The following is a 144,179-nucleotide window of genomic DNA, read 5'->3' as shown; positions in this document are numbered from 1 at the left end:
ATACCACATGAAGCAAAAACTTTCTAATATCTAGCAAAAACTAATTTAAGCTACATAGAAGCTGATTTGTACGTGTTTAGTAGGGATACCAAGTTCGGGATCCCGTCCCCAAGGTTCTGAAAATCCTGGGATTGTGGGAAGTATGTTTTTAATCGTTTTCAAAGCATAGGAATTGGAGGAAGAATAATACCCTTTTATAGCAAAAAAAAAACAGCATTGACCTAAACCTCCCATTTGGTTAAGCGCATGTACCACAGACTTCCGTATTGTTGTAATGTGGTCTTTCTCGTCAACGTACAGTTTTCACTTTCTCATTCCATGTCCAGGGACGTATGCGAATAAAGTTATCTAATTAACAAACCTAACTTTGCGATCATGTAAAAAAGATAGGCCATACAATATCGGCTAATTGCGAAACTGGTAGTTATAGATTGCCGTGTTTTTGCTTTTATAAAAAAGTTTCGTCTTGAGAATTTAAATTTCCAAGAAATTTACTTTTCCGAAGAATGCAGCTAAAGTAAACGCTGTCATATCCAATGCCATTTCGTACTTCTATCGTTCAACTTCCTACGGTGCAGTAATACTTCACCGACAGCATGCTTGAGATCATATTCAAATCTTAGCCTAAGAATGGACAATCTGATCTTCAACCAAATCAGACAATAACCAAAACATGTCCCATATTGTGATGAACAAGGCTCCAATCCTTATGGAGCTCTCAAATTTAATACATTATTGCGAATAATTATCGACTTTTTTTAACTCATAGATTTTTTAGCATCTATTACAAATAAGTACTACGACTGTGAGTTATAGTTTCGCTGATGAGATGTTATTACACACTTCAAGCGAAGTAAAGAATTTGTACTGATGTCTCGCTCTAATAGTTGTAAACTCAAGCAGTAGCTGAACTTACGAATTGGTTAATTGTGGTTTATGCTGCTACTCATTTAAAACTTATTAACAGTTTCGTTCGGACTGTTTTGTTAGCATTCGACTGTGAAATTGAAAGAAAAATTGAATTAAATCGAAATACCAAGGCACATTTATTAAAGGTGGTGGCACTAGATCAACAACAATATTTTGAACGTTTGATTGTCACGGCAAAGTATTTGAAAAGTAGAAAACAAAAAATTATTTTACCTTGTTTTATTCCATGCTGACAGCCACATGGACCCAGCGAAAGAAGAAAAATCACATCAGCTGATTTACCAACACCACCTTTAATAGATTCGCCTTGCGAAATACATTTTAGGCAGAAGAAAAAGTGCAAAGAGAAATCGCTTGTGGAATTGATAGATCATAGAGTGTTTTTAGAAACTCGTAGAGGCTTGGGCGTGAAAACTATTCCAAGAATAAGCGCAGAAGGCGTTCTTTTAAAGCTTTTGCATTTAAAAAACGTGCCCCAAAGCCTCTTCATCCGAAGTAATAAGCCTGAACTTAAATTGCATTCGTAGTACATAGTACATATTGTGCAACACTATCGGGAAACCGTAAATGTGAAAAATGCATTTCTTTGTATTCTGTAGAATAAAAACACATTGGGGCAAGACTTCAATTCACGTAAGAATTTGTACAAAGAGGAACCGTTTGGATGCACGTTATTTTCGGCGATAAAGAAAAGTTCAATTCGGAAGGCCTGGGTGAATATCGTTCCTACTGGTACGATCTACGATGGGAAAAGCATATAATGTCAAAACTAACACAGGTAAAAGGATCTGGGTGCCATTGAAAAAATGAGTCCAGACCGAAAATTGTTATTTTGTTTTGCAGAATGGATGTTCTGGCTTATCAAAACACACTCTTTGAACACATGGAAAGACTCACGCCTCAACAAAGTTTACAAATCGTACAATTGTATTACAAAAATCGAGCCACTGTGAAAAGTGTTCATCGCCCGCTCAGGCCAACTTATGGTGTTTTAGAATGAGGCCAATTTTCGGCTTAATGGCTTCGTCAATAAGCAAAATTGTCGTTTTTGGGTTAAAGAGAAACCCGAGGCTATTCAAAAACCGCTACTACATCCCTTGTAACACCCGTTTGGTGCGGCCTATGGGCTGGTGGAATCATCGGCCCATATTTCTTCAAAGTCGTGGCTGGCGCCAATGTAACAGTGAATAGTGAACACTATCGCGGCATGATAAATGACCTTATGATCCGTGACCGTTATAACATTTGGTTCCATCAAGACGGAGCTACATGCCATACAACCTTTGAAACAATGGATTTATTGCGTCATCGTTTCGGTGAGCAATTTATCTCTCGTCTCAGAGCAATGGATTGGCCACCAATATCGCATGATATCACACCTTTGGACTTTTATTTCTCGGCTTATAGAAAGTCAAAGTGCTTTATAAATAAACCAGCTTCGATTGATGCATTGGAAGACAACATTGCTCAAGTTATTCACGAGATACAGACCGAAGTCCTTCAGTGAGTTATTCAAAATTGGTGTTTACAGATGGCCGCATTACGGCGCAGTTCTGTCCAACATTATCTTTAAAAAATAAATTTCATGAATGGTTCTCCACAAAAATAATAAAGATTGCCCAATCAATTTGAATTATCGTTGTATTATTTCCATTTAAAATCCGATATTTCTAAATTGATCATCCTTTATGTATGTATATAATTTTATGTTGTAATCAAAATAAAATAAACATTTCTTTGAGTTTATAATTATTTTCAGAATACAGTCGAGGAAGAAATCAGGCATACCCGATTTATTTCGAACGCAAAATCAACGAGTCTTAGACCCTAATTGCCACCTGGCTGGCAAAGATATTTAAATGCCTTATAGCAACATCAGAAGTAAACAACCAATCCACTGCTTCTTTAATTGCTCTTACTTCGGCTTGGAAAACACAACATTGGTCCGGCAGCCCAAATTTGGCATTGCTGCAGAGCTCTTCGCAGAATATTCCCCCACTAATCCTTCTACCGTAAACATGTTTTCCCTGTATTCAAATGTAGCACCCACCCACTCCTTCTTTGAGACAATATGAATAAATTAAAGTACCTTTTCGGCCCAGCGAGGGTATACATTGGTCAAGCACCGTGTAGATTAACGCGATGGGAATTTTTAGTCACGACTCTCAACAAAGAACGATGCACAAAATCGGTCAAAATTGGCCCGACTGGGGATTGTAAAAGATCATCATTTTCTGACAGCTTTGACCTCGCTGAATCGAAAAATGACACTTAGAATGTTGTAAACCCTGGGGAAAGTGTTGAAAAACCACCCTCATCCCTTAATCTCAAAATATGAATATAAACTGTAAAACATTTTAATACAAAAATAGCACGAGTTTTATTCTCATATATTATTTAATTTTATAAGCAATTATAAGTAAAAAGATGTAAAATCAGATACACCCTTATCAGTTTTAAAAAACCACCCCTTTGCACCCTTACATTGAGTGAAGTAATTATCTATTGTTTTAATCATTTTTTTCATCCCAAGATTATTGTCATTAATAATATTTTTTCTCTCAAGCGAGCTGATAATTACCCCATAGAATTTTAATACCCCCTGGTATTTTTGAAACCACCCCTATTATATCCTTCTTACAAAATACAATCAAAAGTGTCCAAAAAGCCGAAAGTTGTTTCTTTTTCTAATCCATATAATCTTTGTCCTATATGAATGTTAAAAAGACTCTAGTAAACTTCAAAATCCCCACACTAAAAAAACTCACCCCCTTTACACCCCTTCTATAAAAATAAATCATTAAAATTCCCAAAAAAGCGTAAGAAATCTATTCTTTTTTGCTTTCGTTACTTGCTTCTTGGCAAGATGATCACGTCTAATTCATCCTCCGAAGCTGTAAATTAGATGTAACGTATTCATTCTTCTTCTTCTTGTGATTCATCTGACGTATCTGATTCATTAGACTGTTTTACTGTTTACTGTTTTATCAGTATATAAGTTTTGACTATTACTTATTTTTTAAGGGATGTAAAAAAGGTTGTTTTTTAAGCCATCAGGTGCTCCTTAAATTGATTAGAATGTTTTTGAAATAAGGTCAAGAAGCAAGTAACGAAAGCAAAAAAGAATAGATTTCTTAGGCGTTTTTGGGAATTTTAATGATTTATTTTTATATAAGGGGTGTAAAGGGGGTGAGTTTTTTTAGTGTGGGGATTTTGAAGTTTACTAGAGTCTTTTTAACATTCATATAGGACAAAGATTATATGGATTAGAAAAAGAAACAACTTTCGGCTTTTTGGACACTTTTGATTGTATTTTGTAAGAAGGATATAATAGGGGTGGTTTCAAAAATACCAGGGGGTATTAAAATTCTATGGGGTAATTATCAGCTCGCTTGAGAGAAAAAATATTATTAATGACAATAATCTTGGGATGAAAAAAATGATTAAAACAATAGATAATTACTTCACTCAATGTAAGGGTGCAAAGGGGTGGTTTTTTAAAACTGATAAGGGTGTATCTGATTTTACATCTTTTTACTTATAATTGCTTATAAAATTAAATAATATATGAGAATAAAACTCGTGCTATTTTTGTATTAAAATGTTTTACAGTTTATATTCATATTTTGAGATTAAGGGATGAGGGTGGTTTTTCAACACTTTCCCCAGGGTTTACAACATTCTAAGTGCCATTTTTCGATTCAGCGAGGTCAAAGCTATCAGAAAATGATGATCTTTTACAATCCCCAGTCGGGCCAATTTTGACCGATTTTGTGCATCGTTCTTTCATCAATATATGCGTTACCCTTCATTTAGAATCTACTTGGTTCAAACGAGATAAAAAAGTAAAACAATTAGAAGAATATTAGAAAAAAATGTTCATGAATCGAGAAATTAGTTCTGTAAATTTATTTCAATTTAAAACCAAAACCTTGCCTTTAAATGTTTGCCCGAAATCTAAATTTCTTATATTTTTGCTCTCCATCCAGTACCCATTTCCCATTTCACGCACAACGTTTATCTATTCAGACACACCATAAACACTTGCCGAACACAATTCACAGCCTCACATATACATACATACTTCCATATACGAAAAAATGCACACAAATAGGCGTGAAATCTAAGCAATCACACCCATGCATTGCACACTCACAGGCGCAAAGGCTATATTCTCCACAACATTGTTTTGTGTTGGTGCAGTTAATTGCCCCTTGAAGAGTACCTCAGCCAGCTGAAAGAGTCAAAACATTTTAAACGTAGCTTCCGGTGACTTTTTCTATCGAGTAGAAACTAAATGGAAGTGCGTTGTCGAGGCGCGACAGGGCATTTTGTAACAAAACATGGGAAAAATACAAAAAAATGTAGATGAAAAAATCCGGAAAACCGAAAATTGCCCAAAATACGGCTGGTTTGGGTACGAAAACAATGTTAGATGCGTGCGACTATCAATGATAGTGTGTATGGGCGCGTGTTCATTTCCGCGCAAGGTTGCTGGCCAAACAACATATTTGTTTTTGCTGCGCTGTGCTAACAAATGTCTAACGCACCGCAACAAGGCCACGCATTAGGTGCAGTGCAATGAGAGGGCGAACTTCAATAGCACCTACGTGAAAACGAATATGTAAAGGTACAGCACGCGACAAACGATAGCACATCAATATTTTCACTATTTTTCTTGTTCTTTGATTAGATGTTTTGTTTTCAAAAATCATCTAAATCTAAGTTTCAAACTTTAAACAGCAATTAGAAATATTCTAAAAAAATTTCATCGCATGGTTTTTAATTAATCTCAAATTAGCCTCCATGGTTGGCGCTACTTCCGTTAGGTTGTGTAAAAGGTTCGGAATAGTATATACGAGGTTTGTTCAAAAAATATCGCGAATTTTGAATTTTCGCAGGTTCCGTATATTTGAATTTCGATTTTTTTGGGGCGACATATCTCTCACTCATGCCGACGAGTTCGGCCATTTTGAATGTTCAGTTAACTGTTGACAGCTGCTTTGCTTGCACGTGTTTCGGCTCGTCTTCGATTTTTAACTATTCAAAATTTAAGTGTATTCCGTATTCCCCAGATTTGGCCCCCTGTGACTTTTTCTTGTTCCCGGAACTGAAGAGGCTCATAAAAGGACGACGCTACGCTATGATTGACGAGTTAAAGACGGCAGCGAAGGAGGAGCTGAACAAGATAAAAAAAACTGATTTTTTCAAGTGCTTTGAAGATTGGAAAAAACGTTTGCACAAGTGCATAATATCTCATGGGGATTACTTTGAAGGGGACAAAATAGATCTTAATGAATAAATAAAAAACTAAAAAAAAAAACGCATAATTCGCTATACTTTTTGAACACACCTCGTATTAACAGTATCTAATTATAAGATCTTATTTTTACTTAGTGAGGAACAACGAATTGAAAGCATTAAGTTCAACCATCTCGCTTTATTTGATTTGCTGACTTATGAGTTATTCCATTTCAAGTGATCCAAGTACCTATTTTGGACAATCTCGTCAATTTTTTCGAAAATCGGTTAATTTGTATGCTTGAAGAAGATAAAAAGTAGTAAACAAAATTAATAATTGTCAGATTTATTTATGTTGAAAATTTGGGACCTAGTTTAGAAAGACATAAAAATAACGTTTTTAACATATTTGAAATTTTTTTAAACTTTCGAGAATGAAAAATACTTCTTAAAAATTTGTGTTTTGTAAAATACTTTATTTTTTTTTGTTAAAAAAAATTGTATTTCATATTTTTTAAACCATGGAGAACTTTTTCTTATTTTTTCATTAATAGTAAAGACTATGCTCAGTATTTCCTGGAAAAATTATGGGAATGCCACTATTATATTCGCCAAATGATACAATTTTTTTCAAAATTTTTTTACTTTACTTCTTATTACACTCAAACTCAAGAATTAACCAATTTTCAGAAAAATTAACGACACTAACCAAAGTACTTGTATCACTTGACGTGGAGTTGCTCTTATGACGTTCTTCCAGCAACCGACCGATACCTCTGAAAAGCACTCGCACCCCAGCTCCACTTTCTAAGGTCGGCCGTGTGTTAGCAACAACCAGCCAAAATGCACAAAACAGCCGCAGCAGATTGAATCCCAATCAAGGTTTGACTTTTCGGCTACAATGCGTAAACATGCGATGTGGCCTGCTCTCACTTTTCACAAACACAATTCTAGATACGTACGTACATACGCGTGCCTCGCACGAACTAAGCGAAGTTAGCGCACCTACACCTTCGACATAACTACCGCCTCTATTCCTTCCGCCAAAAATGTTGAAAGATATTTGGCATTCTTTTTTACGCCTCTGACGTTTGTTGTTTTTGCAGTTGTTCTTGTTAGCAACACTGCCACCCGATACTCTTGTCCTAGCATTTCCAAGCTTTCATTTCTGGTGCCATCCAAAGCGATTTGGTGCGCTTGATTGCGTATTTTGAAAACAGCCTGGAGTCTAATGATACGTCGAACTAGCTTACCTCCCTGACCCATCTTTCTATTATTTTCTATTGCGCTTATTGCTCAGCTTGTGTGGATATTTTAGTATGTGTAAGTGTTGGAGAGCCTATCGAAGGTACACACACATCACACATCGTCCTCCGTCTATTTAGCTAACCTCGTCAATTGTGTGCCTCAGTAACGATCTAAATAGCCTGCTGTGCCGCTCAGGCGCGTCAGTAGCTGGTTGGCTCTTCACTGCTTGCAATTGTCTATTTTATTATAGCCGCCTAAACCCCTTCGTAATGCCCTCTATAGCTAGCATGACTGGTCGTAATGTTTCTTTTACGTTGACATCTGTCACACTCTTGTGTGCAATTATATTCGCTTTGATGGCCTTTAAACTTTAACTCCGGTGTGTGCAATTTTTGGTGAAAGCTGAGGATTGCATGCTGTTGTGGGCTTTGCGGTTGATGGCGCCCGGTGTTGTGTCAAAGTCGATATTGCATAGAAAATTTGTGCAATGTGTTGCAATTTGCTGGAGCTCTTTGGGGTTGGTAGAAAGGTTAAGAGTAAGCAAGGTGAATAATTTAAATTTAATGAGAAAATCGATGGAAAAAGCATAGAGTTTGAGTTGGAAAATTAAAAACAAGAGATCAGTTGATGAAGTAGTGATGCTGGTTGTGGTACTACGAATTCATATATTTAAAGCAGATTTGGCTGTGTGCGCCGCCTCTTATAAATGGGCGCGTTAAGGGGGCAGATACCTGTAAACGGCTATATTTTCCCTGATTTCATTAAAATTATTTAAAATGAAAAAGTCAATATACTTTTTTCAAAATTGGCATACAGTTTAATTATACCTTAAAATAATATAATTTTTTTTTATTTTAATCATTTAAAATGACGGATGTACACTCAATTATTCCAGGAAGGTCGCAACGGGGCTTCTCAATCGGCGGGCATTGTAGCATCGGCGTCAGTGACCTGAATATAAAAAACCAAAAATTTGTTTGTTTATTAATGTCATAATTTCTATATGAATTTAAAAAAAAATGGGAGAAAAAATTCGCGGAATAAAATGCTTAAAAAAAATTTTACTATTTTTGCTTCGAAGAAATTATTTTTTCGAAACCTTGTAAATTTACATAGGAAACAATATCATAAAAAAAGATGTGTGCAAAATTTCAGGGAGAAAAAAACGCGTCTAAACTTTGAATACAACGTAACTATACTTCCCTCAGTGCTCGAACGCAAAGAATTGAGTCGTCACGGTTGACGAAATACTTAAATTTACGTTCTCAAAATTTTAATATTTTATAGAAAGTGGATAAAGAGGCAAAGCGAATGGGTCTGGTGGTGAACGAGGACAAAACGAAGTACCTCCTGTCATCCAACAAACAGTCAGCGCACTCGTGTATTGGCATCCACGTACCAGTTGCCAGTTATAATTTCGATGTTGTAAAATACTTCGTTTATTTAGGAACCAGCATTAACACCGATAACAATGTCAGCCTTGAAATCCAATGTAGAATACACTCCTGAGCAGTAAAGTCCTCTCTCGACGATCAAAACTAACACTCTACAAGGCTTTCATCATGCCCGTCCTAAAGTATGGCGCAGAAGCTTGGACGATGACAACATCCGATGCACCGACGCTTGGAGTGTTTGAGAGAGAGTGTTTGCACGTTGGCAACGGCGAATATCGCTGGCGATGGAATGATGAGCTGTATGAGCTTTACGACGACATAGACATAGCGCAGCGAATAAAGATCCAGCGGCTACGTTGGCTGGGTCATGTCGTCCGAATGGATACAAACGCTCCGGCTCTGAAAGTATTCGATGCGGTTCCAGCTGGTGGTAGTAGAGGAAGGGCTCCTCTGCGTTGGAAAGATCAGGTGGAGAAGGGCTTGGCTTCACTTGGCGCGCTTTGTTAAACTCGGCCAAAATCGCGTAAGCGGTTATCGCCCCAATTAAGAAGAAGAAGTATACGATTTCTAACTTATATATACAATAGAATTTTAAAATCTTTTACTAGGAAAAGTGACTATGTGTTTTTTTTTAGATGCAAATCCAAATTAAACTAAAAAAAAAACACTTTAATTTTACAATATTTCAAAAATTTATTAAAATGTTTTTTTTCTAAGCAGTAATTTCTTTTAAAGGGAACTTGTCGTATTTACAATTATATTTGCAAGATGCATAGTAACCCATTTACATTTATGTTATTCGTTATTCTATGTATACAATATTTTTTCAGTTTAAATCAAGGCGCATTCATTAAAGGTGGTGGCATTAGACCAACAACGTTGTTACGTTGTACGTTTGATTTGCAAAGCAAAGTATTGAGAAACTAGAAAACAAATAAAAAATTCGCGTTGTTTCATTCTTAGCTGACAGCCACATGGACACGGCGAAAGAAAAAAACAACTCAGCTGATTTATCAACATTATCTTCAATAGATTCGCCTTGGTTTAAATAAAGCTTTCTTAGCGTTTACACGTGCGTTTGTGACATATAAAGGTAACATAACCTTAAAATTTTGCTAGACCCTTTTATTTTCAACACGTAGTGTCTTTTCTCTATTTTCTATCGTCATAGCCATAACTTCCTTCCTATTTGGAATTATTAAATTTCAAATAGAATTAATTAGAGATATCCCCTTATAAAATTTGGAGACTCTAATGGCCTTTTTCACAGGGAAATATTTTCTACAATTGGAGGGACCTACAATTATATGCCACCTGCGAACGGAAGATGGTTTTTCATGAGGAGGTTTTTCATTATAGATATATGTACACCTGAAGGATTGCCTTTTTCTTTTGGTATTTCATTTTAAAATGATTGAGCAGTTTATATTTTAGTTTTCAGAACTTGACGTTGGTCAACGAACCAACCTTGATTTTCTTCAATTCCGATTTACCAAGTCCAATTGACCAAGCTAAAAGTGTTATTAACACTGTTATAGAACAAAGTAAGCAGAACATCAATTCTTGGGTCTTTTTATTAGTCAAAAACGGAGTCACTGAGAATTGCCCACCACTATTCTTTAACGTATTGTCATACCCTGCGAATCGTGCGAAATTTTTTTTATTAAACGTCTTGTTTGCCCAACACGGTACTCATTACAGAAAACTAGGACTGGCGGTAACAAACGTTTGCAATTTTTGCGAGCTGGGCAATGAAACATCAGAGCACCAGAGTCAGTACGCAATTCCCTCACTCTCACTCACATTGGTGGTGCGACTCTGAATTCATTGATAATATGGAACAAAATACCAAAGAATTATAGGCTCGCGGTTAAGCAGAATACACCACATCATAGGCCCCAATGCACTATGGTCCAATAACACCAATATACAAAGTATTAGCTATTAAATATATTATATAATTACGAGACTTACACTGTGAAGAATTTTACTTTGATTTCACATAATTTTTATTATGTCCTTGCCTCTCATATTTTACAATATATTAATCTTTAATGCCGCTTTCTTATACACAGAAGCAGATATGGAACAATCGAAAAATATTTTGATAAGTTTTGTCATAAGACTCCAAATCACTGCAAATAATACTCAGTTCCATGATTTAAGAAAAAAAGTGTCTACATTAGAAAAGAACAGGTTAATTTTATTCATTAAAATTGTAAAGCGAGCCGCTTAAGAAATTTTACAAATCTAAAGAGCACTTATCAAAAAATCTGAACTTTAATTTGTCGCTTTAACTCGTGCTTCTGAACTTCCTCATCTACAATACTTGTAAAGAGTGAATAGCAAACGGAGGGACCTACAGTTTTAAGCCGACTCCGAACGGCAGATATTTTTATGAGGAGCTTTATTTCATGGCAGAAATACACTCGGAGATTTGCCAATGCCTGCCGAGGGACGACCGGTATTGGAAAAAACTTTTTACTTAATTTCGTGTTTCACGGAGATGCGAACCGACGTACTCTTTGAACTCCGAATGATGGTCACTCACTAACCCATTCAACTATGCGGCCGCCCGCACATCATTACAGTCAAAAAAGTCGTTACACGTACGAGGGGTGCCTTTTATATTTCGGGATTAGAGAACAAAAACAAATTTTAATCATCGACAATCACTTTATTGTTTTTCAAAATATTCTCCATGAAGATCTATACACTTTTGCATGCGTTTGAACCAATTGTCGAAGCACTTTTGCCACTCTGAATGAGGTACCTCCAAAACATGCATTCTGAATGCCGCAACCGCTTCTTCAGGTGTCGAAAAACCTTGACCTCTCAGTTTGTTTTTTACGTACGGGAATAAAAAGAAGTCATTCGGTGCCAAGTCAGGACTATACGGCGGATGAACCATTAATTCGATTGGTTTTCCTAATTTCTTGGAAGACAACTAGCAAACAAATGGTTGTGTACCATTCAGAATTTACTGTTCTGCGTTGTTCTAGTGGTACGGTTGCGACATATCCAGTTTTTCCGAAAAAACAGGCAACCATTTGCTTGGAAGTGCTTCGTGCGCGAACAACTTTTGTTGGATTTGGCTCATTTTGAAACACCCTTACAGTCGACTGCTGTTTACTTTCGGGCTCATACGTGTAAATCCATGATTCATCACCTGTCACGATGTCATAGACGTGTTTCGAAGCCCCGCGATCGTATTTTTTGAGCATTTCCTTCGACCAATTGGCACGAGCTTTTTTTTGAGCGATTGACAAATTGTGTGGGATCCAACGCGAACAAATTTTTTTGACAGTCAAATGTTTATGCAATATTGAATGTATGCTGGTCCCACTAATGGGTAAGATTTTCTCAATCTCGATCTTGCAATATCAGTTCGCGCACAGCAACAATGGTTTTCAGAACAACAACTGATTTTGGACGACCTTCACGAAATTCGTCTTGGAGTGTACTACGACCACGATTGAATTCACCATACCATCGATAAACACTGGTCCTTGATGGAGCTTCATCGCCAAAAAATGAATTATGTTCATCCATGCAATGTTGCTGAGTTAACCACGCCGAAAGTTGTAAAAAATAATCGCACGAAAATGTTCACGATTTAATTCCATTTTTGGACCGAGATGAATCTTTTAAGTTACTGTAAACAACACAAATAGCGCTGGTATTTCAAAACGTTCTGAGTACGTAAAAGCCAAAAAATGTCAAACTTTGCGATACAGCTGTCAGTTGCCAGATTGCAACACCAGGGTTGCCAAATCCCGAAATATAAAAGGCACCCCTCGTATTTACCACTCGAAGAATTTAATTTATTTCATTCTAATTAAATTTTTTTTTCCACAAGCATCTCACTCAGCGAAATTCGATTTAACGAACTTTGCTTTTCAGTAAAAACTTTTCAATAAAATCTCTAAAACACATAATGGTTTCACTTCTGTACCAATCTATATATAATATTAATACGGAGAGCAACATTTTGTTGTACCTTTTTTTAGTATTTATAGTCATAGAAAAAAGTTGAAACATATACCATTGGATAGCATATGTGGAGACGGTTTGCACAATGTATTAAAATATATACATATGTGAATAGGTGCAGGTAAAATTAATCACACTATTTTACCTGTATTATAATATATCATGCAATAATATGTATCATGATATTATATATTTGTATCATGATATAAAAGTTGATGAAACAAGTGGAAACTTATATATTGTGAATCCATACTATTATAAATTTGATTAAAAAATTGTGATGTTCATGGATTAATTAATGATTGTTTTTTATTATGCTTTTTCAAACGAAATTAAGTTTTTTTTCGTAATACATGAAATTAAATGTTTCCAATTCATGAATAAAAAAAAAATATGATATTTGAAATACATAAATATAGGATCGTTTAATGTAGGTAAAATGGCATATTTTTCATATTTAATTTTACTATTTTAGCCGAAGGCCTTAGCAGCCAGTGCTTCTTCCTTTTTTTTCTTACCTTTAAGTGGAAAATTTATTTATAATTATTACTTTTTTCAATAAATACAATAAATAAATACAAAATTTTACTACATATATTCACATATATCATGTAAAAAGTTTTAGCATAAGCCATCCATTTATATATGTTTCAACTTTTTTCTATGACTATAAATTCTAAAAAAAGATATGACTAAATTTTGCTCTCTGTATTTATATAACGTCGAATAACGTCGAAATTTCGACGTATGGGCGATTCTAATAGGTCTATTTATAAGTTCGTGCGGTTTTACAACAGATGGCGTAACTTGATTATTATTCCATCGATCCACATTTCCAAACATTCATTGGAGAGCTACTGTCGTAAGGCACAAACGTCAGTATAAGTTTTTTATTTGAAGCGTAAACAACAATATTTTTACCACACTTGAAAATGTCGAATTTCGTGCCAAATAATGTGTTTTTGCGGGGAATTCTTCTTCATTATTTTAATATGAAGAAAAAAGCAGCCGAAAGTCATCGTATCTTGGTGGAAGTTTATGGTGAGCATGCTCTATCTGAGCGAACGTGCCAGAAGTGGTTTGCACGCTTTAAAAGTGGTGATTTTGGCTTGGAAGACGAAGAACGCGAGGGTGCGCCGCCAAAGTTCATGGATACCGAATTGGAGGAATTGCTCGATCAAGATCCGGCTCAAACGCAAGAAGAGGTTGCAAAAACTTTGGGAGTTGATCAATCAACCATTTCCAAACGTTTAAAAGCCATGGGAATGATCCGAAAGGTAGGCCATTGGGTGCCGTATGAATTGAAGCCAAGAGACGTTGAACGCCGTTTTATGGCATGCGAACAACTGCTTCAACGGCACAAAAGAAAGGGTTTTTTGCATCGAATTGTGACTGGCGATGAAAAGTGGGTCCATTACGACAATCCAAAACGTCGGGCAACGTATGGATACCCTGGCCATGCTTCAACATCGACGTCGGCGCAGAATATTCATGGCCTGAAGGTTATGCTGTGTATCTGGTGGGACCAGCTGGGTGTTGTGTATTATGAGCTACTGAAACCGAATGAAACGATTACGGGGGATGTCTACCGACGACAATTGATGCGTTTGAGCCGAGCACTGCGAGAAAAACGGCCGCAATACGCCGATAGACACGACAAAGTTATTTTGCAACATGACAATGCTCGGCCACATGTTGCACAAGTGGTCAAAACATACTTAGAAACGCTCAAATGGGATGTCCTACCCCACCCGCCGTATAGTCCAGACCTTGCGCCATCCGATTACTATCTCTTCCGATCGATGCAACATGGCCTGGCTGACCAGCACTTCCGTAATTACGATGAAGTCAAAAAATGGATCGATTCGTGGATTGCGGCAAAACCGACCGAATTTTTCACAAAGGGAATCCGTGAATTGCCAGAAAGATGGGAAAAAGTAGTAGTAAGCGATGGACAATATTTTGAATATTAAATTTGTAACCATTTTACATCAATAAAGTTTCAAATTTCGAAAAAAAACCGCTCGAACTTATTCATAGTCCTATTAGTATTTATTAGAAGTCACAGAAATAAACAGTTCTTCATTTGAACTCAATACAAACTTGCAGTACCTTTACAAAAAAAAAAAAAACAATCGAACTTATATGCCAAATCCCATTAAAGACACCGCTTCCAAACCCAAAAGGTTGTTCGAAAAATGCATGACAAATGTGCGTGATAAAACAATAATAGTGAATCCAACCTAGCAACTACATTTGAACCATTAGCGACGTTGCGTAAACCTTCTACGATCTGAAACTTAGGTTTGGTAGTGTTATCTTGCTGGAATATGGATGGCATTAGGTCCTCCATAAAGTTAATCAAGACATTTCCAAACAAATGTTTGAAGCCATTGGAGAAATTTTGTTTAACTTAAACTAGTCCAAACTATAAAAAAATCACCTCCAAAATTATGCTTGTTAGAAAAACTCGCGGAGCCTACAAATCTTGGCAGTAGTAATTAAAGCAATCAGTAATATAGAGATTGAGTATTTTTCGTCCGAAAATATCACATTTTCCGCTCATTGCTCAGCGAAATGTGCTGTGTGTGTCCGGCATGCTTGTGTGACTCCTGCAAAGCTGGTTTCGAATTAATTTTTTTTCTAACTAGTCGATTATCACCGGCTGAAATTCATTGCATGCCATATTTGCACACTGGTAAGTTTAAATCAATTACAATTTTCGATGTCATTGCATTTTTTTCCAGACCAGCGGGAATAATGTAGGATGTTTCGAGAGCAAATTGAGGCGACATCATCATTGAAACAAATATTAAGAGTATAAATGCCAGTGCCTTTAATTGAGTTTCGCGGAGTGTATAGCGGCCAAACATTTTAAATCGTAATCGTTATTTTAGGGTACAAATAGTTACCTTGCGGTGGAGTACGTGTACAAGAAGAAATGCGTGCATGTTGGTTCAGCAACACATTTGAACGAGGGAAAAGTATGTGTAAAGATGTCAAAGTTGTCAAACTCATCCTCCAGGATTTTATCGGTAATTGTAGAAGCACATGTTTTTTGTTTTTGCTGTCTCTTTATACATATCTATTCTAGTACATTGCCAAAAAGTAACTTAAATCAATATTGAACTTGCACTTATGTCACAGTAGAGTGAAAAAATGAAGAAATGAGCAAAGATGACACGGCGCCCGGCGTTATTGTTCAAATTCGAACGCACACGTAAAAGTCAAATATGCAGTTACAATGAAAAAATTTTTAATGTTAAATATAAACAAGCAAAGGAACACGAAAATCATATGTAGCCGTCTACATAAGAATCCAGTATATTTAGGTATAAGTCTTATGTGCGTTTGCAGCATAGCAGCATAGCAGCTAAATAAGTTGACAGTTTAAAGTTTGTTTGACAACTTGTGACAATGCGCTTTTGTGTGCGTGTCGAAGCATTTTCAACATCTCAACCATTTTCACCATGTACCGCCAGCATCTGAACTGTAACTGAGGTGGAGAAAGAGTATTGCCAAAGCACCTTCGCTTGTTTATTGTGCTCCCTTACTGTATGGGGCAACACATTTTGGTCCTTTGAGATAGTTGCTTGTTTGGCCAAAAAGTTAAAGAGCACGTAAAGTTGTGAAACATCTCCACTGCATTTGGTTGATTTTTTTTCGAAAGAAGGTTATACAGCTGTTGGCGTTGTCGTTGTGTACTTTAGCACTTACTTTTTTACATTCACACACTCACACACATACTTTTGCCTCTTTACGAGAGAAGTAAATTTTCTCTTACTTTTTCTTCCACACAATTCTCACGCACGAGATCCTTTCCTACATATTTATATGTATGTACAAAAGTATATGTAGGTATGTTTGTATGTATGTATGAATGTAAGTATGCATATTTGTAAATAAATGTGCAATGGTATGCATGCACTTACATTGAAAAGTTGAGTAAAAGGTCAGACATTGTCTATTTGGCGCACAGTTCGGATGTCCAAATGTTGCATTGGTGTCGCCAAGCAGTTACGAATTCGGGGTTGTTTTGAGATGTCACTTCCTCTGATGGGCAGTTGGAGTGTAATTTTTATTTGCAATGTTTTAGTACGCAATTTTTGTAATATAAAAAAAAAAATTTATTCATTATGTAATGAAAATTTTAATATAGTAGACTAGTCCCTAGTGCTCGCATATTATTACAATTATTTCATGTAACTAAAGTCCGTATAGTCACATTTCATTTAACTTTTAGAATACTGCTTATTTTTGACGCCTACCTGCATTATTTATGATTGTTACTGATTAAAATTGTCTCCACATAGTGGGCTTAGGAGTTAAAAATGAATTTATTTATTTATTTATAATTGCTCTCACTTGTCTAACTATTTAAGGATTACCCTATGATCAAAAAGAAACGGGAGTGCTTCATTTAAACGAATCGCCCTAGTGGGGACCCGTTCATATTTCTTTCTTATGTTGGTAGAACTATTTATCCCTTTTGAAGCGTTTGAGAGATGCTGTGTGTGGCAAACGGCCGGAAATGTGGGCAAACAATTCTTGGATTTTGCATGACGATTACGCGCCATCGCACCGAGCTCAAATTGTGTTGAATTATTTCACCAAACTCCAAGTAAATACCATCGTGCAAGCACCGTATTCACCTGATATGGCCCCGTGCGACTTATTTTTGTTTCCCAAGTTGAAGTTACCACTTCATGGAAGGAAATTTCAGTCGATAGAGGAAACCAAAGAGAATGCGACGAAGAAGCTGAAGGCCACCCTTCGTCGGCCTACCAGGGGTGCATAGAGGACTGGGTTAAACGTTGGCACATGTGTATTGCTTCAGACGGGCCATATTTTGAAGGAGATTGCCTGAAAATTAACTCTGTTTTGTTTTATTTAAACATTCCCGGTACTTTCTGATCATAGGGTATATCACTGAATTTATTAAATTTGAGCAGAAAGGAGGATCGAACTGGAGGAGAAAGTGCGCTACTCTTGAAAAGAAACGCCTTACGGTGGAATATAAATGGCTCGAAGGCACCTGAAAGCATAGGCGCTGGAATGGCGCCAAAACAAAGCGATCTATGCCGATGGGTAATTTTTAGTAGTATCTTCCAAGTGGAAATGTATACCATATGTCTATGTGCAGAGATCAACTTGAGAGCATTAAGAAATTCAATTTCCTAGGAATGCATAATCGCATGGAGCTTATGTAGGTCCCAGAACATAGAGGTACAACGAAGTAGCGGATGTATTGGGTAGAGAGGCTGCGACCTCGTTATTAATAGGAACCGAGCCCTTCCTTGCAATGGGCCAACAGACTGTTAAGGAAAAGTTTAGAAGTGAAGAGTTAAGTTTGAGAGACGTGAGCTGGCATCAAATTATTAGAGGCGGGGGATTTAATCAAAGCAGGTTCAGGCAACTTTTAATGCTCCCACAGTACAAGATTGAGATATGGTCCACTGACTCCAGACGTTTATGCTACCAATACCCGAAGACTCCACCACACCTTCTCCTTGAATGCGATACTATAGCGTGAAGAAGGATAAGATATAACGGCCGAAGAAAGGAACATACGCTTAGCCCAAAGTTGGCCTATTTTAGGTTTATTAAAAGAACTGGGCTTAAATGAGGTACCGTGATGAGTAGCGCTCACAAAAGACAGTGGAGTCGAGGTAAAAACATATCTTCGAAGCGCTTCAAAATATTAGTTTTTTTATCTTGCTCAGCTTCTCCTTCGATGCCGTATTTATATTGTCAATCGTAGCGTAGCGTTGTCCTTTCATGGGCCTCTTCAGTTTTGGGAACAAGAAAAAGTCACAGGGGGCCAGATCTGGGAAATACGGTGGCTGTAGCATTATGAGTGTGTTTTTGGCCAAAAAGTCGCGCACAAGCAACGATGTGTCAGCAGCGGCGTTATCGTGATGCAAGAACCAATTTTCGTTCTTCCACAAATCCGGTCGCTTCTGGTGGATTGCTTCGCGCGAATTGCGCATAACTTGCATAATGCAATAAGAAAACGGTAAGCAAAACGTTTACATTCGACCGAACTTGGCGCGCTTTTTTCGTTCTTGGTTCGTGCGGCAGCTTCCATTGAGATGATTGAGCTTTGGTTTCCACGTCATATCCATAAAACCACGATTCGTCACCAATTATAACCCTCTGGAGCAAAGTTCGGTCGTCGCGGACAGAGTCCAACATCTCATTAGCAATGTTCATGCAATGCTGCTTTTGGTCGAAATTGAGCTGTTTTGGTACGAATTTTGAGGCGACCCGTCTCATGCCCAAATCATTGAAAAAAATCGAATGGCACGAGCCGCTGGGGCGTCCGGCACGCTTTTCGTCGTTCACATCTTCTCAGCCTTCTGAGAATATTTTATACCACCGGTAAACGTTGCTTTGGTCCAAAGTAGCTTCCCCGTATGACACAGTCAACATTCGGAATGCATCCGCGCACTTAATTTCGTTTTTCACATAAAATTTGATACAGGTTCTTCGATCAATCTTTTTGAATAAGTAAAAATCGAAGACGAGCCAAAGCACGTGCAAACAAAGCAGCTGTCAACAATTAACTGAACATTCAAAATGGCCGAACTCGTCGGCATGAGTGCGAGACATGAGTACCAACATATCGCCACAAAAAAATCGAAATTCGAATATACGTAACCTGCGAAAATTCAAAATTCGCGATACTTTTTGAACATACCTCGTATAAGTATAACGTAAGATATAAAAGGCAAAACAATAATCATAGAACCCCCAAGTACCGACATAACACTTGTTATTAATTTATTACTTCTATACCCCAATGCGGCTTCATCAATTGCTTTGAATTTTTTTTGCGATTTTTTTTAGTGAACAAATAAAATAAAGCTCGATTTGCTGGACGTGATACCGACTACCAGTGGGTACCAATCAACACAGTAATTTTGCCCATAACCGACATAGTTCACTAGAACCTTAATACATTTTTCAAGAGACCTCTTCTGCTTTGAGAAGATCAAGTGGAGAAATGATTAGCTTAACTGACAAAAGCTTGAGTAGGAATTAAAGAAAAACTGATTTATTTGGTTGGTTCCGGCGAAAATCACTTAAGAGTTTACGATACTAACCATGAAGAGGAGATTCATTTTTTGACAACATCCTCTACATCTTTCACATCAAAGCCTCTGTTCATACCTTATATTGCTTATCGCTGTCGAGATGGCGGCGTTCATTCATTGTTCATGTCTTTAATTTTTTCCATTCTCCACGCTCGGTTGCTTTGCGATTTTAAGTGAAATGTAATAAGACTTAAGTAGCACCACACTTTCAGTTCTCCTCATGAATCTATACAAAACCAGCAAGGGAAACTTTGTTTTTATTTTCCGTACAAAAGCTTTGGTGTGGACGCGAGGTTTTTACTATAGTGCCACATTTACCTTTTCGAGCGCGCTTCCATTTTGCCATTTTCATTCACTAGTTAAAGCACATAAAAAATAACAACAAAACAAATAACACAAAAAAAAAAAAAAAAAAATTTAACAACGAATTAATAAGTAAAAAAAAAGAAATAACAACAAATATAGCAAAAACAGACAAGTGAAAAAGTGTTAAAAGTAATGAAAATCGCCATTCTTGACATTCTTGCATCTACCATTTTTTAAATTTTTTGTTGTTTTTCGTGCTTGACTTATGATACCGCCACAATCCTTCCTTTAGTTGTTGTTGCGCTTTTCATCCTTTGTAATATATTTAAAAAGTCCAGCGATGCTACTGAGTAACGAGTTGTTCAAATAACTCAAGGTAAGGAAGTGGCGTGGCGCGGCGCTTCCATCTACACACCTCGCCACCCTCTCCACGAAAGTTGACACTTCCTTCGCTCGCGAGACGATGATTGAGCGCGTGTCCGTCAAAAATTTTCTAATTACTATTTCGTGCGATTTTTCATCATTTTTCATTTTATTCCACCTAATGCCAGCGCTTGGCTGCTGATTGCTACAGAAAGGATGAAATGTAAGCCACCTTAAGAAGGTAATTTTATGTTTTTAACCGAAAAGGATGGAATTCACGCCTTTTGTTAGCTGCTTGGAGGGTACGTCACTTTTTTATTTCTTGGTAAGTTTTTAGCTTTTTTTGTGAGAGTTTTGTAATTTGATTTGTTGTTGACAAATTAAAGGCTTTTGTATGAAAATAACGGATAGGCCTTACTAATTTCGCTCACTTAAGCGCTTTTATTTGGGTTTGGGTTGTGCTAAATGGTTTCAGTAGCATATAAATTGTTAACAACACTAAAGAGTATTGATGTTTTATTTTGGAAATCTAAGTAGTGGGTGTATAGGAGGTAGGTGGTCATGAATTCTAGCAAAAAAGTCACTACACTTGCAGCTCTTGCCATTAAATTATGACCAATTACTATTTTTCGTCTTTTTTTGTTTGTATTCAAATGTTTCCTTAAATGCACTTTCAAAATCCTTCTGTATTGCATTGCAAGTAATTTTTTAATTGTTTTAGTAAAAAAAAAATTATGTTTAGAAGTAGGAATAAAAGCCGAATCAGTTTCCAAAAAACAAATCAAAGAATAATCGAATCTGAATTGGTGAAAAAGTTGAATTTCGATTACTAGAGAAGAAGAAGCAGAAAATTAATTAAAGCAAATACAAGTTAATAAAACAAGCTTAGAATGAATTAGAAGGCCCAGCCAAGAGCAGACTGTTTAATAATTAAGAAGGTCTTGCAGAGATGAAACGCACTATGTAAAACAACTTTGAAGAAAATGAGGGCCTCCGTCAACGAAATGTGAATGTGAATTTTATACTCCCAAAGTAAGACAACGACTTCCTTTTTAGGACTTCAGAGAAAATTTCGAAGATAATTAACCGCATGAATAGTAGTAAACCGGTACATAATAGTATTATCTAGGGTTATTCAATAGGTGCGCTCAACTTTTTTCCGATAGGGAGGGCGAACGACGCAATATTTTTTATTTTTCGCTTGTCATTTGTAAACTTCATTAGTATACATTTTATCATGGAACGCTACACACCTGAGCAACGATTGCAAATCGTGCAAATTTTTTATGAAAATAATCGTTCTGTTGCTGCTACTTTAAGAGCATTACGGCCATTTCACGGTCCATTTAACAAGCCGTCCCGTTTTGGGGTTATGTGAAGTCATTGGTCTACAGTAACAAGCCGGCGCCGATTTGTGAGCTCAGAGCCAATATTGAACGCGAAATTGCTGGAATTTCGGCCGATTTATGCAAAAGAGTGGTCGAAAATTGGGTTCAACGATTGGACTTCGTAAAACGTGCACGCGGTGGTCATGCAAAAGAAATCGAATTTCATGCTTAAATGTATATGTTCAAACTCGATAATAAAAAAAAAATTAGTTAAAAAGTCAAACCGTTTGTGTATTATTCAAAAAAGTTCAAAAGTTGAAGCGCTCTTACTGAAAAACCCTATATCTTCTTCTTGATTGGCGCGATAATCGCCTAAGCAATTTTGGCCGAGCTTAACAAAGCGTGGCAGTCGTTTCTCGTGCTAACCGGCGTCAGTTGGACACGCCAAGTCCTTCTCCAATTGTTCCTTTCAATGCAGAGGAGTCCTTTCTCTTGCTCTATTACCACCTGCTGGTACAGCATCGATTACTTTAAGAGCCAGAGCGTTTGCTCGGATGACCTGAGCTAGCCAGCGAATCCGCTGGATTTTTATTCGCTGCACTATATTATGTCTCCGTGAAGCTCATGCGCTCATTGTTTCAATGCTTGCGATACTCGCTGTGGCCAACATGCCAAGATCCAAAAATCTCAAGATCTGCCAAGATCTCAAACACTCCAAAGAACACCTTATAAAGTGTCGATTTTGTTCGTCGAAGAGGCTTTACTATTCAATTGCCTAATTAGTCCAAAGTAGCCGTTGTTGAGATTCTCCATTGGATTTAAAGGCTGACATTATTATCAGAGTTAATTCTAATTCCTAAATAAAGGAATCCTCTTACAATATCAAAACCTTAACTGTCAACAGTGGAATGAGAGCCATGGTTAAATAATAAAAATTGACTATATTTTTTTACTTATGAATGCCGTCATAAGGTTTTTTTTCGCTTAAGTCTCCGGTAATGATCAGTCTCATTTCCTTCAAATAACGAATGCCCGACATTTTTTATAAGGGGGAAAACACAAAACTCCCTCAGCAAAAAAAAAATTTAATAAAATTCAAAATCATCCCGATGTTTCAGCAACTGAAATGTGGACATTTTATACTCAATGCGTCCAAAAAAGTATAGTACAAATTCTAATTATTTTGATAAAAATGTGTTTATTTTTTTTATTTGAACAATGTTTGAAAATTGGATTTATATTTACATATATTTTCATGAAAAAATTATTAAAATTAAAAGAGAAACAAATAAATTGTCAATAAGTCTCTGTGGTATAGTTTTATAACGCAGTGTATTCGTATACCCTATTTTACTGATATCTTTATTAACTTAAGTGCGCATCAATTTGAATGTCGAAATCTGGACGACAATCTGGGTCATTTATTACTTCAACCAATTAATTTGTTTGATTGTTGCAAATTCCTTCCTCAGTCATACGAGCTTCACTATCGTTCACCGGCAGGACCGTTCACGAAAATCACTTCTATAATCGAAAGGAAGCATGCCATAGCTTCCTTATAAATACTAATTTATTAATTTGTAACTTGATAGCATACATACCCACCTGTAATAACATTCAAAGAGTATGAAGAAGCCTTAATAAACTCAACTCAATGCTGTCAAAACTTTTATTATAAATTACAACATCAGTAGAAGTACAGAGGCAAACAAACAAACAAATGAGATAAAAATCAAGTTATTGCCGAAAATCCACCATTGATTTATTGCCTATTCCACACACACACACATGCGCATATGCCATGGCGCAGGAATCATCACATGCGGATGTGTTACAGCATGCAAGACTAACACGCACACATACACATACATGCATACATACATACGTATGTATATTGCTCATGAAATAGAGATGCGTAGAGAGTGCAGTGGCAAAATGACTTGTGACTTATGACTTGCCACGTAACTAAAAGTAAACAAGCCGAAAAAATATAGCGATTTCATATTTACCCGCCGCTGCTGCTGCTGGCTAAACACCCACGTACCAAAAAAAAAAACAGAAAATTAAAATTACGAAAAAAACCTATATGGAGTACAGATTCGTCCATCTAATTAGAAACGATACTGACAAATCTGAGTATATTTGGGAAAATCATAGACCCTTTTAGCAGGCTTTAATTAATTTAATTTTAATTCTGAAAGTTTTTGAAATATCTGTCAGAGATTATGGGGTTGAAAGAAATCTAATGAAAGAGGTATCCTAATAGAAGACGTTATTATTTGCGAAGACCTGGTAGTTTTGAGTGACGGATCAGCCACCCACTTCTCCACACATCAGTCGTTTACCCATGTAGACCTCACCATATGCTCTCCTATACTAGCCCCAAAGTGCACTTGGCAAATTCTGGACAGCCTTCACGGTAGTGACCATTTCCCTATTGTCACTAGCATGCAATCCACGCTCGTCTATGAACTAATTAGACCTAAACTTAAATTTAAAACCGACATGGCAAACTGGCCTTTATACCAAAATCTTTGCTCTCATTTTTCCTCTCAAACTAATCACTCACACAACATAAATAAAGAAGCGGCTAAATTAAACAAAATAATTCGTTCTGCAGGAAATATGTCAATTCCACAATCTAAACCCTTCCGTGCAAAATCACTTATACCCTGGTGGAACTCAAACATTGAGAAGCTCAGACAAGAGAAACAAACCCTTTGGAAAAACTATAGAAGATCTAGAAGCGAGGAAAACCTCATCTTATACAAAAAAGCCAAATACAACTTTAAAAAGGCGGTCAAAGACGCCAAAAACTTGAGCCTAGAAAACCTTACCTCAAAAATTAACCCAAATTCCCCTATTAAAAAGATCTGGAATGACATAAAAATTCTGACAGGTAACAGAACTAATACTTCTATTAAACTAGTAAACACCGGCTCAAAAATCATAACAAGCGCTTCAGAAATTGCAAATTTTTTCGGTACAAATTGGTCTCTTTGTTCCGAAGACAAAAACTTCCATGCAGAGTTTATTAGGCAGAAAAACGCAACACTACACAACAACTACAGACCATCCAGCATCTCAAATCTTGCAAAGAAAATAGAAACTAATATAACTTCTATAGAATTAGAGCAAGCACTAAAAAGATCAAAGGGGCAAACCCCAGGTTTCGACCGCATCAACTACCTCATGATAGCAAACCTTCCTCCGACAGTTAAAAGCCGAATGATTCATTTATTTAATAGCATTTTTGATAGAGGCATTTACCCTCAAGACTAGAGAACGGCAGTGGTTGTTCCAATCCCCAAGCCAAATAAACCTACATCGGAAATTTCCGGATACAGACCTATTTCACTTTTATCGTGCGTTGCCAAAACATTCGAAAAAATTATTGCCAAAAGGATAATGTGGTTTGTTACCAGAAACAACTTAATTAGCCCCAACCAAACTGCTTTCAGAGGTAAACAGAGTACAATCGACGTGCTGCTGCACCTGCAACATTACGTCTCCAATGCACTTTCATGCAGAAATCACGTTACCATATTGGCAACGGATTTCGAAAGAGCTTTCGACCGTATCGGTGTGCATGTAGTCCTTCAACAGCTCGAAGCTTGGGGCACTGGTCCAAAAGTCTTTAATGTAGTTAAAGCTTTTTTGACCTGCCGCAAGTTTCGGGTTACAATTAACTCTCAGTATTCAAATACCTTCCCTCTTCTCAACGGTATGCCCCAGGGATCGCCATTATCGGTGATTCTGTTTATAATTGCTTTTGAACAACTGAGCAAAATAATATCCAAGTACAAAAAAATAGAACATTCAATTTATGCTGACGATGCTATACTGTTCACAAACATAACTGACATGGATATAATAAAATCACTATTCACAAATATTTTAAGTGACATAAAAACATGGGGCAATTCGTCCGGAGCTAATTTATCAATTAATAAATGTAAAATGCTTCACATTTGTAGAAAAATTAACTGTAAGAAATTTAATTTGTACCTTGACAGCATAAATATTGAATTTGTTAATCATATTAAAATTTTAGGAATAATTTTCGAAAAAAATTTTAGTTTTAAACAACAATGTATAAATTTAAGAAATAGCCTAGCAGCCAGACTAAATATTGTAAAATTTCTTTCCTCAAAACATAGTTTAATTCATGTTAGCACCCTAATTAACGTTACGAAAGCATTAATACTGTCAAAAATCGAATACGCTCTGCCCGTATACGGATGGTGTGCTGTCAGTAATTTGAAACTTATTTACAAACCTTACCACACCGCAGTGAGACGAAGCATCCATGCCTTCCCAACTTCGCCCACATTTGCCATCCTTGCTGAAGCAGGACTACCAAGTATTTTGGAGCTAGTAACTAAATCTACAAACAAGCTTATCCCCAAACTTTATAACGCCCACAATGAGCTCCTCTACAAGGATGTTTTGTCAACAATTAAAAGCAAAAAAAATTACAAGGTCGAGTCAACGATTCGGCGATGTGTACGCTTTGCTAAAACATTAAAAATCATCCTTCGACCTCAACTGATCAAACCGGAAAACGAACCACACTGGAACTTAAACCAATCATCATTTATTTTGGAATTAGAGAAATTTCCTAAAGAAAGTACTACCAGTGCCACCTTTAAACAATCCTTCCTTAATATAATTGAACCATACCGGAAGAAAGGGTGGAATTTTTTATACACTGACGGTTCGAAAACCGATTATAGCACTTCGTTTGCAGTTTTGAGAAGTAGTGGCACGCTAATTACCCGAGGAATCATTGACCAACATTGCTCAATATTTACAGCCGAAGCTTTATCCTTAAAATTAGCTACCGATTACGCAAAAAAAAATACGGGGAAATTTGTAATTTGTTCCGATAGCAAATCCGCAATCAATGCAATACGCAACATAGGCAACGCTAACAATATCGTATCCGAAATCAGAACGACATGTATTAAAAACAGCAATAAAATCCGAATCATGTGGGTACCAGGGCACAAAGGTGTAGAAGGAAACGAACTCGCAGACCGCGCTGCAGACGATACACATTTAACACCTTGCTTCACGTTTCACACAACAAGCAACAATGACATTTTAAACGCAATTTACAGAACATTAGCCCTTGATAAACAAACTAAATGGCTTAATTATAATAATAAGTACACATTGATTAATAAGCATGGAGAAAAGGCTATTTTCCCAAGCACATCTACTCGACAGCAAACACAAACATTCATTCGCCTTCGTATTGGCCATACTCACCTCACACATGAACACTTATTACAAAATTCACAACGTACAGCGTGCCCCTTTTGCAACAGCACACTGTCCACGGAGCATATTTTAAACGACTGCAGTCAACTAAATGTCTTTCGACTAAAATTTTTCGGAACTATTTCACCCAGCACACTTCTAACTACTATAAACCTTGAAAACATGTCTAAATTTATAAACTATCTTAAAGCTTGTAATATACTACATAAAATCTAAATAATTTTAAACTTTGTACTTAGATATTAAACATAATACATGTATATGTACATTTTACAGGATTAACAAAAACGCAATTTTAAAAGAGAGTCGAAGGCCTTGGCTGCTAGCACTCCTGTTAGTTATTAAGTATAATAATTGTATTATTGTACCTAATCATAATAAATAAATAAAAATATTTTTACTAATTCAATTAAATTATAACGGCGCTGGGTTAGTATTTGTAAATGCACGTAAAATTCCATACCACTGTGATTGAAAGACAATTGAAAACTTCCACTCCTTTCTCTATTACACAGGCTTACAAAGTTCACAAGTTTACAATATCCCTTGCCAGGAAAGGGATGACCGCCCCATCTATAGGCCCAGAGTCATTTTATAGTCTAGGAATGGATAACTTCTGCAAGAATCATTCCAGGGAGTAGAGGAAAGATAAAGAAGGTCATACTGGCTCAATCTATCGGGTTTTTATATGTAATTGACCCGTACATTCATAATTGGGTATTTGGTTGAGCTCATCCTCCTATTTGTGGCGTGCATGTTGATGTTGTTCCACAAATAGAGGGACCTACAGCTCTAAGCCGACTACGAACGGCAAATGGTTTTTAATGAGGATCTTTTTCATGGCAGAAATACCCTCGGAGGTTTGCCTTTGCCTGTCGAGGGGCGGCCGCTATTAGAAAAAACTTCTTCTATCATTTGATGTTTCAAGCCCTGAGATTCGAACCTGTGCTTTTCCTAATGGCAGTCTCGACCAATCTATGGCGGCCGCCGTCAAGTTTATCGCAACGAAAATCAATGATAGATAGCTTTAACTTAAACCGATTGAACGATTATGTGAAATTAAATAAGAATTAAGTAGCTTGAAGCTTTTCTACTACTTCAGTTTCGACATAGGATGCTCTGGTTAGACTACTACCACTTGATGTTTTCATCCAAGGAGAGACCTTGAAGGTCATCTGCAGGCTGGAACACAATGGGAATTGGCACGGCCACTGTCACGGCATTGGTCAACTGAGTAGGCATGAACTTCCTCACCATGCTCCTTGACTCCATGCCATCCAGAGTCGTACTGGACAAGAGATACAGTGTGATGCTGCCAGAGGCTGAACTGTGGTCAAACTCAGAAAATGAGACCGGCAAACACTTCCTTGGCTCGGAGCCCGTTCTGTCGCTCTGTTTTGCAGTCATCAAAGTCACGGTTAGCCAATGGGTAACTCTAACCTACAAGCGAGCTTGGCAGACTGAGAGAGGCTGCAGATGGACAAAACTGATGTTACCTGTCATGTCCGACCGACTGCCGCAGTTCCTCCTGTCACTAAGCAGAAGAGACTGAAGGCAGCTGGTTGGACTGATGACGGGCCACTTTCTATGGGCAAAGCGCGAGGAGGTAGGCATCCCAGACAGTGCACTCTGCCCAGCATATGGATAGAAGAATGAGATGACGGACCACTTTCTACTCAGATTTCTTCGGAAGTTGAGTAGATTTAAAGAAAATTAAAAAGAGAATCCGAGTGTAATACAAAGAACTTAATTGTGTCTGAGTGCTGTACTTGCTAGTCTGTCCCGATAAAAAAAGAAGTTTGGAAATTTCAACAGGGCATTGTGGATTGAATTTTCATTTTACAATACTAATCTGGGAATATACTGCAGCGGAACTTGCAGGTTTTGTAGGAAAGCAGATGAAATAACGTACTGGTACCGTTCCCAGTACTGAAATATAATGGCATTAACACTTGGGTAAAAATATTTTACCAGATAAGGAAATAAAAATCAATAAAATAGGACAAATACTAAAATTTATTGTGGAAGTTGGGTTCAGAGAAAACCTCTGAATCCACGAATCCGTCTATTGCGTCCCCGATAGATGTCTCAGGCCGCAGTGCTGACTTAGCCCTCATAATATAATGATAATAATAATGACTGGTGCTTAGAGGCATGCAATCGCTAACGCAAATTGCAAGCCGTTATTGAGAATAATGATATTATAAAAGTAATTACCTCTTATAGAAAAAATTCAATAAATATATTTAAAGAGAATTTTATTACTTAATTAAATTTATGTGATCCTTTACGATTGTAACATAATTAAAAAAACTTTTCCCCGGATCGTTTCTAATTTGTTGCACGCATCTGTCGATACGTACGTACACGGTTATGCAACAGGATATTGAAACGTCACATATGCTGTTTTTTGGAGGGGCACATACTCAGGCACAAATATCTGGGAGGGCATTCAAATGTATATAACAAATATCCTGCTTGGTTTTGCACGTCAATATTCCACAGGAACTCATAAAACTTACTGCAATATCTGTAGATTTTTTCGCATTTTTTTTATTTGCAGCAGTTTTTTTTTTTGTGTCTTTCTTATTTTTTGTTGGGAAGCGTATTGCAACTTCATTCGTGAGTATTAAAACTGTCAGTTTCCGACGAGTTTCTAGTCACGCAGTAAAGCAATGCATAGGCGAACAGTAGAGTAACACCTTCACACATGATTTATTTCGCCGGTATCAACCGCAACAGGAAGTCGGTGCACAGATAATGTATAGCGATATGGTTTTTGCTTCCCAGTCGAGAAAATCTGGAGTTTAAACACAAATGCAATATGATTAATGGTATGACTATTCGAACTAGTGTGGTAATTACTTGATTTTCATCATTATAAAATAAAAATTTTCAAAACTTATAAAAAATACTGAAACATAACAGAGGTCAAATTGCTTTGTTTTTTGGTAAAATGGGCTAACACAGAACTATTTTTATTTATAACTTAAAATACTTATCTATTTTTTTATTCATCATTTAAATAAAAAATAATATAAATTAAATTAATTTCAAATTTGAGGAATTTGAAACTTAGGATACACCAAATTCGTTGAAAGGAGATTTTGACAGTTTTTTTTAGCTATTGATTGGGGCTCACTTAAAGAGTTAGAGACGGAAAAAATAAGCAAATTTTGGGAGCAATGAAATAAATGAAGACTCAAAGTTTTTTTGATACATGTGCCCCGACAGTAGAAACGACCAATGTTTGTCAAAGTATTATGAATGGTGGTTGCACAGCTTTTGTTTGGCGAAGCCTTTTGTAGCAGCATTTAATAAAAGCAGCGAAAATGCGACTCAAACGATGGTCATTAGGTTTATAAGCCAGGCACATAAGCCAACCAATCCATACGTAAAATTTTCAACGCAGTCGAGGGACAAAGGCCAACAAGTTGAGAACGATGTCGAATCGACATTTTGGCGTCTTATTCAACACGTCGCACTATGAACTTCGCGAACAGATTTATTTTTTCAAAGTAAATTTTTGGCGTTAAACGATTCATGATGACTTGCCAAACCTTACTGAACAGAATTGTTCAGCCCTATCACAGAATCCGCCGTAGAAAACCTTCGAACACGAATGTCTATTACGAATACGAAAAAATTGTAATCGTGGGTTCCATGTGAAAACGAAAGAGTGCTGCCAGACTCAAATATCAAATTTCGATATTCCGACAACAGCTCACTTCAATGTAAATAAAACAATTTAGCAAATCATCTTTAGGTTTTTTGTCAAGGTAGCTGAATTTTCAAATTATCGTACGTATTCGTTGACATGTGCGGTTATGTTAGTGGAGGAGGAAAGTGAGAGAAGCAAACGGAGTCTCAGAATTGAATGAAAAATATTGAGAGATGCAAGTAACTCTCTCGATATGGACGAACTCTAATGTATGGTAATGTAAGTGCTTGCCTCTTTGTTAAAGAAAAAGTTTACTTAAATACGGTTTATCAAAAATTTCCAGTTAAATGAAGCTGCATTTATATACGTTTTAAGTTTTATTGAAGACAGCACAAGCTCCAGTTCTCCGACTATCCTCTGTTTTACGGTTTCTTGCGGAGGGAGGCTATTGCACGGAGTTGGCAAAGAGGTCGACGTCCCAATGGGGCAGTCGACATTTTGCTATGTGCTAAAAGACGTATTGGAGTCACTACAAACACGATTGCGTTCCCAGTGGGTAAATCTTGACATGAGTGCCAATGAAAAACGGCAAAGCAAGATGGAATTCTATCAAAAATATAGATTTCCTGGCATCATTTTGTGTGTGGGTGGGACGCATAGAAAACTCATTTCCCCACTAAAGAAAAAATTCTCTACTACAACCGGAAAGGCTAATACAGTATCAATGCCATGACCGATTTCTCCTTTATTAGCTCTAACAAAAAATCGCTTTTTATTTATAGTTTAGTTAATATAGGATTTACATTTTACCAATTTTGTATTTATTTCCCTTTAAAACCTCTTCTTATTACTCGTTCTAATTTTTGCAGTCTAACGTTGTCGTAGAAAAATTGTTCAAAATTCTAAGGTTTAACGTTATGAGTGTATTCAGTGAATGCTACTCTACGAATTTCGAATGTACGTTCGGAGCTATTCGAATTGTATGATTACAATTTCTTTGTTTCTACGAAAAATAGTCCACGATAAATTGCCTGGTCATGTCGATATCGATAGTTCTTATGGAGCTAAAAAGAAACACCCGGTAGTTACGTGGCTCTAAATACATGTACAGTTTCAAGTGAAGAAATATAAACTATAGTCTATCTTAAGGAGCTAACGCAAGAAATGGTAGTCATAACACCTAGTTCACACCAACGAATAACAGAATAAAGCAGCATAATTTAACTACCATGGGCAATCTTAACATGTATGGGGAATGTTTATGCTGCTACAACAACGACAACAACCAGCTGTTTTTGCTACAAAAAAATTTGCGGACGAATCAAACAGTTAACTGTCATAAATACTGCAAACAGCTCGAAAAGGATTTATCTAATAACGCGCAATATTGAGAACCTCTCCTCGAGTCGCTAGACTTCAAATGAGGCTTTGGACAGATGATAAGCTGATGTTCAAGAAAATTATTCGAATTACGGAATGATATCACTTCGGTTACATAATCTATAAAAACATTCTACCATAGTCAATGCCATCGGTAGCAGTAGCAGCTGAAGAGCAGCATATTTAAAATATTTATCATTTGAAGAGAAAGTGTTTGCCGCCCTCTGCACCTGAAAACCAAATCTGTTGAACGGACACTGGAATTTACACATCGGAGCATATTTTTCTGGCTAGCTCCACTCAGTGCAAGTGAAAGTGTAGTGAAAACTGACACAATTGTAAAAAAAGATATTGCGAAAATTGTAAAAATACGCCCGCTGCTCAAAAAAGCAAAGAAAAAGAATTCAAAGAAGGAAAAACGGAAGAAATTGTCTAATGTCAGTGAGGAGTGGATCGCTACACTGCTTCTCGCATCCACAACTCACCTCAAACAGGCAAACAAGCAACGTGTCTAAACGACAACGGCAACATGTTGCCTGCTCGCCAATAAGCCTGTTAGCCAACTCTCCCACCCGCATATGCTCGTATAAGTAAACTTTTCTCACTATAGCATCTTTTGCCAGGGGCACTGCTGCAACTTATGCTGCAAAAGCGTTGGACGAACGTGCAACGAAAACTTAAATAAACTAGATTATTGAGTGCTGCAGCATCTACGGCAGCCACACCAATCAAACGGGAAGCAACGTGTGCCCAGCGGAAGACGTATTGGATGTGTGATCTTAACAAGTTTGCTTCGCCATCTGATGCCAATGATTGAAAAGGTGTTGAAAGTATGCATTAAAAATTAACTTTACATTTTAAGTAGTGAAATTGTGAGTGAAGCAAAAATTTGTTGCTAGTGAAAGCGACTACTTACAAAAATTTCACACTTCACTGGAAAAGTGTGCCGTTTCAAGGGTGAGGGAAACCTTCGCCTGTATTTAAACATTTGAACTGTGCTGCGCTCACTTTCTCCGCCTCTTCATGTGACACTCTCTCGCCTTTTTATTATGCCCGACATTCACTCATTCGACTTGAACGTGCCAAACATACCGAATTGTGTAAGGACCAGTGAAATTGAGCAGACATACAACTGTTTACATATGTTTAAATGAAAATGCCATTTTTTGCTGCCACTTTTGCGACTGTCTCGCCTTGCTAAAACCGCCAGGAGATATTGTCGGAAAGCCTGCGGAAGTTACCTTGCAAAAATTTTTGTGGCGGAAAAAATGTTTCTGACTACACAGGAAAATGGGTTTGATTTTTGTAGCAAACATATTATGTGTAGGTATATGTGCTCATCAGTAAAAATTTATTAGTTACATTCTATGTATATAGTAATTATACATATGAACGATACTATGTCAAGTGTTCCAAGTAGTTTGGTCACGGTCTTAATTTTTTTTGAAAACTGGTTTATTTGCAGGCTTGAGTATACTCATAATAGGAAATAACTGAAACAATTTCGAGGATTATTCAATGTTGAAAATTTTTAAATATGGAGATTTTAAAGTGAAATATTTGCGTTTCTCTGAAAGTTTCTTAGTGGGATCCATTAACTTTTCGAGTTTTATTCAAATAAGTAGCTGGAAGCAAATTTTTTAAGTATATTTTACCCTCTATAATTTTTTTCTCTTATTATTAAAAAGAATCGAAGTTATCTCAAAATTAATAAATTTGTTTCAACACTTTTTTATTTATTTCTTATTATACTCAAACCTACAAGTAAACCTATTTTCAGAAAAATGTAAGACTATGCCAAAAATATTTGGATAACTTGACTTGGTATCGCTCATATATAATATTGTTTGTGAAAAAAGAAATCCATTATATTTATTTTTTATATTTTATTTTGCGCAAATGGTTTAAAACTACTTTATGGTCGATCGGTAGCTCCTGGGCGGTGCTATGACTACTCACTTCGATTATTTCTGTGATATTGACCTTTTTGACGACGGGTATGCCTGTGCGAGGTGCATCTTTAACATCCAAAATGCCTGAATGGAATCGATGAAAACAAAATTCAACATAAGCACCATTCACAATTTCAGCGGCCTGGCTTGCATTTTCGCATTTATTATAGAAAAGCTGTAAAATACACCGAAGGTTCTCTTTGTTGACTTCCACTGTTAACACCCAGTACCTCATAATTGAATCGAACAACCAACTAAAAATTTGCAAGCGAAAGCACCAACAAAGTTATCGAGTAAGGTTCGTCTCTAGCGAGTATGGTTGTACCTCGTAAAACTCGTAAACTTACCATTTTCAATGCGGCCAACTTTATTTTCTGATATTAAACTGATATTAAACAAGTTTCATTAGACCGCGTTCAAACAGAACAATTTTTGTCGCTTTGCGAATTTTCTTTTGGTGTTGCCGTCTTGTTCATATACCTTGTAATCGTTAGTTTTGGTCTATAGTCCATAATATTGAGAAGAACGTAAACACAAACAGTTAAAGAGTTTTGACTGAGTAAAAGCATCATACGTAACGAGTTTAAGCATCAAACGTGTGAACGCGGACTTACTAATACTCATTAAGTGCTTCCAACAAATGTAATTTAAGGCAGCTCTATTCCAGTGTTGCCAAGATATATTCATTTATACCAGTTGCCTAATCTATTCGCCAGTTGCTAACGATTGACGAAAAGAACCTAGAGGCCTAGAGAAAATTCCATACACTTTACGAAATTATTGAAATTAATTGGAATGTAGTTGGGGAAGAAAGGAAAAGGATAAGAAAAAATAAGATAAAAGAGATAAGAATTAGATGTGGATGTCGGTGAAGATTTGCCTTAATAGTTCAACTTTTCCTTAAACCTACGATCCAAAATCAACATAAAAAATCTCATTACTGTGAGCCGTTAGTACAATACAATATTTCAACATTTTTATGCCGAATTGTAAAGTTTAAATTCTCCCTTTATCCGAAGTTATTTTTTGGAACAAATATTTAAAAAAACTAATTTTATTTAAAAACTCGGTTTTTGGAGGCAATTTACGTAAATCGGTCCAGCTCACGTAAATATTAATATTTTTTCGGAATATCTTGGTGGAAGGCTTAACATATACAAAATGTTATAATCCGAACCTTTTTGGTGAGGCACCCTAAATTATATATATGAATTACCTGCGTTTGTTATTATTTAACTTTTCTTACTTTTAGGCTTATCTCTATTTGGTTGGCATCGAAAAGAAGACATCCGTAAGAACAGATAAACATTTTTTAGCCCAAAACCAAACTCTAATAAACAGAAATATTCTATATGTGTGAGTTAATTGACCACTTTAATGGACTAGAGCGTTAAGAACTGCCTGTTTGTAGTATCAACGATTGCAAGCCACAAATTAAAAAAATACAATGTGGGAATGACCTATTGGTCAAGCAATTATCGTCACCTGCTACTAACTAAGCCAGAGCTGGGGAAAACAAGAAACGAATGTGAGAAAATTTGTTATGTAGTGAACTTCTATAATAAACTCGTGGAAATAGTGACGCTTTGAAAGGCGAATTGTTTATTGCATCGTAGTGAGTACTGCTTCGTGGGGAGCTAAAGCGGGGGTAAACGTAAATTGAGTAGCTTCATTAGTGACAGCAGGGAAGCAACAAAAAGAAGGGAAGTGTGTGTGTGCAAAAGTTAAAGTGCAAATGTTATTATGCTGACCTTAGCTGCTGGCAATCATGCTTTACTAGTACATGCGGCCACACACGCCTGGTGGTATGCAACGATATATAGACATACATACATTACACACATCGCACACTCAAAACGCTGATATGAAGCAACTGCGTTGAAACTATATTAATGTAATATACTTAGGTATATTTTGGACGAGTAAAGGAGTGTGTGTGTGTGGCTTCATTCGCCTCAGACCGGATTGAGGTGCGTAACACAACAACTACACACTTTACTAGAAATTTGGCATTTTCCACATCTTTTCTAGCGCAGCAAATGAAGTAAACAAGCAGCAACAACAGTTTCTATTACCCGAAAAAAAGACCACAAAGTAAAAGATGTGAGGAAAATTGCTTTTCGTACAACAACAGCTAAAAGGAAGGCAAAGTGGAAAAGTAACAGTGGGTTATGTGTGCTTTGGCCTGTTCACGAGGCGTACGAGAAAATCAGCTTATTGGGTGGAAAATGTGGAGATCTCAAGCGAAACGCATGCTGACACAGATATTGAGTAAGGAGCTGCACATGCTGGAACGCATACCCACGCAATCGACTAACAACACTCTAACGGGCCTTTTAGGTGGTACAAGAAGACGCAAAATCAAAAGGAGGAAGCAGTTAAACGCTTGCTTTAACGCACAGAGCATTTTTTTTTTTGAAGATTACGTATGGGAAGGTGGAGAAGGCGAGTCGAATCCATTAACCTGATGTTTACTTTTGTACATTCTACAGCAGTAAAGTAAGTGTACTCAGACCTTAATATTTGTATGGGTAATTGTGCTAGGTGCATGAATTCGCATGTTTGTGCTTGTGTTTGTGTGATGCACATCTCTTCCAAGCTATTTGCCATTTCGTTTCGTTGTGTTCTTAGCCAGTTTGCTAAGTTATTGAGGGGAAATATGATATTTTTACGTTTATTTTGCGAATAACGGAAATGTGTTTAGTGCTTAGTGCACGCTCGCATGTACACATGAACACATGCACACATTGGAGTTTACGCTGAAAAGAAAACTAGTTTGCTACTGGTTTTGTTTGGCCTAGACTGATAGTGGTATATGGGCATTTCCACAGAAATGTCAACCGAAGCCAAAAAATTCAAAGTCTATAAAATTATGTTGTTTTAACATATTTTTATAGGGAATATATCAAATGTAACTAAAGTAAACAAATTTTACATTTGTACGTACCACATTTTGAAATATTCGAATGCAAAGTCGAACCAGTGCAAAAGTTCCGTTTTAAAGATTTCTGTTGCATGTTTTGTTTTGATTAATGATCTTGATGAGATATATTATGCCGTGACATTTTCTTTTTTAAATCTCGGTTTATATGTAAAGAATGTAAGACAAATGTAAAAGGAACGATGCGATTGCCAATTACGGTAAATTTTTTCTTTGATTTACCGTATAACTCGATGTCGCGTGCGACATTGAAAAAGAACATTTGTTGTCAGTGAGTCGAAGGTATTTGTACAATTTGCATCAAATATTAGTAGCAAATAGATATTTTTATTGCTAATTAAATAAACCAAACTTTGCTGGAAAATAATCAGCGCTTTGCTCTTTTTACTTATTTAAAGTCTGTAGCGTGCGACATCGTAAGTGTAAAATGTACAGATTCAAAATAAATTTTCGTTCGAAAATATCTTTAATAGTATACGTAAATACAAAATATAAAATTTTTGAATGTAGATGAGTAAAAACGGCGGCGAGAAAAATAAGGCGAACTGTAAACGGTGGAGAGAAAGGTTAAAGGATGATGAAACAAAATTACAAAACTATAAATTAAGAAACAAGGAAATAATGCGGAAAGCTAGGCAGACGTGGAGAGCACTGGTTGAAGGCAAAGAAGATATAATTCAAGAAAAACGGAAATATAATCGCATACGACAACGAAAGAGGCGCCAAAAACTCTTAGAAAATGGAATGTCATATGCACGTCAAAGCCAAAACGCATCTTACGAATGTAGACAAACCTTGGCGAAAGCTGTTAAAAAAGTGGAGAAAGCGATGCCAAAAGACATGCACAGAAGGCTAAAAGTTCTTGAAGTCCTGGTAAAAAAATATAAGCAGTTTGAAGAAAAGAAAAACGTTAACCAATCCAGCAGAACCGTGCCAGAAAGCCTAATTAATGCCGTCAATGCTTTTTATCAGAATGATAATATTAGTGTGCAAGCTTCGGGAAAGAAAGACACCATTATAATTGAAGGCAAATTAGTAGCTAAGCGCTTTATGTTAATGACGGTGTCTGAATCATATGAGTTGTTTAAAAAAGATTTTCCCAGTGAAGAGGTAGGCAAATCAACTTTTTTTAAAATGCGACCTCGCCATGTCCAGTTAGTGAATAAAATGCCGCACAATATGTGTGTTTGCATGTATCATGCAAATTGCGTCTTTCTTTTGGAAAGCTGCTCGAAAAGTATTCCATCTTTTCCCAGAGATTTTGAAACATTTCTTAAAGCAGTTTGCTGCGATATTCAGAATGAATATTGCATGGCAAGTAACTGTAAGAAGTGCCGAACAGATTTAAAAGATCAATTTATTCCTCTTGCATATTTGGCTAATATGGAAGATGAAGTCAACTGGCAACAATGGCGTAAAATAGATAACCACATAGCTCTGTCAAATACAACTTCAACTTTATCTGAGTTAGTCATTGAAACGGAAACTAAATTACCATCATTTAAAACCCATTTTTTTGTAAAAAGAGCTCAGCAAAAATATTTTCAGGAAACAAAAATTAACTTAAAGCCTTCCGAGCTCGTTCTTCAAATTGATTTTGCCGAGAATTATAGGTTGACGCACCAAAACGAAATACAAAGTGCTCATTTCAGCTACCGCCAGGTAACAATTTTTACTTGCGTAGCTTGGTTCACTGGTGCTTCTCAGTCGTTTGTAGTTACAAGCGATAAACTTACGCATAATAAACACGACGTATTTGTTTTTGTTTTAAACCTTTTAATCGAAATTAAAAAGAATTATGGGAATTTTTCAAAAATTTTAATATTTTCTGATGGAAGCTGCGCTCAATTTAAAAATAAATACATTTTGACAAGCTTGAATGACATTATTAAACAAATTGGATGTATATATATGGAATGGAATTTTTTTGCTAGTTTTCACGGAAAGGGAGCCGTTGATGGAGTTGGAGCCGTCATTAAAAGACAAGTTTGGCAAATAACAAAATCTAAAAACGTTGTTTTACCAGATGCACTATCGTTTTATCAATGTGCACAAAACAACACAAATGGAATTAAAATGTATTTTATGCCATCTGCTCAAATTGAAAATTTGTCTCTTCATTATAAGTTGGACGAAAAATGGAAGGAAGTGAAAAATATTCCAGGTATAGCCCAGTTGTATTCGTTTTGTTGCGATGGTCAACAGTTAGAAGCAGCTAGGACTGCATATTCCACTAAAAGAACTTTATTTGACATTAGTAATACTATTCTCAGTTAAGTTAGTTTCCGTTCTTTGTTTTTACATAGTATATAAAATTAATATACTTATTTTTGTTTTTCTTTATTGAAGATATTTTGTTAAGTTTATAATTTTGGTTGTGAAAATAAATATATTGAATATATTAAAAATTATTTATAATCATCTTTTTCGTGTCTAATTACATAAAAAGTAAAAAAATAAAAATAAAAAGTATGATGGAACAACATGTCGCATGCGACATGTCGCGTGCGACAGTGATTAAAATTAAATAAAAAATAAACTACTTAATATTTTTGAATAAAATAAAAAGCATTATTAAGATACATCAATGCATAACATTTAAAAATTAGTCGCATTAATATATTTCTTCAGGTTTCGCTGAAAAAAGTGTTTGATTTTTTTGCTTTAAAAGCGACTTCTGTTTTTGTCGCGTGCGAATGGCTTGGTTTTTTGTAATTATCTTGAAAACGAACAATTTCCCAAAATCAACCTTAGCACCAATCATAGTGCTCATCAAGTGCTATAGCTTTCGCCTTTTGTCAAAATAAAATAATGTTTTGGTATATGTTTTTTTTCACTTTGAATGCGTACGAATGTCGCATTCGACATTGGAGAAAAGCCCATATTCAAAAAAAAAAAAAAAAATATAGTATAAATCAAACTTGTTAAACTTATATCAATACATTTTCAAAAAATACCAATAATCATACTGACTTATTTACTTTATTGCCTAAAAATTATACAAATATTAGGATGTAGATTTTTTTTAATTAGAAGATACTTTGACACTGACAGTTTTTTCCTGCTCAACGTCTTGATTGTAAGGCACTACAATTCGTGACCCTGTCATAGTATGTTGTGTTCCAACAAAAATATGTTTGCAGTGACTGAAAAAATGGAACATAAGCTAAATGTATTGGCTCCCTAATAATTTGAACAACTGAAAATTCCATGCATAAATCTAATGGAAATTATCCTATTAGGTTCAACTAGCATAGCAATTGAATGCAAAGGGTCATCCATTTCGCTTCTTAGTTTGACCCTTAAAGCAGCTCATCGACTTTGGGGGAGAATTAGCATTTCTGAAGAGATTTTTATCTCTGCGACTATATTAAGAAAAACATCCACACCTGAGGATCGGAAAATCCACATTTCATTTTTGAAAAATCCAATATTTTTAACAAAAAGGGTAAATTTTTTCACCAACATGTTTTTTATAAAGTATTATATATTTTATCCAAAAAAATTTAAAAAGAAATCTAATATTCAGCACCTTTTACCGAATATATATTATTTATTTCACTTTATTTCAGCTTTGTACCAAAATTTTCGACATTAAATAAATCTCAAAATTATTAAATTATTTTAGATTCGTTTTCAGCTCACTTTTTATTATACTCGTGGATTTTAACGAGCAACGCGCATCTTATGGGGCCCATAATATTTATGTATATTAATAAATTTAAAACCCACTTTTCTCACTGATGCTTTGTCTTTAACATCTGTCTGTGGTATCACAGAATGTCCAGATCTTTTGGAGCACATAAGCTTCAGTATTCTCCAAAGGGTATTGCGCTTTCATTCTCTGTTCCATATTCAAATTTTTAAGTCAAATTATTTAAATAACCTTTTACTAAGTCTCTTAATGAAAATAATAGAATTTTAATAGTCTCGATATTGGTTTTGACCTTTCTAGATCTTAATTTTTATCTAACCTGGAACCAAATTTCTTTTAAGTCATATCCTTAACTTATTTTGTACGTCTAGTCTTTAAGGTTTTGTAACCATAAATTCAGTAAAAGAAGTTAAATGACTTAATTTTTTCTGCTAGGATCGTCATTTCGAAAAACGGTGAGCAATTGGCTGCCTCAACTGTAATTTGGTCACGTTAGACTTTTTTGTTCGGAGTCATTAAACGGTATCATATAACGGATGATAACTATAATAAAGAGTTCCTACTCGGGACATTAATTTTTTTTAACAAAACTCCTTGGGTGATGCCAAATATAAAAGTAAATGATTTTAGATTAAAAAGCCACAAACGGCGTAGGATCACTGAAATGTTAAAACCGCAAAGCATATGCAAGGAAAACTTGTTGAATGCGGTCAATGTTGCCAATGTTAAACTCAAGAAATGATCGCGCAAAGAGCGACAGTGTAGAGCGATTTCCATATATAAGGACAGAAAATTCTGCATAATTCCACCGAACGAATCATAGCATAGCATAGGACTTCGCAATAACGAAATTTAAATGACTTTTTCAAGTGATTTTAGTTTCAAATGCCTTTTACAAGTGAGTTTAGTTTCAAAGACATCCCTAAAACCTGGGAAAACAAAACTAGAAATTTCGTACGAACTTTCAAATCCCGAAAATCCCGCAATTTCGAAAACTAGCATGACATTTTTGTAATATTTAAACAAAGATGCGACCTAATACTACCCGAGTAATGCTTCTCATTCTCCGATCCAAGGAGTTATTTATCACTGAATAAATCTTTAAGTCATCAGCATATAGGAAAAAGTTGATATAGGACAAGGCGAAGATATGATAAAAAAAGTTAGCGGTAGAGGACAAGAATGCTCCCCTGAGGAACAATAAAAGTACATATATGCGATATATAACCACGAACTAAGTTTAAATATCCCTATTTTGTTGTAAATCTATTATTTTCATTAGTTAAACCTTGATAGCATCATAAGCAGGTCACTGGCAAAGTATATCCAGAGCTTCTATAGATCCTTCCTTCATAAAATACGCTCCAAAACATGACATCGAAATTATGATACTTCAAGGCCAATATTAGCTTCAAAATTTCATACGATTACCGTATAAAGTACAATATTAACGAATATCGCTTAAGTGTTGCGTATATGCAGTACTTTTAGGGGTATGCGGCATTTTTAACAATTTGAACCACAAAAATTGAAGTGAAGGAGTTTCCGGTGATCAGCTGAACACTTGTGATGAACCAAGTAGGCATTTTAAATTTGTTGATTGTTGAAGTCGTGAAGGAAAGTTCGTTGATTAAAATCAGTCTGTTATAAATGTATGAAGAATTGTGGCCCACGTTTAGACATACATACGTATGCATAAACCGTTTGAAAAGGAGCTTACTTTGCAAGAAATAAAATTGATTTCGATTGCATATTTTAGTTCCTGTGGATAACACAAAAGCACTGAAAACTTATTAGATATGATGATAGAGGCTTTTAAAAGACATTCACAAACTAAAAACGGTTGCAATGCGAATTAGGTATTGCGTTGAATTTACTCGAAATAACAGAGCCAGTAGATTTCTTCACAGGGTATACGAGTATACAAGTGAAAGCTATTTGCCTAGCTCTAAAATGTGTGTGTACATAAGCAAACTATTTTTACATTACCTATCGCACCATATTTACTTTTTCGGTTGCCGTGAAAATGCTTTTACACACCAAAAGCACACATGCCCTCCCACACATATATAAATATATACTCGTGTTATGGATCTAAACAAATACATGTGAAATCTGTTAGTGCGTTGCAAATACTTTCTTGCACTTTCCCTGCTGCTCATAGATTTTGTTAAGTTGACGTAAATTACTTCCATTACATTAACACGCAAGCTTGTTAAATGATATCGTATCGTAGGCAGCGCTGATAGAATGGGAAATGGTTGTATGTGTGTGTGGGTGTGCGTACGAAGGTGTGCCAGGCGGCACCTATCGGAATTGCCATATCAGTGTTATGAGAACGTCAGCTGTTAATAGGTTTATGGATGTTTATATATTTATAAGATACTTCGACTGGTGAGTGCATTGGAGTGATGTTGGAAAATAAATAAATGAAGCGAAAGTGTTTAAATTTTTCGTAGGAGTTAGGAAATGTTTTAAAGGAATGGCAAGGTTTGAAAATGGAGTGGAATGCTGTGAAATTAATCTTTATTTTGCTGTTCGACAGATATATATTTAAGCCATACATGAAACTGAAATTGAAATTTGAAAAGGCCGATCCAAAGAAAACCAGGAGATTTGGTAGCTCCTAAAACATTCAGGCTAAAAAGCACATTGTATTTAAAGCTCTGGAAAGGGGGTAGATAGTAAAGGAGTGAAGGAGAAAAGTATTAGAGAAAGAGATAGGAAAGAATAGAGACAGAGATAGAGATACTTAGTCCTGTGAGAATTTTCATGATTCTTTGGCAAATCTGTAAATATTCTCCAGTTTAAGAGAATGAATATTACTCATTCTCATCACATCGGAACCCAATACTCGTAGCCTTGCTCTAGCAAAGGCAGTGCACTCACAGAGAAAGTGCTCAGTGCTATCCGCCTTCTCCAAGCATGACAAACACATTTGGTCTTGAATGATTCCAATGGTGGTCAAATGCTGACCCCATTGGTTGTGTCCTGCAATAATACCGACCATCAAGCGAACGTCTTTCCTTCTAAGTTTTAGTAGAAAGCTTGACAGTTTTCTGTTCGGACTTGTCACAAAACACTTTGCAGTTCTGCAGCATTCTAGACCGGTCCATCGCTCTTTATGTAGATTGCCTACATAATCGCTGATCAAATTCATGATTCCTACGGAACTGATTCCGATTATTGGCTCTGGTCCTTGTGGGGCAACCGCTGATCCACGGTTGGCCAATCCATCGGCATTTTTGTTTCCTTGAACAACGGAGTGTCCTGGAACCCATATAAGTACAAGTCGGTTTTGTCTTGCGACAGAATTAAGCTTCTTCTTACATTCTTGAACAATCTTTGAGGTTTGCTTCGCGTTTTTCAGGGCCTTGCCTGACTGTGACTGAAAACTCCAATCTGTTTCCCGCTCCATCTCATCTCAATTATCCTTTCGGCTACTTTCAGGATGGCAAAAACTTCCGTTTGGAAAACAATTGCCATTTCACCCATAGCATAGTGATACTTATTACCATCGTTTAGGTACCAGCTGGCTCCAGACTCTAAATCATTCTTGGACCCATCGGTAAAGAAAATATCCATCAAATCTCCCTTCATGCACGCATTGCTCCATTGCTCATTCAATGGAAATCTGACATCAAATTTCGTTCCAAATGAAACTGTGGGTATCAGGTCGTCTTTAGGTGCCAAAAATAGTGGATACTGCTCAGATAGCAACTTAAAGATTTCTCTGCGTCCCGAAGTTCCGTCTTCGTGCCAGCAACCATATTTATGGAGTCTACACATTGCTTTTATTGCTTCCTGTTGAATCTTTAGATTCAGGAGGAGCAAATCAAGCACAACATTTAGGGCATCATGTACTCATGGCACCCGTAATGCATAAACATACACTTCTTTGCCGCCTGTATAGTTCCTGGATTGTGGACTTAACCATGTGGACAGACCACAGAAGCGTAAGTGATGATTGGTCTGATAAGTGCTGTGTATATCTATAAGACTACAGCAGGTTTCAGACCCCAGGTTTTACCAAAGGCCCCACGGCATTGCTGAAAAATTCTCAATACGCGATTCACCTTCAGTGAAACGTGTGTCTCCCAAGTCAGTTTCTTATCCAAGATTACTCCTAGATTTTTAACTTCATCGGAAAGACCAAGTGTCACACCTGTCAGTGTTGGAAGACTGAGTCCATCCAATTCCTGTTTTCTCGTGAACAAGGCTATGGTTGTTTTGTTCGGATTAACGGAAATACCTTGTCTCATGCACCAGTCGTCAATTTTGTGAAGAATCCTTTGCACTTTCATGCAAAGCCTCCTTAGAGATGTATACGATGTTAGCGCACAGACATCGTCCGCATATGCTTGGCCATGAAAACCGAGTTCCTGCATCTCCGCTAGTAAAGAGTCTACGACGAAGCACCACAGCAGTGGAAACATCCCCTTGGGGACATCCTTGCTTGGCCCTGACTATGATTTATTCGTCGTTGTTCTCACCAGCGGTTAACAGCTCCTCAGAGAGCATGGAATATATCCATTTTACAATGGTTTGATTAACTCCGTGTCGTTCGGTAGAAGAACATATTGGTACCCCCACTCGAATATGTTTCTTTACATACATACTTTTTCTAAAGACGTTGTTGTTTTAAAATAAAATATGTAAAAAGTTAGATTCTTTCAGGTTTCACTATTTTTATTCAATCTACGGATCTTAACAGTTCTATGTGAAAAACGACATTATTTAAATGTCGACCATGAACACCTCTACAGGTAAAATCCGACAAACAGTCCATTCATGAATATCTAGTTATTGAGAACGTCGAGATATCGATGTTGAAAGTTTTTCAGCAACACTTTGCGTTACAGCAGCAATATTCTCAGTTCAGTTTTGGCCAGTTTTCTGCCAGTCCTTCTTCTATCCTGGACAGAACCAGCTTCTTCAAACTTGGCATAACGGGTTCCCAATATTCGACGGACCCATCTGGCAACCCTGTATCTTTTGACAGAGACATCAGATCGCTTAATGACATATCCGCGTTGGAAGCGTCAGTTCAAGCAGATTTTTACCATGGAACAATAAACGCCACGCGAGCGCTCCCAAATTGTTGAAATTTACATTCAACAAAAGAAGTCAATTGTGAAAACTCAATGCGTATAAAAAATTAAATAATGAGAAAAGTGCGCCTTCTAAGAACACCATTAAACGTTTGTACGAAAGGTTTTCGACTGGCGATACACTTTCTAATCCTAAGAGGCCAAATCAAGACCGACCAAGGCGTCGCCAAGGTCATCCCAAAATCGCCGTTCTCAGCAGTTGGGCATTGCTCGGACCACTTTACAACGAATTATCCGCATTGATTTGCATTTATTCCCGTATAACGCAAAGATTGTTGCCAGTGGACAAGCCTCGCCGATTGGAATGGGCCCAAAGAGTCATCGAAATCCGTCGGGTCCGTCGAATATGGGCAACCCTGTACATAATTAGAATGAAGTTGCATACGACCGAGACGCTTGGAGATCCCACATGCAGCAGGCCAAAGCTCACAAAGTGCTGTTGAGCTCAAAGATGATGATTCATTACGCTTAATGATATTCTTCAACTGATGCTTAAAAAATTTAACGAAAAAATCAAACGGCTGCATTTATAAAATCATATGGTTCTTTTAATTTCGCCTACACCTTTTTAATCTCGCTATAAATCAGTCGTTCTTAGTTTTGTTATATAAGTATGATACAATCTCCAATAAAAAAAATTGTAAGCCTCAAAGTGTGTAACAGATTTCGATAAAAATTTGCTTAAAATGTTGTGTTTGCTTAAAATGTGATATACAATGGATTTTTTTAGAAATAATTTTCTTTTTCTAACTTCATCACTCGATTTTTGAAATTCAATGATCGAAAAATTAGTTTTTGCGTGTTGACCAAAAGGCCTGCTCTATGACGCTCACCATTAATGAGGAGCATTATCGGAAGAAATGGGCCAATAATGCCTTCGATATATAATTCATGAACATTTGATCGTCAAGAATATTTTTCTCTTTGGATACCGGACCCATTTGGTGTATAGAAGTGTTAAAGGAATTCAGCCGTGGGGGTTCAAAGTACGCCAATGATATCATGGTGACGAATTTTGGATCTATGCATAGGATCCAGAAACAATACAGCAGTCGATATTATGGATGTTTCAAGGCGAGCTTAATCTAACAAAAGCTGCTCGCAGAAGAAGCACCTCAAAGCGAATGGTCACCTGATTTTTCGGAACTGTACCACTAAAGACTACAATATAATAGAATAACTTTGAGGCTTGCTCTTCGACCTCATGATCTTTTGTGCGCCCTACTTATCGCGGTACTTCATCCAAACCTAGTTCCCTTATCAAACTTAAGATAGTGCTCGGTTGGACTGGGCGTATTTGACTTTCTTCCGGCTGTAATTGGTCGAGATTTCTCAAACTCCTTCATCCTATAGTGCCATATCCAAGCAGAATGTCTATTGGAATGTTTATGGATAGGTCACAAAAACGACAAGAGTTAGTGGACCATATCCACTCAATTCTGTGCGGATGACTGCGCAATCTCCAATGGCCTATGAGAAACCTCTTTTGATTCTACCTCTCAAGTAAGGATTTCGCTTGGTATTGCCCCATAATTTGGTGCTAGTTAGCATATCTTAGCCCACCACTAGAGAAACGTAAAACAGTCAATTCTGAGTGATAAAAAACCATTTGTTTGCCAAAAGTTTTCAGACAATTAAAGAAGATCAACCTCCAGAGACGAAGACCTTTACTAAGGCAAGCGAATTTTTAAGCAATCAAAAAATAGAACTAATGGGCTCTGATTCGGCACCAATGAGATATCAACTTCTGAGTGGAGAAATTGCTTTGGAAATTGGTTCAAACGAAGGAAAGTGTGTTGAAAAACAACAAAGCGATTTTTCACTATTTTTTTACTGTGCTTTCATTATTGGGTGCAAAATATAAAAGGTTTACTCTCGTAAAATTCTTCTTATTTTGTGACTCAAAGATAGCCGAAAGTAAATGTTTGTCTATAAAAATCATCGCAATTACATTTGCCGTTACACCCTGTTTAACTCTTTTTTATTGTTTAAGAAAAACATTTGATAAAGTTATGACTCAACAAAAGGTGCATCCTAAATGTTTTAGTACCCACAAATTCATAAAAACATGAAAACATTAAATTAAACGAAAAAATATGGCGAAAAAATTATGCGATAAAAATACACTACGCAGTTAAAAGAAAATTGTTAAGCCAGACTGAAAAGAACAATGCAAAACAGATATGAAAAAATTAGCGGTGAATTAAAAAAGTTTAATGATTAAAACGTTTTATCTTGTGCATACCTCAGTTACGCCTCCATCACCGACACCGACACCAGCAACAGCATCATCATCCAGCGGTTATTCAGTGTCCTTAACACTCACCACTTACCACTTGTTGTAGATTCTCTGCCGACTGCTGTTGATGAATGATGTAGGAAAAAATTGCTGCAGTTTAAATTTCAAACGCGAAGTGGCATAGCAGGGAAAGCGGGAAAGAACTGAAAAAACAAATGGCTAGTCCAAGCAGCAGTGATAAGTAAACGCTTGTAGGTGATTAACGCGTATTTTTCATTCGCACTTGTAGCAGACAACCACATGGAAGGTTCCCCATAATAATGTTGAGCAAAAACAATGTGAACAACAAGCGAGGAGGAGTGCGGCAATTGCAGCAGCAACAAACAAGGCTGAACTGATTTAATTAAGAAGGTGATTAAAGCTGATTCCCGTTATTTGTAACTGTGCCGGCGGCAAACAAAAAAAAAGCACAATAATAACAACAATGCCGTGAATTTACCTCGTCAGCCCGGAAGCGGGAGCGAAAGTGAGCTTGAACTTTGGTGCTATCCACGCATTCATTCAAGACGTTGTTGGAACTTCTGTAACAAATGACGCCAGGGCAGGATATCTTTACTTAGTGCTTAGTTATACGGGAAACAAGGCGGCGAACACCGGTGGCTTATGACAAGGAGATCAGGCTACCATGTAACGCCATCATAATCGGAAGCTCGGCAAAAGTAAAAACGGAAGTGAAATGCAAATTTTGAAATTTTCATGCTAAAAGACAAAGCGAAAGCCCGTGAACGCGCGTAATGTCCGGCGAAGATGACAAGGTGGCAAGGAAACTGAACTTCGTGCGCATTTCTTACTATTACATAACAGCGAAAGGGCATAAATGAGTCTGGGTTAGAAATTGAATGGCAAGTTTACCGGCACTTCTTCATTGCCCTTTCCCATCATTTGTGTTACTGGAATTCAAAAGTTACAAATTTAGTTTAAAGTTTTGTTTTGCATATTTTGTTAATTTGCAATTTTCAGCAGGTCCAACCGAAAAATACGAAGTGGAGTATTTTTTAGGTTGGTTGGCTGCTGATAGTATCACGGTGATTGTTATTTACTGGTCAGCTTGTTTTTGCTGTGCTTCCGGCAAACGGTGCGAAAGTTGTGAAAGTGAAAAACTGTAATTAAAATTCAATTAGGCAATCGCTTTACCAGCTGCGAGCAGTTGAGGTGAGCACCTTGTGTAAACAAGCAAAAGGTTAAAAGTTCTTCGATTGCGCTTTGACGTTGCGTATGAGTTGGTTATTCTATTGCGGTCTTTTCCGCATAGTTGTTGTTTTAGTTTTAATATTTTGATGCAATTTGTTAAGTAAATTTATTTTCGTGTTCTCTGTAGGTGAACTGGAAGAAAAATAAGAGCTGTATAGGTAGGTATTTCAGAGTGGCATTAGTCGATGGCTACTCATACACTTATTTGACAGAAAATTTTAATAAAGTAAATTTGTATTTTTGAACACTTTCTGCTATAGTGGGTACGATTAAACAAAGATATACATATGTTTTTATTATTATTATTATCACAATTACACCATGAAATAGTGCAACCTGTGATGTTGTCTATAGTGCTTCGCCAACCCAAATTTATAGCAGGTGGTCAATGAATTATGAGTGAAGAAAAAAGTATATAAATCATTCCATATTAATTAAAAATATGCTATAACACTGAATAACAACCCAAAAATATCTTGTTTGATGATTATATTTTCTAAAGCAGTTTTTCATGCTGATTACAAATCTGAAAACCGTTTTTCTCTATCACGTCAGGTTTTTAAGATATTAACATAAACATACATTTTTTAATCCCTTATCGTTACGATTGAATAAGAAAATAGAGTTTAGTTTACTAAGTTAATAACATATTTGCTATTTTTTTTCAGTGAAAACAATGGCGTCTAGAGGCTGCATCAATTCACCAGACTTGTTTTGTTATGTGTGCGGCTATCTCACAGACAAAAGACACCGAAAGACATTTACACCATTTCTGAGAAAAGCTTATGAACTATACTTTGATTCAAAGGTTGACAGCGGCAAGTTATGGGCACCACAGTTCATTTGTTTGACATGTGCATGCAAGTTACGCGGTTGGGGCATTTGGAGTTCCTATGATATGGCGTGAGTCAAGCAACCACATCACTGACTGTTATTTCTGTTTGACAAATGTCACAGGTTTCTCATACAAGACTCGTTCATCTGGGAAGTATCCAGATATTCCATCGGTTTCAAAACCAATTCCGCATGATCCAGTCAGTTGTCCAATACCAACATCACCTACAGAATACAGAGTCGATGATGCAACACAAGAAGAAAGTTCGTCTTCCAGCAACATGGCAGACTCTGACTACAATCCTGATGATGATGAAATTCATTTGATTAATAATGATGATCTTTGCGACCTTGTACGGGACCTGGCACTAACAAAAGGTCAAGCTCAACTGCTAGGTTCACGTCTGGAAGAGTTTAATTTGCTATCACCAGGTACAAGAACTTCACAATTTCGACATAGACACAAAGAACTCGTGCAGTTCTTTGCAATGAGTGACAATATGTGCTACTGCACTGACATCCAGGGTCTTATGTCAAGCCTCGGTGTAGAGCATAAGACTGAATCATGGCGTCTATTTATTGATTTCTCCAAGGCAAGTTTGAAGGTTGTATTATTACACAACGGAAACATGTATGCATCAGTACCGGTTGGTTATTCTACTCATCTAAAAGAGACGTACGAAACCATGTCGCTACTTCTTGAAAAAATTTGCTATCGCGATTACAATTGGAATATGTGTGGTGATTTAAAAGTGATCACTATTCTCATGGGAATGCAGACAAGGTACACCAAGTACTGCTGCTTTATCTGCGAGTGGGACAGCAGAGATAGGAAGCACCACTATATAAATAAGAATTGGCCCATTAGAGATAAAATGGAGCCAGGTAGTAAAAACGTCCTGCGTGTGCCATTGGTTGAGTGTGAAAAAGTTATTATGCCTCCACTTCATATAGAGCTGGGGCTCATGAAAAACTTCGTGAAGGCACTAGACAAAAACTCAGATGCTTTTCGGTACCTATGCAACAAGTTTCCAGAGTTGAGTTATGCGAAAGTGAAAGAAGGTGTATTCGTAGGTCCACAAATAAGGAAGATCATAGCAGACAGTCACTTCGAAGATTCACTCAGCAGAACTGAAAAAAAAGCATGGTTGGCATTTAAGTCTGTTGTAGCCAATTTCCTTGGAAATAATAAATCTCCTGACTATGTAAATATTGTGCAGAAGTGCATTAGTGCGTACAAGTTAATGGGTTGTAACACGTCCCAAGATTCATCTCCTCGACTCACATCTCGACTTCTTTCCAGAAAACCTAGGTTCTGTTAGTGATGAACATGGTGAACGTTTCCATCAGGACATCTCGGTGATGGAGTCACGCTATCAAAGTCGACGGAGTGCAGCAATGTTAGCGGACTATTGCTGGATGCTTCAGCGCAACATGCCAAATTGTCAGCACAAACGCAAGTCTACAGCCAAGAAATTCAAATAATTTAAGGAACTTTACGTTATACCTATGTATTTTACAAGTGTATTGTATCTTAAACTATGTGTATTTGGTGGAACTCACTAGAGAAGACGACATTGGTGAAGAAGCTGGAAAGAGTTCAGAGGTCGGCACTCATTGGAATCAGTGGGGCGCTTCGAACGACTCCTACTCTGGCGCTCAACGCAATGTTAAATGTGATACCCGTAGATATCGCAGGCACAACTGCCGCTACACGTACCGCAATCAGACTGAGGGGCTGGAGCTATAAGCTCAATCTCCCTTATGGGCACTCAAGCATCCTTAGAAACTTTGAGTTCATCACTCTGTCAACAGACCAGTGTATAGCCTCATTTAGTCCAACCGGAACATTCACCACTCACATCCCGTCAAGGGAAGAGTGGACGGGGGGCTACACTTGGGGGCAGGGCCTGGTGAACTTGTTCACGGATGGATCGAAGTTGGAAGGAAAGGTTGGCGGAGGAGTCTTTTGCGAAGGGCAGAGGTAGCCGCAATCAAGGAGGCAGCTGATTGGCTGCTCAAATGTGTACTAACAGTCAAGAAGGTAAATATTTACTCCGATAGCCAAGCGGCAATAAGGGCCCTCGGGTCTATGACGGTGCATTCGGAATTGGTCAAGGAATGCTTGACCTCACTTTCGACTGCGTCCGAATTCTTTGACATCAGCCTCATCTGGGTTCCCGGTCACAGCGACATTGCGGGAAACTCCCCGCGGAGGGAGAAAATTGGAATCCCCCTGACTACCTGCGGTCTGCTCCTGGAAAGATGGGCATCGCGCAAACTCAGCGAGCGCTGGGAAAATGCACAAACGTGCAAAGTCGCGAAATCCTTCTGGCCACGTGTGGACCGAAGGCGCTCGGGTGAGCTTCTGAGGTTGACAAAATATCAGCTCTCCAATCTAGTGGGTTCTCTCACAGGACACAATGCGCGAGGAATGCATGCTGTGAGACTTGGAATCATCTCGAGTCCTTTCTGTGCTGGATGTATGGAGGATGAGGTTTAATCATCTCAGCACCTTCTCCTTAGCTGCCCTGCCCTGGCGGGGCTAAGATTCAGGCATCTTGGCTCTTACTTCTTTGCCACGCCTGCTGAGATAGCTGGCGCTGACATTAAAAATCTGATGAGTTTCATCAGCAGCATTAAGCGGTTGACGCAAACATAGTCATCGTTCATAATCCGCACGCTCCTAACCTTCCCATCACCACCTCTCCCCGCCCTCTCCCTGCACCTCATAGGTCCTTCCCCTCTCCTCAATACAATGGTATCACAAAGGACGAATCTCTCTTCGTCCAAGTGTGCCCACTCCCTGGGCAACCATACTAACCTAACCTAACCTAACCTATGTGTATTTATGTTAAGTAGTACTCTATTCAGCGATATATGCTCTACTGTGACTTGCCTGCGAGTTGTTTGCTTTGATACAATATTAAACATATATAAATGGTCAATGCCAAATATCTCAACAACGGTGGGTGATAGAGACAAACGGTTTCTACATTTGTAATCAGCATGTCTTACTTGTCTTAAAACAAGTGTTGGTTTCCACGATATTTTCCGAAAGTTTTTTTTTGTTGATCAGTGTAATTTATTGATTGACATAGAATTGACATAATCTCAATTAAAAAAAAACTGGATCTTTGAATTTTTGAAGGAAATTTAAAAAATGTCTCTAATCTTTGTTGATACTTTGACTAATACGCTCTATGACTTTAACCATGGCACAAAAAAGAAGCTAGACTCACTTCAAACTTGTTGATGAAGGATTTTTAAGGTTTCATAACACTGTCCAACAAAATTGCAACTTTTGTCTGATGACTGAGGTTTACTAATTTGACGCCGCTGATTCTAAATATATCCTCAATTAATTTGTGACAGCTCTTTTTTACGAGATATAGCTTTCGTTAATAATTCATTGTTTTTTATGGCTCGTTTGCCGAAAATTATAAAAAAAAGGTTTCATTATCATAACTTGACATGGAGTCATCAAGACGAGTTTGTATAAATGATCCGAATCAATTTTGTTTCATTTGCGGAGAGTATCTGTTACAAAAATTACTTTGGTCACCCGACGGAAATGAAAAATAAACCTTGTATTCCTTCAAAATGCATGCAAAATATGCGTTGAGTTTCAATGAAGACTGTTATTTTTGTTTGGTTAACTGGCATTAACCGGAAAAATCGAGGCAAATGGGAATATCCTTGCAACGGTCGGCCTATAGACATGTTTTAAGCCCTAAGCTATCACATGAACCTCAAGCTAGTCCTTGACAGGAGGTGCCTGTGCATTTAAAGACGAATGCTGATTGTAGGGATTGTGACTTTCAATGTGACCTAGAAATGCGAGACCATAAAAGACTGTTTCTGAACTTCTGACTTCTTGGCTAAAATAAAGAAACTTAGTAACAAAGGAAACTAAAATTTTTTATTACCGCACAAGAGAACAAAATCTTCTGAAATATTTTGCTGAAGAAGATGGCTTTGTATTTTGTAAAGATACCTGCGTTAATGGCTACAATGAGATTAAAAAATTACGTTTCTAATGAGTGGCGTTTATTCATAGGCTCATCAAAACGGAGTCTCTTGCACACTGAGAATAAATTTGGGTGGTTGCTTATTGCACATTTACTAAAAAAAAACATGAATATACAACTGTTGCCCTGGTTTTAGATAAAATTAAGTATGTTGACTCATATGTGTCGATATAAAAATCGTAAACTTCCTTCTAGGCCAAGAAAATGGTTACACAAAGTGCCCCTGTTTTCTTTGCTTGTGGGACAGTAGAGCTAAAACACAGCATTGGATTAAAAAGATTGACCTCCACGTGAAGCACTAGTTCCCCGCCAACAAACCCATCTCGAATATATCAAGGAATTGTATCATTTCCCCCCCGTTACACATAAAACTAGGACTTATAAAACAATTCGTAAAAGGTCTTGACAAAAGCGGAAATTGTTTTCTTTTTCTATCAAACAAGTTTGCAAAACTAAGTGCAGAAAAGATAAGAGCGGGAGTTTTTGATGGTCCACAGATAAGATCTTTAATAAAAGACTCAAATTTTACGGACGTTAAGACAGAGATCCAGAAAAACGCATGGAATGAGTTTGTTTGGCTTGTTCAAAATTTTTTGGGGAATAAAAAAGTTCTGATTATTCTCAACACGTCGAAAAACTAATGAGTCACTTTCAAAGTGTTAGATGTAAGTTAGGTTAGGTTTAACTGGCTGGCTGAAAGCCATCACATAGACCTATGGGTGTTTCCAGACGTAGCTAGACCTTTACGTTTCTTTGTAGTAGATATTTTGTAATACGTCTGCGTCTTTTGCGAATCTAAGTAAACTCTGAAGCTCTAACCCCGAGAGGCATTCTAACTTCGCATATTGTAAAGCTCCTAAGTATTTTAATCTGCTTCTAGCTAACTCAGGGCAAGAACATAGAACGCGTTTTATCGTTTCCCTCTCTTCCAGTTCATTGCAAAATCTGCTGCTATCGTTGTTTGTAATTCCTATCTTGTATGCGTGCGCCGCTAGCAAATAGTGGCCTGTCAGATACCTACGATATTTCTGATTTCTTTTCTGGACAGAGCTGGTACGAATCGAACGTAGTTATCTGCATTCTGTGTGCGGTTTTCGCGGCGTGAATGTAACATAAGCATCAAGTTACACTTTCTTCATAACCACCTCGACTATCTCCCTACCAATCATGGGGATTAAAGTGAAGAACACGTAGAGTAGTTCCACCAGGACCTTCGTACTATAGAGGAACGCTATCAAGGCTACTGGAATGCACACATGATGGCTAACTATTCTTGGAGCATTTAGAACAGCTCCCTGCCTTCAGCTTCAAAAAGGAAATCAAACAAATTAAAGTTTTTTCAACTTAAAAACTGAATAAAATATGATATTCTTTAAATATTAGTGTTTTTTATAAGAAGACTTGGGTGCCAACTTTTTTTTGAACAAGAGCTGATCTTTAATATAATTTCTAATAGTCTCGATCTTGATTTCGCTCTTCCAAAAATACTTAAAAAAACCACTCAGCCGCCAATACTGTTTTGAAAGGCTTTCTTCATAGAAATTGGTTTGGTGGAATATTTTCTTGTTTTTGGTTTGTTTAACTGAGCAAAAATTTAGAATGTATCAAGCACTTATACGACCATATGGCTGTGAACTATGGACGATGAAAGCTAACGAGACAAAACAACTAATGTGCTCTGAAAGAAGAGTGCTCCGAAAGTGGCTGTAAATCGAGATCGATGCCAAGAAGCTGTGAAGGAAGTATTGGTGCACCAAAGACTGTGACCCTTAGGAGAATAAGAGGTTTGTTTAATTATTAATGATATTAAGAAAAGCCATGGAGAAGCAATGGCTAATTTATTTGCCAAATTTGCTGCTAGTAATAGACAATTGGAGAGAATCTGAGTTTATTTTATAATCTCGGAGTTCGGGAGAGAAATTTTGTATAGTTAATTACGGATTGGGAGTTAAGCTTAAAAAAGTGAATAATCTATTGTAGTTCTATGTGATTGAATAAATGAAACGATTTTTTTTTGCTTTTTTTAAACATATTTAGTATTGCATACGTTTGTTGGATTGGTCAAACTGGTCAACAAACTCTTTACGTGTTAGCAAAATATTGAAAATTTGTGTACTATGTTTGCTCTTAAATGCATTTACATATAAAAGAAAAAGAAAAGCGAAAGGAAGTAAAGCGAAAGGAAAAAAAAAAAGAAAAAGTTGTATTCCCTGCGGAAATATTTAGGTGCTTGAAGCTCAGATGAATTTAGATACGTTTTAATCATTTAAATCTTCAAAAGAAATGTCTCTGATTTTGTTTCAGTTTGTAGCTAATTACAAATCCGATTTTTTTTTGGCCCAAAAAAAAAAAGGAAAATAATATACGAGCTGTATAGACTATTACATATGATAACCAAGTAGGCACAAGTTTTATGTGCTCTGCCCCTATGTTAGTTTTTTCTTTAACTATTATTTTCTGTAACAATTTCTGTAATACTGTTTCTTAAAGCTGCTTGTAATCATGCAGATGAATGTACAAATTTAAACAAGGTGGCACAAAATGAATCACTCTATCGCAAGATCTATAATAGTAATTTGTAAATGGCGTCGTACGGCAATCATATTTATAATTTTTGAACTAAACAGCTGCAGTATACAAAGAAACAAGCGATGGAGGGCATAAAGGTCGAAATAGAGATTTCCATCACTAAAAATATTTTTTTTTCATTTAGTTACAATGTTCTTAAAAAAAATGGGATAACTAATTTGCGCCACCGTTTTGTGCCACTCGTTTGATTTGGATGTTGAAAGTTAAAGAATATAAGTAAATAAAAATAAATATTATATTGTATTATTTTATATATGGATGAGCCCCCGAAATTATTGTTAAGGCACCATAATTGATTAGTTTTGACTATTTACTGTGCCTTTATTTTTAACAAATTTTGTTTAATTACGTTCATTCTATAACAAATGTTTATAACAATAATAATAAAGCCTCAAATTTTGTTCAAGGTTTAACGAAATTCGATGAATTTTCATTAAAATTACAAAATTTAAATCAGAATTTGAAATAATAAAATTGGGTACGATGTTTTATAACCTATTAAATTTTAGTATAACCATGTGCAAATTTCAAGTCGCTTAAAATGTTCGCTGATTTTCGATAATTTGTTCCCTTGAAGGTGTTGTGCATTTTCTCCATACAACGCATACGGGGCAAGTTTTTTTATTTGAATTTGGGGCAAGTGTGCAAGCGAAATTCCCTACATAAATGTCCTTAATATAGGGGTTTTCAGTAAGAGCGCTTCAACTTTTGAACTTTTTTGAATAAAACACAAACGGTTTGACTTTTTTAACTAATTTTTTTTTACTATCGAGTTTGAACATATACATTTAAGTATGAAATTCGATTTCTTTTGCATGACCACCACGTGCACGTTTTAGGAAGTCCAAACGTTGAACCCAATTTTCGACCACTCTTTTGCATAAATCGGCCGAAATTCCAGCAATTTCGCGTTCAATATTGGCTCTGAGCTCACAAATCGTCGCCGGCTTGTTACTGTAGACCAATGACTTCACATAACCCCAAAACGGGACGGTTTGTTAAATGGACCGTAAAATGGCCGTAATGCTCTTAAAGTAGCAGCAACAGAACGATTATTTTCATAAAAAATTTGCACGATTTGCAATCGTTGCTCAAGTGTGTATCGTTCCATGATGAAATGTATACTAATGAGGTTTACAAATGACAAGCGAAAAATAAAAAATATTGCATCGTTCGCCCTCCCTATCGGAAAAAAGTTGAAGCGCACCTATTGAATAACCCTATAAAATATTTGTAGCTTAATGCTACCAAATGATATATAATCTGTAAGCTTAAAGCTAACGGGTAATATTTTAGCTGTACTCTTTTTAAACAGTTGTTTTAAACAGCTGACGCACATTTCGTGTTTTGTTTCACTGTCAAACATCTTCAGTTTGGTCTATAATTTAACCATGAATCGTCTTACAAACGAACAATTTTATTTAAAAAATGCGTGTTCTGCTAAGAAAGTTAAGTTAAGAAGCGCGCTATATTCTTCCATTTTATGGTCAGTTTAATCGACCTACTGAAGCGGCTATTCGAGCTATTGTGACTAAATTTAGAACCAAATTTACATTATTGGACATTAAACCACCAACACACTTACGTAGAGTGCGAACTGAAGAAAATATCGCAGCTGTACCGGCCAGTGTTAATGATGACCATCAATTACCGATTCGTCGCCGTTCGCAGCAATTGGGCCTCTGTTACTCAACAACGTGGAAAATTTTGCGAAAGGATTTGGGTGTGAAGCCTTTCAAAATACAACTGGTGCAATAATTGAAGCCGAACGACCTACCGCAACGCAGAATTTTTGGTGAATAGGCTCTTGGTTGGCCGAAGATCCACTTTTTTATCGAAAAATTGTGTTCAACGACGAAGCTCATTTTTGGATCAATGGGTAATGGTATGCCTAAATAAGCAGAATTGTCGATTTTGGAGTGAAGATAAGCCAGAAGAATTGCAAGAGTTACCAATGTATCTGAAAAGGTCACAGTTTGATGCGGTTTATGGGCTGGGCGTATCATTGGACCGTACTTCGTCAAAGATGCTGCGAATCGTAACGTAACTGTGAATGGTGAGCGTTACCGTGAAATTATATCCAACTTTTTTTTCCCCAAAATGCAAAAGCTTGACTTGCATGACATGTAGTTTCAGCAAGACGATGCCACATGCCACACAGCACGCGTAACAATGGACTTGTTGAGTGGCGAGTTCGGTGAACATTTCATTTCACGTTCGGGACCGGTCAATTGGCCACCCAGATCGTGCGATATAACGCCTTTAGATTATTTTTTGTTAAAGCTCATGTCTTTTCAGATAAGCCTGTTTCAATTAACGCATTGGAAGACAACATTAAAGCATTTATATGTGAGACGCAAGAGAACAACAAGAGAAGGAGCTCGGAATAAGTTTCCGCCCTCGTAAAAGAGGTCTGGCTGCTGACACTATTTTTGTGTTCGCTCTAGTAATATACTGATGATTTGAAGGTGTATATGTGATGTATCAATCGCAGTAGTTGATATTCGTTTGAAGCGTAAACATTATTTTTTATCTGACGTCAAAAATGCCTACTTTCGTCCCGAAACAACAGCATTTGCGGGAAGTCATGCTTCACTATTACCTTTCAAAGAAAAGAGCAGCTGGAACGTTTGGTATTTTGATCGATATTTACGGTAATCACGCTCCATCAAATACAACTTGTAAAGAGTGGTTTCGACGTTTCCAAAGTGGCAATTTCGAGTGATAAAGATCGCAAAGGGACACCGAAAAAAATTGAAGATACTCTACTACAACAATTATTGGATGAAGACGCATGTCGAACCCTTGATGATAGGTCTAAATAGTTTGATGTTAACAGATAAACCGTCGGTAAACGTTTGCACGCAATGGGAAGACAGCAGGTAACTGGGTACCACATCAGTTGGAGAAGAGGGATATCGAGAGACGTTTGGTGACGTGTGAGATGCTTCTTGAACGGTAGAAAAGAAGAGTTTTCTGCATCGCATCGTCACTGGCGATGAAAAATGGATCTAGTATGATAACCCTAAGCGTCGAAAATGTTGGAGCCTGCCAGGTGAACCAGGTCCATCGACAGCGAAACAAAATATTCATGCTTCTGAGACTAAGTTGTGCATCTGGTAGGATCAGAAGGGTGTTATCTATTATGATCTCCTTAAACCAGATGAAACCATCACTGGCGATGAACCAAGCTCTCAAAGAAAAGCGGCCGGAATGGGATGGTAGACATGACAAACTGATTTTGCTGCATGACAGCGCCAGGCCACACCTTGCTAAACCGGCCCATAAATATTTAGAGGGATTGAATTGAGAAATCTTGCCTTACCCGCCGTATTCCCCAGACATTGCACCTTCGGATTGCCATTTGTTCCAATCAATGCGGTCAGCCCTTTTTAGAGAGCGGTGCACTTCTTACGAGAGCATCGCAAACTGGCTTACCGGATAAAGTCAAGATCTAGAATTTTTCGTTAGAGGAATCCGTATGCTGCCTGAAAGATGGAATAAAGTTGTAGCTGCCAATGGCACATACTTCACATAATATCACGAATTATTTAATTGTTTAAATAATGCGGAAACTTATTCAAATACTCAATTTATGCGTAGTCCAAAGTTTTTGTGATCATTAATAGGTTAGGTCTTAAATGATCTTGCCATGTGTTTGTCAGTTTATAGTGGTGGGTTTTATTTTTCGATGGAAGACTAATTCCTGCGCAGATTACGCGTTCAACCACCTTGTCGAAATGTGCAGAGCACACTTTAATTCTAGTCGGTTTATTCAACCATATTTATATAGAGTTAATGCACTTATTTTATCTGATTCTAGCCTGCGTATTTTAGTATCTCTAGTACAACAACAGTAGCGGTTATTCAACGTACATTCGAGGCGTTGATATTTCGACGGAACCTGTTAGGCGGCCGCCGATTTAATGGTGCTCAACTGGATTTTATTGTTCGACGTCGTCTTCATTATCTTTGTTATTTTTATTATATTAATCGTTCAGTAGAGCAGAAAAGCGTTCCCTCTGTGTGTCCGGTCAAGAGAGTCATTAGAGAAGTTAGACATTTATTTCCAGTAAAACTAGTTGGCATTGAAAATATTTGCAAATAGCCGAGATTTGCACCTAATATTCTATTATTAGTATTCATTTCAATCTATGAATCCAGAACTAGGATCTCTTACACGAAATTACAAATTTCTAAAAAAAAAATATTTTTTTGATTTATGTAAATGAAATATGTATATATTTTTTTTAAATTATTTGTATATCTTTTTCCATTTTGAAACAATGAACAAGTAGTTCGGCTTACGTGATGTGCATAAATAAATTAGCCAACTGCTTGCAATTTAACATAAAATATAAAAAGAGAGATCTGCAACATTACATTGATGAACTGTTGCATGCCATGTTAAAAGCAAACATAGTTTCTTAAAATAAAGTGAATAGCAGAAAACTCCGAACACTAAAAATTTCCCCTAAGTTTACGATATGTTAGAAATTATTATGTTAATCAACATGCTAATGTTAATAAACTGAAAGGAGACAACATAACAAAGAGTCAGTCTGAAGAAAAAAGTTAGCCCGATGCTGCTGCTCCCAAGTGGCTACAAGAAAATTTGAACAGCATCTTTGTTCGACAGCCAACATATTTCCTGCTACTCTCGCAAGCGCAAGAAAAGCTCTCATGCGAAAGGAATGCGGCAGAGATAAGTAATCGTAGTCGTAGGCAGACAAGCAGCGCCGTTATTAGCGCTGCCGCGACCATTGCGCTGCCACTACTGCGCATGCCTGTCTCTCATCGCACTGCATGAAATCTCACTGAGCGCACATTTTGCACTCTAGTTGTTCCAAGGGGGGTACGGCACTCATAGTCGCACGTGTGTACATAATATACCTTACGCATCCACCAATCTACCTGCGGAAAAGGCATCCCTCCTGCCCGCAGCCTTGGCTCTTTCACTATTGCTTCCTCTGCCATATCTTCTTCGTCGTCTACGTCGTCAACACTTTCTTTTACTATGTACCTGCGCTAGGTGTAAGCACACGAATACTCGAGCAATGCTACGGCATGGTGGTCTTGAGTGAGGCGCACGAGTGGTGCGGCAGAAAGACGATTCGGATGATGTTGTTGGCTGGGCAAGTATATACATGAAAAGGATTTCATTATTCCTTTGACGTGGAGCATTGCTTTAAGCGCCGCGTCAGCATGAGAATGAGGTGGATGCGATACATGTGGCAGCTGTTCGAGGCTGATGTAGTACATAATGGTGGCATCTAAAAGTTGAGCACAATGACTGAAGAAGAGCAGCAAAAAACCTGAGCTGCTTACTGAGGTGAATATAAATACAAAGTGTATGCGTATGTGTGTGTGTTAGTCGTCTGGCAATCAAAGGAGAAAGCGCTTCGTTTGCTTATTCGTTTGTCGTTTATTGTTCGTCCCTCATCACTCGTTGCTTGCTTACTCACTCGCCAACCAGCTCACTCATAGCCCATTCACATTGAGGCCACAGTCACAGCTGTGTGCAGCATAAAATCTACGGTAAATGTGCGCACCTGCTGCTTTTGCAGCTCCTGGCTGTCTGAGTGCCGCCCTCAGGGAGGGGGTTGCCTGAGCTCTGTCGCTGTTGTTGCTATGCTTGACGTTGGCTTGGCACACGTGTGCAGCGCAGAGTTGTAGAATGCATGTTGCTCGTTCGGTGTCGTCGTCCTCATCGTCGTCATCATCGTGCAGCACATCACTTTCGTCCTTTCATCGCCACTGCTACTACAACCACAGTTGCGGTTGTTGTTGTTGTTTTTCTATTTCATTGCTGCTTTACCTCCACCGTTGAGGCATCGTCGAGTCATCATTTTCCCATGTATACCTAACCGCAAGTAGCAGTTGTGTTGCTGCTGCTTTCACTGCTTTTTCATGCATCCTCTATTGCTGCCGCAGCTGCTACTGCTTCTTCTATTTCTTCGTTTGCTTTTACTCCGGTATTCGTTAGCTCGCTCTCACCTTTTGTACCTTGCAGTGACGTCGTCTCATTCGTTCATTCATTCATTCACTCACTCATAAAACGTTCCACTCCTTGTCAGCCTGCTTGCCTGTCTGAGGTGTGTTCGAAAGTTGGCAGCCAACCAAAGTACCGAGTCTCGCGCTATGTTGGTGTGTGAAAAGTGAACCTTTTTTGCATTTCAACCGACGGCACCTTGAAATTTTCATTTGATTTGTTGCACGACGAAAATTTGTGAAGTACCGCCAGGAGTGTGGGGCATATTTCTATGAGTATCTGTATGTACGTGTATGTATTGCAACGAAGGTGGTGTGTTAGTATAACTAAGTATGACTAGGTGCTTTCAGTTGACGGGGAGGTGTTAGCCAGGTTGTTGTTGTTGCTATGGTAGTTTGCTTTTGATGAGCGTGTACACACCTATTGCTGTTGGCGACAAGGGGAGGAAATCGTGCTGCACTCGTGTATATGTAGGTATAAAGCGTAGCAGTTGTTCGAAATTGCTAGTTTGTATTTAGGTGTTTGGCTCGTCGTGCGCTCAGGAGGCGTATACGTAACATCGGATGCGAGTGTTTGTTGGTGTGGATGTTAATGTATTTAAGCTACTGTGTTTATATACATACATACTTTCTCTATATGTTTGTGTGCGCAATAAAATGGACGCCACAGTACGTGAGCATGGCATGGAATAACTATTAATTTTTTAGGTTACTTGTAGGTGAATGATTTAATTACTGTCGTCTTTTAATGATGTTTCACGTAAGCTGGATTATTTCTGCTGTTGTAAGATTGAATTTTACTCAAATTTAATGAAACATTTAAGAAAGAAATTATATAGCATATTGAATTTTGAAGAAGAAAAAATACACCAAATGCCTATCAAAAATGGATTTGGATTTGAGATAACTGATCCTTTGCTGATCACAAAAAGAAATAAAATAAATATACAGCTATGGGCAAAGAAATAGCGCACTTCGCCACAATAATATATAATGATGATTATTTTCACTGGATGGTCTAGTAAAACAGTTGTTATTGAAGAAATCTTTTATTTTATTTCAGATTATCCAAAAAAATTAATAATAAATATCTATATCTATATATCTATCAATATCTATAATTATAAGTAGTTCGAAAATTCGGAACTTACCACAGTTTCAACTGGACACTGAAATGGCGCACTTTTATCGGTGTGCAAGAAAAAGGGAAATTAGTTATTTCAAATTGGTAATAATTGTTTATTACTTACTTGTTGTTGTTGTTGGGTATCCATTATTGTTTAAAATTGCTTCACACCTACGAGTTAACCTTTCTTTTAACATCTATCTTTTGGCATCTATCTAAAGGAATAGAGTTTCACGCTCCCTGTACTCCTTGCCATAGTTCACATTCGTTATAATGCACGAATAACCAATTTAGTGGATGTATACATATAGTTACATATACCCGTACATATATGCACATACAAATACTATTTTTGGAGCTTAATGTAGTTGTTAGTTCCAACCTATTTGAGTCTCATATCTCGTATCTTATGATTATTCAGAGTCATACAAATATATAAAAATTCCTGATTGATCTGATCGTGCAAAGAACGAAATTTAAAGGTCATTTTTTTTAATTAGTTCATAAAATGAAGTTATTTTATTTAAAATAGCATAACGATCCTTTTCTATTGGCCCGTGGTTACTTCTTAGAATAGTATGCCATTCGCGGAAATTCCTTTGTTTCTTTTCTGTGATTTTGTGGTTATAGTTTTGCTGTTTTTAAAATGGTTATCGCCTCCTTTAATGCTACATATTGTGGACTTAGACCCCCCGTGTTCTTTTGCAAGTAGTTTTGTTTCATGAGTAATTGAATTTCTTTCCAAAACTCCTCGTTTTTACTAAGAAACTAACAATTTTGTTTTACTACTCGTTTCAGAAGCGTACACGTCAATTTTTAAAAATCAGTTTCGTATATGTATTATATCAGTTTGGGGAAAAAGAAATCCATTATTTTTGCGTACAATTTTTGCGCAAATGGTTTAAAGCAGTTTTATGGTCGATCTTTAGCCCCTGAGCGATGCTACGGCTTCGAACATGCCGGTCAACTTCGATTATTTCGTGGATTTTATCGACATTTTCTTTAATAACGGAATCAAAATTGCATGTAATTAGCTGTTACAGTATCGGCACCATAAACACCATTCAAAATTTCAACGGCCTGGCTTGATTTTACGCCTTTATCATAAAACAACTGTAAAATCTACCAAAATATTGTTAACACCCTGTAACTCATAACTGATTGTAACAAACAAAAAGCAGGAAGAGAATTTGTTTAGTCTGATCACTACAGCTTTATACCTAGAAAATAATGGATTTCTGAGAAATTCGAAATATATTCAACTCTTTTCGCCTTTGAGAATGTCATAAAAGGTGCTTGACGTGACTTGGTGGCACATAAGTATTTGAGAAATCCAATTTTCCAAGACTTTTGCGCATAAATTTGGCAAATAGTAATAAATGATGCTCTTTCATTCGACTTTTACTTCTAATTATCTCTCATAAATGGTATCTGAGTATGGGAAACGGCAATACACAAACGGGAATATTGCGTATAGTAGCTCTAAAATTTATATTTATATTTTGGTAGAGCGCTATGTTTTTTTTCTCAGACAATTACTAAAGAACCTAAAAGTCTTTGATTAAAACTATAAAATTCTTTTCTATTTTGTCATACAATACTCAATGTGAATTTAATTCATGCGGGGATTGACTGCTGGGTTTAGTAATAATAATAAAAAATAATGAACCAACAATCTAACTGTAGCTTCTCCTCTCACGGCAATTTCCTAAGAAAAAGCTTATAACAGTTATGTTATTTAGTGGGTAGAAGTGAAATGCTATAAACAACTTTCAATCAAACTTTATCTGAATAAAAACGCTAGCCTTTCATAAGGTCACTTTCCAAATGTGACGAATATTTGTGAACTTAAAGGCAGCTGATTCGGCGATCGTCGAATTCGACCACTCCTGGTCATATTTTAAACCTTTACAAGTGCTCTGGCTTGCATTACAAATTATATTAGATCAAATTTGAAACAATATAGTTCAGTATTTTTTCTTTAGGATGATGCCCGTGAAGAGGAGAATTTTCAACATAAAATCTGCAATATTTTCTCCCTATAAGATTTTAAAGGTTTCGGAAGCACACCGTGGACATTGAAACAAAATGTGATCAACATCGTTTTCTCTCTCCGTCCGATCAGTCTAAGCTTTTCTCGATCTCGCATACTGTAAGAGCAAACGGACTTGCCGATTTTCTGCCACAAAACATTTATTTATTTATTTAATTAATTAATTTATTTATAAATTTTTTACTCCATTTTTATTATTTATTTATTAAAATTACAGCAAGTCTTTTCGATATACGCCGTGGACAGCCATCCGGACCAGCCGGACCATCTTTGGATCTTTTCATTTATTGTGGTTGCGTTCCTGATTTCGTAGGATTGATTCATCCGAAGTGGGGTGTAATTATCATCCGCAGCAATTGCAGCCTTGTGCAGATCAGATTGGGGACACTTATGCTGGAAGTATGCTCTTATGTTTAAGATAAGTTTGTCATGTAGTGCTCCAACATCAATCTATCCCCTGCCGCCCACTCTTCTAGGTAGCATCATTCGAACAACAAACAGCTTTTTGGATGACGTGACTTTTATTTAGTCATAATTGTACGTATTATTCGTTGCAGATTTTCTATTTCAGTGCATAACCATTTTACAATTCCGAAGCTATACGATATCACCGGGACGACAAATGAATTAATAGCGTGGATTTGGGTTTTCCCATTAAGTTGGGTTTTACAGACAGCGTGAAGGCGCCTTTTAAATTCTGTAGATTAGATTTTTCCTCATTTGCATCGTATTTATGCTGTTGCTTTGCATCACTCCAAGGTACTTGTATACCTCTCCCGGCTCCATTTCTGTTATGTCGAGGCCGCTACTTTCCGCAGTTACATGTCGAGAAACCACTTTCCCCTTAACTATTGCGATCTTTTGGCATTTATCAAGTCCAATAGGCATTTTAATGTCATTGGAGAAGGTTTCGATACATTCCAAAGGCTTATCTAGATGTTTGGAATTGCTGGCGTAGAGTTTCAAATCATCTACCTAAAAAAGGTGGCTCAGCCGGAATCTGCCAGACTGTCCGTGCTATAATAGAAAAACATGTCCCGTCTCATTAAGGATGTGACTTAAGGGGTTCATGCTGAGAACAAACCAGAGTGGACTCAACGAGTCACCTTAAAAGATGCCATTTCGAATGTTTATTTCGGTTGTGTATTGAGTGCTTTCAGGGCCAGATATTTTTATTCTTGTCCTCCAGCGTTGCATAATTTTTTCTAGAAAGAGTATGATATTGGGATTGAAGTTGTAAATACGAAGCACTTCAGTAAGCCAAGAGTGTAGAACCGAATCAAATGCTTTCATCCAGCCATGGAGGTTTCTGTTTATCTGTTTAGATTGCCCAAGGACAACTTGATCTATACTCAGTTGCTCTCTACAATCTTGTGATGCACGTATGTATCCTTTCTGCTCTTCTGCAATCAGACTATGTGATATTTTATTTTATTTTATATGTTTAGTGATTCGATCCTAACACAGCAATGATAAACATTATAATTATTAGTGTTAGTCACAATAGGTTAAAAATTTAATGTCGAAATTTAAAAAGATAAAACGTTAACCCTGGCATAGGCTCAATTCGAAAGGCATAATAGACATTTTTTAACCTTAAAAATTCCTAAAATTCTAACTGTTGAGCAGAACTTATGAACTTAATGTAATAAAGAGAAGTAAGAGCTAATTAAGCAATTGTAATAATTTTTTTAACGGAGATTTTACGCTTCTAGTGAATAAAAACATATATAAATAAGATCTTACGCTTATTTCAAGGAGTAGTTCATTTTTGACAATATTACCAGGAATTTAAGGATTAGCTCCTCACAAAAAAATTTGCAACTAGGAATCGGCTTAAAACTGTCCCTCTATTTATGGAACAACATCAACACGTGCACCACAAATAGGAGGAGGATTTATTTCTATTGTGTTAGGGATTAAAGTCAGGTCCGATAGGAAGCTCATTTTCAACGAATCCAAACAATTATATTAATTGGATTACTATTAAATGAATGATAAATAATAAATAAATAAACAAATAAACATATAAATAAATCGTCTTAAAAATATAGCTCAATAATTTAATTTAATAATTTACAGCTTTTATGTACCTCAACACTTTGGCACACTTATGGATACTAAAAGAAAGTGCGTAGCATTACCCTTGGTTACTCATACGCCCCGGTTCTCTCTTACCTTCATATTAATTTCAAGCTTTTAGAAAACATTTTCTTTAAATTTCTTTGACGAAATTTATCCATACTATACTAAGTAATATTATCCATGGCAAACAGAGCAGCCACAAAGCACCGAAATCATGATACCTCCCACAGCCTGCAAGTAAATTTAGTAATGTGTATACATATGCATGACCAAGCTGGGTACCTACAATAGAAAGGACAAAACAAACATAAAAATTTAAGTTCAAAGCAATGTGATGTCTGTATGAAAGTGTGTACTACTATATTGCTGATGCTGTTGCTGACGTTACCTACAGCAGCGACGTCAGTCACTCACAATGGCAGCAAAATTGTATACGAATAAAAATAGAAATATGAAAAAGAAAAAGTAAATAAGGTAAAAAAAGCAAATAAAATAAAATGAAAAGCAGCAACCACCGCAAGCAACGGCAAGCAAAAGCACACCTTAGCCAACAGCTTGAGGATTGGCGCCCTACCGGGCGGTTGGAGGTGCATAAAAGTAGATATGTACAATACTCGTACGTGCATGTACGTGTATGTGTGCATGTACTCTTAAGAGGTACCTAACGATCAAACGCTCTGAGTACCTACATACATATAACTGGTTATGTACTCGCAACGTAGTTTTACGGAGTATTTTATTTGCTATGCTTGTTGTTGTTGCTGCAGTTGCTAACACGCCAGCATTGGCGCCGACAGTAGCATTGCCGTTGCCGACGACGTCGTTAGTAGCTTCGTATAATATGCTATCGTACAGTGCTGCCATGCGTCTACTCTGCTTTCTCTTGCTTATCTTGCCACATCGTGCTGCTTTCGTCGTCATCGTCACAGCCATCGTAGTGTCGTTGTCGTTGTCGTTGTTGTCATTTTAGGTATTCTTAGGTAAATACAAATGAGTTCGAGACTCCACCTATGCATATACCTATGTATGGGCGAGTAAATATATGAGCAGGTGCGCCCCAACCACCTTCGTGCGATGCTGTCAGCTCGTGAGCGTAAGCATATGCAAGCAATGTGTTGAGTAGAGTAGCGTTTTGATCTACATATGTATGTATGTGTGTACGAATATAGGTAGGTATGTGAGGTGACGTCCCTCCCAAATACCTTCGGCAACATTCATAAGCACTCAGAGCTTTTATTCGTTGCCACAAATACACGGTAACGATATTTTGCCCACCTTCAAACACAAGCTAGCTGGCTTGTTGTCGTGTATTTTGTTGCTGCTACAGTGTGTGTGGAATATGTGTCTGTGTAAGCATTGCCAACATTTGTGGGTAGATTTTTTGATTTATTCCAGCCAATGGTTGCGTATTTACCAAAGAGGTGTGACAACGCTCAACGTGGATCTGCTACTACTGTTGCTGCTGCTGCTGCTGCTGTGTCAAACGACGCTTAGGTGTGTCTACGCCACCTAAAAGGTGGTGGCTACCTTGGCAACATTAAAAGCAACAACACGGAAGGTGGCGCAAGAAAGAAAGTGTATAAAAAGGTAGTGAATAGAAATCGTTGTGGAAGTATATAAAGTAGCATCGGCCAACAACAGTAAGCCATAGCGAAGCAGCGCTCAAGTTAGCCGCCACATAATCTACAATAGTATATAATATATCAGATTTGCCAACTCATATATATTTAGCAGCACATAAACGGGTGAAAAGTTTTCTAATTAGCCACTGGTTATGACAAAAAGAGAGAGAAACGAATTTGCTATTTTAAAAATTTGTTGGTAAATTTTTTTTTTATTTTGTGCAATTTTTTTTCCTATTTCGCATCTTTTTTGTAGGGAAAGTGTGCATCTAACTGTCTGAAATAGGCAACTAACCTCCCGATTCAGTTCATATTGTTGCGTCCGACTAAAACAAAATGGCTCTATTTAAATGTTGAATGTTGCTGGCTAGTTAAATGCTGAAAGTTTGAATTCTTCTTGTCTTTTACACTTTCTCGCCTTCTTCTTATATTCCCAAACTTTCGCCAGAATCCTCTGCTTTTAACATGCCTTGCTTTTCTATCGATTCAGTCATTCGACTCTGCTCACACTTGAAGTCACCACTATTTCCCGGCAACATAATCGTTAGGGAAGAGTTCGCCTCCCGGTTCCCTACGGTGGGTGTTTGCTCGCTTTATTTCATGCATTCGTTCATTTATTCATTCGTTCCCTCATTCGTTAGTTGGCTGCGACCCACTTGCGCCACCACCTACCTCCTCTAGCCTGTCTTTGCGTCGTGGCATCGTGTCAGTGTCCTTTGTTGGCTGGGTTGCAGCGTTGCGAAAATTTTCCTGCTTTGTTGCAGAAATCGATAAATTTTTATGGCAATTTAATATGACCTTCGTGGCTGAATTTTTTTTCTTTCCCATTGTTTTCCCTTATTTTTATTGTGTGCTTTGTTGACGTGGTTTTGATTTGTTGTTTTTATTATTGTTTATTTGCTGGCGCGTGCAACATAGAACACTGGATACTGGATGCTTTCTCTGAGCCGCCCGGCGTACATAGTATTTCAAATGGCAAACAAATACACACACATACGGGATTTTATGCATAGGTGTGTAATTCGCCGTATTGACCTGCAGCTGATCTTCGCTCTAATGCCGTTAGGTGTTTCTTTGCATTTGTTATATGGGGTAATGTCTTATTTCTGATTTTATCATATGTATCAATTTCATAAACACACATATTTACAGAAAGAATTTTTCCTTGGTAATTTCTGCTTTCTTTTCGCTTTAGCTAGAAATTTTTATACCCGCGCACTTTTATCCAAGGGTGTTATGATTTTGTTCCCATAACGGTTGTATATAACAGCATCAAGGAATCGAGATTGATATGGACATATATATAAATGCACGAGGGCGCAAAATGAATTCCCAATTTTGTTTTTGAATAACTTTTAACTTAGTCATGGAAATAAAAAATTTTTGAAAATGTTGGAACTCCTTTTGACCTTTACGCGTTTCATTGCTTCTCTATTTGTATACTGCAGCATTCTAGTTCACAAGCGCAAAAATTACAAATCTTCCGATTGGATGACTAATTTTGCGCCACCTTGTATACATATACATACATATATACGAATCTGCTCAGAATGATAAAAATAGTCGAATTAGACATGCCCGTCCGTCCGTCCGTCCGTCCGTGCGCGCGACAAGTCGAGCAAAATTAATATATTTGAATGAATCTTGGTAATCGGATTACTCCTTCTTCCAGGTAGGTTGGTATTGAAAATAGTCGAAATTAGTCAATAACTGCACCTATCTGCCATATAATGGCAATTATCCTAAATGAAAATAGCCTGATATTTCTGTTATAAATGAAGCAAAATTACTTCAAAGTTAAAATTAAAAAAATGTGCAGTGTTACACTACTTTAAGGTAAATGTAACGAATAAAACTTCCACAAATTTGGTACAAAAATTTCTCCCCAATTTATTTTGACCCAACTTAAATGTAATTGAGATCGGATACAACAACGTCCACTTTTTATATGGTACAACACATTTCTGTCCTTCCCTCCGAAATCACAAGCTATAATTCTCATCGTTTATAACTGTTTGATACTAAAAATTAGCAGTCAGCCCAAACTAAATTTTACTACAAAGTGCGCGGGTATATAAAATTCGCTCCGGACCGAACTTAGCCTTCTTTACTTGTTGTTTTTGCTATAACATTTGCAAATTAAAAGCTTCGCTTGCTTAACATATTTATTTTATTGATTATTTTTAAGAGTACGCATCTATAAATTCATGTGCCTATATGTGTATGTGTGCGCCAGCTGTGTATGAATTTTCTTGGAATCAACAAGTTCTCGTGCTCAAGTTTTATTTATGAATTATTCAATTCGCATTCGTCATAATAAAGGTTGTGAAGTGAAAAGTTGTTTTCCGCCTTTGGGGAATTTATGGCGGAGTGCATCTGCGGCCTGGAAGTTGGTCAATAGCTTTGCAAACTTTGACAGCAAATGAAAATGAGCGATAAGAATCTATAAATTTAAGTGTAAAAATTAGAAACATATTTTATTCAGTTTTGACTTCTTAAAAAGCGTAATTTTAGAAATTTAAAGTAGAATTTTTGTTATATTGCTTTGAACGACTTAAGGATATTCAAATACAATTTTTAACATTCAACTTTCTCTTACTTTGAGATACTACGTTTGGGCAAATATTCTGTTGGGTATCTATTTTGACCGAGTGTATTTTTGCCATGAAAAAGCTCATCATAAAAATATCTGCCGTTCGTAGTCGACTTGAAACTGTAGGTCCCTCCATTTGTGGAACAACATCAAGACGTACACCACAAATAGAAGGAGGAGCTCGGCCAAACACAAAAAGGGTGTACGCGCTAATTATATATATACATATACATATATATACAATATATTTCTATTTTGACTTGGAGTGTGAGCAAATGAGAGAAATCCGCAGAAGCTTACAAAGCAGTCAAGTCTATGGCGTTGATTGCTAATAGAAAGTAGGCCTTTCAAGCTATAATTAAATCGACGAAGTAGACGAGCGGGTTTGTGCGTGTCTACCACACGGTAAGACCCGGGTTCGAGACCCACAGTGGGCATAAAACGTCAAATGATATAAAATATTTTTTTCAATAGCGGTCGCGGTAATTATCAACCTTTGAGTGTATTTCTGCCATCAAAAAGCTCCTCATAAAGCACCGTCTACCGTTCGTACGCGGCATAAAATTGTAAATCTCTCCATTTGCGGAAAAACATCATGACGCGTATCACAAATTGAAGGAGAAGCTCGGCCAAATATTAAACAAAGGATATACACCCAATTATAAACGCATACACAATGATGTAAATATGTGACACCCTCCAAATAAGTTAAGTAAAGGGTCAAAAGACGTGCCTAGATGTTGTACAAATTTTGATTCTTTCAGGTTTCACTATTTTTATTCAAACTACGGCTCTTAACAATTATATGTGAAAAACGACATTATTTAAATGTCCATCATGATCACGGACGATTATTTTCACCAAAAGAATGATGAATTTCCCGATATGTTGTTCTCAAAGATCGACCATTTTCATAATAAGTTTTAATAATTTTAACTCGTTGTTCAATCTTTTAAAATTCTATTTATATAAGTTTATCTGCCTATTTGACAAATGCCAAAGATGACATAAACAAGGTTTCGCCAATTACATCTAGAAAGATCTGAAAATTCATTATGATATGGGGTTGTCTAAGGCGTGTCAAAAGAGATTTTTTAAATTGCTTTGAAGAAAAGTTTCCTGATTTCTTTGCAATTGCTAGGTGTTTACACAAAGCGCTACGACAAATTCGAATGCCTATCGTCAGCTGCCATTCCGGCTATAAGTCCTGTTACAAGCTAAGCCCGTTATAGATATCAAATTATAGTACTTTTTTTTTAATGAAGCTAGTTTAATTTAATCATGTAAATATTAAACAGAAATTATTTGCATTCGAAATGGTCACCATTTGCTTTTACACCAGCCTTCAACACTATTAGGCCATTCAGGCTCGAATCAAAGAATGTTTGGTACACTCTTGATTTCTGTGTGGTTTTTGGCAGGCCATGTTATCCAATTCTGAGAACAAATAGTAGTCCAATGGATTCAGATCTGGACTTCCAGACGGCCAATCTTCTGCGGCCAATCTTCTGCGGAACTCAGAATTATTGTCTTTTAGCCACGTTGGTTGGTTTTTGCCTTACGGGCTGAAGCGGAATCTTGCTCTCCGTAGAAGAGACTACTGTTCAACTGTTTCACCATGCATTCTAATACATCCTTCTGGTACACTTTGAAGGGATGTAACGCCTTTACAAGAAACTCCCCGCTAAACTACGCTGAACCCTTAGAATCATATTTTTTGCGTCTTTAGAAGTTTAAGCATAGATTTCGTCGTTTTGCTTATTAAAAACTTCTTCAACAGTGCAAATTTTTCCATATATGAAAATAATATTTTCATAGCCGTTGACCGTGTGCCACTGAAGAAGCTGCTTACATCTGTCGAGCCTAATTTTTTTCAAGGGCGTTGTCAAAAAGTGAGCAGATGAGCGACGGAAAGCTTTCTTGTGGAGATCATCCCTAATTAATCCTGACATGGATTTGGCCGATACATTCATTTCCCTGGACATGATTTTCTACTTTCTAAATGGATTTCTGCGAATCCTTTCCCGAACGGCTTTTATGGCTATATTAGTTCGAACCACGCGGAAAACGATTGATCGTGCGGTAAACAAATATTCTTCTCGAAATTTTAAATTTTTTCAGGCAATGCATACGAACAAAAGCAAAAATAGCGGAACTCTTTTAAGCGAATTTGTTGTCGCCGTGTGTATTCTAAAATTTGTTGCCGAATATATAATATATATGGCAAGACTAAGTAGATAGTTATGAAAAACCCGGTTATTTGGATTTACGAAGTTGTTTGGGGTCTTAAAAATAATGTCTTGCTGATCCTATAGTAGAAGAGATTTTTCAAAAAATCTATTCTCTTCGCTGCATCTCTATGAAGCTGCTCGTGAGAGCATGGAAAACTTGAAATGCGTTTTGCTCTCAAAACCACTTTATTGAAAATGGGCGGACTTCATACTTAATCCTGGAATCCAATTCTTCACCGCTTCGACTACGCCTTTACTCAATACTATACTTTTCCCTTGTGTTTTCGATCTTATTTTTCGTACGGATCTAATTATTGCTGAGTTACAGTAACGTTCAGATTTATAGAGATATGTTAATTTGATGGTAGCTCGACTATTAAGATCAGGTTTCTATTAGTATAACTTTGTTCATGGGTTTGCGTAATATTTTTGTGGTGAAAGTCTGAAACCAAGAAAAGAAAACGCGAAAGCCGACGAGCAAAATGTAAAAAATAAATCCTCCTGTACATATATATACTCGAAAAAGTTATGCTAACACTTTTTTCATGCATTTAGGTAGACAATTTTATATGGGCAAACGTACGCTTACGAGATAAATGCCTTAAAGCAGGTATAACTAAAATAGCGCTCTCAGGGATTTCTATTACAATACTTCTGTAAATTTCATACTCCAAGTGTTCGAGCATTGGTATAGCGCTGAAGACAAATGCTCAGGATATAATACAAAAAATGCATATTTACTTGATTTCACATAGTAATATTATCATTGTTAAAAGAGAACAAGTTTGTATTAGGTAATAATTAGTTTCAAAGGCAAAGAATAGTTGCAAGATTAAAAAATACCTGAAAAACATTTTCATTTAACAACTAAAATAGCATATATGAGCAAAATATGTACTTTCTTCAATTTTCTTCTATTGCCAACTTTCTGAAAAACGTGAATTAACCGCGATGCGATACAGAAACAAAAAGACAGCGACAGCGCGCAGAGGGTTTTGAGCAATAATATAAATTTGTATCAAACAACGCATTAAATAGTCATTTTAGTATACTTTAGGAGTTTAATTATTCAAGCAAATGCATGTATTAGTTTTTCTTTAAGAAATTTCTCTTAAATTTGCAACTTTTTTTATGATTTCTAAAGATAACTTTATTTTTGCCAAAGAGCAACCTTGCGTACAGAAAATTGCGTTGTCCTTAAAACTTCACCACTATAAACTTGGTCCTTATAAAGGACTTTCACCACAGTTTGTTTACTGGATATACTGAGGTTAACATAATCAGCTGTATCAAAACCATTTGGTGAGTGGTCAACAATTTTAAAGTGCGTTTTTCATTGTTATTTTTTTTTTTTGGGATAAAATTTATAAGAATAAAATATATTGTGCGTAAAATTTTAATAATCAGTGAAAATAAAAAAACGGTGTTTTCGTTGTTGTTGTTAGCAATTTTAATGCACATTGTGAGTTTTTCATGTTTTTTTGATTAAATTCATTACTTTTCAATTATTTTCTCTTAACTTATTTGAAATCAACGTATGTGGCCAAAAGAATTAGAAATTTAATTTCAACAATGGAAAAAAGAAAATTATATTATTTATATTTTTATCGCTTTATTTTAGAAATGCCGCGAAGAAATGATATTGATCATCGGTCGCGTAGAACGCAAAATAGATCAAATGAAAGGCAAAATCAATCACAAGAAGAGCGAGAAATTCAAAACCAAAATCAAAGGGAACGTATGGCCAGATCACGTTCAGGCCATTCACCTGAAGAACGTATACAACTTAATGAGCAAGATAGATTAAAACAAACACATAAACAAAACACAAGGACAATCGCTGGAATTATGCGGAATTGACTTAGAATATCCATGCTTCTCCCACGGACAATTATATGTATCATGTTCACTTGTAGGAAAGCCATCAGTTCTGTTTATTTATACCACAACTCAGGGCAAAACAAAAATGTAGTTTACGAAAAGGCTTTGCGTTAGTTTAAGTTTAAAATCAAGATTAATTTTATATTTTAAAAAAAGAATAAATACACATAGAGTGAGTTTAAATTGAGTGTTCATTATTTCTTTCTAATTCAGAGGGTCCGCTAGTATACATAAATATGAAAGAATTGGAAAATTAATAAGTTAAACTTTTAATCAAGTATTGAATTGAAATGAAAAAGCTAACATTATCTAAAGGTATTAAGTAAATGCACTTAAAAAATGGTATATTTGATTTAATTTTTTTTTTCTCCTATGTGCGTTCAAGGGTATTTATATTTATCGATGTAGAATTTATTTTGTGTACTATGGTTAAACACAGGGTGATTCTAGAGTTAATGGATTGACTGAAATTTTGCAAGTATCTTGTCACGTAAACTGTAGGTAATTTTTCTAAATTAGTTTACTGCAGATGAGGTAGAGAGTAAACCAACTCGTGAAATTTTACCACATGGATTAAGTAGGTTGAGTATCGAATTGAACTCTGATCATCTGGTTTGATAGGTGACACGTTGTTCTAAGGGATTATTTTGACAACTGGATTTTCACGCACAAGGTTCTCTAACCACATTTTCGTGGCGCTTACCACAAAATTAAACAAAAAAGAAGAAATTTATAAGGAGATTTAGCAATCAGTTTAAAATTGCGTCAAATGATTTTCGGGCCATTATATTTTAGAATACAGCGGTCAACGAAACTTCTTCATTGTATGCCGCCTGAAGGCAACTCATCTAACACCCCTTTTTCTTGCATCTTACATGATCAAAATATTTCACAAGCTTCACAATAAACGAAAATGCGATGCCGAAAAGTGAGAAAGGTAAATGAGAGATTCTAACTTAAATTTATTTGCTATTCATAAATGCGTTACTCGACTAATGCACTTCCACTTCACAAAAAGCGAAAGCGATTTCAACAAACGGCTTTTAGAAAATTCTTACAACAATTCTCGTAACCAGCAATTCTGCTGCAAGAATCATTAAAACAGGGAGGGTATAAACATAGCGCTCGCATGTGTGCACTTACCTAACTGTTTCAGCTACTTTTGGCATGATACACATAACCAGCTAGAGTTACCGTTGAACATTTGTCGAACAGAATGCCTCAAAAAACGTGAAGTCATAATTCCTTTAACCCTTTCTGATCTTTTAAAATAAAAATTTATATATTGAACATGGGACAGCAACATTGCTTTAATTATACTGAGAGCAAATTCACTTAAATATTAAATTTGGTATATAAGGTGACCAGATAGCAATGATACTTCCTTTAATGCCAAAGTATTTTGATAAATTATTAAAAAATACTCCCGAAATTTCCATTCATTTGTAAATATGGAGATCTGCCCTATGTGTTCGTTCAAGCGTCAATGTATCTGCAAAGATTGATTGCTTGTTGCGGTTTATGGTATGACAGCCTCATCGGCATATCGAAATGTCTACGTTACCTCCAGTGGCCCTCCGTATACTTTTATAATGAGGTTAACCGATTTTTTGTGATTAGAGCCCGATAAATAGATTACATCGATATATCCCAGCAGTGGTTCCAACAAGACCACGCTACAAGCTATACGAGCAACGCAACGCTATATGTTGGGAAGGAGATATTTGACGGCTGGTCCATCAATTGTCTGCCACTTAACACATCCCGATTAGTTTCTTTGGGGCTATGCCAAGTCCTTAGTGTACGCTAACAAGATAACCATTTTATATGAGCTCTTCATTATTGGAATAACGGCGCACATATTGAATTGAATCAAAAAGTAGACCGACCACCTGAAGTATCCGCTCAGTATCGCTACCAGCGAAACAGAGGCGGCCATTTGAATCATGCACTACTTAGTACTTCTTGACATACTCCCTTCAATGCATAATTAATTTCGTATATTACTTCATTGCTATTTAATTTCTTTTCTTTTCCAGTCGTTCTTACCTAGTAACGAATGATTGACATGTTTTTTATATGGAATAAAACATCCAACCCCGCCAGAAAAAAAAAATCAACGTAATTTTTTGAGTTATGCGGACTTACACTTTATTATGCCAAATGCCCATTTAGGGCTATAAAATTACGTACTCAAAGTTTTTCTAGAAATTTTGATTAAAAAATTTGAAATTTTGATAAAAATTTGTTGAATTTTTCTTTTTAATTAGCGCTAAGCATGAACCTTAGATTTATAGAAGAATGGACCACGTCTTCATATAATAATTATCAAAATTAAATAAGAAATAAAAAAATTTGTTAAAACTTGTTAATAACTGCTTGTGCTATAGTTATTTAACGTAGTGTATATTAAAATATTTTTGCAGAAAATTCAAATGCTAAATATCTCTATTTTCGGAATATTTGTGGAAGTTATATTAACGGTCTAATTTATCTAAGTACAGAGAATTTTTGTTTGTATGTTCCTCCTCCAGAAAACTACATTACTTTGACAATCTGGCATTTTCCTGGACGTAATAAGTGTTTTAAGTATTAAGTTTTTGAATGAGGGACGAGATATCGCCTATATTACGTGTACCAACTTTATGCAATGACTTTTGAAACAGCCTGAACTACAAGTATAAGTACCAGATGAACGCAAGGGATAGTGTAATACATACATTTAATTATATTTTTATAAAAATTTGCGTATCTTTATGAAAGTGATGTTACTCCAACCACTCAGTGCGAAATACTCGTATTGCTCTGGCGATCGGAGCGTAGCTGCGGGTATTAGGAAGCAGATACACTCTAATTTTTACTCGTTCGCTATGTCTATTTGAAAATAACTCGAAAAGTTATGGGCAGCACACATGAAAATCAAATTTTTAATCAGCAAAGTCTCAGTTTTAATGCAATAAATAAAAGAAATTTTATAGACGGTATTTCATAAAAATATTAAAAACAATTTCCAAAACTTATGAAGTGAAACAAATTTTTGGAAAACACATTTTATGCTAAAAAATTACAATACAAACATTTTTTTCCATAAAATTTTTTTACAAAATTAAATGTAGGAAAATTGGAAACTTTTTCTAAAACAAAATTTTAAAAGAAATATATTTTTTATATTATATAAAAACATAGTATTTTCTTAACTGCATGAGAACTAACGATATCGATGAAAACTATAAATCTGATCGCGAAGTTCATAGAGCACTTCGTCCATTTTACGTACGGTTTACATGCTGGCAGCATCATCGGTTTTTATTTCTTTCAGTATAAGGAAGGAGCCACGGTGAATGGCGAGCGCTATCGAACAGACTGAATTTTTACTTCCGAAACAGTGCAAAATCAACGACATTTGGTTCCGACAATATGGCGCAACTTGGCATGCAGTGTGATTAACAATCGATTTATCGAAATATTCAAGCCACCATTGACCCCATACGGCTAGATTTATTGAAAAAAGTAGTCAACGATTGGACTTATCGAATAGACAATGTGAAACATGTAACAATGGAAATAAGCCGGATAACTTACACAAAAAATAAATGCCATGAAATGGTCTACCAGATTATAATAAAAATAAAACATTCCAACAATATTTCTGATCTGTGTTAACGTTTTAATTTCTCAGGCTCTTAAAAAAATACCCCTAAGTTGTAAAATTGTTAAAAACACTAAAGATATTCCGCTTTAAAGAATATTATACCAAAATTATTAACATTGAACAAATTTCAATATTGTAAATTTTTTCAAAACTCTTTCAGTTTACTTCTTATTATAATCAAGAACAAACTGATTTTCAGGAAAATTTACATTTTTCAAAATACTTGCACCACTTCACATACAATCGCTCAGCTGTATTGTACCAATAGTAGGGTTGCTGTCTGAACTTAACAAGATCTTAAGTTCTTCGGACAAAAATATTGTAAATAATTAATTTAAGCTTTGCTTTTCATATTTGTATTAGACCAAAATGATAAATAAAAATTTTACTCCAAATGCAGCATTGCTACTGGCAAGGAATTGGGTTTATATAGAGCAGGGAATATTTATTTTAGTAAGGATTGAATTCATGTAGCTTAGGGATATTAGAAACTTTGGTTTAGACAAAATCTTAGTCGGTGCCGGTTGTGTTATGTCTGCAGTATACGAGTATAATATAATTTCTATGAATATTGTCTTTAAGTTCAGAACAAAATTAAATAAACATGAGTCATGGAATGTGCAATATATTGCATAAATTTTGAAAAAGTGGCAGCTCCACATGTACCTATACTTGCCATAACCATTATTTATTTATTTATTAATCAACAAACAGGACGCTTGCAGACTACTTTATATGATAGATACATATAATCAAAGGACTTAGGAAAAGAGCCTTATGAGTAATTTTTTGAAAGTAGAGTAAGGAAAATCAAAGTCCAAGGAACAAGAATATGAATAAATTGAGGATAGACATTCCATGCACAGTTTTAACAATACCCACAAAAACTAATTCATTTAACAGAAAATGTATGAGGGAACATTAAATTGAATTTCGTATCAAAGGCAACACACATCGACAACAGAACACTTACTCTGACCACCTACGATTTTTTCTTATATACACTTCGTTGCAAAATTAAAAGCACATTACTATTTTTTTATAAAAATACAACTCATACTACAATAAAGTCTTTGCATTAAAGTTTTAAACTTTGTACAAAATTTTTAAAAATTTTACCACAACTTTTAATTTTTTTATAAAATTTTTCTATGCATTCAGTTTTGTAGATAATTGCAGAAGACAAAATTTTGCTCAGCAAGTTTTCTTTGCTATTTTCTTTGTTTTAACGCCACTCAACAAAAAAACATCATTTTTATTTTTAAGAAGATGTAAAAAGAACTACATTCTAAAATTTGAATATCTACAACTACTGAGGTTGCATTAATTAAAAAGAAGAGAAGGTAATTTCTCAGAATTGCAGTCCAAGGAAAAATGCCCTCAAATAAGTCAGAATTGCGTATATCGTGGCTCAGCGGTAACACTGAAACCAACTTTACTTTTTAAAAACTCATGTGTCTTAACCATTTGCGCTGGCCAGCGCAAGTAAAGTATGAAGGAAAGCTGCGACAGTGACAGTATCTCTGTTTACCTTGTATAAATTCTGAGTGCTACTACACGTGGTGCTAGCACCTCAACTAGTCGCACACATTTCCGTACCGGTGATGCGTTGGCAAACTAACCGACTCATAACCGACTCACGGACACACTTCACTTTACTCCACTCCCTCATGCTCAGACTCACGCATACTTGGTTGCTATGTCAGTAGCTACACAAACTGATTCTCCGCTGTAAATCTCTGACGATGCGTTTGTTCGCTTATTTGTCGGTCATTGCTGGCGAAGCCATATATTTCCATTCTGTTTGCCTTTTGGCTCATAATGAAAAAAAAAAAAATTGTAGGCAAACACAAATACATTCACATACATATATGCGTAAAGTTCACTAGTTCCGAACTGAAGCCCCTTTAGTGAATTCGGGACCATGAGCTGTCTGCTTTTCTTTGCCCGTTCGCTTAAGGAAATGTTCTTTTTCGGATGATGCAAAACTTGGCTGGGTTAGGCAAATAGTATTGGTGGAAGTATGAGTAGCATACTGAATTCTTAAATTGTATTTTGAAGTAATAAAATACGTAAGAAAAAATATGTTAAGGAAAACTAAGTTAAAACTCCTGTCTGCACCTGGAAATATATAGTAACTTTGTGGAACTTTTTCAATTTAGCGAAACATTAGTGACTTCGGATTTTAGTAACTGGTCAGTTTTTCTCACATGGTTCATATATCCTTCTATTAGTATTGTAAATACCTCTTTATAATTGTGTGCGTACGCATTAAGCATAACTCGACGAAGGACGGTAAATCCCTGCATTTCTTCGAAACGCTTTCATTCTCGCTCATGTCCGGTTGGAGACTTTTTCCCGTCTTTCTTCATTCATATCACTTTTTCCGTGCATTTCATTCAATATACTTATACTTTGGATACACACACGCACATACTCATACATACATTTGTATTTGTCCTTACTTTTGCGCTTTTTCTTTCGTTGGTGGCCACTCAACGTTTTGTTTGTCCAGACGACCCCTAGTTTTTGTCATCAACGCTAGCCAAAGTTGAGTAGCGCCAACGTTTACGGACAGTTCAGCTTGTGCTGCCTCTGCTGCTGCAGTCACAGATAAACAAGTCCTGGAAAAGTGTAGAGTAGTGTGTTTGCTGCTGTTGTTGTTGCCTTTAATGCTGACCACTTGCACACTTTCCATCTGTGCTCCACAATTATGCTATTACTTCTTTCATTGTAGTTGTTGTTGGCCTTTGCGGTGACGGCTGCCAAAGTGAGTTTCATCAGTTGCGCCACATTTACACAGTCGCGCCTTGGGATGTTGTTGGACAGTTGTCCTTACGCTCACCTCATCTTGCCACCTTATGTTGCATGTACAAATTCCCCCAAGCAAAGTCAAAGGTCATTCGAGTTGTTGCCTGCATCATGCGCCATACGGTTGCGGTTGTTGTGTGGTTTGCACCGCTGCTTTCAATCGAGTTTTTTTTGTGTTGGTATGCCCCTTTAAATGCGCAGCAGCAGTAGCAGTAGCATTTATTTATCTTTAAGATTTTCGTTATATCCTTTTCATTTCTGTGCTCCCTTATTTGTTTTTTTTTTACTTTTTGGCATCTGAATTATTATAACAATGCGTCAGTCTAGCGTTTACGTTGCGGTTTTCTGCGTTTTGTCACTGTCCATTGGGGCATATGAGTGTTGCAGTTGATCAGAGCAGAGTACGACGTTTGTATGTATGTATGATAGCATAAGTATATCAAGTGCTGACAGTGTTTCAAGTGCTTGGATGAAGAACCGTTAGAAGTGCACCATAGAAAGTTAAAAAAAGCAAGTTATTTTGTAGGGGAAATTCTTTGTTGTTGTAAATTTTTTAGAAACTTATTTTAATAGTAAGTGGCATTTAATACTAAGATTTCGCAACTTAACATTTTTTTTGTAGTTTTTGTTGGGCTAAAATGTTTCATTCCTACCTAATGGGATACAAGTTGGGAAAAATACTCAGTATTATGAGGTAAGTAGAAACTATATTTAATTGCAGGCTACCCTCAACCGACTCTTGAGTTGAGTTGGCTTTAAATATGAGATAAATAATAACCTCAACACTGACTTAGAAAACGTTAACAAGTGGGCCTGTGAGAATGGGTTGCTCTTAAATCCCAACAAATCACAATGCATCGTTATTTACAAAAAAAAAAAAAACATTTAACTTGACGACTGCAATGAAATGAAACTGAACAAATATGACCCTAAATAACCACTTGCAATAGGGCTGCTAAGGTCATAATGGACTACTCATAACTTTATCCTAGTGAAAATTCGACTGCTTTTAGCAAAAAAAGTTCTGAATACCAACGTTGCTTTATGCCTTTGAACTGTATGCCAATTATGAGTTTATGGTGTGGTAAGCGTAATGTCCTTTACAACAATAATGCAAAATATGTTTATTGTATAAAACGCCAAGAGCGTTTTCAATAATTTTAACAGTTTTTCTATCTCGCAAAATTGTACATCTGTCTACTTGACTAGATGACATAAAAAAGTAAAGCCTAGGAATTATTCACTACTGACTTCTAGGCGTCACACTTGAAAGGCCATTGATTTCTGTTTTAAATTTCGGGAAATACTCTGTCCCAATTCTTCTCGTAACTACATTTTTTAAGTCGGTTGGAGTCGAAAAAATTTGGACAGATGACTTGACATTCCAACTATACATACAAATTTTATTTATTAATTTATTTTCGTGTTTGAAACAGAATTTCTTACTAGTTAATTAATTAAAAGGTTAGAATAAATTTGAAGCTACAAAGGCGAATAAATCCTGCTATCGCCTAATTGTACGAGTATTGCGACTTAGGGAACCTACAACGAAGAACGAATACGTAAGATTCATATTCGATTCCTGAGTTTGAAAGAATTTAAATATCTCTGGGCAAACGGCACTGTTGGAGAGAGTATTGTTTGTAAATATCAGCAACAAAAACGACTTCCTGTCAGCTAGAGATAGGAGGTTTCATTCTTCAGACGTATCCTAGTGAATGCCATTTGAACTCTCTCTAACCTATCAAAGTGCTTTGCATATTATAATATGGTTTCCAAAATATTGCACCATTTTCTACAATAATCCGTACTAAGGCAACAAAAAGTGCTTTAAAGTCATGCGTCCCTAAAATTTTTGGTATTCATCATTAGGAGTCCCATCATTGAGAGATATAGACGACACTAAACCAATGCATTTTGTAAGGCAAGTTTAGTGCAACAACTAATATCGGAATCCCTAATTTCGGCTTTACACAACAAAACGAAAAACTCTCACAGATGCGTGACGGATTTTATGAAACAAGCCACATTTACTAATATTCACGCTTAAATTTGTTATAATACACCAATTCAAAAATGCTGTTAAGTCAAGTTAAGATTTTTGGCAATCCGATGGATGGATGATATTAAAAAATAATCAGTTGATATAAACAAATCGTCTGTAAATATAAATTAGTTTTAGGATATGCGACGGTAGGTCACATAATATAATAAATAAAAATAAATAATATCGTTATATGTAAGTACCTTGAGGAATATCCCATGACTTCAATGCCAGAATTTTTGAACATATTCTCACTTATCACTTTCTACCTAATAAAAAACTCCTGAAGAAATTCAACAATGTGTCCATCACACCAAATTTATTGAGCTTAAATAAAATAATGTTATGGTGGATCTCATCAAAAATTGAAAAATTGGTATAAAGGACGTCAAATGGGTATGTGGTTTCATAGCAGTAATAATAGGAATAAGGAAAGAATTGGTAATGATAGATTTGCCAGGCAGAAACCCACATTGCCGTCTACGATTATATAGGACATACCAGTCGAATAATGCCTAGAGTTTACATATCGCCAGTATAAGGATGAATTTAGTTTCAAGTCTCACTCCGCTTTAGATATACACTTATACAGCCTAAAAAGATACTAATTGAGTTGGTAAAATTCGCTTCGAATGTGGTGAAATTTCGCAAGGTCAATGGGAAACTTCTGTTTCTAATTTTTTTTAGATCTTTTAACGTTCTTCAAATGGCGTTACTTCGTGTTGAATCAAGGATGTTTACTATTAAAAAAAGAAGATTTCGAGGAGACAAATATAGTGATGATACAGTTCAGAAAGGAGTTTAAAGCATCGAAATTAGCTTTGCTAAATCTTAAGATAGGTTGAGAACTCTTATTAAGCAGCTGAAAATTAAAAAAAAAAATAAAAAAATTGTAGTACTAAAGGCTTTATGATGCGTTGTGTCACATGATACAGATGACAAATTTAATTCACATGTTGGCTTGAGGTCATCTGTTGTGAAAATTAAATCAATTAATTTTCTATTAAGATTGGCAAATGAACTTAATTCTTGAAAGTTACAGACAATTTTTTCGAAATGGCTCGCATTTTTCTAAAAACTCAAAGCCCAAGAAAATATAATTATTTCTGAATTTTCATTTATTTAATTGTGTCGCTGAACAAAATTTGCAAATATGCTTATTCCTTCTGCGGCTATAGTGTGATATACCATTTCAGATGTAAATTTCTTAATCTTTTCTAAATGCAGAAGTTCTCTGACTTATTATGATCGAAGGTCGATCTAAGTCGAATGTGATTTGACCAGATATTTAGTGCCTACATCTTAATCTTTAATTAATAACGGTGCAAGTTTTGGCAATCGTGACTACGCTCCTGAACTATTCGTTAAATGACTTCTTGAATATGACTTACCTGTAGTTGAAACTTTGCGATTTAAACGGAAAGAGTCTTCAAGTGGAAAGAGCCTTCTGTTGATCTACATCATGACAATAAATATTATTGAATGAGGACGCAGATATTTCAGGTAATACATCATATACTACATAGTACAATTTTTGGTAACGCGTGTTCTAAACACAACGACAATGAACAAACGAAAAATGTTTCAGATAAGAAACTAAGGGAGCTGAAAGCGTTACCTGAACTTATCTTTTTATCTTTATTTCTGGATAATCTCTTTATCTTTATTTTTATAACTTTAAAAAATATTCATCTCTCTTCAGAAGCCCTGTTCGGCTTTACTTACTTAGGCGACAGGTATAGAGCAATGACGAACAAACACAGGTTCAACTTCTTGATAAGTGTTCTAAGACTTAATAACGCCATAACAAGAGCGAAATGCGATAAAAAACCCGTTTTTGATACAATTTCTGCTCCTTGCTACAATGTATCTCACTTGTGCATCGAATGAAGAAACATAGAAGCCACAAATTATACGCTCCTATAATTGTACAAAAGACGCAGTCGATACTTCTGATAAAATACCAAAGTGTATTCGTCTATTGCCATAATGTAATGCTATATAAATGAATAAATAAATAAAAATTTATAGAAAATCGTTGTTATGACTTCAGAACATTGGCAGGACTACAATATTGGGCCATCAGGCTTTTTCGGTTGAAATGGCTCAGGCAATTGCCGCTTTAATCAAGAAGAACCGTGGCTAAAGTTATATGTGCAGATTTATTGATATTGAAAAAATTTTGAAACATTGCTCGTACAGAGTCAATTCTTCAAAATATAAATGCCTGTTTTTTTTTTTTCAAAATAAATATATGCATAAATATGTAAAAGGTGGCGCAAAATTAATCACCCTCTCGGAAAATTTGTAATTTTTGCGATCCAGCTGCTGTATACAAACATACAAAATAGAGCGCGTAAAGGTAAAAATAGAAACTCACATCAACCTATTTGTTTTTATTATTTGTATAATAAAGAAAATCTGGAAGATGTTCTTTTTAAGTTTTTTTGACGATGCAGAATGGTTTATTTGCTAAAAATAACTTATGTAGTGTCAAGATTTACTGCTAATATAGGCCCTTTCCTAAGAACTACGTCTTCACGAGGCAAAATTCCATTCTTCTTCTTAATTGGCGCGATAACCACTTACGCGATTTTGGCCAAGTTAAACAAAATGCGCCAGTTGTTTCTTTCTCGTGCTAACCGGCGCCAATTGGGCACACCAAGTTAAGCCAAGTCCTTCTCCACCTGATCTTTCCAACGCAGAGGAGGCCTTCCTCTTCCTCTGCTACCACCAGCTGGTACCGCATCGAACATTTTCAAAGCCGGAGCGTTTGTATCCAATCGGACGACATGACCCAACCAACGTAACCGCTGGATCTTTATTCGCTACGCTATGTCTATGTCGTCGTAAAGCTCATACAGCTCATCGTTCCATCGCCTGCGATATTTGCCGTTGCCAACGTGCAAAGGTCCAAAAATCTTACGCAGAATCTTTCTCTTGAACACTCCAAGCGTCGCTTCATCGGATGTTTTCGTCGTCCAAGTTACTGCGCCATTCATACTTTCATCTTTTTCGGGAACTATGTTTTACGCTGTCAGGGTAGTAGATTTTACGTCAAACGTTGACCCTGAATGCTCCTTTAAGTTTGGTCGACATCACCATTACTTGTTTTTAAGAGATTGCGTGGTTTTTGATCAATAACCAATCCGAATTTAGTAATGGAGGTGACGCCGTTTAAAATAGTGACTTTGTTTTTCGCGATTTTGACAAGTCTGACGTCAGGGCTCTTCGCAATACAAAACAAACGAACGAAACAAACAGAAGTAGGGAAGTTACATGTTTGAGAAAATTCAGTGAATGGCTTGGTAGTATTGAGATTTGTGCGATTAAATCTAAACAAACTAATGCAAACGAAGTGGCGCGTGTTAAATTGTTAAAGGGCAAATGAATATAAAGCCTCCAATGCAGTTTTTTGCATTTTTATGCGGAAGACGCCGTAGTTAGAAAGTATGTGTGTGTGCGTTTAATGTCTTATGTTTGGCATTTCATTGCACGATACGACGCAATCTTCTGCTCTATCATTCTTGATCAATAAGTTTGTTTCTGAAATGTGCTTCCAAGCACACAATACCAAGAGTTATTTTCAATTCATGTTTACGCTGAATGGGTTGGTGGCGGCTGCTGTAGCCGAATGAGTTTGACTATGACTATCCTTCCGTAAGTGCAGGTATAAAACGTAACAACTGTCGGTATGAAGCCCTAAGTTATGGAATGGGCTTTTCCTAATAGCGGCGCCCCTCGGCAGACAATGGCAAACCTTCGAGGGTATTGCTGCTACCAAAAAGCTCCTACCATTTACCATTCGGAGGTGGCATAAAATTGTAGGTTTCCCCTTTTGTGGAACAACATCAAGAATTGAATTAGCTATGCCAAATACCTTACAAAGCATCCACATTGCTTTTTTTGTTTGTTTCTAAGTGTGCATAGTCTTTCTCTAAGCTGTAGAAAGTCTCGCTGATGGCTTAGGTGGTTCAGCAATGATGTCAACCTGCGTAAGCGTAAACCAGCAGCATCCTTCTTGGCCTGTATCTGCCGCCACTGCATTTATTTATCTCTTCACCCCTAAAACACAAGCTTCTTTATTTCCCTGTTACTACGATATGGAACAATATTTCCCCTTTCCATTCATCAAAAAACAAAAATGCAGCTTGTTCAGACAACATCTGCTACAGAAACTCCAACCCAATTCACCTCATACGCAACGAATGTAAGTGTGTTGAGCTCTTTAACCATTTGCCTATTCAATTAAACGTTAAATTCATTTAAATTTCATTGAGTAAATGTAACCAGTTTGCCCTTTCAAACGACTTAACTTCTTTGAACAAGAAAAACAACAACAATGTGACCTTAACAAAAGGAGTTCCATGTGACTGGTTCGCCTATTGCATGGAGTAAAGTATTCGCTACCAGCATGAAAATTTTGTTGGCACCAAATGTGTAGATTAGAAGTTAGGAGCTGAAGCTGAGCTGGACATGACAGATTCTGCTTGGATGAATCAATGCCAATGGCAGGCGGGTCGATGTCACACTTGTGCGTGTGTCCTGCACCCCCAACGTCAGCATGTGGCTCCTTCTTTAGCTCTGTGTTGCATGTACAATCGTATTCATGTATGTACGCATGTGTAAGTAGTTGGGGTGTGTCATTTTTTGTGGCATTTTGTAGATTTTGTAGGTGTAAAAGGTACACAGTTTTGTAGTTTTAACCTTTCAAAAGGCGAGCAACGATAACAACATAAAACACATTGTTGCAGATAAGAGAAGAAGAGCGAAGCACGAAATGCGCGTGTCATGTTGAATGCTGATTTGTTGTTGTTGCTTTTTTTATTATTGTTTACGTTACTATTGCTAACGATTTTGTTGCTATTGCTTCTGCCACTGCTGCTGCAGCTGTTCTGGTTGTTTAGTTTATGTTTGTGTCACTGCTAAATTTCGCACTTGAGTGGCTTTGGCGCTGCGACAGCGACGGCAGCAGCAAAACAAAATATCAGGAGCCCTCTTTGACCTGAGCGGGGGGTGAAGGGAGCGTCACGCAAAGCCAATGGTCGTAAAGGTTAGCATTTTGTTGGACTTTAGTTTGATTTACAGGATGTCGACCGTGTAAGCTGTCGGTAACATTTGGATCAAATTGCGCAAAATGCGTATAATTGTTGTTGTTATCGGGTGAAGTGAAGTGCGTGCAAGTAGCAAGCGGATAAAGTATGATAAGAGCACAAACTCCCGTACGCAGATACATACATACCATCATACATACATACATATATATGTATACGACAAGGTAAAATTTCCAAGGACAAGTGGAATGACGGAAGTACAGTTCAGTGTGAGTTGCATTTCAGTAGAGCTTATTTTTGGAATGAGATGAAATGAAATGAGATGCGAATTTTAAGTTTTAGATGAATTAAATTTGCTAATTGCTTTAAGTGATAACAATTAAGATTAAAGAAATCATCGTATAGAGCATGAACTTAGAAGTAGCCGAAGGACAAAAAATAAAACGTTTGAAAAATAGTGAAAGAAGGTATTTTTTTTTTTTATTTTCGAGTATGAAAAGTTCAAAGGGTTGAATTTTAATAAAGAACTATCGAGAAAATTTGAGAATAAAAAAATGAAATAAATACTTTTTTGAAAACTAATTTTTCTAACAAAAAACAAAATACCACAAGCTTTTTTCCTTGTTCACTCCTCACGGAAGTATAGGGCCTCGACAAGACTATTCCATCATACACGGTTCTGTGCTGTTGTTTTTACACTGCCCCATGAGATGTCGGCATCTGCTAGTTCGCGCAACATCGACCTTCTCCAAGTGGTTTTTGATCGACCGCGACCTCTGCGGGTTCCAGTCCAGAGCCATTCTCGTGGTGCTATCTGGTGGTTTTCTCAACCTGTGTCTTATCCATCTCCACTTTCTGCGTTTGATCTGCTAAAGATGGGTTCCATCTCCACAGTGCGTCATTACTGATGATGTTTGGCCAGAATATTTTGCAGATGATGCGGACGCATTTGTTGATGAAGTATTGTAGCATCTGTGTGATGGTGTTAGAGACCAGCCATATTTCGCTTCCGTACAACAGTACGGAGTTCACGCATGAGCCGAATAGTCGTAGTTTAGTGCACTTGGAGATTTGCGAATTCCCCCATACTGTATGCATTCGCCCACCCCCCATACCGTATGTTTAGCTTTTTTGTTTAAAAAACTTTCCCAACTGTCTAAGTAGTCAGGCAAAAAGTAGTATAAGTTTATCCCCTTTCAGAAAAGGTAGTAAAAAATTTAAAAAGGTCAATGTAAGCCATGGAATAAGATTATGCTATTTTACGAGTTAAGCCAATTCCGTGAGTTTCTCACATATATTTTTTGACAGTGCATGTTTGCTTCGGTACGTTTCACAAAACATTTGACGACCTATGTTTTAAAAACTATGAGTCTCCCACAAAAAGATATTTTTCCCATTCTCAGAAGACCTATGCTAACCCACGTACGAATTTAGGTATTGCTTCTGCCTTATCGTTCCAAGCCCAATGAATTGTTTTGATTGGGTAATCCAAATTGTTTGTTTGTCACTCAGAAAGTAATTATTTGACTGACTTTGAATTTGAATTTATCCAGTTTCACAAGTCGTTCCTTAAGATGGGTCAATTCATTTACGAGATGAAACGCATAACCATCAGTTTAATAAGCAATCGTTTAAATACAACCACCAGTTTACTCTGTTTATGTAACAGGTGGCGGCGCTAAAGTAATCCTCCTATCAGAAAATGCAATAAATTTTGCGATTGACCCCTAATGTCAGTTCTGTTTTGACATTTGTGTAGTAAACACATGCGAAATACACGTTAATAAACAATGGTACGCTACACTGCTCCAGAACGCGGAGTATTGCTGACTATTTATTTGACCAATAATTATAATCGGTCGGTGACTTTGGCACAACGTGAATTTCGTCGCAGATTTCCTCGCCGTCCAACGCCTACTGGTGAGACACTGCGACGTTTAGCCGCTCGCCTCGAAGAGACTAGCACAACATGAGATGCTGCCAGGCGTGGCAGACCCCGGAGTAGCCGTTCTGCAGAGAATATAGCTGCTGTAGCCGAGGAATTCATGGAAGCGCCGTCGACATCGACCAGACGACGTGCCACGCAAATGGGTATCGGTCGACGGTCAGCGAATTTTGGTACTAGTATTGAAGATGCTTCCGTACAAAGTCCATACGGTGCATCAGCTGTTAGCTGCTGACCGCCAATCGCGTCTAACATACGCTCAAGCCATCCTTAATCACCACCAAGAGGAAGTGGAAGAGGAAAAATAATCATGAGTGATGAGGCCCATTTCCATCTTAGCGGATACGTAAATAAGCAAAATTTACGCTTCTGGGGCACTGAAAATCTGCGTGTAAAAGAGCCATTACACCCGCTCAAAGTCACTGTATGGTGTGCTGTTTTCGCTGGAGGAGTCATCGGACCTTTTTTCTTCGAAGACGTTGCGGGCCAAACGGTTACTGTGAATGGTGAGTGCTACAGAGCAATGATCAACGAGTTCTTTTTACCGCAACTTGGTGAATTGGGATTGGAAAACATGTGGTTCCAACAGGACGGTGCAACGGCACACACTGCACGTGCCAAAACCGATATGCTGAAGGATGCAAGATCGTCTGATTTGACCGCTGCAGACTTCTTTTGTGGGGCTTTTTGAAGTCGCGGGTTTATGTCAACAAGCCTCAGACTGTTGCAGCTCTTAAAGACAATATCCGTCAAGAATGTGAGGACCTATCGCCGGAAGTTTTGGCTAAAGTGATGGAAAATGCCATAAAAAGGGCTCAAATGGCAATCAACTGTGGCGGCCGCCATTTACATGACATCTCGCCTTGATGTAAAAAAAATTAAAAGACCAAATAAAAATAATCCACAAGAGGAATCAAAGTTTTTCATTTGTTTTTTAAATTACAGCCAAAAAACATCGCAAGGTTTCTTTTGCGCCACCTAACAAGCAAACATGTGCTAATTTTGGGCACACACCAGCGCGCATTTTATTAAGATTTATTTGGATTGACTGTTAATTTTCGGAATCAATAAAAATTATGTGCAATGAAAGTTATAAGGTTATAAGGTAAGGTAAATTTTTCTTGAGTTACTTCGCTTAAAATTTAACGATTTAGTGGTATAATGTGGTATATCATACTTTCCTTTCAGAAAATTTTGCTTCTGTGGCAAGTGGCGATTTCACCTAATTTTAACTACATCTACCACATCACCTTGGACAAAGTGTATTACTAGGCTGTTCAATAACTTTTGCGGTTCGATAAGAAAAAGATAAATTTAACTTTATTGTTCAGTATAGTCTCCCTGAATATCAATACACTTGTCCCAACGAGCTTCCAATTTATGAACTCCACTCTCAAGTCAGAATGTGGATGGGCTGCACAATACGCTTCCACAGGTGAAATTTAGTCATTGCCAAAATATTCTTGTGACACGGTGCCTTGTCCTGATGAAAAAAGAATTTTTTCCTTTTTCAAATTGGGTATTTTTTCACAAATTTTTTCCTTCAGCTGGTTACAATAATATTCAAAATTTATTGTTTCACCAGTTTGCAAGTAATCTACAAACAAAATTTCTTTCGCATCCCAACAAACTGCAGCCAACACCTTCTTGACCGATTTCTGGATACAAACTCTTTTCGGGGCCAAATAACCAGATTCGTACCTCTTGTGTTTATTTAGGGTAATCCTTTCGAAGACACTCTAACTGTTGCTGAGAAAGTCGCATTCGAATATGTTTCTGTTCCATTGTTAGCGAATGCGGCACCCATTGTACGCACAGCTTTCTGAAATTCAATACTTTAGTCAAAGTATTGCTTGCACTGCTCAATAAGATAACTAAGGCTTGTATTAAATCTCTTTCAGTCACTCTATGATATTCCAATACGATATTCTGTACTTTTTCTACGATTTGTGGTGTTATTGCTGTTTTTGGACGACCTTGGTGAGGATCGTCTTCGCGGCTTGTGTGACCATGTTTAATTGCAAAAATTCCTTATACATTTTTAACATTGGTTCATAAATTTCCTTTGCTTTTAAACCTTCTAAAAATAAAAATTCAAACACTGCACGATAATTGATTTTTCCCATTGTAGAAAATACTGTAACACGTCGGTACTAAATGGCTTGCAATCAAAGAATGAATTCACAGATTTAAATGAAACTTCACATGCGTTCATATGAAGAGTGTACCAATATAATAAATAAAAATTTAGGCTAACAGCAATGCTTCTTCTTATCGAACCGCAAAACTTATTATTGATTGATATTATAGATTGTTCAAATCTAGTAAATGTATAGATTTACAAGAAGTGTTAAACTTTTATTTGACAGCATGAAAATAAATACTTTGTTTATTTGTGCATAATAACGACTATGACTTTTTCGTAGCTGAGGCATCAAAAGCCACTAGAGACATTCAATCTCCATTCGCTCTCAACGTTTTAATATTTCAAAAAGTGTTCCACGATAGAGAGAATAATGAGGTAGCGCCCATCGTGGTATCGTTACTTTGCTCTCAGTGAATATCACAATATCAGCTGATTCTCATGACGTCGCTTATTGCAATTGGTGATCAGTGGGACCAGATTAACATTTTCGTAACTTGATTTGGCATTTTATTTCTTCTCTAGCCTCGGATTTTCAGTTCTTTCTTTCTGACATTTTTTAATAATAGCTCAATAATTCACTCAGTTTCATTTATCTTTCCTTTTTTTTGCATTATCTGGTCACATTGTCGGCGATTGCGATTATTGTTGGTCTTTTTATGGAGGCTGCTTCATGCAGATCTCCATTGTTGTTCAGCGCGACGCAGTTTAGTAACTACTGTTCTAGCCATATTACTGTAAGCAGACCAATGTTCTTCTTAGTCAAGCATAGTATGTACTAGGTTACTAACCATTATTGGCTTCCTAACCCTAATACTAAATTCTTCCCTTTCGAACGGAAAAGGAGGGCAGACAAAGAAAACATGCGCTTCATCTTCAACAACGTTGTCACAAAAAGTGCCCGTACTGCATTTATAAATCATTCATTTATAAATCTATAAAATAAGATAAGATTTGAAGCATACATGTCCACTAGGCCGGGTCGACTTGTGGGGAGGCAAAAAATCGCCCATTGCTCTGTGAAAATCATATTCTAGGGATCAAAATAAGAAACTTTGCCGAAGGAACCATACCTCTAAAACGAATTCTGACGTCCCCCAATTTGGGCGCGACCTTTTTAGTTTCTTTTCTCATGTAAAGGCCAAAAATGGTGATATTTTGAAATGATTGTATGGGGAACCCCCCAGGGGAGTTGCAGGGGGTGTGCCACTCGCATGGGTAGATCGGCCATCCAAAGTTACTGGGGGTCGGTCATACATTTGGACTCGATTGGAGCACTCTGAATGCGTCAAAGTGGGATTTTTCGTTCGACCCAAATTGGAGGACATCAGAATTCGTTTTAGAGGTATGGTTCCTTCGGCAAAGTTTCTTATTTTGATCCCTAGAATACGATTTTTACAGAGCAATGAGCGATTTTTAAATCGACCCGCCCTAATGTCCACTATTGTTGGTGTTGGTGATTATTTGTATGTTATATTTCTCAAGTTTGATCTTCTTCTTCTTGCAGTGTTGCCTAGTTTTGGATTTAGAAATTAACTAAAATGCCCATTCAAAGAAAATAAACCACCAACATTTTATTGAATTATTTAAAGAACTTTGTATTGATGACGAATTATCTTCACTGTGAGCGTTTTTTCAATAAATGTGTTATGGTTATATACCTACAATAGGCTATCTTGAAAAAACTGAGCTTTAAAAATCCATCTTTGTGTTTAAAACTTATGTTAAGAGAAGGGCGCAATCTTGTTTCTATCATTCTTGAAATTGTTCGGGGTAATTTTTTTTTCATTTTCGATGTTGAAACTTTTGATTGAAAATAAAAACAGTACGAACAGCGTTAATTCAATGACAGCTTACTTATTTCACTTTGTTTAACACTATATTCGTGTGGAGGCTCACTTCAAGTGTGAAGCCAAAGCACTCGGCAGAGGATTCATTAAATATGAACGGACATCGAGTTGCCATTACGCGAATTTTAGTCCATAAAAATCGGAATATTGCCGCACACCCTATTGCCTATAAAATCATCGATTGCCAGCCTCGTTCGTTTTATTTGGTCTAGAATTTAAAATCAAAATTTGTAATATGCATCTTAAGCTTTTTCTACAAATAGTTTCATGTTTTTCCAGTATTCACTGACACCAATCACTGTAGTCACCATTTTCTATAACCTTTAGCGTACTTCCTACAGGTATGTACTCGTAAATGAGTTTCATATTTTTATAACTACATACAACAAATACATCAGTGATTCATGGTTATTACAACAATAGATGCCCACGCATAAAAATAACAAAAAAAGTTAATCAGTAAAATTCTTGAAATTGACTTGCACGAAGCAAATTGTGCACTTTATCAATTTAATTCAGTTAAACTCTTTATTAAAGCAGTTATGAAAAATAACTGCCTGCTTTTGTAAGCTGATTTTTTAAACGGTAATAACGATTTAAGCTCATAAAATAAAGTTGGAAAGACAGTATTAAGTACGTAATGCCCATAAAGCGCGAAAATATTTATTGACATTGCCAATTTTAGTTTTTTATCCATTCGCACTGCATGCACATATATGTACGTACATACATACGAGAACATGTGCCCACTTACATATATATAAAAGTTTGTGTGTGTGTGCTTGTATTGCAGCCAATTTCCATATCAATTCGCATGCAACAGTTTTGTGCTTGAACGCTTGAAAAACCACAAAAACCACTTTCGGCTGCTGTGTGATTACCAGCGCCAGATACAGTTGTATTAACAGATTCACACGCATTCAACGAGTCGACTAACCAGCCAATCAACATTGCCAATTATTGCTGAATTTTATGTGGTAGTTGTTGATTAAATTGCTGGATGTAACAAGTATGCATTAATTTGCTGGACTATTAATGATAAATATGAAGCATTTGGATAAGAGTAACTTAAATTTGTTAAAGCTGAACTTTTGATTTAACGGTACCTTGCACTCAAAGTACTGTGCACGCAGAGATACCAATATTTTTACTCATAGAAATAAAGCCAAATGTGAATGCTCTCAGTAAGTACAAAGAGCAGGGATATATCTCTAACCAAGACTTGCTAAGCCAATATCAAATTGAAAAGCTGCGATGATTTTACTTCCATCAACTCTGTTAGCCCTAGGCATTTTATTATATCTGCAACGAGAACTTGTAAAAAAAATCAAATTTTTGAGTATATTATTGTCGAATTGAGTTCTCATCTCGTAAACTCTGTTAACAAGCGAAAATGCCACATCCGAGGATCGGAAAGCCTGGACGTCATCGTCGAGAAGCCAATGAACGATCTCTTAAAAAGCGACGGTTTAGTGCAGATTTTCATCACTGGTTATTTTTAATTGAAAATGATGCAGGGAAAGCCTTTTTGATCAATGGACTAGGATTATTTCTAGTTTCAACACATCTCATGCCAAAATCAATATTTTTAACGCCAAGTTTAGAAGTCGTTTTATCAATCGTCTCGGCGATGTTTATCGCCCACCTAGGTAATGTGATTTGACGCCGTTAGACCTTTTTTGTGGGGGCCAAGTAGTTTTGTAAACAATCCATTAACGATTTAGACTCTTAAGGTAGTAAGTAGTCTGGTCAAATACTCTTTTTTCTTGATAGTTGCAGCTTAGCCAACTAAAGCAGCGCCATGAGCAAAATCGTATTCTATAAATAATGAATAAATCGAATAAATCAATAACACATTAAAAAATGATTTTTGTTGGTATGGATCAACCTGTAAACTAAGCTCTTCAAAAGTACTATAATACGAGGGTTGCATTTGTCGCTGTTGTGCATCATTTGATAACGCAAGATTGTCAAGTGACATATCGCAAAATAGAGGATCTCTCGGGCATTTGTGGGGTCGGCATACAATCAAAACTGTGTGAACATTTGGTCGTTAAAAAGATTTGATCTCGATAATATGACAATTTCCCAAAAAAGGATTCATATCGATTGGTGTGAAAAATTTCTTCAACAGCTGTGGTTCAAACTATGTCTATGACACCGTAACAGGTAACGAATCTTGAATCTATGCATATGAGTCGGAAACAAATCAGCAACCAACGGTGTGGGTGTTTCGAGGCGAGTTTAATTCAACAAAAGTTGTTCGCGGGAGAAGCACCACAAAGCAAATGGTTGCCTGTTTTCCGAAAAATCTGGTCATGTTGCAGCTGTACTACTGGAGAAACTTGAAACAATCGATTTTGAGTGGTATACAACCATTTGTTTGCCAAAAGTTTTCGGAGAATTAAGGAAAACTAACAGCCGCTTGTCCTTCATCAAGACATGTCGGCTCAGATAGGAGTTTTTGAGAACTCCAAAGATCGAATTAATGGGTTATCGACCTTAGAGCACTGATTTGGCCCATAATGATTTCCTTTTGTTTCCGATCGTCAAAATGCGAGCTCAATGTTTTTTAATGCCGCATGAAGCTTTTGGGGCTTTAAACAACTTGTTTTGAAAATATCCACTTCTGAGTGGGAAAAGTGCTTTGGAAATTGAATCAAGCGAATGCAGAAATGCATTGAATTTCAAGGAGAATATTTTGAAAAAACTATAGCCTGTTTAATTATTATTTTACTGTAATAAACGTTTTATGGATTCTTTTCACATTGCTGCTCCAAATTTGATCCAGCAATGATAACTAATAACTGGAGAAAATTGTACAGTAATATTTTTTTTAAATATTTTAATTAGGGTTCACATATTTTCCCCAAATTAAATTTTTTTAATGTATTAATTACAGTTTACATATTTTTTCCCAACTTAATTTTTATTTATTATATCAGAGAAATGCTCCACTGATTTTAAATTTGCATATGCTACCTGAAAGCGTCCCACTCCTTCATCGAGCCCGCCCCAAAAAAGGAAACAAAACCAGTGAAAACAAATACTTCATAAAAGGTACTAAAAGTTTTGCTTAAAGTCATCTTTTTCTATGTTTGTTGTTAAACTTAATTAAGTGAGTTCCAGCACTCGCTGAGGGTATTAAACAATTACAATTGCAATATCTTTTTCCATTTTCAACAGCATTAATTTAATTTGTCACACTTTACGACGCACTCACACACATATACATGCACAAGTGTACAAGGCCAACAACAGCACTGCTCTGATAAAACAAACGAAAAATACAAACTAACCCCTATCAACGGTATTTGCCACACACAACTTGGCACTTCAACCGCAAAAGGCACGGAAGCCGACTGTGGCTAGCTGGGTGAGTGGGTATGTGGGTGTCCCTTGTATGTCTTTTGCGATTTGCCGGCGTCGGAAGTTACCTGCTGGCTGCTGGACACTAGCTTTTGTAGAAAACAATTTCCGCACAATCTGCAGGCAACCAACAGCAGTCGTGTCCACTATGGAGTACCTCTATCCCCACATCACATTAGCAGGCATCTACCTTTCCGGCAACCCATCCACTCCCAGTACGTATGACCGGTGCACTGCTGCGTGTGGACTATGTAAGTATGCTCATGTTCGGCGCAAATGTCCCATGTGGCTGCCACTAGATTAAATTGGCATCTTTTGTTTTAATGACGAAGTTGACTTTGCTGTTACTTACACACATACCAACATACAACCATGAAGTTAATTCACATGCAGCGCCATTCATAATAGATTTATATGTATGTAGGTATAAATAGATTTCATTACTTTTCTGCCCCAACTTCATTGAATGCGTAGCAACAATGAGCTCAAGGTGACGCTGCAAGTACTTCTATTTATTATAATGTGCGTATGTATGATATATAACTACCAAAGAAGAACACATGTACATGTATATGCTTGTTGAACTGCAAGTGTGTTCTTATATTATATTTATAGTATGTGTGTATGGCATGCTATGTCCCAGTTGTCCCACGCCATACCGCGTTTGCCGCCAGTTGTCTACTCTGTCCTAACTACGGTCAGAGTCTGTTTCGGTAAGTTCTGTGAAGTCCACTTTTTGTCGATAATATTATTTCTATTATATTCTTTTATTTTATACTAGTTTGCACAATTTTTATTCCTTCATGTTTGAATATACGGACAAAAACCCCGTGCTCGGAGAGTTATAAATGTCTTTACTCAAGATATAATTTTTCGGTATAGTAGCTACATAATATCATCGCCTTCTTGGAATATTCCTGACGACTCATTATATTTACATTTATGATTTACAGTAGGTTCTGTTTTTATGCGGTAGATACGTTCCGCAAGAAACAGCATAAAAAAAAACAGCATAAAAAAAGCTACTAGTTCTATAGTAAAATTATAGATACGTTTCAAAGTGCTAAAACAGCATAAATCTGAAATAATGTAATAAAATCGCATAAAAAGAGGGTACTAGTCCCATATTAAAACTATAGATACGTTCCATAGACCGCATGAATCTGAAATAATTAAATAAAATCGCATAAGCAAAATATTGTATTTTTGAAAATTATATCTTTATTTTAGAAACGTCAGAATCGAAAAATAAATTTAAGTCAGAAATAGAATCAGACAATACCCACATGTTGCGCGTTCGTTTAGGATTTGGCGTAAAATCACTTTCGACACTTGAGGAAATGTACACGTCTGATCTAAATAGTTATGCAGGCGGTTCCATACTTGTAGGGTTAGCATTTCTGATGTAATCTGTGATGAGTTTTTGCTTAGCTGGTTTAGAATCTTGTTTATATGTACAATTCCCGATAGATCGAATGTATTTTGTAATTAAAAAAAAAACCGCACTATTTCAAAACCGCATAAAAAAAGCCGCATAAAAACAGAACCTACTGTATTTATAATTTATTCACCGACATATTTATTTTTTTATTTCTTTACTCTACCGAAAACAGTGAGTTCACATAGACAGAGAAAGCAACGAATGTTTTAAATTTATTTTTTAATTGAATTAAATAATATAAAATACTTAATCTAAATTGTGATTCATTAACATTTAAATATAATGATTACATAATCGCATGCAGTTTTTTGTAATAGCGATCGCCCCTCCACAACCCTCCTAGTGCTCACCATAATTAGGGGAATTAGCTCGGCCAAACAGCCAACAAAGGTGGAGGTGAGGTATAAGTGACAATTATATGTGTATATATCTCACGCACCTGTTGCTTCATTCATTATGTAGTTGGTCTTAAGGGGTCTCATCAACTGAAAATCTATTTCTACGCAGACTATTGTATGGTGTATACACCAAACTGTTTTCAATGCCTTTAAAGTTAAAAGTTGAAGTGTTTTTTCGTAACAGATTACAAAGTGCTACAATAAATATGTCTGATACTATTCCAGTTATATCCAGTATCCAGACAACTGTAAAGTTTTATTCATATGAAGTTCAGTTCGAACACCTTCTGTTGTTCTTTTTTTTGTTGTTTTGTTATTCAGAGTCTCTTATTAGTGACTGTTTTTTCGGTTTCTCAAGTCGATTAATAGCTACACAAGTCATAAAATTGCGTTGAAATTTTAATGTCGGACTGGGTTAGTGCTAAAATGTACTTTTGGTATGGTTTTGGAGAATATTTATATACGAGGTGCGTTCAAAAAGTATCGCGAATTTTGTGTTTTTTCAAAAATTATTTATTTATTCATTAATATATTATATATTTTGTCCCCTTCAAAGTAATCCCCTTGAGATATTATGCACTTGTGCCAAAGTTTTTACCAATGTTCGAAGCACTTCAAAAAATCATCTTTTTATCTTGTTCAGCTCCTCCTTCGATGCCGTCTTTATCTCGTCAATCGTAGCGTAGCGTCGTCCTTGCATGAGCCTCGTCAGTTTCGGGAACAAGAAAAAGTCACAGGGGGCCAGATCTGGGGAATACGGAGGCTGTAGCATCATTAGTGTGGTGTTTTTGACCAAAAAGTCGCGCACAAGCAACGATGTGTGAGCAGGGGCGTTATTGTGATGCAGGAGCCAATTTTTGTCCGGGCGTTTCTGGCGGATTGCTTCGCGCAAATTGCACATAACTTGCAGGTTATATTTCTATCCTGTGGCAAGAACTCATGATGCACAACGCCCCTGCAATCGAAGAAAACGGTAAGCAAAACTTTTACATTCGACCGAACTTGGCGCGCTTTTTTCGGTCTTGGTTCGTATGGCAGCTTCCATTGAGATGATTGAGCTTTGGTTTCCACGTTATAACCATAAACTCACGATTCGTCACCAGTTATGACGCTCTGGAGCAAATTTGTGTCGTCGCAGACAGAGTCCAACATCTCATTAGCAATGTTCATGACATGCTGCTTTTGGTCGAAATTGAGCAGTGTCGTTACGAATTTTGCGGCGACCCGTCTCATGCCCAAATCATTGAAAAAAAAATAAAATGGCTCGAACCAATCGATATGTCTAGGTCCTCAGCAACTTCTTTAACGGTGATTCGACGATTGGCCAATACCATTTTCTTCACTTCATCAATTTTTTCGTCTGTTATTGAAGTGTTCGGGCGTCCGGCACGCTTTTCGTCGTTCACATCTTCTCGGCCTTCTGATAACATTTTGTACCACCGATAAACGTTGCTTTGGTCAAAGGTAGCTTCACCATATGGCACGGTCAACATTCTGAATGCATCCGCGCACTTAATTTCGTTTTTTCAAACAAAATTTGATACATATTCTTTGATCCATCTTTTTGAATAGGTAAGAATCGAAGACGACCCGAAACACGTGCAAGCAAAGCAGCTGTCAACAATTAACTGAACATTCAAAATGGCTGAACTCGTCGGCATGAGTGAGAGACATGAGTACCAACATATCGCCCCAAGAAAATCGAAATTCGAATATAATTTTGAACACACCTCGTATATTACAAGAAAAATCTTCACTTCATAAAGATTTATTTTATTATTATTAAAGCACTACCTGGTGAGGCTTTTTTGTTTAGAAGTAATTATTTTGTTTTACGAAATTCGTTCACGAATGAAAATTTCGTGTAAAAAATGTGTGGATTGGTGAATCGTGCTATTTCAAAAGCGTATATAAAGGGATCTTGTAAAAGAGAGTTGAGTATGTAAAGAAAACAAATTGAGAGTTTAGAGTGAGTTATTTTTCCGGAGAAAATTTGAAGGGCATGAATATAATTTAATGCTCACTCAATTCGTCTTTCCCTTGAGGATAACAAACTTTCCCAGAGTTTCCATTTGGCCTCATAGGGTGGAAGATCATTAGGTCATGCCAATTTTTTTGTCTACACATTAGTGAGGGATCTTTGAACCCATTCACTTCGGTTATATATATTTATATCCCATGTGTTTTAAAAAGCTTGAAAGTTTTGCTGGAATAATTTTTTTTCATTACAATCTGGTGGATAATTACATCATGAATTTTTTTTTGTTTTTTTTAAATATGATATCCGGCATATGCCCGCTGTGGCAACGAGTTACATTGTCCATTCGACGAGTCCAATTTTTTACTACCTTTCTAATAAGTCTGGCTTTATGGCGTCACTGCTGGCTTGAATATTGCAATAAATCGATTGTTAAGCGCTCTGTATAGGTCGTTGCGCCGTTTTGCTGGAAACATATGTCGTCGATGTTTAGCTGATTAAGTTTTGGAAACAAAAATTCAGTCAGTACGGTTCGATAGCGCTTGCTATTTACTGTAACGGCAGCTCCTTCCTCATATCGAAAGAAATGTGGACCGATGATACCACCAGGGCGCTATGAACAATTTTTATTTATTTTTTTTTTTTTCAAAATAAAAGTTTACAATTTGGAAGCGTTGTTCTGCTGTTAAACAATTCTTGATTACTCTCCAAACCTTAAATATAAATATATAATTGGCGCGTACACCCTTTTTGGGTGTTTGGCCGAGTTCCTCCTCCTATTTGTGACGTGTGTCTTGATGTTGTTCCACAAATAAAGGGACCTACAGTTTCAAGCCGACTCTGAACGGCAGATATTTTTATGAGGAGCTTTTTCATGGCAGAAATCCACTTGGAGGTTTGCCATTGCCTGCCGAGGGGCGACCGCTATTAGAAAAATGTTTTTCTTAATTTTGCTGTTTCACCGAGATTCGAACCTACGTTCTCTCTGTGAATTCCGAATGTTAGTCACGCACCAACACTTTCGGCTACGGTGGCCGCCGACTCTCCAAACCTTACTGAACAAAAATATTGCTCATGAACAAGTCGTTTTTGCAACCACTTCAGAACGCCAACATAGAACTGCCCAGTCATTAATAAGATACCAGATATTGGACTTGGCCATCCTCGCTTTTGTAGGCCGCTCCAACCGGCGTTCTCACCACCAGTGGCAACCCAATTTATCGAATATCCGCCGGGTCTCTGAATTCGAGCCGGGAACTCCTCGCAGAATTTGATATGCTCATTTTCACGCCAGTATTGGGAGGGATCTCTCCGAGTCGTTTAAGTCCAAACCAGGTTTCAGGCAGGATGGTTTCATGTCGTGCGACTTCTTTACGTTTGCTCTATTTTCCATATGAGCGTACGATTGCTGGCGTGTTCCGATTATATTGATATCATGCCCTTAGAGTATTCGAGAGGAAAACTCTGCGGAAGATTTTTGGACCTTTGCACGTTCGCAACGCAAATATCGCAGGCAATGAGATGCGACATTGACATAGTGCAGCAAATAAAGAGCCTGTGGCTTCACTGGCCAAGTTATGTCATTCGGATAGGAAGTAACGTTTCGCGCACTTTATCAAACTCGACGAAAAAGGTGAAAAGGGGCTGGAAAGGTGCATATAACTTCTCGATCTTATAAATGCTCTGATGTATATAGAATAAAAGTGATTCCCTTTTCATAAATTTTAAACATGTACTGCTTGAGACATAACATGTCGATATGTGAATATAGAATAACATAAAAGAGAGCCAATATCAATATTCATTGAGGTATTTTTATTTACTTAATTTGGTGGATTAGCACTTATTATTATTGATACCATTTATTTGGCATAGTTTTTGAAGATCAATCAGACCGCTATGTCCAGCTTTAATCAGATTATATTGCGACTTCTGGTATTTAAATGAACAGTTTTTAAAAGTAATTGGAGCTAAAATATCCCACCACATCAAGCTTTCGAGATACTTTAATCTACGTATTCCACTTTGTTCTATTGGACTGAGTTCGAGCAGAATATTTGATATACCAATTTACTATGGGCCTCTGGTCCCCGAATTTATTTTTCTCTTATTCGAATATTTATTATTACCTCTTATTTAAAATAGCAGTGTAAGTCTAATCTACTTATATATATATGGTATAACATAAAAATTCGCTAGAATGGGACTAAACAATTTAACCTGTGTGAAAATATGCGCTGCAGTTTTCATAGCTACTATTCTATTCAACAAAATCTACTGAGAAAAATCATACCATTTTAACATTATCTTATAGTAGTTGATTTTATTCTGTCGAGATGAAAATTAAATTTTTACTAAAATGAAGTTTGGTTTCTCTTCTCGCTATGCACAAACATATTTCTCTTGCCTTTGCCAGGCGTAGAATACACATTAAAGTATTTTAGACCAGACAAATTATTTCATCATATTTTAACACTTTCTTTCATTCAAGGAACATAACATATGTTCATACATTGTCATAGTACCGATCCGTACATATGTACATACATATGTCCATGTTGTATTTATTTTGACGAATATGGCCTGATATAGTCACACAAATGAGACATTTTTGATTTCTTGAGCGGGCATATAGATGTAAACTTACAGAAAACAATCATAACAAACTAAACATGACCATTGCTTTTGAGTTATGTAACCCTTTACCGTTAAAGTTCTAAGTGTTCTTGTTACCAATTTCGAACGACTGGAGTAAAGTTTTTACTGCGTCGCTGACAATAGCGTCGTTAAGGGTCGTTGTTGCAATTGTATGTCAGTGAAGTGGAAATTTCAGTGTGAATTGGAAATTATGAGTTGTACAGCCAGCTTTGTCCTTCAACTTCCGCTTTTAGTTGAGTTCGACCACAGCAGTGTTTATGATGTTGTAATGACTTTGAAAATGCAGTGGCGTACAACGTAATGGAAAAAATAACAAAAAGTGTTTGTAAAGTGTTAATTTAGTGAGAAATAAAATTTTAAATATACTTCCATGATTCCATTTTATTTACGTCCAGTTAACATACGGTGTGTTACATTTTTTAGTTATATTGAGCGCTTACTACCCCTCCTAGACAATTCTTAGCTTAGGTCCCTGTCAGCAGTACGTATGAAATGTGAAGTTTGTATCAGATTCTGCTATTGACGAGACATTTCTTTTTACGTTGTAGTAAAATATTGCCAACAATTTTTATGGGCAAGAAATTTATGACAGGAAAGGAAAACTGATCGGATTTTTTTTTTTAAATATAATATTATTTATGTGTTTCTCTCAATAAATATTATTTAAAAATGAGTAGAGATACTTGCTTATATCTAAGCTTAGGCGGCATCGAACCCAACGTATGTTTTGAAGAATTATCGAATAATCGTAAAACTTATATATTGCACCAATTTAATGAATTTTTTCTTTAATTATCCATGTGTACTATATAAATTGGCTTTAGAGCAATTATGTCTAATGCTTTTGTGCTTTCACGTAAACACCCGAAAGTGGAGCAGGAATAGGTGAATGCTATCATAAAAAAGGTTTAAAGTTACTTTTCCAGTGACAAACAGCGAAGTACCAATATATATATCTACTTTGGACACAGGCAAGATATAAAATCGTGTTCGATCTCAATCATATTTTAACGAATTCTAATTCTCAGATTGATTTTTTACTCAGGTGGAGTAAAGCAACTAATAGTTCTAAAATTAGCAAATCCACATTTAAACTACTTCGGTACTTTGTGACGACGTGGGAATAAAATCTTTACAAGAGAGACGGCTGATGCCGTTACCGAACGATGATGATTGATCTGGGCTACTGTGGTGTCATTATTGTGATGTTTTCTCCGGCTTTTCCTCGGCTGAGAGCCTCAGCTTGCTCTCGCCCCTTTTGTCCAGTTCGAGCTTACCTATAGGGTTTGATTGAAAACTAATGCGCCTTCCCGCGCGGAGCGGCTGCCAAGCGATCAACCGAATCAGCTGGTGGGGGAAAATGATCGTTGTACCTTCCCCTTCCACTAGAAACCGATCCCAGTTCGCTGCCAACAGCGGTGCAGTCAACATCGCTCCGCGCATGAAAGCTGTTTTAAAAGTGTATTAGGATTTTGCAGAGGCGAAAATGCACCGATAGTTAGAGCAACGTTACTCGATCAAATTTTGCGTAAAGCTAAATAAAACGAGTATCGAAACCATTGGGCTACTCAAGGAGGCTTACGGGGATCAATCTCTGTCCAGTGCCCAGGTAAAACGGTGGCACAAGTCGTTCAAGGAAGGCCGGGAGGACGTCGAAGACGAACAGCGATCTGGAAGTCCTTCGACGACGCAAAGAGACAAAGATGTGCACCGGGGGAAGATAGGGGTTCCGGTGCTTCCCCACCCTCCCTACAGCCCAGACCTGTCCCCTCCGGACTTTTTCTTGTTCCCGCGCCTCAAAATAAAGCTGAAGGGGAGGAGTTTCGACTCCATCGAGGCGATCTAAAAACTGTGACAGTCGAATTGAACGCGATTCCGGCGTATGAGTTTAAAAAATGCTTCCTGCAGTGGAAGGACCGCTACCAGCGGTGTAGTATTGACGGTCAAGGGTCCTATTTTGAAGAATATTAGTTATATATATTAAGACAAAAGCTTTAATAAAACTGCTTAAAAAAAATAAGGCTCATAACTTTTCAATCAAAGCCGGTGAAGCCCTCCAGGAGTTCTTGTGTGGTAGGGATATAGGCCGTCCCAGTAACTTGCCTAGGTTGGGCTGGTACAGCAACTTGCCTGGACTTTGTTCAAGTCCATCAGGAGGGACTTCTACCATAGTTAGTATTGTAGACATAGAGCCCCTTTTTGCTGTAGAATCACTACCCTCGTCCGTAACCATATGTTCCGGCTGGGCATCCTTATACCCGGCAGCTTTCTGTCTCCATGGTTTCATGGTTGAATCGGTAGTTCAGCCGGTAGCCCATCCCTTACATACGAGTCCTTATAAATGCTAGGTAGCCCTTCAGCAGCCGAGTTGTCCAGGTGGCGGGAGAGTCGGGCGTTTGCACCTCCTTCGCCTACCCTTTCCTCTGCTAGAGTCAGACGATTCCCCGGACTCTGAGTGCCGACGAGGTTTATGGATCCTGCTTGCCGCAGATGGCTCCCGATGAGAGCTCCTGCTGGGACACCTCCGGTCTGTTACTAACCCCAAAGGTGTCCGTCCCTGTTCTAGACAGCAACGGCGACGGGTGAGCTTTTTACTGCTCTTTTTGTTGTTGTTGCTTGTGTTACTTTTATAGGACTGCAGTGCTATTATATGTATGCTGACAGGTCGTAATATTTTGGCCGCACATGCTCACAAAGTAGGGATTGTAGCACGGACAAATGCAGGAAATGCAAAGAGGATGTTGAGGAAACTTTAGAACACCGTTTGTCCGGCATTATCAAACACGCGTTTAAAAAGCTTGGGAGCTCGACTTTTTGAGGGTCTGGAGGACGTCTTTAAGGCAGATCTCCTAGTTCTGCTTAAATTCGCCAAAAGCATTGACATCTTATATGATGTGTACTTTCAGTATTCATAGAGGTCGGTATCCATCTGGTATCGCTAGGGACCAAAAGGCCTATGCGTAACTTAATGCCAACCAGGCTAATCTAACCTAACCTTTTGTTATTTTGGTTTTTGTTTCGTATATGTTTTATTGTTCATCTTGTCCGAACGACTGTCTGCTCGATGAGGCAAGCTCGGCAGTGCTCAAATTGTATGGGGATCTCGATAGATCCGCCGCGCCGCATAGTTACTCCTCAATTCCGCCCGGTGTTGACGAGGCGCCGTTATAATACAGCCGAATTTACCTCCTGGCTGTAAATCATCCAATGGGCACGGTGACGCATAACACTCTGGATTAGGAGCTGGTATCTCGTAGTCATCATTCTCAAGCGGTATCAGACATAAGGATGAGTTATCGTCTGAACAACAATTCCTCCCGGTGCCTGGATCCGTTTTGAGATTTGATTTAGCCCCTGCACCGCGTCAAGGTGCCTGCCGTAGCAGGAGAACCGTCGGCTCATGAATGCTTAATTATTTAGAACGTCCAGATATCCATGTTGAAGGTTGTCCAGCAACACTTCGCGCTACAGACGACCAATTTCATAATAATTTTGAAACATTTTAACGCATTCTTCTATCGTGTAAAATTGCGCATCTGTCTACTTGACACATATCAAAGATGACATAATGACCGTCTTGGAATTATTCACTACTGACATCTAGGTGTCACTTTTGAGATACCCTTTATATTAAACAGATCGGGACCAATATATATGTATTACGGATTGAGGGGGTGAGACTGTAAAGAATATTTTATTTGATATTTGATATATTTTTAATATACGTGTGGTTGTCCACTGCAATGAAATTTTTTTTTGAATACGGCTACTTAATTTACTATACTTGGTTTGACAGAAAAGTAGTTGATTTCACAAATTTTGAAATTAATAAAAAATTTTACATTGTCTCTCATGATTCAATTATTAAAGGTTTGCTCACTAGTGACATTCAATTTTTGACACTCCCTTACAAAAGGTTGTATTTAAAAATGTGAATAAAGTGGAACAAATTAAATCCTTTTTGGTAAAAATGGTAGCAAAAAAGTATTTTCTTGCTTAAATGGAAACAAACTGCGAACGCTTTAAAAAATTAATTTTAATTAATATTTGAATATAAATAACAGTACAAACAGAAGTTATAAGCGGAAATTGCGTCAAATAATAGGACTATGAATAAGTTCGTGCGGTTTTTTTTCGAAATTTGAAACTTTATTGACGTAAAATGGTTACAAATTTAATATTCAAAATATTGTCCATCGCTTACTACTACTTTTTCCCATCTTTCTGGCAATTCACGGATTCCCTTTGTGAAAAATTCGGTCGGTTTTGCCGCAATCCACGAATCGATCCATTTTTTGACTTCATCGTAATTACGGAAGTGCTGGTCAGCCAGGCCATGTTGCATCGATCGGAAGAGATAGTAATCGGATGGCGCAAGGTCTGGACTATACGGCGGGTGGGGTAGGACATCCCATTTGAGCGTTTCTAAGTATGTTTTGACCACTTGTGCAACATGTGGCCGAGCATTGTCATGTTGCAAAATAACTTTGTCGTGTCTATCGGCGTATTGCGGCCGTTTTTCTCGCAGTGCTCGGCTCAAACGCATCAATTGTCGTCGGTAGACATCCCCCGTAATCGTTTCATTCGGTTTCAGTAGCTCATAATACACAACACCCAGCTGGTCCCACCAGATACACAGCATAACCTTCAGGCCATGAATATTCTGCGCCGACGTCGATGTTGAAGCATGGCCAGGGTATCCATACGTTGCCCGACGTTTTGGATTGTCGTAATGGACCCACTTTTCATCGCCAGTCACAATTCGATGCAAAAAACCCTTTCTTTTGTGCCGTTGAAGCAGTTGTTCGCATGCCATAAAACGGCGTTCAACGTCTCTTGGCTTCAATTCATACGGCACCCAATCGCCTACCTTTCGGATCATTCCCATGGCTTTTAAACGTTTGGAAATGGTTGATTGATCAACTCCCAAAGTTTTTGCAACCTCTTCTTGCGTTTGAGCCGGATCTTGATCGAGCAATTCCTCCAATTCGGTATCCATGAACTTTGGCGGCGCACCCTCGCGTTCTTCGTCTTCCAAGCCAAAATCACCACTTTTAAAGCGTGCAAACCACTTCTGGCACGTTCGCTCAGATAGAGCATGCTCACCATAAACTTCCACCAAGATACGATGACTTTCGGCTGCTTTTTTCTTCATATTAAAATAATGAAGAAGAATTCCCCGCAAAAACACATTATTTGGCACGAAATTCGACATTTTCAAGTGTGGTAAAAATATTGTTGTTTACGCTTCAAATAAAAAACTTATACTGACGTTTGTGCCTTACGACAGTAGCTCTCCAATGAATGTTTGGAAATGTGGATCGATGGAATAATAATCAAGTTACGCCATCAGTTGTAAAACCGCACGAACTTATAAATAGACCTATTATTAAAACAAGAAATTTTTTCACTTAATCCAAGATTTTATTTTGTGAATTTATTATTAAATTTAAAAGCGATCGCGAAGTTGCGAAGCTTCGCCAATATGAAACTATTTTGTTAAAAATAAATAAACAATTGGCACGTACAATTATGTTAGGTGTTTGGCCGAAATCCTTCTCCTATTTGAAGCGCGTGTCTTGATGTTGTTCCAAAAATGGAAGGACCTACAATTTTAAGACGGTTCTGGCAGATGGTTTTTTATAAGTAGCTTTTTTTTCTGGTACTGTGCTCTGCTAAGCCTCCTCTGGACACTTCATTCATCCATGGTAGGGTGGGCTCTTTGGAAACAAGCTCCGTCAATCCTAACTTTTTATAATGAAGTATGCAATGCTATCGGTCGCGCCGGGACTATCCAATTTTTCTCCCTGTCGTAATTCTTTGAGAAATGCTAGCAAAACACGAATTCCTTCTAAATCAACATATCACAAGAAATAAAGCTTTGTAAATTCTCCACTCATCGATCTTGGATTATGTCAAATAGTCTATCATGTCCTAACTTAAGCGGTATGTATTCCATGTCATACTACCATAGTCCTGAACATACCGATAAAAACTCTTGAGCGAGTGGTTGCTCGTAAGCAGACCATTTTGAAAATGAAATGCTTTTTCTACAAATTTTACTTTTCCTCCACTTTCTTTAAAAATTTCTAGAACTAGCAACCCAATGTCTTGCTAAGGGAGCCGATTTGTCAAGAGAGAACGAGAAAGCTGCTTACTGAGCAAACCTTTTATCATTGAATCATGATTGTCTCTATAGTCACTAGATTTAGTGGGCAAAATGATAATTGCCATTAACCACCGCCAAAGAGATAATGAGAGCGCTGAAAATGATTATAATTATTCAATTTATTTTGTATATCTTTAAGGACCAAATAATAAAATACGAAATTTAACGCTTAAATTCATGAAAACCCATTAAAACCCACTTTAAGAGATCATTCTTATATGTATGTGTCTACCATTTTTAACCGCTTAAGAGCATTTAATAAATAAATTACCGAGTCAACAGCGAACAAGCAGAGTACGAAACAAAGCTATGTGCAGCAACAACAACACTAAAATTGTCCTCAGCCTCTATTACTTTGTTCAGATTATCATTATAAATGTCGCCAGCAGCTTTCACCAGCGAGTGTCGCTACACCTCAAAAAACAAAAACAAAAACAAAAAGAAACGCGCAGACACCGAGCACAGAATGCACGGTAAGGTGACTAGAGTTAGTATAACAACAACAACACTCTATTCAAACTAGTTATAAGATACACACAAAGAAGTCTAGAATAGTGATTCTCATCATTGCAAAATAGTGTGCCATCGGTGTCGTTTTGCATACGCTAGCGCTCAAATAACAAAAACAAAAACCAACCAAATGATGGGGCTTGTGAAAATCCCAATAGTGAATTTTGCTAAATTCAACAAAATGATAAATTATTTTTGCAACATTCTAGGCATGCTTGTGGTACCACACGGCCAACTCAATAGCTAGGCAACACGAATCAGGAAATAAGTGTTTGCACGTGTATGCGCGTATTTGCATAGATATATCCAGTGACAGGCCGCCGCTGACTGGTTTCAAGAAAATGCGAAACGCTTTTCATGAGATTTATGGTGGAATCGGTTAACCGCCAAAGTCAGCGACCTACATGAGCAGCAGCAGCGTCAGTAGAAACGGTGACAGCAAAATTGCTGGAAATTTCTTATAGTCGGTGTATGTAGGGGTGATTGCATATGTGACTATGTTGTGGCAAGGTTTTCCTTGGCCGCATTCTTTCAAATACTTACAGAAAAGGTGAAATCAAGTGAGTTGAAAAGGAAAATGTGACAGCAGTAAAGTATGTTCGGAATCGTTACTCATTTTCACTCGATCTGCTAGAAGATGATAAATGTCTGCTACAATAAGGTTTTTTGTGCATTTGTGTATGTGTACTCGAACGTGTGAGAATAACATTTCTCATTTCCCAGCGAACAATTTATTTTATATATTTACTAATTTGGTAAATCTCGAAATACAAGGTTTCTTACAGGCTTCAAAGAACTAACAGTAAAAGTTATACATACATATGTACATATTTTGTAAATATTTAAAAAATTCATTCAGTACTAATTTTAATTTATATTCAGATGGCGATAAATAAAAGCCAAAAAACTTGAAATCGGATTAAACGTATTTAATGTTCTAACCCAAGGAGCTTTCGTGGCATAAATAGTTCTAACCCGCTCCAGGCAGAATAAATCATTACTCGGAAAATTTTTGAAAATGAATGCGCTCTAGAGTAATGGTGAGTCAACTGCCCCATTTAAAATATCGAAAACAAAGCAGAGTGTAACAATTTTAATCAGATCAGCGAAGAAATTTCTTTTGAATGCTTTTAAGTCTACTGATGTGGCACTGATGGTATGGCCTCCAAGTAAAGACGGCATACTCCAGCATAGATCGTACGAGTGAAGTAAATAGAACTGCCTTTAAAGTGCATGGATCCGTTAAATCGGAAGCAAAACGCCGAATGAAGTCAAGTGTAGAATACGATTTGACGATGACGAAATTCAAATGGCTAAGAAACTAAAAAAGTGGAGTCAAAAATTACTCCTAAATCAGTAATTCTATTAAGAGTAATTAGCCGCAACTTCTTTATAAATTACGATGTAGAGATTAAATGCTTAGACCTAGAAAATGACACACGAGAGCACTTCTTAACATTAAGATTATATGAATTAGACAGGCTTAGCCCAGTTTCACATATTTTTAAATCCTCTGCATATGAAAGTAATTAGAGATATAGATACTTGCAGATATGTCATTAAGGGGAGAGCCTGGTTTATGAGGTCTAAAAATTGTATCTCTTTGCGATTTTTTTTAAGGAAGAAATTAATTTAGCACTGCAAAGTTTTTTCAACTTTGTTAGTTCAAATAGAAGATAATTTAATACTGAAGAGAACAAGCTAAGATTCATTTCAAAAGGTTCATTAGTTTTTTTTCATTCATGTACGCCAATTCAAATAAATCATAAAAATGAAAAGTCGAGAAAAGAAGATAAAGTTTGTACTATAGCTGTCCGGTCACAGCGTAACTACCTAACGCTCGCCTACCTTTGGCTTTGTATCTATGGAAATATTGAGAATTAGGCTCTGTAACTTTGTGTGAATATTCTGAAATATATTAGGAATCGCCTAAAACGAAAAAAAAAATTGATTTTTTTTACCTTATAGACCAGGCTCCCCCTTAAATAAAATTACTCTGCGGCGTACCGGCAGAGGCAATGAAATAATAAGAAGATACTTTATCGACAACGACTACACATTCACGATTGAAAAGCTACGATTTTATCCATTTAAGAAAAATAGAGTGAAACCCAAACCTTATTAGGTTAAGTGACAGACTTTATCGAAAGCCTTGAAAAAATTCGGCTAAGCCGCATCTACTTAAAGACTATTACTGAAGGCCGGCGTACACAAAAAAAAAAAAAAACAGGAAGATTAGTGACAGTTGACCAACCAGCCATAAAACTATAAACTAATAGAAATATTACATTTTATAGCAAAGCATAATTTTTGTTTTATATAAGTAAAATACTCTAAGAGTTTTGAAACCATTGATAATAGGTCTGTAGTTCGTGATGTCGTTTTTATATTTGCTAGCAATTTTAGTGCCTCGAATGTATGTCGAATGACATTACTTGATGATTTTTCAAAAGCTCTGCTATGACATTAAATGTATACCGGCATGGAAAGCTGGCATTCTAATATTCAAAGGACTATATTTATCGCCTTACTTTACTGAGTATAGTATGCACACACAGAGTGACGCCCCCACATAAGGGGCGGGAAAATATGGTAATAATGCTTTGATTTTAATGAAATTTTGTATTGACTTGTCCTTAGAAAGAGTAAATATGAATTATTGTATAATGAGGACTGGCCGCCTACTATGCCCCCGATTCATGTGGACGCAAATGTTAAAAGTTACCCGATATTGATTAAATTTAAATTTGTGCTTTTTTTATTGTAGCATAAATCTTAAATATAGTGAAGCTGCGTACACATGCAAGTCCACCAGATGTTAAATATAATCTGAGTTTGATAAAATATGGTGTTAATCTTTATAATATGCCCAAAAGCATTGAGATCAAGTAGGTGCACATTTTCTAGATCTTCATTTTTTAAGGTATTATAGCGTTTAAAATTAAATTAATATTATACTTTAAATGGGCCATGCGCCTGAGTGTGTCCCACAGTGGAGAACCGCTTCAACCTATGCTTTAAAAGTTCGAGGACTAAACCTCCGTTTGAAGACATTTTGTACATGATATTTTCGTTAAATTCTTTCCTTTATAAATTTTTTCAAAATCAAATTTCATCATCATCATTTCATCAATTTTCCCAAAATACTAAAACTCTAACCCACCGGAAAAAAAATTCCACACTCTGTATTAGTACTCTCCGCGGCAAAGTTGGTCTGTTAGACATCTTCCTTCATAATTATTAGCATCTGTACGCGTTGAATAAAATTTTTGCAGAACTGCGTAACCAGTCTTAAGGTTTGTTGGGTTACGCTTTCATACTTAGATGTGCATGCCATACCTCAATTTGCGGTTTAGCATGGGGATGTGTGTGTGTGTGTATGAGAATTGCTGGCACTTGCCATTATCATCAAACTCACACAATATATGAGGCAGACATTAATATTAATTTTCAATTTACCACAAAGACATTTTCAAATTTGAGTTATGCAAACGAGGCGTTGAAAAAGGCACAAAAATTGCCTTGAGGTACTAAAGAAATCAGATAAAATTATTGCAGAATGATTTGGATTTAAAGCTAAAATTTATGAATGTTAAATTTGAATGTTTAAGAAATTTAAATTTAAATCCGCATACTCATTCGTGCATACCATTTCTCCAGCTGCCCATTGGGTTACGGAGCTCGCTCCAGCGCAATGCTTGTAATCCACAAAATTAATTTCCTGGAAAATTTTGCAATTAATCTGAGATGAAATGTTTGCGCAAAGACATAATAAAATTCACATATGCGCCGTGTCGCCCAGCCGGACAGTCAAATTAATTTCTCTATGAATTCAAATGGCTCCAAGCATTAACACATGAACACACACATATATACTTATATATATACATATGCGTGCTTAAAAAGGAATGGAATATGTGTGTGTTTATGTGCGCCCATGTGGACCTTTAACACCTCACGCAACAATTTTGCGGTTGACAATGAGCAAATGCTCAGGCGCTTGGTGCTTTTTTTTATTTATTTTAATGGAAAGCATTTTTAGTGTGGATTTTTCATGTGGGCTACATTCAACACTTATCAAGCGCACACAAACGCATGCACATATGCACACATGCACCTTCTACATTTTACATTTCAAAAGTGCGCCAGCTCATTTACACACTATTTCGGTTAAAGTATTAACGGAGTAATAAACGAACGACCAGCCGACTGCCCATCTGCTAACCTCCCACTCACCTTATTCCATCCGTGAGTTAGGGAATCTGACCTCAAAAATGCTTAATGGTGTTTGCAGCGGCATTATCCCTCCACCACCGCCAGGCAAACGCTCGTTGTCCTTGCTGTGGCCGTATTATTGACAGTGGCAGCAACTCGGCCTCAACATTATTATTTCAAATAAAAGCGCATTATGTTGGATTATCAACTTAGGTCGGCAGCGCGACGTCGCACAAAAAAGGTACAAATACCCCAACGTAATTCCTATGTCCTGCAAAAGGATTCAAGTTACTTAGGCGTTGAAAGAATACTGCGTGTATGCGTAGAGTAGACTGCCCGTTAGATGGGCAGAAGGTGAGTAGCATTCTGCTCATTTAATGAATGTGTGCATTTGCTTACGTGCCAATCCATTCACACATACACACAAGAATAATATGCAAAAGTATGTGGTGACTACCCACTACCAATAACGCTCTCTATTACCTTTCATTCGTTTGTCCATTTGCGCCAGCCTGTCCTGGATTATCAAATGAACTTTTATGCAATTAAATGTTGTGAAAAAGTTTGTGCCTGCAATTAAGGTAGTTGAAAAATTAAATGTGAAAAGCTGCGCTGTGGCCTTTACTTACTTAGCTTTTAACAAACGAGTACATGGCAAAGCGCATGAATTTAGGTATTTATTTGGATGTCTATTTACACTCATATGCTGGTAAATATGTGTACCTATATGTAGATTCTCGTATTTACAGTCATTTGTTGGTCCTCACATATGTAGATTTGCCCAAAATGTCCGCTTGGAATTTTTATCCCTGGATTGAGAATTTAATTAGTGCAAGGATTTAATTATGTCATAGAAATATTTAGACGTGAGGTTGCATTGAGTTTTTTGCTAGTATAAAATTTTCCTCCTAGATAGGTGCGATGAGGCGAATATGAAAGCTGAGTGATGGTACTAACCGACTACACTCTTAACTGATTATATTATGTATAATAATAATTCTTCCTATTTTAAATTTTTAATTTAAATCACATGTGAATGAAATTACGTTTTCCTAGTCAATTATTAGTAATTTTGATTGTAAACATGGAATGTCAGTACCAACATTTTAGGTATTTGCAATTTCGTATTATTTTGCAATAAATTAATTGTTACGAGTTTTTAAAAGCGAAGCACATTCAAAACACCTGCAGCTGACCCTCTCTAAATTCAAAACTATAAGAGAAAAACAAGATAGTTCAGTTATTTTTGGCCATCAAATTCCAACTCGAGAAATTAATCTCTTTTGTTCGTGCTTATTGAATTTTTATTTATTACAGAGCGACCCAGGTTAAGCGGCCCAATTTTGGGCATTATAGTCAATTCTTCTAAAAATTTATTTATTTGCGGCAGTCAAAGCCAAATGAATTGCTGCGTGAGTGTCATTCGAAAGCACATAGGTTCAAAAAGTTAGGTATGTCGGGGTCAATTTTGGATAAGTAGGAGTTTAACCTGCTACAATATCCAGAACGTAATTGTGCCAGTGTTACGCGGGTCTGACGGAGAAGCTGGAGCTCTTCATCTGCGATGGATGGTGGTTGGTCTCCGATTACGGCATTCACTGGACGGGAGCTTATGAAGGTAGTAACAGCCTCCCGGTGAATGTCGTTTAATGCCTGTCGAAACACTGTCTGATTCAGTAGGTGTCTGTTTTGTCCTGGATCTCGTCGGCGTAGTAGGTGTCTCCTGACGTGCCTGGGAAGCAGGTCTGGCTCAAGCAGGTGTCTGCGGGGACAAAACCTACGGTAGCACCCTAACAGGAACTGCTTGCTGAGCATTTTGTTATGCTCCTTGACAGGAAGCATATTGGCCTCGTTGTAAAGGTGTTGTAATGGGTACATCAGGAGGCAGCCCGTCGCTGTCCGAATGGCAGTGTTTTGGCATGTCTGAAGCTTTATCCACTGCGTGTCACTATGTAGTTCAAGGCGACCAGACAGGCGCAGCACAGTTTAGATCCGGCCGGCCAATTGCCTTAAATGCCGATAGCAACAGTTCTTTGTCTTTGCCCCAAGTGCTGCCGGCAAGCGATTTGAGGACCTTGTTGCGATTTTGGACTTTAGTGGCAATTGCGGTTGTGTGCGCAGGAAAGGAGAGCAAAATGTCGAAGGTTACACCCAAAATTTTGGGATTGTTTTCCGTCAGAATTTGTGTGCCTTCGACTTTTACCATCAGAGGCAGTTTGACCTCCTTTTTCCAGGTGGTAAAGAGGATCGCCGTGGACTTTGTGGGGGAAAGTTGGAGATTCCTCGCAGGGAAAAAGCGAGAAAGGTTGGTGAGGTAGTTGTTCACTTTGGAGCACAGGCCGTCGATGTCATTGCCCGACGCCAAAGCACTGCTATTTTCTCTTAGTATGTTTTGACAGCTTCACTTCACTGTTACCTAAAAATACGATCCAAAGCAGTGTGGAACTTGAAAGCTATTGTGAATTAAAAATAAGTTACGATCCGTTTGCATTCGATAGTTTGTATGCGAAGTTTGACCAAGGCCAAAATACCATCTGTAGAAATGATCAGAACGACAGATGGCTATGCTCCAGTTCTACAGAGGTTCCTATTGTTAATCGCACGAAGATTCCAGCCACTGTTAAGCTTTTAAGGGTCGTGAGATACAAAGGACGTATCATACCACCAGTCTTCTTTACTCAATGATTTCGAGCAAATTCTACTGCATATATCGAGATGCTAAAGACAGAAGTGATGCTTTGCATTGATAGTGTTCGTGGTGACAATCCACAGATCGTTCAACAAGAGTCTGTCCCTTTATACGAAGCGATGGCTACGCAAAATTTTATTTGATCCTTTTATTCTTATATGGAACATAGGGCCTCAACAAATTGTTTCCACTGGCCCCGATTTTGCGCTAGTAATTTAATTTCGTTCCATGTTTTATTCGTCTTCTCCATCTCCATCTCTATCGTCTGTCTTTGACGGTCTTCCTCTGCGATGGCTTCCACTCAACTGCATCTGGTGATGTCGTTGTTTGATGTGCGTAAGAAGTGGCCAAGCCGGTTCCACTTACGTTTGATAATTCGAATTTCAATCGTGTTTTTCTTTGTGGCTTGCCAGAGCACGGTGTTTTGAAAACAGCGGTTTACAAAGCTTTGAAGTGCTTGCGCATCTTTTTGCAACAAGTTCCACGTTTCGCAGGCGTAAAGGAGGTCCGACTTTACGCTGGCCTCAAATATCCGTATTGGTATTTCTACTTATCTATTGCAAGCGCCATATGGGGCTTAGTTTACTGAACACTGTTTGTGCTTTTCTTATTAGCTCTTTAATATCTGCACTGAATCCTCCGTTCGCCACGATAACACTGCCGAGGTTAGTGAAAGAATTAACTTGCTCTATCGCTTATCCGTTTATGGTGAAGTTTGCAGTGTTTGCCTTGGTTTTTGCGATATTTATTTTCAAACCCGCTTTGCTTGTATATTGAGTGACTGCGTCCAGATTCGCTTGCATGCCAGCATGATAATGCGCCAGTAAACAGATATCGTCTGCATAATCTAAGTCTTCTAGACGATCTGTTAAGCCCCAGCGAATACCTCTTTTTATCCAGTATCACATCGAGCCACAAATGAAAAAAAAAAACACAAAAAATCTTCTCTCCTTAAAATTATGGGTACATTGCTGTTTTTATGTCGTTATATTTGAGTATTATTGGATTACTGATTTACACTTACTATAGCTCCACTTTATTTCACGCTAGTTTTAAATATTAATCGCCTCATTAAAAGTTTTATAAACTTTTGGAGTTCTAAATTTTTATAAAAATTCCAATCAAATTTTGCTACAAAAATTATTTTGCAGAATAAAAAAAAATTATTGTAAGTTCTGTATGCAATCCAATAATTTCCTACTACCAAATATTTAACGGCAATATCAATAAGTATTGACGGCATTCCGCATTTTCCACAGACATTTGACATCCACTCCAAAACTATGCCTGTGGACGTTACAATCAATTCGTTGAATAAAAAAAAGCTGAACAAATTAAACCTTATACTCCGCCAATGGTGCTTTAAAGCAACCAATTCATCTCAACCTTTATCGCATTTTTCACGATTTTTGTGCCTCGGCTAAAGTTAAAAAAAAACTAACTAGTACACACAACATTTTTACGAAAAAAACCTACCTAAATACATTTATAAATACTCACACAAACATTTTTCACGCCAGTTAACTTAAGTGACTCTTTAATCCTTGTAAGCAACTTAACTCAAGCGATTGCTCGATTGCTGCACGTCTTCAAGGCACTCATGCACCAGTGGCTTCTGCGGTAGGTGGTGCGTGGCATGAGGCCTGTGCGCCGAACGTCTCTCCACAGCTGTTGCAAGGTACTCGGCTGTCTCCACTTCTATTAAATCTGCTTATTTCTTACTCACTTGTACTCCCTTTCAAGTTGCCAAATTGAACGTATTTTTGAAAATTGTTTACCTTGTGCCTTTGTACCACGTGTTTCCATAGCAAGGCATCTTTGCGTTGCTCGTTGCTTTGCCTCAGTCCGTTCGTGCTCAACTGGAATTGTCTGCTCTACTTTCATTCTTGCTGGCAGTGCTTGCTCCTTTCTGCAGCAATCGACCGCCTCTATATCGTATTATTGTTGTTGCTATTGTTGCCGTCATCGTCTTATTTTAAATACATTTTATACGCTCGTGAATTTGTCCTTAAGGATATTTGCTCCTTGAAAATGTGTTTACTCGTGTTGTGCATATTTTAATTGTTACGTTTGTTTGGTTTATTTGAGTTGCTGCCGACGCCAACGGCACTGCTTCCAATGCTTCCTTTCTGCTGAATCTTCCGGTATCTTGAATTGTAGAGAATAGAGTTTGTGTAGTGGTGTTGTACAAGTTGATCTGGTTTGGTTTGAGTTGTTGTGTATTTTCGCATGGAATGTAATGGTTGTCTGCTCAGTTTTTCTTTGCTCTGACTTTTTCTCGGCTGATGTATGCAAATTCAAAAAACTAAAGTTAAAGACTTTTAATTAAACTTCTAAAAATAGCAAGGATTCCTTCCTTTACATATACATTTGATTGTTTGTGTTGTGTCGTGTGCCATATCCATGAGCTCATATGTGTGTGTTTACGGAACATATTGTGTTGACTACGTTTTTTTGATCACGAACATACCTTTATGTGCATAAGTATGCTAGTATATGCAAAATACGCTCCTGATGTATGAATAAAACTTTTTGAAGCAAACCAAATTTTTATCGGCTACTAAATAACCGCCGATCATTGGAGGCAATACCTTGCTCGGAAAGGAAATAGGCTATCACTGTCCCTAAATAATCGAGGCAATATCTACTGAGTACATTTTTATTCTACAATATTTCGCCAGCTCTTGACCTATCCTAAGACGATTTATGTAAAGACAAATGCGCTGTATCAAATTGGAGGGAATTTATTTATTTCAAGAGTTCAAGAAAATAAGATTTACGAGTAAAACTTAGTAGTTAGTAGTCACTAAAGAATAATGAAATTATATGCATAATTAAATTACAAACTTACGTCTAACCAAAGGAAAGAGATCAATGAGAAATCTGACAAGTTAGAATTGGATATCTCATTAAAATCACGAATAATAATTTATATTGAAATTATTTATATTGAAAGGAAGAGCATAATGAAGAGTTCAAGGAAGTGTAAAAATAAGAATACGTTGAAGCAAAAATGGGCGATCACTGTCACTCTGAATAACATTGAAAACAAACGAGTGAGAAAGAACCGATCAGCTTTCTGAAGACTTCAAGTTTATCAATAGTAAACGGGATGTGTAAGATGGGACAGGATAAGGAAAATTTAATGATCTTAGTACAAATTTCAGAGGCACATGTCATTCACATTGATATAAGCATTTCATAAGGCTTCTGATTATTTTCCTATGTAACAGAAATTTATATATAAAGGGTGGTTAAGTTTCAAGGGCCGGTGTTGATTTTGAATAAAATACAATTTTTTTAGAAAATTATTACCATTTCTCTTTATTGTGATAATATTGGTATAGCTTAATTATTGTACGTATGGAACAAAATATGGGCCAAATGGCCGCCGCGGCTTCGGCGGCACACCTCCATCTGATGGTCCAAATTTTCGATGACGCTGAGGCATGGAATTGAGGTTCTATGCCGTTAATGTGCCGAATTATCTCATCTTTTAGCTCTTGAATTGTTGCTGGCTTATCGACGTACACCTTTTCTTTCAAATAACCCCAAAGAAAGAAGTCCAACGGTGTCAAATCACATGATCTGAGATTATTCGGCCATCAAATTTTTCGCGCAAAAGATCCATTGTTTCGTTAGCTGTGTGACAAGTAGCACCGTCCTGTTGAAACCACATATCGTCCACATCCATATCTTCTAATTTGGGCCATAAAAAGTTCGTTATCATCTCACTATTCACAGCAATTGCCTGACCGGCCTCATTTTGGAAGAAATACGGCCCAATGATGCCTATGGGCCGGCCGCACCATATAGTCACTCTTTGTGGGTGCATTGGTTTTTCGGCAATCACTCTTGGATTATCATTCGCCCAAATGCGGCAATTCTGCTTATTGACGAATCCACTGAGGTGAAAATGTGCCTCATCACTGAAGATGAAGTGCGCGATATGCATTTTGATTTGAACTCCCGTTTTCATAATAAGCATGAATAACTTTAACGCGTTGCTTGATTGTGTATCTTTCCGTGGTTCAAATTGAGTTAGTCTGAAATTGAAAAATGTCAAATGAAATGCTGAAAACAACTTGTTCACATTCAACATCGGCCCTTGAAATTCAACCACTCTTTCCTTGATCCTATGACCCCTCACCCATTGTGTTTGGGTTGTTGTTTTCTTATTTGGTAGCTAGAGCACAGAAGAGGCTTTCAGAAATTGATACCTGAAAATTCATGTTGTGCATGGAAATTGCAACGAAGTTCATAAGCAATCTTAAAATTGAGTGGTGTAATGAAAAATTTCTCGAAACTTTGAGATATATATTTTATATGGGGCGCTTGGTGAGCTTGATAGGATTACCTAATCTTGTCTACCTGGCTCGGAAATCTGGCACACAGATGCGTTGCAGCTTGGGTATAATAGGGCTGGAGCGGATATCTCTGGGCCAAACTTTCAAATATCAATGTCAATGGTCCGCTGTTTCACAATGTCACAAGAGAAGTTCTATGACAGAAAAATTTGTGTCAGAAAAGGCCTTAGAAGAGGTACAGCTTCTAAGAGTATCTAAATTTTGTCAAACGGCCAGGCAGACTCACATAATAATATCTAAATTATTTGAATTAAATACCCTAGGATCATTGAAAGCCACTGAGGTGGGTACCAGGACGTGAAGGGCGTGGCGTCAACTAACAGGCTGACTGCTTAGCTGACGCAACACCAAAATTTCTCAAACTAGAACTCTTATGCGGGCTTACTAAGGCCCACATAAAGGAAATAGTCCATGACTGCGAAAACCTGGAATTCATATGACAATTTTCATAAGTGATATAAAGCTATATTTTTGCCAGCAAATTCGTGAAAAAAATTATTTTATTGCAAACCACTTCTAATTTAATATTGCACTGATAATTTCAAAAATAAACTAACCTTTTGAGGCATTTTATTATTATTTCCATTTTCTTTCTTTTCCATTGTTGTCGTTATCATTTTTCACCTAAGTGATATTCCCAAAATGTTTAAATAACAGTTTTACTATTATTTTGCAGAGGAAAAATTGTTTACGGTATCGAAATTCTTATAATCTCAATATAAGCTTTAAATATAGGGGTATACTTTTTTTAACCCAGTGTAGTGTACATGCACATATTTGAATATAAATATAAGAATTGCTCACTTCAAAAAGTATGATATATTTTTTCCTGTTTTCTGTAAACGCTAACCACGTTTTGAGTGGTATTATTTGATTTTCAATTCATTGAGATACAGTATAATAAAATAAATAAAATTAAATAAGAAAAGATTATAGTCAGGTAAAATTTATTTAGGTCCAATAAAATTATACTGCCTGCGATTGGATACAGGCGGGGTGTTAATTTATAAATTAACTGTCATATTAAAGAAATCAATAAATTTTTAAAGTGTATTTACAATTATTGAAGAGAGAACGTTTTTGAATTATTGAATGAGCTGTGGATGAGCAGCGATGGCTTTTACATCAAAAGGAAAGACTTGCAGATATTCGCACTACAAGATATGACTACGCCAGAACTTGGCTTAGCGGAACAATCCTTTAAAAGATGCTTTAATAATTGTGATGTGACGACGTCGCATGGGCATGCATCACTATTAGTGATTTTGAATATTTTTAGATGGGTACTCTCAAACGAGATACCCAAATTTTCCGAATATATACGAGCTTTTTCTGGATTTAAAAAAAAATATTTCTGTTCTAACCCAGTCATTGCATGGGCTTACTTAGGCGGATCTGACGCTTCGCATAGGTAAAGGGGAAGTCGGAATAAACTATGTAAATACATACATGTATTACATAAAGACGGAATTGGATCGCATTGTTAATCTTCAAGGAAACGAAATGATTTTCCATCGCATTTCATATCTATACTTAGCTGGATTCCAGCTTTTGACAAATTGCTTTTTCTACCTGTCTATCAGTAAGTAGTTGGTAAGTAAGGTGAAACTCTTCGTCTGCAATGGGGGTGTGGTTGGACTCCGATAACGCTATTGGGGGTTCAGGAGTTTAGGAAGGTGGTGAGCCACTGCCGATGAATGTCGTTTAATGTCTGCCTATATACATACTGTCCAATCCAGTAGTCGTAGTTGTGTTTGGTCCTAGAATATATAGTCGAACAAATTGCTTCCCTAAAGCCCACAAAATTATTTTCCCAATGTATGGTAAATTTACTTGGGCAATTTACTTTATCCAAAACACATTAAAAACACCGTGCATTTGGTAGAACATTTTAGCATCGCTTATGACCAACAAGTGGCAACACAGCAACACACATATGCACTGTGTTATATTCGATACATGTAAGTATTTGTATATACAGTTTGTTAAACAAGTATTTTTACAAGGAGAAAATTGGGCTACATATTTTCTTCTACAAATAAATTACCGGTTTAATGATTTCGTTATTTATTTAAAGTTTGAACTTTTTACTAAGTATTAGAAACAACCAATATACTGTGATTCACGATAAACTGTGGTCAACTACCATGTTCAGTTCTTTAACTCTTTCCGTCTCGGTGGTTAGCGTTGCTAACCACCTATTTTTTATTTTTTTTTACGACGGTTGGCGACATCTATGTTTTTAATTTTGCACGAATATTGATTATTGCTTCCTTTTAAGTAAAAAGGGCGCTAATAGCTAGAAATACACCCACCACGTGTTGAGAAAATTTAAAGTAAAAATCCGTGGCCGCGCGTTTTTGTGAAAGCTAGAAGTAAAAATTCATAATAAATTCAATAACGCAATTTATCGTTTGATTTTTGTGCAAATTTAGTTCTTGTGGTATGTTTGATACACAGTGGTTGCTTTCTTGCTGAAATTTCGATTATTTTACGAATATTTTTTATAATCAATGGTGGTTAGCAACAATAACCACCGTGACGTAAGTATTCCTAGAATTTGCTTTTTTATACGGTCACTATGAGTGGGACTTTCCTTGGTATTTACAATATTTTAGGCAATTATTTCAATAATGCAACGATCATTGACGCAAAGGGAAATTGAAGAATGTTTGTATAAAGATTTACCTTCAGGACCTTAAAGTGAAGCCAGTTCCGATGAGAATGAAAATCTAGACACGCCTGAGTGGCCAGTGTCAAAATCGATATTGGATGTGTATGGGGCAGATGTACAGAATATCCATGAAGGGCTATTCGACGACGAGGATGACATACCATTATCAAATTTTGTAAGTCAGAATAATATTGCTAGCTCTACGACCTTGCAGCCTCCTAAATGGAAAAGGACCTTTTCTATGGATATACCTGGCGAGTTTGTCGAGAGTGTGGGCTTAGCTGATCATATAATCAGCTTGGAAGATGTAACAGCACTCCGATTGTTTCGCATGTTTTGGACAGAGGACTTGGTTGAGGTCATAAGCTTTCAAACTAACCTATATGCAACACAAGAAGGTAAACCTTTTTCTCCTACCAGTCCTTCTGAAATACAAACTTTCTTGGCCACAAATATGGTGATGAGTATAAAAAAGCTACCGAGTTACAAAGATTACTGGTCTTCTGCTCCTGATTTACGTGACTCCTATATTTCCTCTTGTATGCCCCTAAATCGCTTCAGTTGGCTTCTTGGATGCTTGCATCTCAATGACAATAATCGCATGCCTGCTAGAACGCATCCAGAATAAGTTATATGAAGCCTTGCGTGCCTGCTGAAATCCGCCATGAGAGTAATCGACACCAACCGCTTTGAGGAACACCTAGAAGATGCGCCTTTTGCAGTACCAAAAGCGTCCCTGTCCGCACAGTATGGCAATGCAGAACATGCCACGAACTTGCCTCCGAAAAGGAAAGACATGTTTTTCAGGTTTTCACAAGAAATAATTATTTGTAAATTTTGTATTGTCTTTTTTCTAAAAATAAATAAAAAAGTGAAGTAATTGAGTTCATTAGTTTTAATAAATTTTTGTACCCTTCAGTCATGGTGGTTACTGGTGTTTCTCAAAAACCTAACGGTAAATATTTTTTTTTTTTGCATTCGTGTGATACTTGTATTCCATATTCACCAATTAACAACAAAAAATAATTTTTTTATGTCGCAGTAAAGAGCGTGACGGAAAGAGTTAATACTTGATAATACTTCAATCAATTTATGTTTGTACATTTGTTAGGGCGGATCAATTTGCATGGAATGGTTTTTTACATTGTAAAATCCAATACATTACAGCTCTAAAGTTGACGCTGGTCCCATCAAATTTTAAAATAAGCTCTCTTTAATTAATACGATTTAAAATAGAGTGCGACTTATAGATAGAAGGTAGAAAAAATACAGAGTAAAAAGGATCAAAACACAAAATAACTGTACATACTTTATTAGTTGTGGAAAAAATAATGATTAAAAAAAAGTTGTAATTAAATTTTAACAATTTTTTAAATTTGAATATTTTTATGGTTTGCAAGTTTCACATTGACTTGCATATAACAAAATTACCTTTAGTTACTTTTCTTATTATAATATTAAAAAATTACATATACAGTATGCAGAATCGCAATAACTCGCAAGAATTCGAATCTACTAGGAGCGATGTCGAAAAATACATGTATCCGTACCAATATGTAATATATAGGTTGTCAAAAAAGTCTTGCGGTATTTTTATTGAATTTTCAATTGTTCATAAAATTGGTTATAATATAATTGCGATTTAAGTCAAATATGCGCCGTTTTGTTCGATGACGAGTTCCCAACGAGATGCCTACTTCATAATGCCCCTGTTATAGAAGCTCGCTTCCCTATTGTCAAAAAACTCGGAGAGCCAATTTTCACAGGACTCCCTTGAGGACAACTTCCGACTACCAAGCTCGTTTGCCATGGACAGAAATAGGTGGTAATCACTTGGTGCGAGATCCGGACTACACGGTGGATGCAAAAGAACCTCCCATCCGAGCTCCCGGAGCTTCTGGCGCGTCACCAAAGATGTGTGTGGCCTGGCGTTGTCCTGATGGAAGACAATTCCGCCTATGTTGATCAAAGATAGCCTCTTCTGCATGAGTGCTGCATTCAAGCGGTCCAGTTGTTGGCAGTACAGGTCCGAATTGAGCGTTTGGCCATAGGGGAGCAGCTCATAGTGGATGATTCCCTGCCAATCCCACCAAACACACAGATGAACCTTCCTGGCCGTCAATCCAGGCTTGGCCACCGTCTGGGCAGCTTCACCACTTTTCGACCACGACCGTTTGCGCTTCACGTTGTCGTAAGTGACCCACTTTTCATCACCAGTCACCATCCGCTTCAAAAACAGGTCGATTTTGTTGCGATTCAGAAGCGATTCGCATGCATCCATACGGGCAAAAAAGTTTTTTTGCGTCAAGTCGTGTGGCACCCATACATCGAGCTTCTTTTTGAATCCAAGCTTCCTCAAATGGTTTATAACGGTTTGATGACTCATGCCCAGCTCTTGGCCGATGCTACGGCTGCTACTATGCCGGTCTCTTGCGATCAATTCAGCGATTTTATCGCAATTTTTGACGACAGGCCTTCCGGACCGTGGCGCATCTTCGATCACCTCTGCACCAGAACGAAAACGTTGAAACCATCGTTGTGCGGTGGAAATGGAAACTGTATCGGGTCCATAAACTGCACAAATTTTATTGACAGCATGAGATGCATTTTTGCTTTTATCGTAGTAGTTCTGTAAAATATGCCGTATTTTCTCTTTATTTTGCTCCATGTTTGCGACGCTATAACTCACGAACGACTAAAAGCAAACAACAATTAATCAAACACGTGTTAGCACGTGAAAAGAGCTTTCCAAAAAGCTCTAGCGTGAACCGATGCGACGAATACAACTACAACTACGCGCTTGCAAAGACAAGCTTGCGGAAATACCTCAAGACTTTTTTGGTTGAGGAATAAGTTCACAGAGTTTTTACATTTTCTTTTATTTTACAACGTTTTGTTTTCTGTTTGCAAAGTGTAAGTGTAACTCTTTCTGTTCTACAAAGCTAATATATGTTAATTTTCTTTCTACTACGTTAAAACCGTGTGTGATGAAGAATCACATCCTGCGCGAGGTGTCCCTGCTATTTAAGGGGGTCCTCTAGTTTCTTGGGTCGAAAATATCGAATCGCCAAAAGGGAAGAAGGAGCAGCTCTGCGTGACTTCCAAGAAGAAGAGGAAGGCCTATTGTATGGTCCAGGCATAGCAGATTGATGGTAAGATGAAATTTTTACTATAAATCACATGCGCGAACTTTGAAACGCGTTTTTCTCGAAACACTATTTTTCAAAATAGTGACCACGATATTTCAAAAACTACTTAACCGATCTTGTTCAAATATATACCTCATCTTTAATATATTATAAGCCAGCGATTGAACTAGGATTATCATGATTGCTTCGATAGTTTTTTTCCTATGAGCGAAAAAATTAAGAAAAAATAAGTAAAAAATAGAATTTAATTTTCAAAAGTGTATACAAAAATTAATTTTTGTAATTAAGAATTCATTCTAGTTCAATCGCTAGTCTTAAATATGAAGATTAAAATGTCGTTTGGTTTTTCGATTTCAGATAAGCCAAACAGCCGCAATCTTGGTCACCGTCAAGCACCTCTTTTACTTTATGTCTTCTTGTCGGCCACTATAACTTTTATTCTATTATATATTTTGTCTTCAAAAAATTTGTAAAGCTCATTTAAATGTTACTAAAGATTATGTGAACACAATGAGATTTATTATTTTGATCGTTTGCCCGTTAAAAATTATTGAAAAACCCGAAAAAAAACAGACGAGAAACTAGAGGACCCCCTTAACTCAGCAAGATCAGATGACAATAGAGGAATTATTCAGTTAAAACAGAAGACTACAGATCTAGACATGAACTGTCGATAACGGGGTCCTCTTCAACAGTGGCTCTCTTAAAGAGGATAAATAGGGCCACTCCACAAATAGAAAAGTGAATAGAAACCAGGATTTCTCTGCAAGGGGTACCCACACTTGTGGTAATCCTCCCGCTGCTTCTCCAGCGGCTTGGGCATCGGATGTGCAGACCCAAAACTCATACACCACCAAGACGACCAGGGCTGAAAGTCAGGGCCTTAGAGGAAGCAAGCTATTGGTTGAGGATGGATACCTATTGGACGCTGCATCCTCGTCGGGCTCTATATGTAGCTCTATAGAGAGCCTGCTGCTGGCTGAAAATGAACTTGGCTCAGTGGAACCAGTGAAAGCAATGGAGATGCAAGCGACCCCTGAAAATTCTTTAGCTGAACCTGGGGAGGCTGCACCAACTCATTTACGTCTCAGTGCTGTGGTTAATTTGGAAGCAAATCCGAAAAGTACCATTGCACTAACGGCTATAAAGAAAGCTTGTGAGGCAATTTGGAGGACGCAGACGTGGTTATGACACAGGTAACTCCTGCCTGTCACGTCACCACGACTGCGAAAACCTAATTTTTTCTTCACCCGATAAGACATGACGAGTGAGTTTTGAATCCAATCTCTTCTTAAGTTTTGAATTGAACAATTGAATTTAATATAAATTTTTTATTTACTTAAAGTGAACATCGCCATCAAATCTTGGACACTTGTTACGATATGGTGATTATTGCATGACAACCAACGAAATATGAAGAACATCAAAGTCACATCCTAAACTCTAATAGTCCATGCATTCGAGTAAATTGCATATCTGACAAGGGAAAATTGAATTATTTTTATTGTTATAATAAATTAAAAAATTAAATATTATATAATAAATTAAAACAAAATTAAAAATTTAACACACCATTAAACCGCCATTAAAAAAAGTTTAAAAAATATTTACTTTCGCTTGTAAAAACCCATTCTCGACAAACTGTATGTGTGCACAAATATAAAATGCCAGCACTCGCGTAATTATAAAATCTGTTCATGGTCATGCGACTGCTATGAAGCAGCTCCCAATAACAACCTCTGAAAATATTTTATTCCAGAAAGAGAAGGTGTGATAAGAATGGAAAGGTTTTCAGTGTGTCGACGTCGGGGACAATGCAAATGCAATGTAAATTACAGATAGAGGTTCATGTGAGTTTGGGCAAGGGGTTTGGCTGGTGTGGTGACTGCTGCAATGCAAATTATGGCCAATAATGTAATTGCAACTCATTATGGGCACGCAGCAAATGCTGATAAGACAAATGTACTACGTACATTAAACAAAAATGTGTGCTCTTATGCTGCAGTACACTCATACACGTACATTCATGCATAAATTTCATCTATGGTTGGGTGTATGAGAATGGAATGCTGTTGATGGTGTTGCAGTTCCAGATACTATCCGCTCATATGGCATATGAGTACTTTTGTTGCATATGCTTATGGTTGTGGTATTTTGTAGTTGTTGTTGTCGCCGTAATCACCACCAAATTGCATTTCGCATTTAATGTAAATCGCATTTCGCTGTCGTGAAAGGCGCAAATTTTTCCGCGACTCCATAAGTGAAGGTATGCAAAGCTCTTATAAATGTCCTCGTATGTGTGTGTGCATATGCATGTTAATGTTGAAAGTGTTGAAAAATGCTTTTGATATCATTGAACTCGTATGCGTGGGCTTGCAACAAAGTATGCTTTTGTATCGTTGGTAGCATCTACATGCAATTCTTCGCCGGTCATTATTCACTTTTATGTGTTTTCAATGAGCTGACAATGGCCGACAGGTGCTCTGTGGCAAAAGGACATTAAGCGCATGCACGTCTCTTTAAAATATATTTGCATATCTTCTAACATTTTTTACCTTAATTTAAAATTTAGTGTCTCGTTTCTTTAGAATTATCAAATTTTACCATGCCGTTTTCTTAAATAATCCTTAATGGTTTAAACGAGTTTCCTTATTTGCCTATTATTTCGTTCAAGAGGGGTATACCAAATTCTCATTGGACTTATGAAATAATTTATCCACTCAGTGGTCACTTTCAGACTTTAATCAGAATTGTACCCTTGAGTCTGTGCACCATGCACTTCGCGACAAAACGATAGCACATCAACATTTTGGCCAGTTTTGATTATTTTGCTTCTATTTTTTTGAAGTCTTATTACTTTTATGTAATTTAGTTTAACAAAAATCATATAAATTGAACTTAACAGTTTTAAACAAAAACTAGAAAAATTCCTCAAACTTTTCGGTATAAAACCGATAGCATTTCTAAAACGACTTTTCGTACGTAGTTTTATAGGTCATTAAATTTTAGTATAAAAAATGTAAGTTTGAAGTTTCTAAAAAATCTCATTGTTTTCTTAAAATTTTTTTTTTTTTGACGGTTATGCCCATTTTCTCCATATAAAACAAAGTGTCGTGCAGTGTGCAAGGTTTGAAACCTAGATTTTTATGGGTTTTGTAAGGCATTGAGTTACATTTTTATATAAAACTGAATAACATTCCATAAAAAAAAAATAGTCAAGACTGGTCAAAATGATGGTGTGCTATTCAGGGCTATATGATTGTTGTCATTGCGATGTTCGATAAATTAATATTCTTGTACCAGAAAAAGTATCCAATATTAATTAGATATTGAATTAAATATCACATTTAGGAGAGCAGCTCCTTCAGGCAACGTGTTTTCCAATCATTTTTTGCAAAAAAGCTGAGAGTATTTATTATCTTAAAATAAATTACATATTAATATTAATGCTTAAATGAATATACAATAATTAAAATAAAAATAAAATGCGCTACAGTTGCTGAAACGTGGCTCCTTTAATACGCGCCGTGTAATGTACGGCCTCCTGTAATTAATTGAAATCAACCAGACAACAATTTTTCATTAAAATATTTTATTTCACTTTTTACTTACCTTGCATTCTACTTCTTCTTCTTGATTGGCGCGATTACCTCTTAAGCGAGTTTAAACAAGCGCATTAGTCGTCCATTCGGACAACATGACCCAGCCAACGAAGCCGCTGGATCTTTATTCGCTGCGCTATGTCTATGTCGTCGTAAAGCCCATATTGCTTCATTATTCCATCACCTACGATACTCGCCGTCACCAATCTTCGGAGATGCAAAAATCTTCCGCAGAATCTTTTTCGCAAGTACTCCAAGGGCCCACTAGATGCTTTCAGTTAGCGTTAGGTGCTCGTAAGGTACAAATTCCGAACAATATCTAGCTTGTTAGAGAGGCTCAGAAACCTAAGATTATCGTTATCATGGAACCGAAGAACAATATTTATTTCAGTTAAACGAGCTCAAAATATTATATAATGGCGCGATATTTTGGGCCTCCATGCATTTCATTCCAGAGGCTGCATGAGGTCGGTATACACTAGGCCGGGTCGATTTGTGGGGACGCAAAAAAATCGCCCATTGCTCTGTGAAAATCATATTCTATGGATCAAAATAAGAAACTTTGCTGAAGGAACCATACCTCTAAAACGAATTCTGATGTCCTCCAATTTGGGTCGAACTTTTAGTGTCTTTTGTGGGGAGGCAAAAAAATCGCCAATTGCTCTGTGAAAATCATATTCTATGGATCAAAATAAGAAACTTTGCTGAAGGAACCATACCTCTAAAACGAATTCTGATGTCCTCCAATTTGGGTGGAACTTTTTAGTTTCTTTTCTCATGTAAAGGCCAAAAATGGTGATATTTTGAAATGATTGTATGGGGAACCCCACAGGGGAGTTCCAGGGGGTGTGCTACTGGCATGGGTGGATAGGCCGTCCAAAGTAAGTGGGGGTCAGTCATAAATTTGAACTCGATTAGAGCACTCTAAATGGGTCAAAGTGGGATTTTTCGTCCGACCCAAATTGGGGGACATCAGAACTCGTTTTAGAGGTATGGTTCCTTCGGCAAAGTTTCTTATTTTGATCCCTAGAATACGATTTTCACAGAGCAATGAGCGATTTTTTAATCGACCCGCCCTAGTGTACACCTACATAAAATGTTATATTATTTGATATTTTTGTTTGAATTTATTTTACTTCGTCGATTTACTTAAATTTCTCGTCGCTTATTTTACTACCTTCCATATTACAAATTGCTTAAATTTTTTAAATGAAATTTTCCTCTTTTGCTTTATAAAACATAGGTTAAATGCATCCTTGATAGAAGAGATGCTAAGCGTTTCATATATGGGGTAATTTTAGCTTTTCTGGGAAGTGTATTTTTTTTCTTGCCCTAGAATTATAATTCCTCATAATTCGAGCACAGGAAATGATGAGATAAGTTTTCTGCCAAAAGCAACTGAGCAAATACTCATACTCATACCAATCGCTCCAAATTAAAGCAAATCTATTTTTAATCAACACGATACTTGTATATATAACTAGCGTTTACACCTTTTTGGGTATTTGGCCGAGCTCCTCCTCCTATTTGTGGCGTGTGCAGGCCCGACGTGAAGGGGGGGGGGGGATCGGAGACTTTTTACCCCGGGCCCTGAGTTCTTCGAGGCGCCCGGACTCGAGATTATACGTATTTATATGAATTAGACATAATTGGAAAGGGCCCGCATTTGCAATTTTCGCCCGGGGCCCGGATATGTTGTTTCACAAATGGATGGACCTACAGTTTTGAGCCGACTTCGAAGGGCAAATGGTTTTTATGAGGAATTTTTCATGGCAAAAATACACTCGGAGGTTTGCCATTGCCTGCCGAGGGGCGACCGCTATTAGAAAAAACTTTTTCTTCATTTTGGTGTTTCATTTTTATTTTGAGCATACGTCTTCCGAATGATAGTCACGCATCAACTCATTCGGCTACGGCGACTGCGCCGGTCATATCTCAAAGGTAATTTATTTGTCTTATGATTAACATACTACGAAAGCAGCTTATGATTCCAGAGTTAAATATATTTATTTCTGATTCCTGAATATTTGAGAAGAAATTGGCAGCTAAAACTCCGCAGCAAAGGGTGCTTAAGTTTGCACAATACTACACTTATACATGCATAGAACTGTTTTATTTAATGTAATTGTGACTTTAAGATTTTACCTTAATTGCTCTTTATGATTTTTTTTTTTGCCATGGGAGTTCGAATGAAAAATCGTCCATTAACTGCACATGAAAACACACAAGCATTATCTTACCTCGACAACAACAATAATAATATTAGCAAACAAATTTGTCAAAGATTGCCAAAATTGAAAACGTAACAATTTAAAGCGATAAAAATAAAATAGGATTTGGCAAATAGATTTTCACTTTGGCGCCCCTTCTTTTCGAAGCAATTCAATAACAACAAACGACCAGATGAAATCGAAAAGCAAAAGGAGAAAATGTGCGCTTAAAAAAGAAATGCCATTGAGCATTAGCAAATCCAGCAAATGCCTTTGTGAAAAAGGAAAAATCGTCTACCATTTGCATCGCTGCGCGAACAAGTGGAAGTGCAGTGAAAGGGCTACAACAAAATACTCGCGTGAGCTGCTCTCAAAGGAGTAAAGGTGCCAGCATTTGCCTGTCGCGCAAATTGCGAAAAATTGCCGAAGAGTCCCATCCCTTACCAACACCTTCAATCCTTCAGCAATTTGTTTTTGTATTGACAGCGTCACACGTTCAGTGGCAGCAGCCAGCAGTAAGTAGCGTGCAGTGAGCGAAACGACGAGCAATGAGAAAGGATTATCCTGGCAATGGAAATTTACACAAACGCCACAGTGACAACATTTTCCTTTTATTGGCCATTAAAGAGACTTAGCGCTTTGGCTTGATTTGCGTGTTCGGCCCTGCGTTGTCCTGCCATTGCCATTGCCCTTGCCTTGCCATACACGGTAGTTGTCTTCAGTGCGATCGATGTGCTTGTATGCGCCTGCAAGTATGCAACGTCAGGGTGGTAACCGACATTTGGGTGGAGCCGGGCCGGCGCGAGACACGGGGTGTTTATTGAATTGGCAACACTTTCAATTTATTGCATATTCCTCTGCCCTTTCACGGCTTTTCTCACTTTGCATTATTGCCACATTTTTATTTGTTGCTTTTTTGCTATTTTGTATGAGTTTTCTCCGCTCTGCATCCGCACTAAGTTCAAAAATCCTTTGACAAACAAGCCGAGAAAATAATAATTTGTTTTCGATTTTATGGTGCTAAGCAGAATTTATTTGGACTTATGGTGTCCGCGGGTAGCACAAAAACAAATATATAAACAGTTTAAATATAAGTCTCTCCCTCTTGCGGTGGACGAGGTACGTTAGTTTCCAATTGTTATTTGTGTGTCTTAAGGTGTTTGCTGCACCATGTTTAGTTTTTTTTTTAATATATTCGTAATAATGCTTCAGTACTCGTAATAATGTTCAGTATTAGACTTTAAAGAGCGTCATTAAAAACATTTCCTATGGTTATTTTGATAAAATTTTAAATTCAGTTGATACTGTCGCGTCGAATTCTTTTAATATATTTATAAATATTTGCACTAGACTACCATTAGCTAGATCTCGAGTTCAAAAAGAAACAACATGCCCATTTCAGTTTAAGTTAATATTTCTCAATTAAATAAGATTTTGACTGATCCCGTTGATATTAAAAATAAGCGAAATGTGGATACAAGTTTTTCTGACCGAATGCGCTGCAAAGGACTTGAAAATGGCCAAAGGATTGATATTAGCGGTAGAGCCCGATGTAGGCCGATCAGCTGCTGATAAAATGCTTGTAGATCACGATATAAAGGGTGATTTTTTAAAAGCTATAGGAAAATTAAAAAAAAAACACACGCAAAATTCAGAAAAATGCATGAAATTTTTATTTATATTGATAGTACATGTTTGAAGATTATTTCATGCAAATTTTGATCGCGACTGCGTTTCAAATGGTCCATCCGCTTAGTCCAATTTTGACATATTCTTGCCAATGTTTCGGCCGGTATCTCACATATAAATGCTTTAATGTTGTCTTTCAATGCGTTAATTGAAGCAGGCTTGTCTGAATAGACATGACCTTTAACATAGCCCCACAACAACTAATCTAAAGGCGTTATATCGCACGATCTGGGTGACCAATTGACAGGCCCCGAACGTGAAATAAAATGTTCACCGAACTCACCTCTCAACAAGTCCATTGTTACGCGTGCTGTGTGGCATGTTGCACCGTCTGCTGAACCGTCTTGCTGAAACCACATGTCATGCAAGTCAAGCTTTTGCATTTTGGGCAAAAAAAAGTTGGATATCATTTCAAGGTAGCGCTCACCATTCACAGTTACGTTACGATTCGCAGCATCTTTGAAGAAGTACGGTCCAATGATACCTCCAGCCCATAAAACGCACCAAACTGTGACCTTTTCTGGATACATTGGTAGCTCTTGCAATTCTTCTGGCTGATCTTCACTCCGAAATCGACAATTCTGCTTATTTAAGCATACCATTACCCATTGATCCAAAAATGAGTTTCGTCGCTGAACACAATTTTTCGATAAAAAAGTGGATCTTAAACTTTCTTAACAGAACACGCATTTTTATAATAAAATTCAATGATTTGCAAGCGTTGTTCGTTTGTAAGACGATTCGTGGTTAAATTATACACTAAACTGAAGATGTTTGACAGTGAAACAAAACACGAAACGTGCGTCAACTGTTTATTGGTCGATAAATATTTCAACATAGACGCGAGCACTAAAGATGCATTTGGAGGCTAAAAGAGACGCAGAGTACAATTTAAAAAAAATTTTTTTTTTTATATATCCATTTCTTTATTGGTCGATAAAAACACATTTCAACATAAACGCGAGCAGTAAAGATGCATTTGGAGGCTAAAAGAGACGCAGAGCACAATTGTTCAAAAAAATTGATTTATTGATTTATTCTTCAAACATTAGGAAATATTTTTACTTAAAGCTATTAAATTTATTTGAGAGAAAAAAACATTTATGGTCAATAATAATTTAGACTAATTGACTTATGTAAATTTGTGTATTTGTGATAAGGGTTTTCGATTGGAATCTTTGAAGTATTTCGATGTTAGAGTTAGCTGCTGTGCCCCAAAGTTGAAAGTCATATGTGCATACCGGCTTCAAGATAGCTGCGTAAAGTGAGAGTTCCCTTTCGAGAGAAATATGAGAATTTCGATGTAGTAAACAATATACAAGTACGCTTTTGAGTTTAATTCCTAAAACCAAACGGAAGAAAAATTTTTGTCCCAAAATAAAGCAATATCAACAGCAGACGTTAATTCGAGATAAGCAAAATTTAAATTGCCTAATTCATCATCAATTGCGGGTAATTTTTTATTGCTTATTAACTTCTTTAAACCACCATGCATAAAATATACTTATATTTTAATATCTTAAATTTCGAAAAAATACTTTTATTTCTGCTATAAGGTAATTCAAAGCAACTGTTAAGTTGTCGTGAATTCGGCAATACTGACTACGCCAAAGAACCAACTACGCGGATGATCTAAAACTGAAATAAGAAATTCTAGTAACTCTGTCGTCGTACCGTCTAATCTGAATAATTTATTTTTCCAAAAAAAATACTAAAATTGAAAAATGTATAAAATGTACCATTTTTAAGCTTCTAAAACCCCTTATCACATATCTTGCTTCGCCTGAAGTCATTAAAGCTTTAGTGTTTTTTTTTTTGTTTTGAATCAAGGCTCAATTTTATCACGCAGTTATACTCGTACTACTTTTTCAATAAGGGCGGGTAGATGTTGAAATGGAATAAAACAAGCTGTGTGTGTGAGTTATTGACAAAATTATTTTTTTATTTGAAAGGCGCATATATGCTATTAAGTGTGGAATATGACATAATTTAAATGCCCGCCTCGGCTTCTTACGGTGGAACGGATCCGAGTGGTCCAATTTTCAATGACTCTTCCGCATAGATCCGGCTGAATTTGAGCGATGGCCTGTGTTATGTTCATCTTTAGAGCATCGGTCGATTGTGGTTTATTTGCATAGAGCTCCTGGGTCAGTTGGATCTTGTACGGGTGTAGGCCCAAGTCCCGATGCACAATTCGCCAAGTTGAAGTCTGCGAAAGGTCAAGTTCTTGTGCACGGCGAGGAATAGACTGCCTCGGGCTCTGCTGTACACTTTCACGGACCGTGGCAATGTTCTCCGCTGATCTTGCGTTCCTTGAACGTACGGGTGTTGGCTGATTGTTTACTGACCCGGTCGTCTCAAATTTGGCCACCAAACGTTGAAGAGTCGTCTACCAAAAATGGGCGCAATGCGCGCAACGTTTGCGTTAATGAACACTCATTTTGATAATAAAGTTTTATCATTTGAACGTGCTGTTCAATCGTGTAACTTGCCATGATGATTTGCATAAACAACTGAATAATAAACAAAAGATTTGACAGATGTCACCAAATCAAAATGACTGCCACAGGACGCCAAAATCGACCCGCGCCAATTGAAAAACCCTTTATTACACTCCGCGTTTGCTCGGTCCAAATTAGATTACGCTGCTTCTATCTTCGATTTGGGGACATTATCAAGCAGTGCATATAAATTGAGTAGAAAGAGTTCAACAAAGTTATGTGGGTTTTGCACTCCGTTCTTATACCCGATTATATAAATTGACGCGCTCTTCCTTGCAGAAATTTTCGTTATTTTAAGACTTTTCTCATTGGCTTTAGTAAGACATTATATTTTGCTAGTGCGCCTCTTGTTAGAACGTTGTCTGACTTCAACTATCTCTCAAACTTTTTGTATTTATAATATAAAGTAACGCTACTTAGTAAATTATTAACTAAATAATTATTTAATTAGAATATAAAACTTTAATCTTTTGCGAAAATGAGCGTTGAAAAAATAAATAAATGTATGTTTTCACACATGTGATTTTCAAATTAATAAAAAAAATTAAGTAAATATTTCTTACATTTTTACCAATTAATAAAACAAAATTCGGCAAAAGTTTTTTCATCTGAATCGGAAATTAATATCATATTTACTAATTTGTTTTTAGTAGCTGTTTAGTTGAGCTTCGCCAACATACATACAATTGTTTCCTCATTAACAGTTGTTATTATTTTACTTAACATTACATTCACGTGGGCATCATGTGGACATTATATAGTACATATAATTATTTACATTAATGCCAGTATGTTAGTACCGAGAGGTTAACATTGCTTCAAATTTGAACACACACTTGTAGATGTGTAGCTTGTGTAATTATGATACTTACATTGATTGGATGGTACGAGTATGATGTCATTAGAACTGAACTGTAAAGTAGTGCGATACTATCAAAGTAAGAACATATATTAAAATGTACGAATTGATATTTCTAGGTACTGAGCTGTTGTATTTATTGATGTGGATGGTGTTGCAGTCTTAAATCGATTGGAAATTACTTAAAACAGCTTCTCTCTATTATCATTTAAATATTTAACTCAAGTTGCTCAATGATAAGGCTTTTAGTAAGGCGGGTCATCGTCAGGATCTGGGAATATACAAACAAGAGAAGGGTAATTACTTCTTTGTGAAGAGGATGAATAGGCGAAAGCAATATAAACTACCACGCACAAGAAATTATATATATACACACACACACACTTTCTTGCCACGACGTCATCCGCATAAAATTGCATAAAATCTCGATTTGGAGGTATTTTTATAAGTCGGCACTTTCTCTTTTTTAGTTTGTTTAGTTTAAATGTCCAAATCACAATATAACTAAAGCATTCACTGAATTTTCAGAAACAAGTAATTTCCACTCCCTTTGTTTGTTTTGTTCGTAAGTTCTGTATTATTAAGGAGCCTGACGTCAGACTTGTCCAAACCGTGAAAAATAAAGTAACAATAACGAGGACGCCATCTTTGCATTCAATTCGTCTTTCTAGCGCAATATCATTTACATGTATTTAGCTTACGCAATCAGAATATATATATAATTGGCGCGTACACCCTTTTTGGGTGTTTGGCCGAGCTCCTCCTCGTATTTGTGGTGTGCGTTTTGATGTTGTTCCACAAATGGAGGGACCTACAGTTTCAAGCCGACTCCGAACGGCAGATATTTTTATGAGGAGCTTTCTCATCGCAGAAATACACTCGGAGGTTTGCCATTGCCTGCCGAGGGGTGACCGCTATTAGAAAAATGTTTTTCTTAATTTGGTGTTTTCACCGAGATTCGAACCGACGTTCTCTCTGTGAATTCCGAATGGTAGTCGCGCACCAACCCAATCGGCTACGGCGGCCGCCTCAATGAACTCATCAACCTCATCAGAATAGATACGAAAAAATAAGGCAACAACAAAGAAGCAAGTCGCTTTGACATTCCAAACCAGCGAATGAAAACTAAACAAATCAGTTGCTATAGCGAACTCGCCTTGTATGGATTCGTCTTGGTTTCTAATATCTATAGCTAATATAAATATCAGATCCTTTCGTCATTCTCCGACCAACCCAAGATGAGTCGGATTATTAGATTCCGACGTATTTAGAGAGTGAACGGGGTAGTATGATAAATTCGCTCGTTAATACCTTGCAATCACTATCAGAACTCGTCAATAATCCATTTTTCTCGTTTATTGGTTCCGCTATTATAATTTTTATTCCCATTCTTAATTTGTATCCTATTCTTAAATATCACTATAAAGAATTGTCTGTAAATAATAAAACTAAAACACATTACACATTAATGCGTCAGCGCATTAGCTGGTGGAAAGAATTCAGAAGGTGTGGCCAACATCAGACCGGTAACCGGCTCTCAACGATTTTGAAGGAATCAGCTGATTTTCTGACGTCACCTGGGTTATGACGACAGTTTGTTTAAGACAAAACAGCGATTTTATTGATATAAGAAAAAATCAACGCAACCAACGCCTATGTTACTCTATGTGCATCTGAACAACGACTGATTGGACAAATGTAAGAATACGAATAATATAAGGGCGCGCAATTCTATCGTCGAATAGTCTATGAGGTGGCAGCCGAATTTACTCTCACAATTTCACTTTGGATGGTCAAGCCTTGTAACCTATCATTATGCTTAATAGCTTCTTTATCAAATTCACTAGAGCGGAATAGCGGTTCGCATTTGTATTATTCGGCCGGGAGATTATCCATGAACGACCACTCTCTAATATTCTTCTCAAACTTTTACTCAGCAGACATCGTGCACCAATTCATTTTACAGTTGCATTCGTTTTTAAGACTTTTTTTATTTCTTAATTAAAAAATACGCCACGCCACAAACAGTAGAATGAGCTAGATCAAACACTTAAAAAGAGTATATATATATTATATATATAACTGTACGTGCTCCCTCATTTATTTAAAACTCTATGTAATTAAATAACAAATAAAGTTTCCAAGAAGCCAAACGATTTTCTACTTTTTAAGTTTAATCTTTATTTATTGGTTTCTGAATGTGAAGCTCATTAGATTTAAAATTTTGAGAGCTCTACCATCGTAAATACGCAATTCCCTTTTCGTGGTCAAAATATATTTTATATAAGTCTATTTAGATGTGTTTGTTTCCTTTTAATTAATTTGGTGTTAAGTGAAAGTGAACTAGTCGGGTAGATTTTCTGCCGAGATTAATAAATTAAATTGTTGCCTAAATTTCTCTAACATATTATAAAGCGTGTTTTTTCCTTTATCGGTATGTATTACAAATCTTTTTTGCAAACTATATAGACAAAGAACTATTACACGCATGACCAACCATTTGATTTAACATAGAATTTTATTTTGGGAATTTTCAAATAAATCAAAATCCTTGTTTCAAATTAAACGAGCTTTGTTGTCTAGTGGCTGTGTTTATCGAAAATGCCGCAATTCCAACTCCCTTGCAGTGAAAACTATGGCACTAGCGTACATATGCACATATTTGAATGTATACGTGGTATGTATTTATATTTATGCATTTGCATGTGTGTGCGTGTGTAGGTACTGCTGTGCAATTGTGCATCATAAAATATTTTATACGCTTATAAGCGCATGCCAAATTGTATATTGCCCAGGCACTTATCTATCCATCGCGAACTTTATTTATCACCGTTGATCAGAATATATTATACCACAATATTTTAACAAACAATAAAGTCGCGCAAGCGTTGATTTATTTGTCTGCTGTTGCCTCACTGGCCAGAGCTGCCCCCTGTAAGCGCTGCTATAGCGTGCGAAATAAACTGCGAAAATGCACAGGCGCACATACACTCACGCACACAGTGGCGTGATTACTTTGCACCGCATGCACGGCAACATAATTCATTTCCGCTCATTGTCAATGAAGCACAAAAATCAAAAAGTGAAAAATTCTGCCAATTGACAATGGAAAAGCTCAATAAAAATATTCACGGTGAAAAAAATTATTAATCGAAACAATAGAAAAAATAACAAAATGCAACAGAAATGAAAAATATAATAAAGTCATCATAACAATGCAGGTGAATTGAGCGGAATCGAACAGACATACCACACACACATAAATCCGCACACACATACATTGCATACTTGAAGTGTTAATCGAAAAAGAAAGAAAATGGTTTTTAAAAAATGGTCGGCTGTGAAACATCGAATGTGAAGTGCCCAACGGTGATGAGAGAGGGACACCCGACATCTGTTTGTTGAAATATATGAAATGAAGAAAAAATCGAATTGACGTCAATTGAAAATAAAGTTCACAATTCATTGAACACACCGCAGCGCAGCCACAACGAAACAGGCGCACACCGGCATTACATATTGACTTACTTTTATGCCTACATATACATACTTACATACTTACACACATATATACCATTGTGTACAATACCCAGTCAACGTTAGGGTAAATTAAATTTTCTTTTATATATTTAAAAGAGCAATAATTATAAACAATCATTCCACTTAGAGATACAAAGCGCTGACTGCCAGCGCCATCGGTGTATTTTGTACGAGGGCGAATCAATAAGTCCGTAACTTTTTGTATTTCTGACCTCTTTCGGTCAGTTGACTCCTGTTATTCCCATAAGTT

This window comes from Anastrepha ludens, chromosome 2, assembly GCF_028408465.1.
Source record: "Anastrepha ludens isolate Willacy chromosome 2, idAnaLude1.1, whole genome shotgun sequence".
Lineage (NCBI taxonomy): Eukaryota > Metazoa > Arthropoda > Insecta > Diptera > Tephritidae > Anastrepha > Anastrepha ludens.
Note: the sequence above shows the minus strand (reverse complement) of the source record.